Source organism: Aotus nancymaae, unplaced genomic scaffold (assembly GCF_030222135.1).
Source record: "Aotus nancymaae isolate 86718 unplaced genomic scaffold, 86718_ANA_hifiasm-v0.15.2.pri h1tg000089l, whole genome shotgun sequence".
Lineage (NCBI taxonomy): Eukaryota > Metazoa > Chordata > Mammalia > Primates > Aotidae > Aotus > Aotus nancymaae.
Genome location: NW_026988504.1, coordinates 14,209,694 through 14,353,872, shown reverse-complemented (window position 1 = coordinate 14,353,872; position 144,179 = coordinate 14,209,694). Strand labels below are relative to the sequence as shown.

Sequence of the window (144,179 nt, the reverse complement as noted above, 5' to 3'; positions counted from 1 at the left end):
GCCCATTCCTAGGCTCTCAGCTCTTCTCTCTCTACTTCCTCTCCATGGATTTGTTTTCACAAATGGGGGCTTAAGTCACCCTCTATCTGTAGGTGACCCTTGTCTGACCTTATACTCTGGAATGCTCTATATGCCTCTGACTTTCATCCCAGGAAACATCAACACCCACTTCCGCTGGCATTCCTGATGGGAGCCAATTCTTTCTCCTGAGCTGTTGAAAGAGTCCTGCTTCAGTGACTCCCAGGGAATGTTGAGAGAGTCACTTTTTTAGAAAGAGATTTATCCCACACCAAAACAGGAATCACTCATTTTGCATCATTTTATGCCTTGTCTATTTTCAAGGTAGGGTGTTTCATTTTGTTTTGTTTTGTTTTTCTCTTGTTCTTCCAATCCATGAACATAGTATAGATTCTTAAGTCCTTTTGAAGTGTAAAATTTCCCACAGCCACATAGCTCAATTTCTTCTACTCTCAGGATTTAAAAAATCACATTAGCCTGTGTGTTTCCTCCAAAACAGTTATTAAAACTGAAATTTTCTTGTTGATTTCTTGGTTTACCTGTTTACCATCTCCTCCATCTAAAAGGTAAGTTCCATGAGGATGGGGTCTCATGTGTCTTCTCCCAGCACCTAGAATAATGCCTGACCATGTACAGATGCTCATGAAATATTTGTTGGGTGACTGGCTTACAGAATCAGTTGCTTAAATATCATACAAAACTTTCCATCATGAATGTCCTTTTTTTTTTTTTTTGGCCTCTCTTGAGTAAGGATGTTGTCCTGATTTAACTGGCATTATTGACAAATGCCAATTAACTGTATTAATGGCTCTCAAGTTTTGGATGCTCTTTACAGTATTAAAAACAATTGAGGACCCCAAATAGCTTCGTTTATATGGATTATATCTATCATTACTTAGTGAAATAGAAATTAAAACTGAGAATTTAAAATATTTATTAATGCATTAAAGTAATAACAAACCCATTACATGTTAACATTAATATTATTTTTTATTCCCCCAAACAAACAAAAAACAGGGAGAACTGAGGCATTGTTTTTACATTTTTGCGTATCTCTTTAATGTCTGGTTTGATAGAAGACAGCTGAATTCTCATATCTGCTTCTGTATTCAATGTGTCATGATATCACAACATCACGTAGCCTTTGAAAAACCCCACCGTGCACTGGTGAGAGAATGTGAGTAAAAAAGGCCAATAACATCTTAGATTATTTTGCAAATAGTTTTGACTTCACAGATACACCAGGAGATTCTTAGGTAGCCCCAGGGATCACTGAAGCACATTGAGAACCGAAGATTGATATTAGCGGAAAGGAATATTTTTCTTGATCTTTGAACTACATTATCATTAAACACTGTACTTTTCTCTTTAATATCTTTTGCTTAGCTTGATATTAAAATACATTTGCATTCCTCAGGATTGCCAAAGGTGGACAAGATGCATAGTGAGGAAGGGGTGATAGAAAAACCAAAGATTAATAATTTGTTGCTTTTATACAAACACATGCATATATTTAAAAAACAACAATAAAAATATGTGCCTTTGTGGAACATGCACCATGTGTTCTATATTTTCCAAAGATTATCTCTATTTTTTTATTTTATTTTATTTTAAAGACAGGGTTTCACCATGTTGGTCAGGCTGGTCTTGAACTCCCAACCTCAGGTGATCCGCCTGACTTGGCCTTCAAAGTGCTTGGATTACAGGCGTGTGCCACCATGCCCGGCCGATTATCTCTATTATTATATCAACATTTCCAGGCAGGAATTGTCAGCTTCATTTCATAGGCAAAGAAATGGAGGCTCAGAAAACCAAAATAACGTATGAAAGATTGCCAAGCTGATAAGTAATAGAGAGGTGACTGCCATGCCCAAATCTCTTTTCCTCCAAAAGCAGGACCGTTTGACCATCAAATTCTACATTGCCACAATATGGGAGAGAAAAACTCAGAAACAATGAAGAGTTCACTGTACAAATTAGCCTTATTGTTTTGCATAAATGAATAAAAAATCATACTCCTTTTTTTCTATTAGTGATGATAAATTTAAAAAGTCAATTCATTTTTCTCCCTCTGATGTGAAAAGTAATACACCTGCAGCAGAAGACTGAAAAACAACTAAATGTCCACCAGTAGGGGACAGGGTGGTTGCATTAATTGTGACACACCTGTGGGTGGAATACTATGCAGTCATTAAAAAGAACAAAGCCACTCTATTGGCACTGAAATAGAACTATCTCTAAGATGGGAAAAAATAAGATGGTGCAAGTTCTACAGTATGCTGTCACTTGTATTTAAAATGTGTATATTAATATGTACTGGTAACTGGTTGCTTTTGTGAATTCAGTAAAGGGACAAGCAAGAGGCAGTTTATTTTTCTGTAACCATAATCTCTTCCTCCCCCAGACATAGACCTTGATGTGTGATATGAACAGAAACCCTAACTTTTCAGAGAGCAGAACTATCCAGCCATGTGTAACATCGAAACATCACTCTCACAGCCAATTCAAAACTGCTAAGCCCCTCTCTATTCTTTCCCCACCTCCTCCTTTCCGCTCCATCTCCCTCTCCGCCTGAGCTGGGGCCACAAGAGGGCAATGCAGGGAGAGGGGCTAAGTCTTCGTCAGGGATGTCCCTGTCGTACTTTCTTGCCTAATGCTTTTCTACGAGGGCAGCTCTCCAAATGTCTGCAAATGCCTGGCTGTCTCAGAGGCCCCATTTGTGGTCATTCAGCAGGCTCCCATGAGACCCTCTGAATGGCCTAGTTTCTTTTTCTTTTCTTTTTACCTTTCCTTTTTTTTTTCTTTTAGACAGAGTCTTGCTTTGTTTCCCAGGCTGGAGTGCAGTGGTGTGATCTCAGCTCACTGTAACCTCTGCCTCCCGGGTTCAAGCGATTCTCCTGCCTCAGCCTCCTGAGTAGCTGGGACTACAGGCGCACACCTCCTCACTCAGCTAATTATTGTATTTTTATTAGAGACAAGGTTTCATCATGTTGGCCAGGCTGGCCCTGCGCCTGGCTTGCTCTAGTACTTTCTTGTTTAATGCTTTCCCCTAGTAGGGGGAGCTCTCCACATGTCTGCAAATGCCTGGCTGCCTCAGAGGCTCCACATGTGGTCATTCAGAGGGCTCCCGGGAGACCCTCTGAATGGCTTAATTTCTTTTTCTTCTTCTTTTTCTCTTCACCCCCTCCCTCTGTCCCTCCTTCCCCTTCTCTTCCTCCTCCTCCTCCTCCTCCTCCTCCTCCTCCTCCTCCTCCTCCTCCTCCTCCTCCTCCTCCTTCTCCTCCTTCTTCTTCTTTTTGGACAGAGTCTCACTTTGTTGCCCAGGCTGGAGTGCAGTGGCACAATCTAGGCTCACTGCAACCTCTGCTTCCTGGGTTCAAGCAATTCTCCTGCCTCAGCCTCCTGAGTAGCTGGGATTACAGGCACCTGCCACCACGCCCAGCTAATTTTTGTATTTTTAGTAAAGACGGGGTTTCACCATGTTGCCCAGCTGGTCTTGAACTCCTGACCTCAGGTGATCCACCCGCCTCAGCGTCCCAGAGTGCTGGGATGACAGGCGTGAGCCACTGCGTAGGCCCTGCACTGCCTAGTTTCTGATAGGAGTGAGGAGTGCGGTTCAGCAGACTTCTTGTGCTCAGCTCTATCCCGCAGTGCCCCACCTGCAGAGCCCCTTTCTTCTGTGGCTCAGGCAGGTGGCAAGTAAGGCCATTCAGGACGGCTCCATCCTTGATAACTCCCCCAGCCTCAATGACTCCTGAAGCTCTCGGACCCTCACCTTGCCATGGCTGGAGAAGTCCCCCCTATGCTGCCATCTCCTCATCCCTGCTGGCCGGAAGCAGGCAAGACACTCAAAAGTTCACATTTCCCCTCCGTGTTCCAGGGGACCCAGGCGGAGCTCCCAAGAACTTTCCTGCCCCTGGGCGCATGAGTCTTCACCGCACCACCAAGCTTCCAATCAGGGCCTACTACCTAACTTGCAAATCCTAGTGCAACACGGAAATGTAGGGTTCCTAGTCCAAAAAACGGGAGAGACTGCTGTTAAAGACGCTGAAACAGCAGGGGCGGTGGCTCACGCCTGTAATCCCAGCACTTTGGGAGGCCGAGGTGGGCGGATCACGAGGTCAAGAAATCAAGACCATCCTGAGCAACATGGTGAACCCCCGTTTCTACTAAAAAAAATACAAAAAATTAGCTGGGCGTGGTGGTCCCAGCTACTCGGGAGGCTGAGGTGGAAGAGTCACTTGAACCGGCAGGCGGAGGTTGCAGTGAGCCGAGATTAAAAAAAAAAAAGACACTAAAACATTAAGCTTTTCTTTAAAAATATTTAGTTTATCAATAATATGTATTAGGGATGAGAGTGGTGCGTGAGCATCACACTTAACTTACAACTTGCAAAGAATTTAACATTTTGGTGTCATAATTTTACATAACAGCCAGGTGCAGTAGCTCATGCCTGTAATCCTAGCACTTTGGGAGGCCGAGGTGGGCAGATCATTTGAGGCCAGGAGTTCAAGACCAGCCTGGCCAACATAGTGAAATCCCATCTCTACTAAAAATATAAAAATTAGTTGGGTGTGGTGGCATGCCCCTGTAATTCCAGTTATCCGGGAGTCTGAGGCATGAGAATCACTTGAACCTGGGAGGTGGAGGTTGCAGGAAGCTAAGATCAAGCCACTGCATTCCAGCCTGGGTGACAGAGTCAGACTCTGTCTCCAAAATCAAAAGTAACTTAATAAATAATAATTTGTTAAGGTGGTATTTGAATGATCATTAGGTTTTTCTGGCTCATTTTTCTGCAAATTGATTCACTAGGTCAACATTTATACTTTTAGCAACTTCATTTTTAATTGATATAATTGGAAGCTATATCAGCCTCTCTCAGCAAATGCTGGATCACAAATAATTTTTAATTTTCAGAAAAATTATTCTGTAGATGCAACTTTTGCCTTTTGCTACAGCCTCCACAAGTTACAGGAGATGTCAGAGGAAATATTAGAGTGTCATTGTACACATTTACATTTAAACTTAAATTAAGGCTGGGCACAATGGTTCTTCACAGCTACAATCCTAGCACTATGGGAGGCTGAGTGAGGGATCACTTGAGCCCAGGAGTTGAAGACCAGCCTGGGCAACATAGTGAGACCTCATCTCTACAAAAATTACATAAATAAATACACTTAGACTCACACAGAACTTATTAGTGTGAAAACATAGAACTACTGATCTAGCTACAGATCTCTCTGAAAATACTTGATTTGGTAAATCAATTGACCTATTTTATATGGATTGTCGATTTCTGGAAAGATGGCGAGAAACTGGAAAAGGTGATTTCCAAGTCTCTTCTTATTCCCCCAAAACTTAAAAATTGGGAGAATGGAATGAGATAGATCTTATTCTTTATTTTTATAATTTCCCATTATTTGGCTTTTTAAACATGCACATGCTTTTGTTAACAGTGGAGCTTGTTGGCTCACACCTGTAATCCTAGCACTTTGGGAGGCTGAGGTGGGAGGATTAACTAAGGTCAGGAGTTTGAGACCAGCATGGCCAAAATGGTGAAACCCTGTCTCTCCTAAAAATACAAAAATTAGTTGGGCATGGTGGCACGTGCATATAGTCCCAGCTACTCAGGAGACTGAGGCAGGGGAATCACTTGAACTTGGGGTGGGGGGCGGGGCGGAGGTTGCATTGAGCCGAGATCACACCATTGCATTCCAGCCTGGATGAAAGAGCGAAACTAGGCTAAAAAAAAAAACCACAAAAAACAAAACAAAAAAAACCTTGTTAACAAGAAAAGGAACTCTTAAAGAAAAAAAAAATGCATGTTGGCATGTTGACTTAAAGTCTTCAAACTCAGTTGATCATTGATACTGTTTTGATTCTTGCTAATCTTTCTAAAAACCACCAAATATATTTCTACATTAATTTATATTATACATAGCTATAATGTTCATATACTATACATAGCTATAGTTTAGGTGTCTTCAATTTAGCTGAAAAGTGTTAAGCCTAAAAATTTCCAGATTTAGAGCATTAAGTCACATTAACTCTGCTTTTCCCTGGGTCTAAGTTTTTGGGAAGGTAGGGAGTCAGCTGTCATTGCAGCTGTTTTTAAAATGGTGAAGTGTGCTTCCTAATGAATGAAGAGGATGCCAACAGAAGGTTACTTCCTGCGCTGGACTCCCCGTGCATGTACAGGAGTCTGAGGCTTGTGTGACTGGTACAGCAGTGCCCCGGGGGCCTGCTTGATCTCCTGTTGTCTGATGTCACACATAGTGAGAAGTCTGGCAACCGGAAGGCAGCGCAGCCTCAGGTTGATCTCGTGATGAGTGGTCAGCAGTGCACCGTGTCAGGCGGCTCTCTATGAGGGTTTCTCAATCAGCTCATCAAAAATAAATAAATAGGCTGGGCACGATGGCTCATGCCTGTAATCCCACCGCTCTGGGAGGCCGAGGTGGGCGGATCATAAGGTCAGGAGATCAAGACCATCCTGGCTAACATGGTGAGACTCTGTTTCTACTAAAAATACAAAAACTTAGCCGGGTGTGGTGGCACGTGCCTGTAATCCCAGCTACTCTGGAGGCTGAGGCAGGAGAATTGCTTGAACTCAGAAGGTGGAGGTTGCAGTAAGCTGAGATCATGCTACTGCACTTCAGCCTGGGAGACAGAACAAGACTCTGTCTCAAAAATAAAATAAAATAAAATAAAAAATAAATAACAGTCAAAATGCCCAAGTTTTCCTACTTGCTAACTTAAATAAATTAAAAAAAAATTTTAATGTCATTTAAAATTCTAAAATCTAAGTTGGATTTATTTTTGTGGTGAAAGAATAGCTCAACGTCGGAAAATCAATGAGTACATTTAATGCAATTTTAACATATAAATGGATGAAGAGGAAAAATATAACCCTCTCAACAGATCTCTTAGTGGATTGATACATTTCAAATCCATCCCTGATTCAAATTCTTAGCCAGCTGTGAATAAAAGGGAATTCCTTAACCTAACAAAAAATACCTACCAAAAACTTCTAGCAAATACTATACTTGTTGTGGAAACATGGAAAGAATTTCCTTGGCATCAGGCAGGACACCTGTGCCTTTGTTTCTACATTGTAGTTAAATGGATGAATTAAATCTTCATATGTCAATACAGTCCCTGGTGTAAAACAAAATACTGAACAAAGCAAGCAAGCAACAGAAGGATATGTGTAACATGAAATAATTCCTCTCTACGTCCTGCTGTATAACTTCATCCTAGCCATTTTATGTTTCTTTATTATTATTTTTATTTTTAAGACAGAGTCTCATTCTGTTGCCCAGACTGGAGTGCAGTGGTGCAATTTTGTCTCACTGCAACCTCCTCCTCCTGGGTTCAAGTGATTCTTGTGCCTCAGCCTCCTGAGTAGCTGGGACTACAGGCACGTGCCACCATGCCCCACTAATTTTTGTATTTTTAGTAGAGATGGGGTTTCACCACGTTGGCCAGGATGGTCTCGATCTCTTGTCCTCGTGATTGCCCACTTCGACCTCCCAAAGTGCTGGGATTACAGGTGTGAGCCACTGTGCCCGGCCAAGATTTCTATTTTTATGTCTGTTTTGTTCTTCCAGATTCTGAATTCTGCAGTATATTTAAACAATATGGCTTTTGTTATTTATTCACTTACAAATTTTATACAAGGCCTTTAGTTGTCTTGGTACAATAGAGAGGTCCCAAACACTCTCTTCTTCTCAGTCACATAGTAATTTTATAAATCCACAACAATCATCTTTGCATATGACAGCAACGATCGTAAACCTTTATTCCTTTACTAATCATGCATCAAATCTGGTTGACTATTAGAGGATATTAGAACACTCATCCTTCCCTCCATCACTTATAATTCACTGAATTCTCTTCTTTCATCTGCTATATCTCTGCTTGTACATTTTCTGCCATTAATTCATAATGATCATGTAAATTTTGTTCACTTCAGAACCAAAACTCACTGTGAGCCTGCAGTTCCACCTGTAAGTATTCGATTTTACAATCTTTTTTGTTTGTTTGTTGTTGTTGTTGAGATGGAGTCTCACTCTGTTGCCCAGGCTGGAGTGCAGTGGTGTGATTGTGGCTCACTGCAATCTCTGCCTCCCAGGTTCAAGCGATTCTCCTGCCTCAGCCTCCTGAGAAGCTGGGATTACAGGCACCCACCACCATGCCTGGCTAATTTTTGTATTTTTAGTAGAGACAGGGTTTTACCATATTGGCCAGGCTGGTCTTGAACTCCTGATCTCAGATGATCCACCCATCTTGGCCTTCCAAAGTGTTGGGATGACAGGTGTGAGCCACTGCACCCAGCCCAATTTTACAATCTTAATGTCATACAGTGAAGAATGTTTCAAGTGTTGGGTTCAACACTTGAACACTCCAGTTTAACACTACTCCAGATTTTTTGTTCCAAACTCTTATCAGCCCAGCAAGTTGACAGATATCTTTTTTCTCCATGTGTACTTACTTCCTTATTATTTCACCAATCTGATCAAATCCAGATTCAGTGCTCTCTGGTTTTCTACGCAGATGACTTTCAGTTACTTCCCTTCATTTTTTTCTCCTATGCTTGATCTAATGTTTCAAACACAGTTTCATTTTATTGGTATATTTTCAATATTTATTTATTTATTTTGAGATGGAGTGTCATTTTTGTTGCCCAGACTGGAATGCAGTGGCACGATCTCGGTTCACTGCAAATTCCGCTTCCCAGATTCAAGCGATTCTCCCATCTCAGCCTCCCGAGTAGCTGGACTTACAGGAGCGCGCCACCACACCCAGCTAATTTTTGTATTTTTATTAAAGACAGGGTTTCACCATGTTGGCCAGATTGGTTGCAAACTCCTGACCTTAGGTAATTTGCCTTCCTTAGCTTCCCAATGTGCTGAGATTACAGGCAAGAGCCACTGTGCCCAGCCTGGGATTATATTTTCAAGTAAGCTTTAACAAACTGTTCTTGAGACACAATTTTATAAGTCCTTTAATGCCCCCAAATATCTATTATGTTTTCACATGTTCTTTGATATTTTGGCTTGGAATCTATTTTGTTTAAAAACATTTTTCTCTCAACACATCGAAGGTAATATGAGATTACATTCTGATATCCACTGTGTTGATGAAAGGTCATATTGTGATCTGATTATTGTTCTTTTGTCATGACCATTTAGAAATATGTGTGTGTGTGTGTGTGTGTGTGTGTGTGTGTGTGTGTACCTGTGTATCTGAATGTGTGTATATTTTATATTCAGTGTTTGTAACTTTTACAATACTAGGCCTAGGTGTGTTAAACCCTATGGTTTTAACATGTATATGTTAGACAGTCTTTTTTTTTTTTTTTTTTTTTTTTTTTTGGAGACAGAGTCTCATTCTGTCACCCAGGCTGGAGTGCAGTGGCACAATCTCAGCTCACTGCAACCTCTACCTCCCATTTCAAGCAATTCTTCTGCCTCAGCCTCCTGAGTAGCTGGGATTACAGGCAGTTGCCACCATGCCTGGCTAATTTTTGTATTTTTAGTAGAGATGAGGTTTCACCATGTTGGCCAGGGTGGTCTCAAACTCCTGACCTCAGGTGATCCACCCGCCTCAGCCTCCCAAAGTGCTGGAATTACAGGTGTGAGCCACCGCACCCGGCATAAGCAGTCTTAATCTGTTTCTCCATGTAGATTTACTTCAGGCAAACAACTTAGAATGCTTTAACTATAGTTATCCACATTCTATTTTTGTCCAGTATTTTAGTTTCTCCATTTTTTAATACTTTTCAAGTTGGTATTACAGCTATTATTTTTATCCAGTAAAAACTTGTTTACTGTATACACAGTCCCAATATTTTCTTTTGTTTTTATTTCTTGTGTTCTATTCCTTCCTCTTGGTACTGTGAAGGAGTCAGCCGTGGGTTGAATTGCTGTTCCATTTTAGGTAGAGATGACATAATCTGTCTTTTTCCTCTTTTTTTTTTTTTTTTTTTTTTTAAGATGGAGTTTCGCTCTTGTTACCCAGGCTGGAGTGCAATGGCACGATCTCGGCTCACCGCAACCTCCGCCTCCTGGGTTCAGGCAATTCTCCTGCCTCAGCCTCCCTAGTAGCTGGGACTACAGGCATGTGCCACCATGCCCAGCTAATTTTTTGTATTAGTAGAGACGGGGTTTCACCATGTTGACCAGGATGGTCTCGATCTCTTGACCTCAGGATCCACCCGCCTCGGCCTCCCAAAGTGCTGGGATTACAGGCTTGAGCCACCGTGCCTGGCCTGTCTTTTTCCTCTTGTTGCTTTCTACATTTTCTGTTTGTATTTGGTGATTTTGCAATTTTGCATTGCTATTTTTGGGGTTTGGATTTATCTATTCTGAATGGGACCTGGCATATTTTTCGATGCTCACAGCTATGGTTTTCATCAGTTTTGGATGTTATCAGCCATCATATTTCAGATACTTCTTCCCTATCTTCTCTGAGGTTTTCATTGGGAATATGCTGTTTTTAAAAATCTACTTCATCCTCTATGGCTCTTAACTTTCCTATTTTCCATTTTTTAATCCTTCTGTGCTGTGTTCCATGTAATTTTATCAGTCTTTTCTTCAAATTTATACATTTTATCTTTTTCTGCATTTAACATCCTGTTTAGTCTACTGAGATTTTAATTGAATTGAGTGTTATATTAGTCCATTCTCAGGTTGTTATGAAGAAATACCCAAGACTGGGTAATATATAAAGGAAATAATTTTAATTGACCCACCGCTCCGCATGGCTGGGAAAGCCTCAGGAAATTTCCAATCATGGCGGAAGGGGAAGCAAGCATGTCCTTCTTCACATGGTGGCAGGAGAAAGAAGTGCTGAGCAAAGGGGGAAATGCCCCTTATAAAAGCATCAGATCTTGTGAGAACTCACTCAGTATCATGGGAACAGCATGAGGGTAACCACCCCTAAGATTCAATTACCTCCCACCAGGTCCCTCCCACACATGGGGATTATGGGAACTACAACAACTCAAGATGAGATTTCAGTGGGGACAAAGCCAAACGAAATCAATCCTATGTTTCATTTCTAGAAGTTATTGATCCTTGAAAAAAATACAGCAGTTCCTTTAAATCCTAGGTTTTCCCCCTTAGTTTTGTTTCTTTCTTTATGTCTTTGATTATGTAAACATGCTTGATTGAAAGTATTTTTGGACTGTTTTATAATTTAAAGTTTTGAGCATTAATTTTCTATTGTGAGCTCATCTTCTGGGTAGCACCACTTGTGGGAATCCCTGTGGTCTGAGTTATTGGAAAGACCTTCCAGGGAGGTTTTTGTTTCTTCCATTAGGTGCCCCAGGAATATCATTATCCTAGGACCTTTTTAAACATTAATTTATCAGTTCAGGGGTTCCCAGACAACCTTGCTACTGTATATTTGAGATCCAAACCTACTGGAAATGCAGGCTAGGAGGTTTCCTTTCTCAGGAGAAAACTATTTTACCCAGGGCTCAGATGACACAATCTTTTGTTGTTGTTGTTATTGTTGAAACAGTGTCTCATTCTATTGCCCAGACTTGAGTGCAGTGGTGCAATCATGGCTACTGCAGCCTCAACCTCCTGGGCCCAACTGATCCTCCTCCTGCCTCACCCTCCTGAGTAGCTGGGATTACAGGCGTTGGCCTTGACACTGGGCTAATTTTTTTTTTTTTTTTTTAGAGATGAGGATTCATCATACTGCCCAGACTGGTTTCAAACTTCTGGACTCAAGCAATCTGTGTGTTTTCGTCTCCCAAAGTGCTAGGATTACAGGAATGAGCCACCATGCTCGGCCAGCACAAGGTTCTTTATCTTTCTGAGCTACCGGATAATTTCCTACCCTTTTACTTGGTGGTAGACCTTCAAAGTCCTCAGTTTTATTCAGGAATCTTAGATTAAATTCTCTACCTCATGCAGGTCCACAGCTTCATCTCTATGTATATATAGGTAATAGAATCTAAGCCTGTAGCTTACTGGTCTAACAGTCAGGTGTCTCCATACCCAGTTACAGCAACAGCTCACCCTCTTATGGGTAGTCGTATTTCCAGTACCATTTTTGTTTGTGCTTTTTATCTTCCCTGTTTGCCTGTGGCATGTGTTTGGCCCCCGAAGTTTCCCTTTCCTCTTTGAAAGCTTAGTTATGCATTGAAACAGCAGTCTCCAACCTTTTTGGCACTAGGGACTGGTTTCATGGAAGACAATTTTTCCATCAACCAGGGTAAAGTGGGATGGTTTTGGGATGGATGATTCAAGCACATTACATTTACTGTGCACCTTATTTCTATTATTATTATATGTAATATATAATGAAATAATTATACAACTTACCGTAATGTAGAATCAGTGAGAGCCCCAAGCCTGTTTTCCTGCAAATAGATGGTCCCATCTGGGGATGATGGGAGGTAGTGACAGGTTATCAGGCTTTAGATTCTTATAAGGAGTGCACAACCTAGATCCCTCACATGCACAGTTTACAATAGGGTTCCTGCTCTTATGGGAATCTAATGCCACCGCTGATCTGACAGAAAGCAGAGCTCACAGCACTGGTCGTAGCCCGGGATTGGGTACCCCTGCATTAAAACATTGTATTAATTGATCCAGAGTTTCCAGGTAGTTAGGCATTTTTCTCTTTATTGTAGTCTTCCATCTTTCTGGAACCCTGGAATAGTTACTCATCCATCCAGTTATTCATTCATTTTTTTCATGTGATATTATTTAAGCACCCATTATATGCTGGGCACTGGCTGTATATACAGATGAATAGAACACGTAAAAGCCAATGGAAGCTTGAGTTAACAAGGAACACTTCTCAGATGGATGGAACTTAAACTGAGATTTGTAGATTAAGGAAAAGGAGACAGATGTGTATCAAGTGCTTGGTACATGCTAGGCAATGCTCTAGGTGCTAGGTCACAAAGTGAAAGAAATGCCTTTAAAGAGTTTATAATCCAGTGGGTGGAGCCAGAGAAAGACTAGGAGACGGGTACTGATAGTGTGGCCAGTGCTGTGTGTTCCAGTGGGGGGATGCACAAGTGGTCAGGGGAGCAAGAAGACAGGGCAGGTCAGAGAAGATGTCTCCAAGGAGACATGCAAGTTGAATTTTGAATGATGAGCGGTGGGTAGTTGGATAAAATCACAGGGAAAGAGATGGACAGATTTGACTGCATATAATTTAAAACATATGTTCTATTTATTGGTAATTTACTATGTGCCAGGCATAGTGGTGCATGTTTGCACAGATCCTCATTTTAGTTTCACAAAAACCTTATGAAGATGTTATTACTCTTTGACAGATAAGGAAGCTGAGGCTCTGTTGCTTGACCAATGGCACACAACCATTGGGAGGTGAAACTGGAATTTAAATACAGTTTCATCTGATTTATATGCTGTAACATAGAAACAAGAATTATTGGGACTTTTTTATGGTGCTGTAATAAGGAAGCATTCACTAGCTTTTCAAGAGGAAAAAAATAAATGTTTTAAATGGCGAAGACATTTAGGTTTTTAAAATTCCTCTTTGTTTTCATGGTTTGTACTTCCTCCATTCTGGGGCAATAACCCTAGACACAGGGTGAAGGTTATATAGCTCATCAAGCTTGGCACTATCAAACCAAATATTGTCAATACAATAAAGGTGAAAAGAATGGGCAGAGGAGGAGGCTTTGTGTGTATATCCATCGGCTCCCTTATTTGTTTTCACTAAGGTCAATCGGTAGACAAAGGAAGGGCCAGATGTCCTCAGATTGCCTTCAGCATATAAACTGTTTGCTCTCAGCAAATATATCAACCATTCCCACACTGGGGTGACAGATGATCTGGAGCAAGCTATGAGTTTTCCAGGCAGAAAGTATTTCTTTATGATTCCAGCTTGATGTCTGATCATCTCTGGATGTGGCTGTTTGTCCTTAGTTTTGATGAAGTCTAATTTATCAGTTTTTTTTTTTTAACAAATCATGCTGTGGTGTCAAATATAGGAAATCTTTGCCTAACCTAAAGTCACAAAAAATTTCTTATGTTGTCTTCTACACATTAGTTAGTTTAGGCTCTACGCTGTCATCTGTGATCTAGTTTAAGTTTTTTTTTTTGTCTTTGATGTGCATGGACCCAAGTTCATATTGGTTCATATAAATCATCATAATGCTCCAGCACTGGGCTGGGAGCGGTGGCTCACGCCTGTAATCCCAGTACTTTGGGAGGCTGAGGTGGGCAGATCACCTGAGGTCAGGTGTTCAAGACCAGCCTGACCACTATGGTGAAACCCCATCTCTACTAAAAATACAAAAATAAGCAGGGCGTGGTGGCGGGCACCTGTAATCTCAGTTACTTGGGAGGCTGAGGCAGGAGAATCACTTGAACCTGGGAGGAGGAGGTTGCATGCTGTGAGCTGAGATTGTGCCCCCAGTCTGGGCAACTGAGCAAAACTTTGTCTTAAAAAAAAAGATTGCTTCAGCACCATTTGTTGAGAAGGTGGTCCTTTTCCACTGCACTGCCTTCATGCCTTCACGTCCTTGTTAAAAATCAATTGTCCATATATGTATGTGTTTGTTTCTGGACTCCATTCAGTTCATTGATCTATTTGTCAATATTTATACCAATGCCATGCTGTTTTATTACTGGGGCTTTATAATGACTTTTGAAATTAGATACCATCAGCCCTTCAACTTTGTTCTTGTTATTCTAGGTATTTTTGCATTTCCTTATGAATTTTAGAATCAGCTTGTCAATATCTCAAAAAACCCCACGAACAGCTGCCGGTATTTTTATTGGGATTGGACTGAAACTATAGAGTAATATGGGGAGAATGGACATCTTAGCAATACTGACTGTTTTGGCTCACAAATCAAATCTCCCTGTTTATTTAGGTCTTTAAAAATTTCTCTCTGTACTGTGTGTGGTTGTGGTGTCCAGTGTACTGGTCTTGCCTATCGATCAGATTGATCTTTAAATGTTTTATACTTTTGATGCCATTAGAAATGGGAGTTTTAAATTTTCAACTTTTTCATTGTTAGTCTGTAGAAATACAATTACTTTTTTTATTTTGACTTTGTATTCTACAACCTTGCTAGACTCACTTACTGTGGTATCTTCTTTTTTGTATTCCATCGGGTTTTCTACAATTTTACTTCTTCCTTTCTGATGCGAAGTCCTTTTATTTCTTGCTTTTGCCTTGTTGAACCGACTAGATCCCCCATTATAGTGTTAAATAAGAGTGATGAGAGTGGATGACCTTGACCTGATCCTGATCTTAGATTGAAAGCATTCAGTCTTTCCTCATTGAGTAAAATGCTACAGGTTTTTCATAGATGTCCTTCATCAAATTGAAAAAGCTCTGTTTGGGTCGGTTTTGGAATCTTATCAAACATAGCAAGAAAGGCTGACAAAGTAGTGTTTTCCATCCTGACAGAGAAAGCAAGTGAGTGTGAAGTGTCAGGTTCTGGAGACAATCCAAATTAAGAAAATGTCCCTAAATTTGTCATGAAAATAAAAGTGGGGATTCACAGGATGTTGTTCATTTTCATAGTTCAAGGCAAAGTTAAATTTGCTCTGTTCACTTTAAAGTGAATGTATTTTCTGCCACTGTGGCAAAGAACTAACAAATTAGCCGTTTAGTTTGTAAGAGATAAACAGAATGTATTAAGATATTGTAGATATTATCTGTTTTACCAAGGACTCAAAGAACAACTTGAACTTCTATAATTTGCTAGATTCAAGGGCAGACTGTGGGTTGCCTTTCTGCTAATTAAATTATTTTACCCATCAAACCATCTTGGAAAAATGCTCAAAAAAGCAGTAGTTTATGCACATAGAACTATTTGTCTAGAATTGAAGGTAAGCTCAAGACAGACGGAGAGTGGGAGACAAAGGCCAGCTTCACTTCCACGAATAACTGAGTGCCGAGTGACCCCTACAGTAATGAGCTACTATTGGGCAAGGAGATTGTCCTAGACCTGAGAGTCCCCCTTTATCCTTGGATTGTGTTGGATCATGCAGCAGTGGGTTTGCTTTGTAAGAGAGAAAGAGCAAAGCAAAAAAGCAGAAGACATCTGTTACCTCTAGTGAGTCAAGTCTTCTAAAAATATTTCCCTTTCAGTGACCACTTGTTATTTCGACCCTTTGATCTTTTGCTTTGGAAACAGGACCTTTGAAACTCTTCTACTTCCCTCCCTGTGTTTGTAAAATGATGATAATGCCTGTACCACAGAGGAAGAGACTTCATTTTACATCCAAAGCTTTTGGAGATAAGGGGTTGAAGTGATTAAGGAGAAAACATCCCAATTATTCTTGCGAGGCCTAAAGAATTACACTTTTTCATTTAAAAATTTATTTAGAATCATTTCACTGATCCTAAAAAAACATACTTTAAGTTTCTTTTTTTTGAAATGGAGTCTCACTCTGTCACCCAGGGTGGAATGCAGTGGTGCAATCCCAGCTCACTGCAGCCTCCACCCTGTGGGTTCAAGTGATTCTCCTGCCTCAGCCTCCCAACTAGCTGGGGTTAGAGGTGCACGCCACCATGCCTGGTTAATTTTTGTATTTTTAATAGAGATGGGGTTCCACCATGTTGGCCAGGCTGGTCTCAAGGTCCTGACCTCAAGTGATCTGCCCACCTTGGCCTCCTAAAGTGCTGAGATTACAGGCGTGTGCCTTCGCTCCTAAGTTTCCATGATTGACCCCCACAGTCCATAACATGTTTAGTGATTCAGTGAACTGTTGATTCATCAAAATGAAAGAAGACATTTTCCCAGCAATCAGCCACTTTGCAATCAATTTCACATCGGTCACGCTGGTGCCTGGACCAAGAGAAAAGCTCATGAGATTTTTTTTTTTAATGTCTATATAATTATGGAGTCTTGGACATATACGTGGTTTTGCAGGGGACTGTTCTATGAAGTCATTGGGCTGAAGTCTGTCATAGCATCAGAAGGCACAAGCTCCTTATCTTGAGGCTCCATCTTCTTCCTTCTCATCTTCCTCCTCCTCTTCTTCCCTTTCTTCTTTCTCTTTTCTTCCTCCCTTTCTTCTTTTCTCTCCCTCCTCCTTCTTTTTCTTTCTCTTCCCTCTTCCTATTATAAAAATAAATTATGCTCATTGTAGAAAGTGACAATATAGTGTGACTATGTGCTCTTGCTCTGGAATGAAACTTGAGCTGGTTCCAATGCTAACTAGCTGCATTAGAAGTCACTAATCTAATATGCCTGTGGCTCAGGTACCCAAGTGTTAATGGGTATACTAATGCTAGTTACCTCCCAAAGTCGATGTTGTGTGGATTTTTTTTTTTTTCCAAGACAGAGTCTCACTCTGTCACCCAGGCTGGAGTGCAGTGGTATGATATTGGCTCATTGCAACCTCTGCCTCCCAGGTTCAAGCGAGTCTCCTGCCTCAGCTTCCCGAGTAGCTGGGATTACAGGCACCTGCCACCACACCCATCTAATTTTTGTATTTTTAGTAGAGATGGAGTTTCATCGTGTTAGCCAGGATGGTCTTGAACTCCTGACCTCATGATCTGCCTGCCTTGTCGTCCCGAAGTGCTGGGATTACAGGTGTGAGCCACTGTGCCTGGCCTCTTGTGTGGATTTAATAAGACATTCATGTACACAGATTGCACAGTGCCATAAGGAGAGCTCAAAATATGGTTTTATTAATAAAAATCAGAAAAATATAGATAAGCAACATTATAATTCAACTTCTGGGGAACAAACTTTGCCTCCAGGTACAATTTTAAATTCTGGAGTTTTCAAATGAAGGCTACCAAATTAATTAATTAATATTTACATAGCCTAGCACTATAGTATATAGTGAGAGGCGTATAGTTATAATTTAAGCCAACATTTCCTCACTTTCTTCTGTGCTAATAATTTTTCTAGTATTTATTCATTCATCATTTACTTATAAGAAAAGTGGTTTTAGGCTGGGCATGGTGGTTCATGCCTGTAATCCCAGGACTTTGGGAGGCCGAGGCAGGTGGATTGCTTGAGGTCAGGAGTTCAAGACCAGCCTGACCTACATCATGAAACACCGTCTCTTACTGTGTACCTCTAGCCTTCCCTTCATCTCTGTTCTAATGGTAATCTGTTAGCCTGGAATCAACCTTCATCTCTGTCCTGTGGGTCTTTTGCGCCTGTGGCCTTGGACCAGCCTATATCCCTATCTCCAGCTCTCCCCATGTTATCCCCTACTCCCCCGTGCTCCGTATCGATCACGATCTGACATATTGTATGTATTTCACTAGTCTGTTTATTCCCTCTCTCTCTCTCTTTCATACACATGTAAGCTTCATGAGTGCAATTTTGTTTGTTTGGGGTTTTTTTTTGTTGTTGTTACTGTTCACTGTGGTGCCTCTGGTACCTAGAACACTATCTGGCACAAAGAGAGTACAAAATAACCCAAAGAACCACATTTCCTTTTTTTTTTTTTTGAGATGGAGTATTACTCTGTCTCACAGGCTGGAGTGCAGTGGCGCGATCTCAGCTCACTGCAACCTCTGCCTCCTGACTTCAAGCCATTCTCCTGCCTCAGCCTCCCAGGTAGCTGGGATTACAGATGCCCACTAGAAGGCCCTTGTCTCCAAGACCTTGTAATGACTCTCGCTCAGGGCATTTTAGCAACAAAATTATTATTTAATTTTTTTAATTTTTTAATTTTTTTGTTTTGAGATCGCCCAGGCTGAAGTGCAGTGACGTGATCTCAGCTCACTGCAACCTCCGCCTCCTGGGTTCAAGTGATTCTCCTGCCTCAGCCTCCCGGGTAGCTGGGATTACAGGCATGTGCCACCACCCCCACCTAATTTTTGTATTTTTAGTAGAGATGGGGTTTCACCACATTGGCCAGGCTGGTCTTGAACTCCTGAGCTCAGGTGATCTGCCTGCCTTGGCCTCCCAAAGTGCTGGGATTACAGGCATGAGCCACTGCACCCAGCCAAAATGATTGTTTCTTTTCTCAGATGGCCAGTTCTCATGTTCTTTAAGTAGACAAGAAGCCTCTTTTTCAGCTTACTGCTGAAAAGAGCCTGGAGTTTTCTCCCTGCAAGCTTTGAATATGACCTTGCAGATCACTATGCTTGTTGAGAAGGGCTTGGAAGTAATTAGAGAAGTGGCGACTTCAGGAGGAAGTGGGCGGAAGTGAGAGGCACACTCATGGAAAGGCTTCATATGCTTGCAAAAAGAGGAGCCCTTGGATTCAAGAGGGCCATGTTCAATATTCATTTGCCCTCTTGACATAAAGTAGCAACCTCTGGAGGACTTGGGGCTTGTGGTAAGAACTCACAAATGGCAAAGGCAGAATTTCCCCTCCTCCCAAAGTGGTGCTAACAACAACAACAACAAAAAAAGCCAGTAGGTAGGATCCTTAAAGGGCCAGAATCAGGTCTATGCAGGCAGACAAACTACTTCCAATGCCACCAGAAAACTTGGCCCTGGGGCATAACAGGAACAAAAAACATATGGCAAATTGTAAGGAGCTGGCAGAGCCAGAGTTCCAGTTGGCGTCTGTCCTGGCCATGTGCCAGCAGACAGGGGAAGGGTTGGAGGTCATCCAAGCTGTTAGGTTAAAAACAAGTATAAATCTCAGGGGATATCCACAAGGAAGCCTGGGTGTCTTTGCTGCCATGCAAAAGCCACAGGCACACGAGTAACAGGGAGAGTGTGTTTAAGAAGTCATGTGGCATTCGAAGTGAAAGCCAAGTGGTAGACTTGCCCCTGAAGCCGATGGTTCGTTCGGCAGGTGTTCAAGGCGTCTTTTCAGAACACGCAGAGAAGATGGGAGAAGAGGCAGTGTGGGTCCTCGGGAAAGAGCCAATCTTAGTTGAAAAAGCAAAGGATACGCCTGATGTTGCATGGTTTGAGGCTTTAGTTCTACCACTCTCATGAGCTTCTTGTCCAGGAAGGTCATTAGAGCCTTAGTTCTACTTGGTGCATACCCCAAGATTTTTCCCATCCCTGCGAGCCACCTGTCAGGGTAAGCTGAGAAATCAGCCATGGGAGCAGAGCCACTGTGGCTGAGAGGAATTGTTCTGGGCATTGGTTAGTGAGCAGGAGAGTGAAAGGGAGAAGACAACTGTGTACATGGGTTGAACGCCTCCAGCCAAAGAAGGTGTAGAGGTCTCTTACCACTAGGGAACATATGTGAGCTATGCAGCACCAAAGTATGTTAGCACTTGGGAAGTCACACAGCACCGAAGTATGCTACTGGTGGTGAATTTGTATCCATACAGGTCTGCAGCAACCTCATTTCTTGCCTCCTCAGAAGAAAGAATTTGACTGAGGGGCATAAGGCAGAAAGAGACAGCATGGCAAGTTTTAGAGCAGGAGTAAAAGTTTATTAAAAGACTGTAGACTCTGTCTATGTCCCTGCAAAGGACATGATCTTCTTCCTTTTTTATGGCTGCATAATATTCCATGATGTATATGTACTACATTTTCTTTATGCAGTCTATCATTGATGAGCATTTAGGCAGATTCCATGTCTTTGTAATTGTGAATAATACTGCAATGAACGTATGCATGCATGTATCTTTATAAAGGAATGATTTATATTCCTTTGGGTATATACCAAGTAATGGGATTGATGGTCAAATGGTATTTCTGCCTTTAGGTCTTTTAGGAATCACCACATAGACACATGGTGGGTGGGGAACAACACATATTGGGGCCTGTCAGAGGGTTGGGGGTCGGGGGAGGGAGAACATCAGGAAGAATAGCTAATGGACATTGGGCTTAATACCCAGGTGCAGCGAACCACATGGCACATGTTTAGCGATATAATAAACCTACACATCCTGCACATGTACCCCTTCAACTTAAAAGCTGAAGAAAAAAGAAAGCTTTAGAGCAGGAACAAAAGGAAGGAAAATACACTTGGAAGAGGACCAAGCAGTCGACTTGAAAGGCAAGTGCTATGTAATACATATATATATATATTTTTTTTTTTTTGAGACGGAGTTTCGCTCTTGTTACCCAGGCTGGAGTAAAATGGCGCGATCTCGGCTCACCGCAACCTCCGCCTCCTGGGTTCAGGCAATTCTCCTGCCTCGCCCTCCTGAGTAGCTGGGATTACAGGCACGCGCCACCATGCCCAGCTAATTTTTTGTATTTTTGGTAGAGACGGGGTTTCACCATGTTGACCAGGATGGTCTCGATCTCTTGACCTCGTGATCCACCCGCCTCGGCCTCCCAAAGTGCTGGGTGTAATATTTTTTAAAAGTTAAGTTGTCCATATCAGAAAACTAAATAGGGAGAAGCTCATGGAATAGCTGATTCCCCTCACACTTTCTTACTTTTCTGCAGCCGCGCCTCGAGTGGCCACTCCCTACGCTGTAATAATTGCTTCCCACTTTGTCTCCTTGCCAAACTATTCTTTGCACTGATGCCAAAGATATTTTTCAACATGCGATTTTTTTTTTTTTTTTTTGAGACAGAGTCTTGCTCTGTCACCCAGGCTGGAGTGCAATGGCGTGATCTTGACTCACTGAAACCTCTGCCTCCTGAATTCAAACAATTCTCCTGCTTCAGCCTCCTGAGTAGCTGGGATTATAGGCATGTGCCACCACGCATGGCTAATTTTTGTATTTTTAGTAGAGACAGGATTTCGCCATGTTGGCCAGGCTGGTCTCGAACTCCTGACCTTGTGACCCACCTGCCTTGGCCTCCCAACGTGCTGGGATTACAGGTGTGAGCCATCTGACCCGGCCCAACGTGGAAATTTAATAGTGTCTATTTCCTACTTAAAGCTCTTGAGTGGAAAAGCATGAAGATAAATGGAGAGTGTGGCAACATTGTACACCAAAAATTTTGAAAGAAAATTCTTCACAACGTTATGAATAGTTTCTAGGTGGGAGGATTATGGGTGATTTTAATTTTCTTTTTTGTATTTTTCTAGATTAAGTATATTTAAAATTATATAATCAAAAATGCCCTTTACTGGCTCCCTGTTTCTAGTTGTGACAGATTAAAGATGGCCAAAGAGCTTTAACACTCTTTCCACTGATGGACGGGGTTTAATTCCCTTCCCCTTGGATCTAGTCTGGCCTAAGTAATTTGTTAGAATAAGAAAATATGGGCCAGGTGCGGTGGCTCATGCCTGTAATCCCAGCACTGGGAGCCAGAGGTATGTGGATCACTTCAGGTCAGGAGTTCAAGACTAACCTGGCCAACATAGTGAAACCTCATTTCTACTTAAAAAAAAAAAATCCACAAAAATTAGCTGGGCATGGTGGTGGGCGCCTGTAATCCCAGTTACTTGGGAGGCTAAGGCAGGAGAATCACTTGAACCCAGGAGTTGGAGGTTGCAGTGAGCAAGATGGCACCACTGCACTCCGGCCTGGGCAATAGAGGGAGACTCTGTCTCAAAAAAATAAATAAAATAAAATAGAATAAAATAAAATATGGCGGGAGTGCTGTGCTGGGACTTCAAGGGTAGATTATAAAAAGCCATGCGTCTTTTGCTTGGCTCTCATGGAACATTCTCTCTGGGAGCCCTGACCACAGTGGAAAAGTCAGATACCCTGAGACTTCCATAATGTAAGTGCCCTGGCTAACAGTCTTTGCTGGGCCTGGTATATCAATCCTCCCCACTACAGCAGAAGTCACTTGGAATCCTTCAGACCAGCCCATCCTCCAGGTGAATACTACCCCTGACCTCAGTTGACACTGCATGGAACAGAAGAATCTCCGTAGCTGGGTTTGTCAAATATCTTGCTTTTTGAGATATAATGATTGTTTTAATCGTTAGGTTAACTTGTTTAGGTGGCCATAGGTAATTGGAATTCTATTAAACAAAGAAAGGCTTCTCAGCAGGGCTAAGATCCTCCTAGAGGATCCCTTCCTGTTGTACTCTCCTTAATATCCCAGGCTCCTTTTGTTTGAGAATGGGTCTTGCTCTGTTGCCCAGGCTTGAGTGTAGAGTGCAGTGTTGTGACTTTAGCCTCAAACTCCTGGGCTCAAGTGGTTCTCCTGCTTCAGCCTTTTAATTAGCTAAGACAACAGGTATTCACCACCATGCCCTGCCAAAATTTTTTTTAAGTTTTTTTTTTATTTTTTTGTAGAGACCGGGTCTCACTACATTGTCCAGGCTAGTTTCAAACTCCTGGCCTCAAGTGATCCTCCCACCTTGGCCTCCCAAAGTGCTGGGGTTACAGGTGAAAGCCATCACACCTGGCCCCATGCTTCTTCTAGGTTCCTGGACAAACTATGGTCTTTACCTTGGTACCATTGTCTATGCCAGCCACCTTTTCTTATTTATTCCATTTGCCTGGACTGACCTTCCCATCCTTACTCTCATTTCTCTGTCCTTGCCTGTCTATCACACCACCAGCTCCTCCATCTCCCTGGTAAATTCTTGTTCAGCTTTCAAAATTTACCTCTGATGGTGCTTCTGGAAAGACTTACTTCTCCCTTACCCCCCATACGGGGTTCCACATCTTCTCCTCTGTGCTAATGTTTATATTGCATGTGATTCTATTACTATACTCATTTACTCATCACATACATTGTAGCACAGTTGCTCTCATGTCTATTTCTTCTACTTATCTTTGTATTAGTTTTCTTTTGCTGCTATAACAAATTACAAAACACTTAGTGCCTTAAAACCATACAAACTTATTATCTGGAATTCTGAACCTTCGAAATCCTAAATGGGTCTCATTAGGCTGAAAGCAGGGCTGCATCCTTTTCTGAAGGCTCTGGAGGAGAATCTGTTTTCTTGCCTTTTATAGCTTCTAGAGGCAGCCTGCATTTCTTGGCTCCTGGTCTCTCTGTGTTTTCAAAGCCAACAATGGCCAGATGAATCTTCCTAATGCTGCATCACTCCAACACTAGCTTTCTATCTTCATCTTCCACATGGAAGGACAGTTGTGATAACACTGGGCACATCCAGATAATCCAGGACAGTCTCTCTATTTTAAGATCATCTAATTAGTAAGCTTAAATTCATCTACAATATTAATTCCCATTTGCCATGTAGTCTAACACTTTCACAGGTTTTGGGGAGTAGGACGTGGACATTCTTGGGGAGAGGTCATCATTTGGCTGACCACAGTCTGTGGGTTCCTATGGTAAAAATGCTGTGACCTATGTATCACTCCCCTTGAATGTAGAATAGAAGCCTGCTATGTAGTATATGAGGAAGACATAGTTGTTCAAATGGAGTTTATTTTCTAAAAAAAGGGGTCGACAAATTTTGATCTATCACCTGTTTTTGTACAGTTTGTAAGCTTAGTTTTTACTTTTTTTGAGACAGGGTTTTACTTTGTCACCCGGGCTACAAAGTGCAGTGGTAAAAACACAGCTTACTGCACTCGACCTCCCGGACGCAAGCAATCCTCCTGCCTCAGCCCCACAAATAGCTGGGACTATAGGCGCATACCACCATGCCTAGGTCATTTTTGTATTTATGGAGACAGGGTTGTACCGTGATGCCTACGCTAGTCTTGAACTCCTGAGCTCAAGCGATCTGCCTGCCTAGGCCTCCCAAATTTCTGGGATTATGAGCGTGAGCTACTGTGCCTGGCCACATATTTTTCAGTGGCTAAACAAGCTTGAATGGAGAATGATATTTTGTGACATAAAAATTAGATGAAGTTTAAAGTGCCCATAAGTAAAGTTTCATTGGAACACAGCCATGCCCATTCATTTATCTGTCGTCCGTGCTGCCTTCACACTATAGTGGTGAAGGTGGGTAGTTGCAACAAAGACCGTATGGCCACAAAGTCTAAAATAATTACTTATTTGACCCTTGATAGAAAAAAATTGCCAGTCCCTGCTCTAGAGGGAACTTTAGAACTTTCTGTGATGGTGGGAATACGCTGTATCTGGACTGTGCAATACGGTAGCCACTAACTACAGCAGGCACTTGAAATGAGGCTAGTACCTAAGGAAATGACTTTTAAGCCTTATTTGATTACAATTAATTGAGATTTGTCCCTGTGGCTAGTGGCTATAGTACTGGACAGCCCTAGGAGATGAGATGATGATTATAAAGATCTGATAAAAATGCGATAATTTGCCATGTGCCAGGTGCCATGCTAAGAGAACGAGGATGATGCTCTTATAATTCCCGTTTGATAGACAAAAAAACAAAAAACAAAAAACGGAAGCTTAGATGGATGAAGTATGTTGCCCAAGGTCACACAGCCGGAGAGGGACAAGCTGGAACCCAGGTAGGTTGACTCCTGAGTGCTGCTCTAACCACTAGTCTGTGCTGCCTCATGAAAGACAAGACACATAGACATTGAATTATAACATGTGACAGAATGTAATGAGTGTTATGAAAGAAGCAACAACAAGGCAGATAAACAATTAAGGGGAAAAACTTCTGACCAGGGAGGGAAAAGACACCTTCTTCATGGTTGCCAAACTACTTAAGATGAACTTTAAAATTTGGCAGGATGGCCGGGCACAGTGGCTCACGCCTGTAATTCCAGCACTTTGGGAGGCTGAGGCGGGCAGATCACCTGATATCAGGAGTTTGAGACCAGCCTGGCCAACATGGTGAAACCTCATCTCTACTAAAAATACAAAAATTAGCCCGGCATGGTGGCAGGTGCCTATAATCGCAGCTACTGGGGAGGCTGAGGCAGGAGAATCACTTGAATCCGGGAGGCAAAGGTTGCAGTGAGCCGAGATCGCACCACTGCACTCCAGCCTGGGGGACATAGTGAGACTCCATCTCAAGAAAGAAAAAAAAATTGGGGCAGGATTTTGACTGATACTTATATACCTGTAAGCTAAGTGGATGCAACCACCTAAACAGAGGTGTGATGGGGGAAGTAGAGGAGGGGTTAAGTGATTGGAAAGCAGTCCGCTTTGAAAATTCGTGCTGGACCTTCGCTAGCAAAGGGCCACAAGTTTTCTTGGCAGCTGGTGCACTCCCCTTTTCTGTCCATAACAACCATGCCAATGACCTTGCCTTCTTTTTCACTCCGACTGGAAGTTTAGCTTCAAATTTGAGCTTAACTTGAGCAAGAGCAGAGAACCTCACAGCTTGAATATGTGTCTTTCCTCTCCCTTCCTCCCCCAAAACTCAATTTCTGCTCTAATGTGTGTTTTCTCTGGTCTTAATATTTGTGTTTATCCCTATTTTAACATCATTTCATTACATGTTTATTTCTTGCAATGCTCCTGAGTCCTTTTGTGAAACGAAAAGTTTCCAGCTGCGGGAGGATGTGAACGCAGGGAGATAAGTTCAAAAAGATAAGTTGATGTCAGGCACTGGGTACATCAGGGTCAAGGAAGCTGGCAGATGCTCCTGCCTTTGAGAAACAGCCTCAGCCAGTTACGTGCCATCCCCATGCCCTTATCTCCTGCGGCCTTGGCTGCAATCCTGGCAGCTCCCCACTCAGTTCTTGGAAACCTGGCAATTGACCCTTGTTCCATCCCACACCACTGCCCACTTGCTTCCTGTGCTGGCTCTGATGTCTGTTGGCATCTTCTTCGAGTGTTAACTCCCAAACATCCTCAGTTTCAGTCTTGTTATTGGCACCAGAAGACACGCTGTCATCCTACAATCTCTCCAAAGTACAGGCCGATCAGATCCCTCCCCTCTTTAAAGGTCTTCTGTAGCTCTCAGGTGGAAGTCCAAGTTCACTACCTTTGCTTAGGGTCCTTGTTCACACACCACATGACTTGGGCAAGTTACTTAACTTCTGTATGCCTGAGTTTCCTCATCTGTAAAATAGGAATAATAATAGTACCTACCTCAAAAGGTGTTGTGAGGGCAGGCTGAGGAAGTATATGTGAAACATGACAATGGTTCCTGGCACAACACAAGATCTCTCCATGTGTTACTGTCAATGTCATGAGCTCTTCCGACTCACCTCTTGCCAATGTCCCTCACACAGTTTCTGGCTTCATATCCAACATTCTGGCTTCTGACTCCCTTGCAGTTTGCTAAATGTCTTCCAGCCTGAATTTGCTCATCTTTGGGTGTTTTGCACATTTCCTTTGCCAGAAAGTGTTCCTTCCCTCTCTTAACCCATTCTTCCTCATTCTTCTTCTATCAGAGAGCAGGGATGTAATGGAGGTAGAAGGAAGAGAGTGAGGAAAGGAGGAAGAGAGAGAGAGAGAGAGAGAGAGAGAGAGAGAGAGATAAGTAAGCAAGACAAACTCAGCAATGAGGGATGAGAAAATATTCAGTAATTGGGTGCTGAATTGCATTCCAGAATCCAGATCTAGGAGCAAGCAGGCAGGGTCGGGACAGCAAGCCAGGCTTCCGTCAGAGTTGCTTACTACAGCTCACTAATGACCATTAGTAAGACCATTGCATGTCAAATGTTTATTTCAAGGTGGAAAAATGCATGTTGGGTTTCTCAGTGTAGTTGCTGGAATTTCTTCTACATTTTTTTTCAGTATACAGAGGAGAATTGTTTGTGTTCGTCTTCTACAGGTGAGATAGCCACTGTACTGTAGAGTAATGAGTTGTAAATGATGCCTCTGATCACAGCTTCTTACTTTGGGCTGACACCCCAGGCAGTGGTGTGAGTGAATCAGGGTTGGTCAAAGTGTGGCCAGCCAGCCCAGGCTCGCCATGCAGTTATGACTTTTGACTAACTGACCACGGTCACTCTATCATGGCCTTCCTTCTTAGATGACATGAAGACTGTACATTAGCTAACAGGTCACTTCCTAATCATCCAAACAGGAACCTAGAGATTTTTATAATATTCTTCTTCAGGATGGGATATAGAACTTATATCAGCCAGAGTTTTTTTTTTTTTTTTTTGAGACAAAGTCTCACTCTGTTGCCCAGGCTCAAGTGCAGTGGCATGATCTCTACTGACTGCAACCTCCGCCTCCTAGGTTCAAGCAATTCTCCCACCTCAGCCTCTGGAGTACTTGGGATTACAGGTGTATGCCACCACTCCCAGCTAATTTTTGTATTTTTAGTAGAGACAGGGTTTCACTATGTTGGCCAGGATGGCCTCAATCTCTGGACTTTGTGATCTGCCTGCATTGGCCTCCTAAAGTGCTGGGATTACAGGCGTGAGCCACTGCACCTGGCCCAGAGTTCTTATTTGCAAACAAAGAAACATAACCTAGATGTTCTAAGTAGAATCAGAATTTATTGATTATATACCGAATGACTCACAGAACTTCTGAGGAGGTATGAGAACAAGGCTGTACCAATTGGAAACATTCTCAAAATCACATTGATATGGTTTGGCTGTGTCCCCACCCAAATCTCATCTTGAATTGTAGCTCCCACAATTTCCACGTGTGTGGGAGGGACCAGGTGGGAGATAATTGAATCATTGGGGCAGTTTCCCCCATACTGTTCTTGAGGTAGTGATTAAGTCTCACAAGATCTGATGGTTTTATAAGGGGAAACCCCTTTTGCTTTGTTCTCATTTTCTCTCTTGTCTGCTGCCATGTAAGACATGCCTTTTGCCTTCCACTATGATTCTGAGGCCTCCCAGACACATGAAACTGTGAGTCCATTAAACTTCTTTTCCTTTCACCAAGTCTTGTCTTTTTTTTTTTTTTGAGATGGAGTTTCACTCTTGTTGCCCAGGCTGGAGTGCAATGGCACAATCTTGGCTCACTGCAACCCCCACCTCACAGGTACAAGAGATTCTCCTGCCTCAGCCTCCCGAGTAGCTGGGATTAAATACACACACTGTGAAAGTGCTCAGGTAAGGACACTATTGAGGAATCGTTCCCTAAGATGTGAGTAGAAAAGCAGTTAATGAAAACAATGCAGTCTTCACATTCTGTATATTTTCCCTGTGCCTTCTGATACAAGTTCCAAATGAACATTTAGCAGCATGACGGCTTCCTGATTATTTATTTGCTCATCTCTTACTGGTTGGTCAATGCACATAAATCCATGTGGAGACACAGCTCTGAGCATACTCCTCCTTGACGGTGGATCAGGAGTGTCATCTTGGTTTCCAGTATCCCGCCTGAGCTGTGAATTGCCCTGACTCTTCGTTTCTCACTCTGACTCTGCAGCATCTGTTTGCTTCTCAGAACACTTGCTTCCCTTGGCTTTTGTGACCTCCTTCCTCTCTGGGTTTGCCACCTGCTTTCTAAATGTTCCTTCTGGGCTCCCTTCCTCCTTTTAACCTCTCACTGTTAGCCTTACTCATCTAAATTCAGCTGCCTTTCTTCTTCCCACTTCTTCTCTCTCAATAGCCGGTACGAGGAGGGGATGAATTCACTCCTATGGCTTTGTAATCACTAAGCTGATGATTTCGAAACCCTCAGCATTCTCTCTCTCTCTCTCTCTCTCTCTCTTTTTGAGACACATTCTTGCTATGTTGCCCAGGCTGGAGTACAGTGGTATAATCATGGCACACTGCAGCCTTGAATTTCTGGGCTCAAGCCATCTTCCCACCTCAGCCTCCCATGCAGCTAGGACTACAGGTATGCATAACCATGCCCGGCTAATTTTTAATTTTTTCTGTAGAGGGGGCATCTCACTATGTTGCCAAGGCTGGTTTCAAACTCCTGGCCTCAAGTGATCCTCCCTCCTCACCTTCTCAAAGTGCTGGGATCACACACATGAGCCACCATGCCCAGACCTCAGCACTCTTAAATTTCCAACCAGCAAGGAAGCAACTAGACTGCTCTTTGTGGATGTCCAACAATCCTTCAAACTGAACATATTCCAGATGGAATCCTTGCTTCTCCACCTGTGTTCTCTGAATCAGTGAATAGCAGCAGCATTAATTCATTATCTGAGTTAGAAATCTAGGTATCATCTTTGAGTCCTTCCTGTCTCCTCCTTATCCTTCACATCACTCCCTAGGTTCTCTCTTATTTTCTCAATATCTCTCGAATCTGCCCGGCTTCATTCACCTGCATCAAAATCATTCAGTGTTAGCTATCACCACCCCTTACTTGGATCATTGCAACAAACTTCTGAGAAGTGTTCAGGCTCCAGGTTTCAGAGAGCCCTCACAGTCCCTACTCCCGTCCTTGCTTCATTACAACCCAAATGATAAAGTGTGACTTGGCCACATCTCTTCCTTGCATGAGACCATTCAGTGAATCCCCATGACTATAAGAAAATGTAACCTTCTAAGGCAGGGGTTGGTAAGCTATGGCTCATGGGTTGAATCACCTGTTTTTATGCAGCATGAAAGCTAACAATAGTTTTTACATTTTTAAATTATTTAAAAACATCAAAGAATGCAACACATGAAAATTACATGGACTTTATCCAAAACATACAAAGAACTCTTAAACTTAACAAGAAAACAAACAACTCAATTTAAAAAATGGCCAAAATGGGGCCAGGCGCAGTGGCTCATGCCTGTAATCCCAGCACTTTGGGAGGCCGAGGCGAGTGGATCACCTGAGGTCAGGAGTTTGAGACCAGCCTGGCCAACATGGTGAAAACCCATCTCTACTAAAAATACAAAAAATTAGCCTGGTGTGGTGGCAAGCACCTGTAATCCCAGCTATTCAGGAGGCTGAGGCAGGAGAATTGCTTGAACCTGGGAGGCAGAGGTTGCAGTGAGCCAAGATTATGCCATTGCACTCCGGCCTAGGCAACAAGAGCAAAACTTTGTCTTAAAAAAAAAAAAAGATATTTTGAATCTAGTTCTGAGCTAAAGTTGAGTAAATTCTTAGCTAAGAAAAAAAATGGAAATCCATTATCTTTATTAGCAACAGATTCTCAGAGTAAATTGTTAACTTCTATGATTTACAATAATCAAGCTGGACTTGATCATACAAGTCAGTCTAATAATGTATTGGACCAAAATATAAACTTTATTGGTCAGATTCGGAAGCATTCATGCTCACAAGTTTTGGGAAAGTGAAAAATAATAAAATCATCTAGGATTTTAAAAAATAGCCAAAAGATCTAAACAGACACCACCTTAGAGAAGACTCACAGATGGCAAACAAGCACATAAAAAGATGCTTAACAGCACATGCCATTAGGGCATTATAAATTAAAACAAGGAGAAACCACTGCACATCTAACAGTATGCCCAAAATCCAAAGCACTGACAATGCAAAATGCTGGCAAGGATGTAGAGCAACAGGAGCACTCAGTTATTGCTGGTAGGAATGCAAAAACGTACAGCTACTTTAGAATCCAGTTTGGCAATTTTTTTTTTACAAAGCTAAAGGTACTTTTACCATGTGATCCAGAAACTGAACCTGGATAAATTGACAAGATTTGTTGACTTTGACAGATTGACAGAAACAAAGAAAGTTGCTGATCCTAGTTCAACAATCATACCACCCATGACACAAAGACCTGTGTGACAATAGCAAACACATGGAATCAACCCAAATCTCCATGAATGATAGACTGGATAAAGAAAATGTGGTACATATATACCATGGAATACTATGCAGCCATAAAAAGGAATGAGATCATGTCCTTTGCAGGGACTTGGATGGAACTGGAAGCCTCATCCTCAGCCAACTAACACAGGAACAGAAAAGTAAACACCTCATGTTCTCACTTATAAGTGGGAGCTGAACAATGAGAACACATGGACACAGGGAGGGAACACCACACACTGGGGCCTGTCGGGGCTGCAGGGAGGGAGAGCATCAGGATAAATAGCTAATGCATGCGGGGCTTAATACCTAAGTGATGGGCAGATAGGTGCAGCAAACCACAATGGCACACATTTACCTGTATAACAAACCTGCATGCTCTTCTGCACATGTATCCCAGAACTTAAATTTTAAAAACCCAAACATACATACATCTGAAAAAAAAAAAAACACTGTATTTTCACATCAAAAAAAAAAAAAGATCTATGTGGGTGACTGACTCATCCCTACTTTTTTTAAAGCCTCAAATTCATGACAAAAGGTCAGCCTTGTTTAAAAACAGTTTAGGCCTGGGAGATTAGTATTCAAAGGAAGAACATTTTAGAAGAGGTTCATCAAATATCTGGACTTCACTGAACACATGCTTGTGATAGTTAATTTTGTGTCAACTTGGGTAGGCCATGCTACCCAGTTATTGGTCAAATACAAGTCTACATGTTGCTGTGAAGGCATTTTTTTTTTTTTTTACATGTGATTATTAGTTAAATCAACAGACATTGAGTAAAGCAGATTGCCCTCTTTACTCTGTGTGGGCCTCACTCAGTTAAAAGAATGAGGTTCCCTGAGGAAGAAGGAGTTCTGCCTTGAACTTGAGACTGCAATGTCAACTGTTTCTTGGCTCTAGCCTGCCACACTGCCCTGCAGATTTTGGACTGTATATACCCAAAGAAAGACACATGCATGCTTATGTTCATTGTAGCCCTATTCATAATAGCAAAGACATGGAATCAACCTAAATGCCCATCAATGGTAGACTGCATAAAGAAAATGTGGTACATATACACCATCGAATACTATGTAGTGATAAAAAGAATAAAATCATGTCATTTGCAGCAACATGGATGCAGCTGGAGGCCATTATCCTATGTGAATTAGCACAGGAACAGAAAACTATCTCATGTTCTCACTTATAAGTGGGAGCTAAATATTGGTTCCTCAAGGACATAAAGATGGCAGCAATAGACACTTGGGACTGCTAGAACGGGGAGGGAGTCAGGGAAGCAAGGATTTAAAAAGTATTAGGTACTATCCTTATTACCTGGGTGATGGGATCACTTGTATCCAAAACCTCAGCATCACACAATATACCCAGATAACAAACCTGCACATGTACCCCCTGAATCTAAAACAAAAGTTGAATAAATAAATAAATATGCTATTTTTGATGAAGATATGTTTTAGATTAAGATATTTTTACTTGGAACACACTTGAGTTTTCGACCTAAGTTTGCCACCCTTCTGGTTTCTTGGTTAATATTTTCAATTAATGCTCAAGATAAACACCCTTCCTTAGTTTAAATGAACATTCACCAGAGAGAGAAGTAGGAAGACATTTTGGCATTTGGGTGTTTGCTGGAATTAGATTATGTCTGAAACCACAACTTCGGGTCCCCTAGTAAGCATAAATACTCAGTACTATTGTACACCATAAGTAGGTGGTAATGGATTTGAAATTGGAAATATGTGGATCTGTGGTTTGCTAATGGAAACTTTAGGTATAAGAACCACCAAGAAATGTACCACTAAAGTATTCTTTCCTTTTATGTTTTAGCTTTCTTAGTTCTATTTCTGCTTACCACTCATATTTATTTTGCTTTTATGGTTTTTGGTATTGTTTCACAAACATTGTAACAGCAATTATGAAATTTCTTTTTTCTTTTTTTTTTTTTTTTTTGGAGTGGCAAGGTCTTGCTCTGTGTCCCAGGCTGCAGTGCAGTGGTGAGATCATGGCTCCCTGCGGCCTTGACTTCCTGGTCTAAAGCAATCCTCTCAGTACATGCATGCGTCACCACATCTGGCTAATTTTTAAATTTTTTTGTATATACAGCAGTCTCTCTATGTTGCCCAGGCTAGTCTGGAACTTCTGGGCCCAAGCAATCCTCCAGCCTGGGCCTCCTAAAGTGCTGGGATTACAGATGTCAGCCACCACTTAAAGAGGAAAATTTACTTATAATCGCACTACTCCAGAAATGTATTTTTAAACTGAGTTTCTCAAGGGCACAGATCTTTGAATCAAGAGCAGAAGGGCTCTGGAGAAGGGAAATCATACAGAAACCACAGTGGAACAAATGTCATTTCCGAAACGTAATTTATGAATACCAACAAGTTGGTATTCTCACAGCAACACAGTGGCACTGAAAGAACATTTGCACCATTTGGAAAGCACTGAGGGAGGCTATTTAGCTTTTCAGAACAGCTGTCTCAGTGAACTCTCCCCGGGCTCAACTGTCTACTGCCCATTTCCCTTTATGTCTTCTAAAGCCCCAGCATATGAGGATTTGGCACCTAGAACAAGGTTGAGTGTGACTGACACAGGAAACGGCCCGTGGCTGGACTGGCGCCTGCATGCAGCTGAATGGGGACACACAGCCAGGCCTCAGCAAGGAAGCAGCTGTCACTCAAAGCACTCAGCTCAATGTCACCAGCTTGCTTGTACCCTTATTCTTAGTATCTTAACTGCACTTGGAAGGTAACACTAACGGTGGGACATAGTGTCACTCCGACTTAACCTCGTAGTTTGGGTAGCTCTGTAGGAAGAGGGAGAAGTGGGAAGTAAATTTACATTCATTTAATATATCCCACACTGTACTGAACACTTTATACATGTACATACACACGCACGTATATATAAGTGTGTGTGTGTGTGTATATATATATATACAGAGAGAGAGAGAGAGAGAGACAGAGAGACAGAGAGAGAGAGAGAGAGATTGATCTATCCTGCTGCAAAGGGAGAGCTCTAATCTATCCTGCAAAGGAGAGTGATTAAGATCACTGCTTGGGTTTAAGCCATGCTGGCTGTGTGGCCTTGGGCAAGTCACTTAACTTCTCCATGTCTCATGTTTTCTTCTGTACCAATAACAATATTACCTATGTCAAGAGTTATTATGAGGATTAAGTTAATTATGTATAATGCTCTTAGAACAGTACTTGGAACACAGTAAGTGCTATACGTGTGTTTGCTGTTATTACCCTTATTAGTTAACTTCAACACAGTCACGTTCATCCTTTTACGACCGAGGAAACTGACGCTCATGGAGATTAAGCCAATTACCGGACATGGCAGAGCCTGAAACCAAACTCAGATTTATCTGACTGCAATATTTTCTTCCCATAACATGACCGGGCCTGCTCAATGCTATCAAATTCCTTCTGCTGCTTGCCAGCGTAGGGTTCAGTTTATCAACCCTTCTTTGTACTGTCAAGAGTGAAATCCCATATGACTGAGGCTCTGTCTTTAATCCCCCATTCCGCTCATCCCTGGAGAAGGGCCAATGGTCAACATTTGGGGAGTCAGTGAAAGGAGAAATTTCCCTCTGTTATTTCCCCCTGTAGGCCTGATTGCCCTTTTGATATTGCCTATGTGTCCCTGACTATCAGAAGGCAGTGAGTGACATAACTAAATCAAAGAAATCATCTGATGGACAGTACCCTTAGAGCCTGATGGATTTGGTGGAGCACTTGGCCTCCGAAGCCAGCGCTGTCTAATAGGAATATTATGGGGGCCATCTGTGTAACTTTAAAATTTTTAATAGCTACATTAAGAATTAAAAAAAGGTGAAATTAACTTTAATAATATTTTACCTAATATATAAAAATATTATTTCAATCTGGGGTCAATATAAATTGAGATACTTTTCTACTTTTTTGTATTGTGTTTCGTTCATTAAAAACACAGCCCTTGAAGTATACACAGTGTTACTACCGCAGCTCCTAGACACTTGCATATGTGTGTACTTTGCTTTTTTGTATTGTGTTGAATCCATTATGAATTTTAAGCACATAGGCCTAGAAATATATACAATGCATACAATATATACAGCAGCCCCCAGCCAAACACTTGGATATGTGTCCTTGTTGGCCTTTATTCATTTAGAGACATTATGCTTCTAAAACTGTACCCTGCCTCCCTTTTCTTCCTCCTCAGACAGATGATCTGATGGTTAAAAAAAAAAAAAATGGCTGTAAGAGTAAAGTCTCTTTTCCTCCGAATTTCCCCCATTAGTGTAGTTTGTATGGACAGCTGCGATGTCTTGTAGGGTGACAGGGCGTTTGTGACAATCTGCATACTCTGCACTTCTCCCTCTCTGATGTCGGAGTGATGCGGAGGCACTTCAGGTTCTAGAAGGACTCGGGCCTCCTCTTGGACCCTGGCAAAGTCCTTTCCCGAGACCGCTTTCGACAGGGACGGTGTGGGCTGCACTGATGACAGCACCCCAGGCGGGGAGAGGGGCCACGTCCGCCCAGCAGAGACTCGGCAGGGCTCAGGTTTCCTGGACCGGATGACGGGTCCTAGCCCGGGGCCGGGGCGGCGCTGGCCGGGCTCAGGATGCGCGGCCCGGAGAGCGCATCCCGGGCATCCGCCCGCGCTCGGCCCCGCGGCGCAGCTGCTGCAGATCCGCGGGGGCCACCACCTCCTCCGGGGGCTGGCAGCGGCAAGAATCTCCCCGCCCCTGCCCGGCGTCCTCCCCTGCAGGGGCTGCGGGGCGGAGTCGCCCACCTGTCATCCGAGACGCCCCATGTGGATCGGTCGGGGAGGGGGTGGAAAGGAGAGAGAAAAGGCGGAGGCGTCGAGGGAGGCCGGAGAGAGAGTGGGGTGGACAGAGGAGGGACGAGAGGGAAGCGCACGATAGCTGCGCGGAGAGGGAGCGAAGAGCAGAAGGAAGAACAGAGGCGACTGGACACCCAGAGAGGGACAGGTAAGGAGGGGAAGGTGAGTAGGAAGAAGGAGAGAAATGGGCTAGGGAGAGTGCAGAAAGGAGAAGAGGCCGAGTGAGGAAAGTGCTGTGGATAAGGGACGAGTAAGATGGAAAGAATGGCGGAAGGCGAACAATTGCAGCGGGAGGGTCTTTCCACGAGCGAAGGGGGAAGGAACTGGGGGCGCTGCGCCCTTAAGGTTGCCAAGGCGACGGCTCTGGCCAGAGCGAGGCGCATTGACGTCAGCAGCCGAACGCTGATTGGCTGAGGCCAGGCCGTTTCCGGTGGAGCCGTCGCCTAGCCGCTATCGCAGAGTGGAGCTGGACTGGGAGCGTAGCGCTAAGGGAGCTCTGTAGGCCGCCGCCTCGCACTCGTAGCCTCGCGCCCGCCGCCGCCAGTCCCCAGGTGAGTGGGGTCGGCCGGGGTCTTAGGCGAGGTGAGCTTCGTCGCCTTGCCGCCCGTTTGGGGGCGCTGGACCAATCCAAGATGGCGTCACGGGGAGAGACCTGCAGGGGGACGGCCGCACCCCCCTGCCCCTCCCCGGCCCGGCGGGCGCCTCCTCGCAGGCCTCACGCCCCCGGCTCCGAGTCTGCATCCCCAAGGCCGTCTGGGCGTCCTCTGTGGTGTGGGGATCCCCAGCCGTCTCGCTCGCTCGCGCTGTCCGTACCTCACGGCGCCTGGGGCCCTGGGCCCTCCGCGGCCCTCCCCGGCCGCCTTCGCCCCCGCGCGCCGCGGCCTCCTCGCTCACCCTCCCCCATTTCTTGAAGGACAACGGCTCTGTTTTACCGGGGTCCGCCATCGTTTCCCCTGCTGGTCATGGTTCTTGTTGAAAGCCGGCAATTTTCTTCTCCACTCTGACTCCTCGTCATTGCTAGCAGTCGCTTTTCCCCTCCATAGCGGGGTGATATTCCCCCATCTACACGACGGTCTTAGTTGGGCCCCGGAATTTCCTTTTGTTCCCTGTCACCCACCCCCTCTTTCCCGATTTTCCGCCCTGAGGCCTCCTCGCCACCACTGTCGCCTTCGGACTGGCGCAGTTTGAGGTGTCGGCTTCCCTTCTTCATTTTGTGGTCATGACCGTGGCCTACGTGAAGTGAAGGGCATTTTCCTGCCCTTCCTCGAAAATACGCGGTACCTATTAACCCCTTCAGCTCAGAGTATGTGGTGACAATCGTCTTACTCCTTGCGAGATTCCCTGGAGATCCCGTCTTCTCAGTAGAGCAGGAAAAGCAAACACTTCCTCAAGATGACCCCAAGGAAGTCGTAACTTGGCAGATCTAAGGGGGTGCGGTCCGGATCAGGAATGGTTTCTCAGAGTGTTTTTATTTCCCAGAATATAATTCTTTCGAAACAATTTTCTCACAACTGAATTTTCAAAAGTGATAATCTGAGTATTTTCTTTTGCATAGAGACAATGCTGTGAAAGTTTTAAAGCAGTTAAATAATTGTGTGTGGGGAAGGAAGGCTAGGTTGTTGGGCTCTTAAAAATACGTACACGTAGAGAATTAATCCCAGGTAACTCGATTAAAAATATTAAGACTGTGAAATTTGGTTATTCAGGGATTTACATGGTGACTGCATTAATCTTGGGACATTTCTGTTCGTGTACTGTTTTTGGTTTTTGTAATACGTTGTTTCAAATAAACAACACAGTTTCACTCGTTAGGCCTAGTTCTCTCATCTCTACCAGCCAAAGACCTGATCTTAGAATGATTAATCACTTAAATATTTTTGAAATATGACTGAATGTTTTGAAGCATGAAAGATCTGATTAATGATTGTTCTTGGTGGCCTTCAGTATTTGAAATGCAGACAATTCTACTGAAGTGGATTTTCAGTTCATATGATTGCCTGACCTGGAAAAGTGGCTTGTATGAAACTGTCCTAAAGTAAATGCACCTTTTTTTGCCTGTTTATTTCTAAAGTAGCAGCATGATGCTTTTTCCATGGCTTCTAATTTATGTGCCTATCTTGGAACCACAAACTTTCTCATGGTCTGTTAATTAGTCTTTGACCTAATTAGTTATTGACCTTTATGATGAAAGTTGTCAAAACAAAATGTGTAACAGTGTAGCACTTTAGAATAGCTCTTTACTCTGGTATTTCTTTCTGTAAATTCTTTTAAATTTACAGTTTGATCTCAATAGTTTGCAATGCATTATAATTGGAAATGTCTGATTAGTATTGAATTCAGTTGCTGAGTGGAGGGGAACACACTCTTACCTTCTAATCTTAAACGCTTAGTAATTAGGAGTTGGAAGGAAAACAGTATGTGACCCTGTTGTTAAATTACTAAACTTTTTAATTTCAGGATGAGGTTAGCTGCTCATTATTATCTCTGTTTTTTTTACTTCACATCAAGGTGCCATAGTTTGAATCCTCTCAAATCCATTAAATGCAGTTTATCCATTAAATGTAATTCATTAAATGTAATTTATCTATTGAATCTTCATTCAAGTTTGAAACTTAGGTGTTTTAACATTCTCCTGTCCAGATGAAGAAAACATTTTGACAATTTTATGTCCAGATGTTTTACAGTTCACTTGATAAGGATTTTCCCCTCCCCAACTAAGGATTTTTCTTCTTTTACCATGAGTGTAGTAGTAGTTAGGGGTGGAATCTGGCAACAGATTGTGGAATAAAAGGTTGCTTTTAAAACTCATCTGAATTTTCTTGTGTGTTTTTTTAAATTTTGATTACGCTAGTAGTTGGCTAATCAGATCCTCACTCCAGTGGTTTGCTCTGTGACGTTAGGACACTCCCATGGGATAGAAGTTACATATAGAGAATGTCAGATGTTCTTCATTGTGCTTACTTGCTTTCACTTAGAGTTGACGTGTGTGCCCTTGTAATTCTCTGTCCTGTTAACCGTTTACATACTTCCCACATCATCATGATTTCTTTTGCAAGGGAGAACTGAATGAAATTCCCTTAAGGGCCTGACTTCAGTACCCGCCTCTGCAGAGGATAGTGGCTCATACTTCCTCCCAGGAGCTGAGGTTACTGACTCTCACTGCTGTGTACAGAGCACAGATCCTGCAGCAGTAACCAAATGAAACATTTACTTGGAATAATGCTAATTCTGTACATATTTTGTTCTTCCTTGTTTAAAAACAAAATCTACATAGAAAAAAATCCTTATGAATCAGTTGCCTAATGAATGTAGCAAGTCAAATGCCAGACTGGCATTTTGCTTTATAGTTTATACAAGCATATGTGTGTTTTTTCTCTCAGAGAACCATGGAGTGTGGCAGTACTGCCGCCAGCGAGGAGGCACGCAGCCTTCGAGAATGTGAGCTCTACGTCCAGAAGCACAATATTCAAGCATTGCTCAAAGATTCTATTGTGCAGTTGTGCACTGCTCGACCTGAGAGACCCATGGCATTCCTCAGGGAATACTTTGAGAGGTTGGAGAAGGTAAAAATAAATGTGGGGAGATGATGAGATGATTGTGACCATTGTTACGTTTAATAACTGTAAAATTATTAATTAGTAGAATTTATCAGAAAATGAACCTGTATGCTAACTGTACTTGGGTAACGAAGGGTTTCCAAACAGTTCTTCGTTAACTTTTAAAATTAGTGCATAAAACTAATCAGAAGTAGTCTAGCAGTTCTATGAATAGGAAATTCTATAGTAATTGAAAGTAGTTAATACTTCTCCCTTTTTGAACAAAGCAGGTAAGGGTAATGAATCTTACCCCACTTTTAAAACTAGTATAATGAAGCATTTGAATCTAGCTTGTGACTGATGTATCAGAAATTTTCAATTATATTAAGTCCATTTTAACATAGAGTATATCTCTGATGAATTACTGTAGAGATAGTGAGATTGATGGTCCTCAAAAATTTTACTCCATATTATTGGTCAGGATTTATTTCCCCTTGAAAAAAATTAATCCAGTTTTTATTCTTTGCTGCTCTTTCTCCTTGCATGTAGGTCAGTGTGACCTACATATGTGGCATATGCTTTTCTAATTTTCTAAGTAAAATGATAATTTTACATCAAGGACAGTGCTTCAATTCATTTCCCTCAAGAAATGATGAATTAAAATGTCTGGATCACCAAATGTTTTGAATAGTTTATGTGATTTGCTTCTGTAAGTCAGTGGGATAAACTTACAGATTTTCTTGTGGATGTGGGAGTTTTAAGGTGGTTCAAAATGATTTTGAATCAATTGAGGGACATTTCTTTGATATATGATTATCTAATTGTATAATAGAAATATTTGTGTTATTTTCCATTGGTTTTTACAGTTTCTTATCAGCATAGTTTATTAGTAAAAGAATCTATACTAAGATTTAAAAAGTGTTTGGGTAGCTCAATGATCAGGTTATTCTACTATTTTCTTTAAAAACTGATTGTTAAAATTTGTGTTTAGTACCATGATCAGAATAATTAAAAAAAAGAACAACTAGTCAGTGTGAATGTTGCTTTGCTGTCTTGGAATTATAATAGATATTCTGGCTTTCTCTTACATATGCAATTTGCAAATAATGGAAGTATTGTAGAGCCAAGCCATAGATGTACCTTGTTTTGAAGTCAAGTGCGTTCCTGGAGATATGGTTTTGAAATGGGTCACTGTAAGGTGATCCCTCTTCTTTGGACATCAATAGAAACCATCAAATGAGGGGATTAAGTTGGTGAGACATTAAGTGTGTATCTTTTTATAGGGAGTGTTGAATGTGTGCTGCTAGTTTCAAAGCTTGTAGTTGCCACAGTACTGTTAAAAATTACAAAGGTAGGAAAGCAATAAATAATTATTAAAATGGTTTCTTTGCAGATGGGATTTTTAGATTTAATGTGTGTTGATTTTTTTACCTTCTAATAATTAAAGTTACAGTTCAACATACTTTTTACTATAATTCAAGGGTCTTTGTTGACATGTGTATATTCCTTTAGCCAGGGTTGAATATAGATACCTGTACCTTTAGGTAACTAGATTTTCAACTTTTTAACAGGTTATTGTTTTATTTATTAAGTGTTAATTTGTATGTATATTAGTCCTATCTCATGTTGCTAATAAAGACATACTGAGGCTGGGTAATTTGTAAAGGAAAGAGGTGTAATTGACTCACAATTCAGCATGGCTGGGGAGCCTTGGGAAACTTACAATCTTGGCAGAAGGGGTAGCAAACCTGTCCTGTTCACAGGGCAACAGCAAGAAGATGTGCTGAGTGATATGGGGAAAAGTCCCTTATAGTACCATCAGATCTCATGAGGAGTCCCTATCACGAGAACAGCATGAGGGTAACCCCCTCACCGTGATTAAATTACGTCCATGGGGTCTCTTTCATGACACATAGGGATAATGGGAACTACTATTCAAGATGAGATTTATGTGTGGACAGGTCCAAACTATATCATTCCACCATGGCCCCTCCCAAATCTTATGTCTTCACATTTGAAAACACAATCATACCTTTTCATCAGTCCCTCAAAGTCTTAATTCATTCCAGCATTAACTCAAAAGTTCAAGTCCAAAGTTTCATCTGAGACAAGGCAAGTCCTTTCCACCTATGAGCCTATAAAATCAAAAGCAAGTTAGTTACTTCCTGGGGGTGTTAGATAGATACACTCATTTCAAATGGAGAAGTTGGCCAAAACAGAGGGGCTATAGACCCCATGCAAATCTGAAATCCATCGAGGCAGTAATTAAATCTTAAAGTTCCAAAATGATCTCCTTTGACTCTTTGTCTCACATCCAGGGCACACTGATGCAAGAGGTGGTCTCCCATGCCTTGAGCAGCTCCACCCCTGTGGCTTTGCAGGGTACAGCCACCCTCCTGGCTGCTTCCATGGGCTGCCATTGAGTGTCTGCAGCTTTTCCAGGTGTATGGTGCAAGCTGTTGGTGGATCTGCCATTCTGGAATTTGGAGGATGGTGGCCGTCTTCTCAAGCTTCATTAGGCAGTGCCCCAGTGGAGACTCTTGTGTAGGGGCACCGACCCCACATTTCCTTTCTGCACTGCCCTAGCAGAGGTTCTCCCATGAGGGCCACGCCCCTGCGGCAGACTTCTGCCTGGACATCCATCCATACATCCTCTGAAATCTAGGCGGAGGTTCCCAAACCTCAGTTCTTGACTTGTGTGCATCCACAGGGCTGGCACTATGTGTAAGCTGCCAAGGCTTGGGGCTTGCACCCTCTGAAGCAATGGCCAGAGCTATACCTTGGGCCATTTTAGCCAAGACTGGAGCTGAAGCATCTGGGATGCAGGGTACCATGTCCTGAGGCTGCATAGTACAGGAGTCCCTGAGCATGGCCCAGGAAACCATTTTTCCCTCCCAGGCCTCTGGGCCTGTGATGGGAGGGGCTGTCCTGAAGGTCTCTGACTTGCCCTGGAGACATTTTCCCCATTGTCTTGGCGATTAACATTTGGCTCCTCATTACTTACATAAATTTCTGCAGCAGGCTTGAATTTCTCCCCAGAAAATGAGGTTTTCTTTTCTGTTGTATTGTCAGGCTGCAAATTTTCCAAGCGTCTATGCTCTGCTTCCTCTCGAATGCTTTGCTGCTTAGAAATTTCTTCTGCCAGATACCCCAAATCATCTTTCTCAAGTTCAAAGTTTCACAGATCTCTAGGGCAGGGCCAAAATGCTGCCAGTCTCTTATACATAGCAAGAGTCACCTTTACTCCAGTCCTCAACAAGTTCTTCATCTCTATCTGAGACCACCTCAGCCTGGACTTCATTGTCCATATCAGTATCAGCATTTTGGTCAAAGCCATACAAGTCTCTAGAAGTTCCAACCTTTCCCACATCTTCCTGTCTTCTGAACCCTCCTAGTCTCTAGGAAGTTCCAGACTCTCCCACATCTTCCTGTCTTCTGAGCTCTCCAAGCTGTTCCAGTCTCTTCCTGTTACCCGGTTCCAAAGTTGTTTCCACATTTTTGGGTATCCTTATAGCAACACCCCACTCTCTATGGTACCAGTTTATTGTATTAGTCTGTTCTCATGCTCCTAATAAAGACATACCCAAGACTGGATAATTTATAAAGGAAAGCAGTTTGACTCACAGTTCTGCATGGTTGGGGAGGCCTTAGGAAATACAATCATGGTGGAAGGGGAAGCAAACACATGAATCTTCACATGGCAGCAGCAAGGGGAAGGGTCAAGCAAAAGGGGGGAAAAGCCCCTCAAAACCATCAGAGAACTCAAGAAAACTCACTATTATGAGAACAGCATGGAGGTAACAACTCCTGTGATTAAATTACCTCCCACCAGGCCCCTCCCATGTCACATGGGGATTATGGGAACTACAATTCAAGATGAGATTTGGGTGGGACACAGCCAAACCATATCAGTCTGAAAATACAGTCACATTCTCATCACCTTCTTCCTCATTACTGGGAGGCTGTGTTTCTGTTACCTCAACTACTCTATAAGTAATGTACTAAAAACTCTGACAGTTGGTCTTTTGAAAGCTTCTGCATTTTAATTCAGTCATCTGGAATTTGAGTCTTCTTTTACTCTTATATTTATTAAACATTAAATAATAACTGTGACCTTGTGTCTGCTGTGTCAGGTACTATGTGAAGCACTTTATGTACATACATACTTGTTATTTCAAATGTATGAGGTAGATGATGATCAGCATTTTACAGACATAGCAGGTAAAACTGAGAGAAAGTAAGTAACATGGCTGTGGTCATACACTGTAGCTGTCAGCTTTTGCTGGAGCAACACATAACCCCTAAATTTCAATGGTTACTATACAGACCAGTCATGTGCAGCTTAGCCTGTCTTGTGTTCTTGACACCACATATCTTGTTCTGGGTCTGAGCAGAAGGAGCAGCCCTATATAGGGCATGCTGTTCTCAAAGCAGAGAGAGGGCAGAAGCTCAAGGTGGACAGAGCCAAACCACACAGGCAAGCATGGTATGGCATGTCCACTTACATTCCATGGCCAGAGCAAGTCCTGTAGCCAAGCCTAAGTCACTGGGGTGGGAAGTGCACTTTACCCACAGGGAAGAGTGATAGAAGCAGGGAGGGAACAAATAATCGTGAAAACATAGTAGTGGGCACAGAACTTTGAACTTCAGAGTCAAGAGCATCATTAACTAGTAAGTAAACTGGGAGGTTTTTTCTAATTTTTAATTTTTATTGATACATAACATTTGTATGTTTTTATGGAGTACATGTGATATTTTATTACATGCATAGAATGTGTCATGATCAAGTCAAGGTATTTAGGTTATTTATCACTTCACTTAAAAAAGAGCTGAGGAGGAAGGAGACAGCAGGATGACAACAGCAAGAGACAGGTTATAAAAATGTAGTATACACTAGAAAACTGATAGATGATCTGAGTAATGGCTCTGAGTCGTCAGGTTATATTCAGATTGCTGTTTTTAAAAGACTCGCTAGAATCCATGAGACAATGCTAAAATCAAAATGCTTTTGTTACTTCAAAATCTTAAAAATTCAGTGAAGTAGAATACAGTCCCAAATGAGATGTTATTTGTGAAATTTTTCCTGAAAGTTTTGTGAAATGTCAGTGACAAATCTGGGGGGGAAAATTTGTGTTTTCCTTTATATTCTTAAACTTTGTGTGTGTGTATGTGTGTGTGTGTCTGTGTGTGCATGTGTGTGTGTGTTTTACTTTTTATTTTTTTCGAGACAGGATCTCACTCTATTGTCCAGACCTGAGTGCAGTGGTGCGATCATGGCTCACTGCAGTCTTTACTTTCTGGGCTCAGGTGGTCCTCCTGCCTTAGCCTCCCAAGTAGCTGGGATTACAGGTGCTTGCCACCATGCCCAACTAATTTTTATGTTTTTTTTTTTTTTTAAAGACAAGGTTTTATAATGTTGCCCAGGTGGGTCTCAAACTCCTGGGCTCAAGTGATCTGCCCCCTTCTTCCTTCCAAAGTGTTGGGATTTTAGGTGTGAGCCACTGTACCCAGTCATATACTCTTAAACTTTAAACTTGTGGGAGACTTGAGTTTTATAGTTCTGTGTTAATATGAAATGGGAAACCTTACTGGACAACCAGAATTAACGTGAAATGAATTTTCTAAAAACCGTATTTTAAAAAGTAGGTTACATATTCACATATTTCAAAGTTGTGCAGGTACAAAAGGGCATAATAATGAAAAGGTTCCCTCCCACACCATTGCTTTTCTTGAATGCTGCCAGTGTTCTGGAGATTAATATATGGGCACTTACAGACAAATTTATATATAAAAGGGAACTAATGGGTCAAATGAATGAGAAAGTAGAAGGTAACACATTTTTATTTTTTCCCTTTTCCTTCAGGCATAACAACTAATTCTTTAGTATAGATCTGAGAGGAATTTGTTTTTAAGACTTTGGATATGAAAAAAAAGAATGTTTAATATGAATTGGTTCAATGAGTAGTTTTTAAAAGCAAGTAAACTCTTTTTTTTCTTTTAAGTTCAACTTTAAACCTTGATCACGAAGAATGATCCTAGCTCTGCTGGGAGAAGTATTATAGACAGAATCTTATTTAAATTCATGGTTACCATCACATCATTTCATTATTTGTTTTTATTTGGAATCAGACCACAATGTGAAATCAACGGGCTCAGGACCCTCTCCTATTTGTTTTTATATTCCTGTTGCCTAGCGTAGGACTTGGCATGGCAGAACCAGAAAATGCTTATTGAGTTAATGAAATAACTCAGTAATCTAGACATTCTTGGATCTCTATGTTGTGCTTGAATTGTTTTTCTTGGGTAACATTTCTTTTGGCTGGGAGGGTCTCTTGCTATCTCCAGTAGCATCAAAAAACTCCCATTTTCAGGATTTTGTCTTGCATTGTGTTACTGTTGTGTGCATCACAAATCATTGTTGTCAAGACATTATAATGAATATCTAATTTGTTACTCACATGTTATGTGTCCTTGTACTAATGGCTTTTGCTCATTCATAAAGTATAGCATCTGTTATCATCTGAGGTAAATTCTCTTGAGAGTGTTTCTTTTCAAATGTTACTCTCTATTTTTTTTTCCCCATTGCGAATTGGTCTTTTCCTCTTAACTTACTTTGGTATTGGAAGAAAAGATTGGAAGTGACTGAGATGGACTATCATTGGAATACGAGAATACCAGCTTTACATTCTGAAGGATCTCATTTTGCAAACTCAATTTCTTTCAGGAGGAGGCAAAGCAGATTCAGAATCTGCAGAAAGCGGGCACTCGTACAGACTCAAGGGAGGATGAAATCTCTCCTCCTCCACCCAACCCAGTGGTTAAAGGTCGGAGGCGACGAGGTGCTATCAGCGCCGAGGTCTATACAGAGGAAGATGCCGCATCATATGTTAGAAAGGTAGTTTTGATATTTGAACATTGGGGAGATGCTCTTGGGACCCACTTGGTGGTCATCTAGTGTCCTTTGATGAATGAATTGTAAAATACAAAACAAGATGGAACTTCATCCATCCTGTATAGTTGTTGGGTACTGGAAAACAGGTTTCTGTAATAGCATGCTGTCAGAGGAAATAACTAATAATGATTATAAACTAGTGAATAATTGCATTTTGGGGTTTGTTATTTCCTTGCTGTTGTTTTGCAGTAGAAGAGACGGGCAGTATTGCTTTTTCTCTTGAATCATGGTGTCCATTTTTTGCTATCCTGTAAGTCATGTTGTGGCTTTTAACATTTTATTGTGTGAGCCTCATTTGTCCTATATTCTCCTCTTCCTTAGTGCTAGGCTGCTATTTTGAGTTATGCTATTAGCCTTAAGGGGGAACAGCATTGTCCTGGCACTTGAGACTTGTGAAACTAATAGATCACAGATTTTAAAATGACTAATTATTATAAAATACTTAGTTTTGCCACAGAATAATGACCTTGGTCAAGGTGTTTGGTTTGTTTCTTTAGTTGTTAACTGGGAACCAAGTACCAGACTTTATATTTAGGCCTGGCTGTAGGCAAGGGGATTAATTAGTCAATATTTGTTGAGTATTTTATGGATCAAAGATAGTACAAGTGTGTTGTAGTGAAAATATTTAACTCAAAGCAGTCTTGTTTAAATACCATAATGTGGCTTAACATTTAATTGAAAGGCAGATCGCAAACATGAAATGTTTTTGGTTTATGGAATTGTCATTTGACCTTCAATTCTTTTCTAGGTTATACCAAAAGATTACAAGACAATGGCTGCTTTAGCCAAAGCCATTGAAAAGAATGTGCTGTTTTCACATCTTGATGATAATGAGAGAAGGTAGGACAGGCTCTTTCTTACACTAATTTTCCAGTAAGGGTGTGATCCCAAATTATTTTCAACACTTGGTGCAAGTTTTAGGGCTCTTAATTATTGTTCACCAGATGACATTCAGGGGTCTTTAATTCTAAGCTTAATGTTTGAAATTCATGGAGGAGGCATGTGAAATTAACTTGAGGCCTTCTCTCTCTTCCAGTGATATTTTTGATGCCATGTTTCCAGTCTCCTTTATTGCAGGAGAGACTGTTATTCAGCAAGGTAAGGGCTTCTGTAGCATTCAGTATTGTTATGGGAGAGGAAGCAAGACTGGAGGATTTTTTTGGTTTTGTTTTATTGAAATTTGTTTTCCTCTTTGATCCAACCACTTTTTTTTTCTGTTAACACGATTGGATTTTTCTACTTCTTTCTTTTAAATTAAAATTTTCTGAGCTGAAAAGAACACTTTATTGGGAACTAATATTTTTGATACAGTTTTGTTTATAATAATTTAAAGGAAATGTCTACATTTTTTATTTTTAATGTTGTATAGAATTTCAGAATCATATATATCTCTCTTGTCCTTTATATTATTAATCACTTTTAAAGTAAGAAATAAACACCTACATTCTTCATTCTATAGTCCTATTAAAAAGGTTCTAGGGTTCCTATAGATTCTTACTTTTGCCTGCATAGACTAACATGGATCTTTGTGACTATCTTCCTCTTTCTATTTTCTTATTCTTGATGTTTTAGGAGTTGTTATATATTCCTATTTTGTGGCAACCTGATAATTTGCTCTTAATTATTTGTGTTTTTTCTAATGTCCTTGTTATAGATGCCATAGCAGTTAATAACATTGTACACATATGCTCTTAAACATTTTTTCAGAGGTATTCTTCACCATGAGATGACTAAAAAAATTTTGATTAGTTCTATGACTTTTAAAATATATTGCTTTTCTTTCCCCTGAGAGATTGTGTTAGTTTGTAACACACTCTTCTCTCATAGTACCATTATAAAACAAGTTTATTATTTCATATTAATTTTGATGATTTGTTTCTTTAATTTGTAATATGCTCCTAACTTTTTTACCCTCTTTTAGGTGATGAAGGAGATAACTTCTATGTGATTGATCAAGGAGAGATGGATGTAAGATTTAGTAATACCAAAAATATGTTGATCTTAAAAGCCAGTGTATTGATTTTTATTGCTTCTGAGCAATAAGAATAGTGTTTTTGAAGGATAATTATAACCCTTGTATGTCAGATTTTATTCACACCATTTGCCAAGTATTTTTATGACACAGAGAAACTTTTTAAAGTCAATTTTCTGTTCAGAACTTTTGCTGGAGTAGTGGTTAAGAAGTGTGTGTAGCTGGGCGCAATGGCCCATGCCTATAATACTAGCACTTTGGGAGATCAAGGCAAGAGGATTGCTTGAGCCCAGGAGTTCAAGACCAGCCTAGGCAACAAAGTGAGACCTCTTGTCTTTTTAAAAAAAAAAAAAAGAGAGTAGACCCAGCCATTAGCTAGCAGACCTAATACAGCATTTTTTTTTTTTTTTTTTGAGACGGAGTCTTGCTCTGTCGCCTGGGCTAGAGCGCAGTGGCATTATCTTGGCTCACTGCAACCTCTGCCTTCCAGGTTCAAGCAATTCTCCTCCCTCAGCCTCCCAAGTAGCTGGGATTACAGGTGCCCGCCACGGCACCTGGCTAAGTTTTGTATTTTCAGTAGAGACTGGGTTTCACCATGTTGGCCAGGCTTGTCTCGAACTCCTGACCTTGTGATATCCCCCTCCTTAGCCTCCCAAAGTGCTGGGATTACAGACATGAACCACTGCTCCTGGCCTAATAGAGGTTTCTTATTCACAAATGAAATGGGGACACTAATAGCATTGATTTTTTAGGATTATTAGGAAATTCAGTGACCTAATGCAAATAAAATGCTTAGCATAGTGCTCAGCACAGTTCTCTAAATATATATGACTGGTATTAGTGCTGAGCCAACCTTTTTCCCTTACATCCTTACAGAATGCTTTTTTCTTACCAGATAATTAAATCAGGTAAATTATAGAGACATTTAACCCATCAGAAATCAATTATTATTCTCTGATGTGTACTGAAAACATAATATATTCTGTTTTTTAAAACAAAGTTCAGGATTGTGATCTTTTAAAAAGCTTTGAGGGTTTTTAACATTTATGTGTTTGTGTATCTGGAAAAAAACTTTTTTGCTGTCACTTGCACTTTAGGTCTATGTCAACAATGAATGGGCAACCAGTGTTGGGGAAGGAGGGAGCTTTGGAGAACTTGCTTTGATTTATGGAACACCTAGAGCAGCCACTGTCAAAGCAAAGACAAATGTGAAATTGTGGGGTATCGACCGAGACAGCTATAGAAGGATCCTCATGGTAAGAGACCATAGTGTTTGAGTGTGATTTAGAATTCTCATCTGTGTAACTCATGTTTGAATATTACCAAATTAAAATGAGAATATTTCTTTTAATGAGCAAATACTTTGCATTAAGCCCAGCTTAGCATTATTCATTATGACATTTTAGACAGTGATATTTTAGAACAAAAGCTTGGGAAACAAGATCTGGTGTATATGTGCCGGTCAGCTCATGTTTGGAAATCTATCCATTTGCTGGTAGGCACTTCTTAATTTGCTTAATTTTACCCATCACAGATAGCCTGATAGGTGCTACTCTTAAGTGCCTAAAGTTATTTGGGGCCATTCAGACATAATCAGCTTCCCTAACCTGTGAAAGTGGGTTATCAGTAATGCATACGTATATCACGTCCCCGCTTGTTAAAGGAATAAACAAACTAATTGGAACATTCTGGTGATACAGTCAGACTTGTGGAGAACTTTGTGATAAATTTATAGAATAGCTTTGAATGTTTAAGTCCCAGCCAATGCATTGGTCATTTTGAATGGTTTTCTTAAATTTGTGCACTGTCCATCTGACCATTTGAAAATGTACAGTCTGATGTACTTTGAAATTTTTCTGCATTTGGAATATATATATAGATTAGATAGATAGTCTTGTCCTTTGCAGCAACACAGAACGAGAGACTATTTTTCTAAGCAAAATAACACAGGAACAGAAAACCAAACCGCATGTTCTCACTTACAAGTGGGAGCTAAACAATGTGAACACATGGATACTAGATGAGGAACAACAGACACTGGGGCCTACTTGAGGGTGGAGTGTGGGAAGAGGGAGAAGATCAGGAAAAATACCTCTTGTGTACTTTGCTTATTACTTGGGTGACAAAATTATCTGAACGCCAAATCCCTGTGACACCTAGTTTACCTATATAACCTACACATGTACCCCTGAGCTTAGAAAAAAAAACAAAACAAAACACTTATGGCAAAGATAAGTCTAAATTTTAGAAAGATTAGTTTTGAAGTGATTTGACAGCATACTGAAGAAGAAATTGACCGTACAGTTCTGATTTCCTCTGCAGGAATACTGTTAGTAAAAGGAAATGTAGAGTGTTTACAGCTTTATCTCATTGCCAAAGAAGAGTAGGACCTGGAACTATTGATTTGAAATAAAATACTTTACTTTCTCAGAGTGGGCCTGAAAGGCAGTTAGGGCCTCACAGTGCATTGGCTTTGTGGACCGGGATTAGGGACTGTAGATATGGGGTGAAATATCTGTATATCTGGGTAGGGGAGGGTATGGTCCTTTTTTATAGAATAAAGAAATGTCAGTTTTATAGGTGAGAAGCCAAAACTATTGGAAGAATCTGCATCTAAATATCAGTGTTGAACAGGAAGAACACTAGGATTAAAGGGATATAAATGAAGACCTAGATAAATTTTGTGAGAAAATATTTTCAGAGATAAATTGAGTTGGCAGTGGCGCAAAATCAGTTTGAGAGTAAACATGGAAATTGTGCATTGGTATAAAGTGTGTGGAAAAATATCTTGGGTGATATACTCAGGTATAAACCTGTATTTCTATTGTATTTGGAAGTTGGGAAATGCTTTGTGAAATATGTCAACATACTGGTTACAAATGCTGGGAATTGGGCATAATATTGGCAGAAAATATAAATCACAAGAATGTCATTTTATATCATTCATTACCTGTAAAATAAAAATGAATTAGTTAAAATTAAGTTTTCTTCATTAACAAAAAGCAGCAACAAGCTTTGACTTTCTGGTTTTAAAATTTATATGAAACTTAATATTTATTCCATAGTATTATGTGGTGATAATTGCATGTCTTGGGAATATCACTTTTGTTTTTATTTTTAGGGAAGCACACTGAGAAAGCGGAAGATGTATGAGGAATTCCTTAGTAAAGTCTCTATTTTAGGTGAGTTGTAAAGTGTGTTGACTGCTAGTATATGGAATACCCCTGAATTAGAATTGGTTGGACTTGGGAAAAGCCTTCTGAAAGTATCATTGCTACTCCTTCCGCCTTAAGAAGGGCTGAAAGTCCTTCAGACTGTAGACATTCAGTTATTTTCTCTCTGACTTCTCTCTCTCTTGTTCTATCATTGAGTTGATTGGTTCAGAAAAGTGAGTACTTCCAAGAATACGTTTCCTCTGTGGAAAGATTAGGTGTCATTTGCTGGCATCCTCTGAAAACATGCCAGAAGTTTGTTGAAATTTAGAGTAAAGCAGATTAATTGAAGATCTTCTTTTGTGCATTTTGTTATGTGGACTCGGAGATGTTATTTAGCACCTGTTCTTCATGAAGGGGGAATGGGGATTTTTAAAAGATAACAGGCTTCCGTCATTGTTTCTTACAGTTAATTGACTGCCCCCCCTCATTTGTCTTTTCTTTGAATTGGTTACATTTACTTTGTGTTTGGATCTTAGTTTGGCCTTTGGGAATAAAAGTTATTTTCTAGTTCTTGTTTCATGAAGTAAACCGAGGATTTAAGTAGATTAAATTATTTCGACGAAACTTTGGAATGATATGGATGGGAAACTATGACTTTTGAGTGTTGTAGTTGTAAGTTTAATTTGCATTGATGGCAGTCTTCAGGAATACTTAATGATTACATTTTCTTACTCCTTTGCCATTGGGTACAGTCGGTATAAATTAACCTGGCGTCTGGGCTACTACTGAAATAAGGATCTAAGGGCTATCTGCAGGTGATATGAAAATCCTGCTCAGACTAGAGGTAATTGAAGACAGGTACCATGTTTAACCTGAGACACTACTAGAATGTTGAATGGGCATGGCTGTTTGGTTGAATCTCTTTATACTTGCTTTTTACCTTTATAATAGCACCAAATAATACAGAGCAATTCTTTTGATTCTTGTCTTTTAGAGTCTCTGGACAAATGGGAACGTCTTACGGTAGCTGATGCATTGGAACCAGTGCAGTTTGAAGATGGGCAGAAGATTGTGGTGCAGGGAGAACCGGGGGATGAGTTCTTCATTATTTTAGAGGTAAAGAACTCAGAATTTGATACTTTAAATTAAAGTTGTACACTCTAAGAGGGAAAGAGTGGGCTAATTCTGAATTACATCTTTAGTTTTTAAGAATACCTGACAATTTTATTTTAAAATTATCTTTTACTTTGAAATGCTGTTGTTTGGTTTTCTGTTAGGTCACTACATTTATAAATGAGTTTGAGTCAGAATTCTTGAAGGGCCCTAGACATGAATAGCCAAATTCTGAAAGCCATTTAACATAACATACTGTGATGATTCTGTACTATCCTTGTTAAAATGCAAGTATTTGGGCTATTTGGTAAATAAGGATTAAAGGTAATTATTTAAATTTGAAAAATTCCTGTATTTTTATATATCCACATTCCATGGAAATGTATAGCAGATACTCTTGCTTGCCAAGCAGATCCACGTGACAGATTTCTATGAATGTGGCTCCATAGTTGCTGATTGATTTTATTTAAACCAGGGGTCAGGAAACTAAAGGGCCAGGTGGTAAGTTAAGCTTTGTGGACCCGTTGCTGTAGTGCAAAAGCAGCCACAAATAATATGTAAATGAATGGATGTGGTATTCCAATAAAGTTTTATCTGCAAAAGAGCAAGCTTGAATTTAGCCCTTCCTCTACAGTTTGCTAACCCAAGTCTGTAACCTTTAAGCACCTTAGCTTAATAAGAACCTTGCTAGCAGGAGATGCTGGTAATATAGAAATTGAAGCTCATGTGGTGACTAACTTTAAAGTCATTTTTTATCTCATGTGCATGTAAGTTGAAATAACCACTGAATTGTTCCCCCCCGCCCCATTTTTGCAAGGTAGCTAAAATTGCATAGGATGTTTAAGATGCCACCTTGGGTTTGAGAGTGTTTGTTTAGCTTTTTGGTGATTTTATTGTAGGGGTCAGCTGCTGTGCTACAACGTCGGTCAGAAAATGAAGAATTTGTTGAAGTGGGAAGATTGGGGCCTTCTGATTATTTTGGTATGTATGAATTCCCTCACAATAAATACATGGTTTCTTTAAATCACCTCTCAGTGAGATATTGTAGTCTTCCATAATCTTGTCTTCTCCTGAATTTTGCAGCCTCTTTTGGCTCTGAGAGATACAGTGTGAGATTTTTGATCTTTACTCAGTTAATGAAATTATTGTCTTATATCCACTAGTTTGTTTTTTAAGTGTAGTTGTGGTGTGCCCTGTACTAAGTTTTTAGAGAAATAAATATTTGTGTTCTTTCTCAGAAGTGCACTGCTTTAAGGAAATGTTTTTCATAGAAGTTAGCCTGTCCTTACCCTTCCTCTTTTTCTTTCTCCAGGTGAAATCGCACTACTGATGAATCGTCCTCGTGCTGCCACAGTCGTTGCTCGTGGCCCCTTGAAGTGCGTTAAGCTGGACCGACCTAGATTTGAACGTGTCCTTGGCCCATGCTCAGACATCCTCAAACGAAACATCCAGCAGTACAACAGTTTTGTGTCACTGTCTGTCTGAAATCTGCCTCCTGTGCCTCCCTTTTCTCCTCTCCCCAGTCCATGCTTCACTCATGCAGACTGCTTTATTTTCCCTACTTGCAGCGCCAGGTGGCCACTGGCATCGCAGCTTCCTGTCTGTTTATATATTGAAAGTTGCTTTTATTGCACCATTTTCAGTTTGGAGCATTAACTAAATGCTCATACACAGTTAAATAAATAGAAAGAGTTCTATGGAGACTTTGCTGTTACTGCTTCTCTTTGTGCAGTGTTAGTATTCAACCTGGGCAGTGAGTGCCATGCTTTTTGGTGAGGGCAGATCCCAGCACCTATTGAATTACCATAGAGTAATGATGTAACAGTGCAAGATTTTTTTTTTAAGTGACGTAATTTTCCACTTTTAAGCATAGACTGTGGCCATATATGCTGTATTTCTTTGTAGAATAAATGGTTTCTCATTAAGCTCTAAAGATTAGGGAAAATGGATATAGAAAATCATAGTATAGTAGAAAGACATCTGCCTGTAATTAAACTAATTTAAGGGTGCAAAAATGGCCATTTTTGCTAATTATCAATGGGTTATGATTGGTTCAATTTTTTTTTTCATTTTTAACCAGAATTTTTGTTTGCCAAGCTAATCTGCCTGGTTTTATTTATATCTTGTTATTAATGTTTCTTCTCCAATTCTGAAATACTTTTAGGTGTGGCTATCTATACCTGCCTTTTAAGTTTGAAACTAAATCATAGACTATAAATACTGGGTTAGTTTTCAGCTACATCTGCCTTGGCTTACAAATTTGGATTAGACCTTTATCCAGCTAGTGCCAAATATTGATCAGATGCTGAATTGAGAATAAGAATTTGAGGTCTACAATCTTGGTTATTAATTTAGAGCTTTGGTTAAAGTATGTCCTTCAGTTGACTTCAGTATAATCTCCTATGCTCATTAAACTGATTCCAGGAGATTGGATTTGCTGTGACTAGATACAGATGGAGCAAATGTCCTAACAGAGAAACAGGTGATGCTGCTACAGGGAGAAATGCCAGGAGGACAAAGTTCAGTGTCGGGAATTTTCCCCGTGAAACTCACTGGGGCATGAGATTTTGGAAGAAGTTTTTTACTTTGGTTTAGTCTTTTTTTTTCCTTCCTTTTTATTTCAGCTAGAATTTCTGGTGGGTTGATGGTAGGGTATAATGTGTCTGTGTTGTTTCACATTGGTTTTAAAAAGGCTATCCTGCTGAAAGTCCTGCTTTCCTATCTAGCATTTATTTCTCTGGCAAACTTTTCTTTCTTTTCTTCTTCTTTTTTTTTTTTTAATTAAACTTGTGTATTGAGTCTTAACTGTATTTCAGTATTTTCCAGCCTTATGTGTTACATTATTCCAATGATACCCAACAGTTTATTTTTACTATTTTTTTAAACAAAATTTCACAGTTCTGTGATGTAGGCACTTTTATTTTCATTGTGATTTATATATAAAGTAATGTAGGGTTATATTTGGGAGTGACTGCAAGCATTTTTCCATCTGTGTGCAACTGACTCTGATTATTGATCTCCTCTCCTGCCTTTTCCCAGGTAATTTAAATTGGTTGGGTAGATTTTTTTCATAGATTTGAAAAACTTTTAGGTTGTTGCCAAGTATGAAGTATAAATCTGGGGAAGAGGTTTTATTTACATTTTAGGGTGGGTAAGAAAGCCACCGTGTTACAAATTTTTTAATTTCCAAAATCATCTATATTAAATGAGGGTTTTCTGATCTGTACTTTGTGTTTAGCTACCTTTTTATATTTAAAAAATTAAAAATAAAAATTATGTTCTTACAAGCGTAAAGCTTGATTTGATCTTTGTTTAAATGCAAAATGTACTTAAATGATTTAGAATGTCATAAAATTGCAGTTTCATGTGTGCATATAATCATGCTCATGTATATTTAGATACATAAAATGCTTTCTAAATGAGTTTTACTCTTAAATCATTTGGCTTGCTGTAGTTTCTAATTTAAAAAGTTAAAGATAAGTCTACATTAAACAATGATCACATCTAAAGCTTTATCTTTGTGTAATCTAAGTATATGTGAGAAATCACAATTGGCATAATTTGTCTTAGTTGATATTCAGGGCTTTAAAAGTCATTATTTCTGGGCTTGGTAAGTGAATTTATGAGATTTACTGCTTTAGAAAGTATAGATGGCCAAAGGACCGTTTTGTATTGTTTCCTGGTTACCAGTCTGATTATACCATGTGTGCTAATATACTCTTTTTGTTTTAGATTGTCTTAATGGTAGGTCAAGTAATAAAAAGATGAAATAATTTAAATTCTTAAATGAATCAGTTTTTCTTCCCTTTCTCCTTTCCGTCTTTCCTCTCTCTGTCCTTCCCCAAAAGTCTACTCCGATGGGCAAAAATAAAAAGCGAAGGTGAATTATGGGATCAGTGTTTTGAGAGAGTAATGTTTATTTTCAGTGCTTTTCAGTTTGTCAGGGATCTCAAAATCTTGCTTAAAGGGTAATTGAGATGTAGCAGATTTATTTACTGAATCATGGAAGGAAAAAAATTCGGTCAAAAGCTAAAGATTTCCTTTTTATTGAAGACAGATTGGTTCTGTGACCTTGAAATTTTCCCAGACTTAATGGAGAAACATCATTTCTGGATTAGCATACTCTTTGGTTTAAATTTACTATATACATTTAATGCTACTTAAGGATACTTTTACATTTTTTGTATATAAAGTCTTAATTTCTGATGCTTTTTCCTTAGGTTTCTGAGGAGTGAGATGATTAAGTTGTATTCATTAGTATATTGGTATTTCTTCACATTCAGTGAAGTTGGAGATATGTTGTATGTTAGAAGAGCATTCTTTAATTTGTGCTGCTTTGAACATGTGTACCTTTTCTAGATTGAGTAATCCCTTCCCCCAATCTTCTGGATTTTGAAACCTTTAGAGTCACAATAGAATATAACTAAAGAAAATTGTTCTGGGTTGATAGTCCTGGTTATAGTTGAATTCTCTCTCTAAACAGTGGCCTATGTAGTCTCTTTTTTGTTTTATTTTTTAATGATTTAAATACTGACATTTAAAAATTGAAGTAGCATGTCAGTTTTTAAAATACTACTTTATCCCCAACCACAAGTAATAGCTGAACGTTTTTACTTATGTTAGACCCTGGCAGTGTATATTTAGTTGGGCTAAGACAACATCAAGGAGCAATGGCTAGATAACCATTTAATTTGTCCCCAAAGTTACTTTTTAATTAATTTTTGGAGACAGTCTCACTCTGTCTCCCAGGCTGAAGTGAAGTGGCATGATCTCAGCTCACGGTGGCCTCTGTGCCTCCCAGGTTCAAGTGATTCTTGTCCCTCAGCCTCTGGAATAGCTAGGACTACAGATGTGCAGCATCACGCCCAACTAATTTTTTGTATTTTTAGTAGAGGTGTGGTTTTGCCTTGTTGCCTAGGCTGGTCTTGAACTCCTAAGCTCAGTCTGCCCACCTCGGCCTCCCAAAGTGCTAGGATTACAGGTGTGAGCCACCGTGCCCCTCCCCTAAAGGTATTTATTATAATAGCCATCAGTAAAGGCTGTAGCTGTGTGAATTTCTTAAATCTCTTCCTTCTTATGCTTTGGGACTTTTACATAGAAAGCAGTGTTGTTATATACATGTACTGCTAAAATTTGTTTCTTGACATAAGTTCAGAGCTGTGACTTCATCCTGACTGCACCTAAAACCAAAACCATTGAGGAAGATTTTTTTTTGTTTTGTGAAAGTTCTGCCAATTTTGCTTAAATAGCTGTGTGATTTTGAACGTTGCCACTAGATGGAGAGCTTTTTTAAAAAATCTTTGTTAATCTCAAATGAGTTAACTGTTGATCCTCATCATTCATGGGTTCTATATTTGTAATTTGCCTGCTTGCTAAATGTTATTTGTAACCCCCAAAATCAATAGTCACAGGGCTTTTGCAGACATGAGCAGAGCAGTGAAAAGTTTGAGCTTCCTAACATGAATGTTCCCCACTGAGGTGGAACCAAGGGGTGCTCAGCCTTGTTTCATCTCTCGTACTGTGAATAAGTATCCTTCTCTTGGTTTTGTTAGTGCCTTTTTTTTTCGTTATCGTATTTTTTGTTGTTGGCGGTTTTGCTATTTAAAACGCCCCTAAGTGTAGTGATGAAGTGCTGACTAGTGTTCCTAAGTGCAAGAAGGCTGTGATGTACTGTATGTAGTAGAAAATACGTATATTCGATGTTTCTTTTAGGCCTGGGTTACAGTGCTGTTAGCCATGAGTACATGTTAATGAATTAGTATATATTAAAGTGTCTTTAACATGCCTTAATGTAAACCGCACACACAACAAGATTATGTATTGATTGGTTGATGAAAATGTAACCAGAGACTCTCAGCAACCTAGTCCTGTATTTCCCCTAGGAGCAGTGTTCAATATTTGCCAATGCAGTGTTTGTGGTGACTTTATAGAACATAAACTAACTCGTAAGATAATTGCTTATTTTTTTTTGTAATTTTCAAACTAAGATTGTCTTCCTGACTTGTGAGAAGGCTAAAATGAATTCTTCCAAATGCCTCTTTCCGTCAATTTGTATACTATACAGTTTCTTTCATTTTTTAGTTTGCTGTCAGTAGTAACTTGAAAAGTTCTCACATAGAGTCGAGAGAATTTTTATTTCATGGATGTTAACAGTTCAAAATGAACACATTAGAAGAACATGATTAAGAATGAAATGATTGGTTTTCTGGTATTTTTGAGAAATGAGCGAGTGTTAATTTTGTTAGTCAAAAAGCAACATAAGGTGAAAGATAAGAGAATAATAAGGTAGGTATACAGGTATACCACATATAGTGAAGATAAGTGAATAATAAGGTAGGTATACAGGTATACCACATATGGCGAAGATAAGTGAATAATAAGGTAGGTATACAGGTATACCACATATGGCGAAGATAAGTGAATAATAAGGTAGGTATACAGGTATACCACATATGGTGAAGATAAGTGAATAATAAGGTAGGTATACAGGTATACCACATATGGTGAAGATAAGTGAATAATAAGGTAGGTATACAGGTATACCACATATGGTGAAGATAAGTGAATAATAAGGTAGGTATACAGGTATACCACATATGGTGAAGATAAGTGAATAATAAGGTAGGTATACAGGTATACCACATATCATGGTGAAGATAAGTGAATAATAAGGTAGGTGTACAGGTATACCACATATCATGGTGAAGATAAGTGAATAAGGTAGGTATACAGGTATACCATATATGGTGAAGATAAGTGAATAATAAGGTGGGTGTACAGGTATACCACATATCGTGAAATTCAAGCTTATTACTTTGTTTGTAGAGTGCAGCAAAATTTGTATATAGGCCATTGGAAAAACCAGTCCTTCGCTATACGTGGTGAAGGGGTTTGAGGTGGAGCCTACTTTCCTGGGAGTTTGTTATTTGGAAGTCCCAAACCATATTTTACTGTTCTTTGAATGTTTTTACCCAGATATTTTCCCATTCCTGTGTGTAATCTCCTGGTTCTTCATCCAAAGGGAAGAAACAACTTGAAGTAGGAGAGACAGTGGGTGAGGTGGGAAGCCCTGTGCTGCAATAGGGCCACAACAGTTAAGGAAATCTTGGGGTTAAGGTTTCTCTGTTAAAGAGTTGATTAAAAAAAATTTTTTTTTTTGTATTTTTTGTAGAGACAGGGTTTCACTATGTTCCCCAGGCTAATGTTGCTAAGTGCAAGAAGTGCCTTGGCCCAAAGTGCTGAGATTACAGGCGTGAACTACCATGCCCAGCCAAGTTTTTTTTTAAGCAAACAAATACAACCTCATAAATTGGGTGGGATACTGTTGGGTTTTGTGTTACAGTGAAAAGAACACTTTGGGATAGGTCTGAACCACTAAATGTGTGATTTTGCTTTCTCTGAGCCTTAAAGTTCTTCCATGCGCAGTGGAGGGTAGGGGTTTATATCTATATTTGAGAGGATTGGACACCTGTGTGTTGCTTTGGTAACGTAGGTGAAGCGCCTCATGCGGTCAGATCTCAGTGAATGGTAGTGATGCTATGGAGACACAAAGTTCAGGGGCAGCATACCAGTAATGTGGGGGTACCAAGGGGTCACAAGTGTTATTTGTCCTGTTGAAGCTGTCTTTGCTCACACTGCAGAAGTCTTGGAGACATTTCTAGTTCTTGACCTTGTACTCTGTTTAGCGACAGCTCCTTTCTATTCCTCTTATGCTTACAGTATTTGAACCTCTGGCCTTTACTGGAAAAGTTGATGTGGTGAAATAAGGCATTTTTACTTGTTGACTGACTAGTCACTCCATGGAATGAAGACCTTTCCTGTCCTTTGTGGTTTTGGTCATTAATTATGGAATGAGAAGCAAAGCCTCCTATTAAAAGGAGTTTCAGATGTCAATAAGTCAGTAGGGAGAAGATAGAGGAGACAAAAAATCCCTACTACACTTACTTTTTATTTATTTATTTTTTTTGAGATGGAGTCTCACTCTGTTGCCCAGGCTGGAGTGCAGTGGCACAATCTCAGCTTACTGCAACTTCTGACTCCCAGGTTCAAGTGATTCTCCTGCCTCAGCCTCCTGATTAGCTGGGATTACAGGCGCACACCACCACAACGGGCTAATTTGTGTATTTTTAATAGAGATGGGTTTTCACCATGTTGGTCAGACTGGTCTCAAACTCCTGACCTCATGATCCACCCACCTTGGCCTACCAAAGTGCTGGGATTACAGGCATGAGCCATCATGCCCGGCTACACTTACTTTTAAGGGAGGCCTCATAAACCTGACTTACAGTCTTTTTTGAGCCAACCGCCACAGGGAGGGGAATCTACAGGGCCTCACCTTTCCACATAGCTCCTTTCTCCTTTTGGGGATGGGCCGGGGACAATCCTGGGGTCTTACAGAAGATTGTGGTTGGTGGGCTGTGGTCAGCCATGGCTCTTTCCTGCCTTACTCCAGGCTTGTGTCCCTGCTAGGCCTGTTCCCATGCCATCCTGACCTTAGAAGACTTTCCTTTTTTTTTCCCTTCATCATAATTCCTTATTTTGTTACTGACTGCTAAGTTTGACATATTTGATGTTATTTCAATTGTCATTTAATACCCTTCAGATTGGAACACTGCTTTTCTGATATTCTGAGCAAATCCCTATTTTATTTTTGCCACTTGTAATGTAAAGAAGTTACTCTTGGACCGGGCAGCAGGGATTACTGATTCTGACTGGGTCAGTGACTAGAATATGAGGAGTACAAAGTGTGAGGTCTAATTTAAACCTGTTTGAGAGTTACTATTTGCAGATTTTAGTCAGCTTGTGATAGGCCAGGTATTTTGTCTGGACCCGGAGTTATCTTTGACTTGTAGACAGAATAAGGATCTGGAGAACAGTTAGGTATCCACTTGGTGTCCTTTTATTGGACTTGTTACAGTTAGTTAGTACTCTCCTGGGATCCAGGCTGTCAAACCTGCCAAGTCTGACCCATATCCAGATTTCCCTGTGCACTCAGGAGGTCATCTGTGGCCTTGATGAAGCCAGTGCTTTTTGGGAAAAATGGAGCAAGGCAATGCACTACAGAAGCACTGCACCCAGGAGTTAAGATCAAGTTCCGTGGACTCCACTTGCTGTTTCAGAAAATGCCCTGCTTCCTTCCTAGCTGACTTGACCTCCAGCATTAACAGGTGGAGGTGAGGAAGCAGGGTCTGCACTCTTGATTCTGCTGCTCTGGCTCCAGGCGTATTTTCTGAAACTGGACTCTCCTAGCCCTTAGCTTGTCAAGTTAGCCTGGCCAGAGTCTGGAGCCGATTGTTCCACTGGGCCATCGGCTATGACACTCTGCTCTCCATGGGCCGCTATGCACCCCTCTACTGTCCTTAGGATGGTTTGGAGCCTTCGATCCAGGGCAAGGAGGTGGGGTTCAGTGAGTACAGGGCTGAGCGGGTCTTCTAGCAGTGACTCTCGCATCACATCGCTGAGTCTGTAGTCGGCTTGGGCCAGCAGCTGCAGGTGCAAAAGCGTTTTCTTTTTTATCCTGAAAAGACAAAGTCATAGGAATCAAATAAGCAAATGTAAAGAAAATAACTTGCCTGAACTTGCTTCTTTCTCCACAAACAGCTGTTGTAGCTGATAGTCTTGGCCCTTCTCCCCCAGAGTCTTCTCAAGCACATTTAAATGAAAAACAGGTAAAAAGGGAATAAATGAAGGCAAAAATCCAGTATCTTGCAGTCCTTTGCCCAACTGCCATTTGATCAAGAAGCCTGCATAGCCATTTGTACTCTAATAACAATGATGCTGGGCCATATGCATTTTCTCTGACAAGGCTAAGGGAATCAAAACCAAAATGACACAATTTTTCAAGGAGTTTTTTTTTTTTTTGAGACAGAGTCTCACTCTGTCGCCAGGCTGGAGTGCAGTGTGGTGTGATCTTGGCTCACTGATTCAAGCAATTCTGCCTCAGCCTCCTGAGTAGCTGGGACTACAGGCATGCACCATCGCACCCAGCTGATTTCTGTATTTTTAGTGGAGACGGGGTTTCACTATTTTGGCCAGGCTGGTCTCGATCTCTTGACCTCGTGATCTACTTGCCTTGGCCTCCCAAAGTGCTTGGATTAACAGGAATGAGCCACCATGCCCAGCCTTCAAGGAGATTTAAAGTAGGTGAAATGAGGCCGGGCGTGGTGGCTTAAGCCTGTAATCCCAGCACTTTGGGAGGCTGAGGTGGGTGGATCACGAGGTCAAGAGATCGAGATCATCCTGGCCAACATGGTGAAACCCCGTCTCTACTAAAAATACAAAAATTAGCTGGGCGCGGTGGTGTGTGCCTGTAGTCCCAGCTACTTGGGAGGCTGAGGCAGGAGAATTGCTTGAACCTGGGAGGTGGAGGTTGCAGTGAGCCGAGATTGTGCCACTGCACTCCAGCCTGGCGCCTGGCAACAGAGTGAGACTCTGTCTCAAAAAAAAAAAAAAAAAAAAAAAAAAAAAGGTGAAATGGGAGAAGTTTCTAGTAGGTGAAATGATGAGCCATTTGCCATCTCAAAAGCCCTCAGTACTGCCAGCCTTTGTTTCTTGCTAACTTTATTGGTGTGTGACAGATTTTAAAATCACAGATGAAAATGTGGTAGGACCCATCTTTAGGATTTCAGTTTCTTTTTATGTGGGAATCTGACTTGAACTCTGATGCATAAGCAGCTTAATTGACTTTTGTCATAAGCAGGTACTGCTCACCCAGTCCTGCTCAGGAGGCAGTGAAAGGAGGCCAGAGAGAAGCTTGTTTAAATTAGCCTAAGACGTAGATGAAGAATACTCATTCTCTGCTCTGAGTTTTCCAGCTGGAAACGAGACGTTTTTGCTAGGTGTGACTATCATATTGATAATTAGCTGTGGATACTGCAGCTGAGCAGGTGGTCAATTTTACAAGCCTGGCTGAAACACCAGAGAAGTATGGAAGTAGGTTAGATATTCTCTAGAGAAATGGTGGCCAAGCAAGGGCTTTCGTGCCTTCTTCCAGTCGGCACAGGTTTACAGGACTTTAATCAGGATTTTGCTTAGATGGTGATCAAATCGTAATGTTTATGAGCTAATATGAGTGCTGGGCAAAGCAGAGGTCTGGTTAGTAGTATCAAAACCCGGCAGACTGCAAAAATAGGTGATTATCTAGGTCAACGATTAAAGTTGGCAACTGAAAGGTTTAAAGGATTAAATCCTAATTCATCCTACGTGGAAGGATGAAAAGACATGTTGTGGGGAAAATTTTGGTAGTTGTAGTACAGTCATGAATTGCTTACCGATGGGGATATGTTCTGAAAAATGTATCCTTAAGTAGTTTTGTCACGGTGTGAACAGAGTACTCACACAAACCTAGATGGTGTAGCCTTCTGCACGCTTAGGCTATATGATGTTGCTTGTTGGCGACAAACCTTTACAACACAGTGGTGAGCATCTGTGTATATGAACATATCCAAACATAGAAAATACTGTAAAAACTGTAAATGCAGTAAAAATACTATATTATTAACATAGTCTTATGGGACCACCATCATATATGCAGTCTGTCAGTGGCTGAAATGTCGTTATGCAGTGCATGAATGTTTAAGAAATGAGGTAATCCGTGACATTCTACCCACCTATGTCCTAGACCAGTGAAAACTGATGAAGCCCTTCAGACCTTGGCTGCAAGCAGCATGAAGGGTCACAACTGTTACTTGTTACTTGCCCTTGTGATCTGCTGCAGGAAAACTTACATGCAGCACTGAGAGAGAGGCGAGAGGATGGAGATTTCATCATGGGAGTGTCGTCCGAACCTAGGAGGAGAAACAGGCTTTTATGGGTGGCTGGTAGCATCCTTCTCATTCCCTTGAGGTTTCCTCTGTCCTCTCAGCATTTTGTGAATCACAGATTGGGGTAAAATGCCAGGCATCATGGCAGCTGCCTCTCCAGCCCCTCACCCCAGTCACACCACAATAACCTCTGTACAAAGATGTTAAAGCTAAGCAATCCTGTTTTCCTTCATTCATTCAGTAGCTGCAGAGGGCCAGCCACTGAGGATGCACCTGCTCTTGAAAACCTCACCCTGTTTCACTAGAGGGCACACGAGTGCTCTCAGGCTGGAGGAGGGTCAAGTGGTACATAAAAAGGTAAAGAGAAGGAAATGGAAGAAGCAGGGCTAGAAGGAGACAAGGCACATGATGGTGGAGCCCGTTTGCAGGGCATCAGTGTCTGTTTCCCCTGAGCAGTGGGCTGCGCAGAGCAGCACATCTGGGAGAGGGGAGTGTTGGACACACGTAGGGACACTCACCCTCTGGCATTGTCAAGGTGAATAAGGAACCCATCGTCCCCGAACTTGGTGAACATCTCGTAATGGTGCCGGTCCATATTTCCTGTGAAGGAGGGGAGAACTCAGAGCTGGGACCAGCAGGCCAGGGGGCACAGGTGCTCCTGACCTGAGTTCTTTCCAGGGAATGGAAGCCTGTCATCACTTCAGAGGCAGGGGCCTGAATGAAGCTGGGCCTTACAATGTCATCTCTCCAGGTCATCAGTGAAGCAGCCACAGGAGGGAAAAGGAAGCAGGAAGTGAAACAAGCAAACCATAAATGAACTTGTTTCAAGTCTAAGGCTTTCACTTCTGCCCCTGTGCCAGCTGTTGGCCAGGGATTTGAATGTGCAGAAAGTTACCTTTGCACCTCGTGTACATGTTGATATTGGCTTTCCTCAGCCCCGAGATCCTCAGCTGAGCCTGGTTGTAGTAAACAGACACAGCTAAACTTCCTGAAAGGCGTGATGATGAGCCAGATGTCTGATCTGCTTCAGACCTAAGCTCCTGTGTGATGGCCACCTTCCTAAGTGTCTCCTTTTCTCTCTGGAAGTCCCTGTGGGCCTGGAAGGTGGAATTACTATCTTGTTTGCGGTGGCCTTGCCTGAGGCCCTCCCTGCTACGTATTTGTTGTGTACTTTCTTTCCTTCCTGCCTAGTTTCCCCTCACTTGGTGATGTGAACAGACAACTTTCAATCTGATGCCCACTCAGGCCTGTGGCAGGGTGGGATGCCTGCCTTATGAGTGACGACCCCTTCAACTTCTTCCAGTTCTTTGAAGAGAGGGAAGCCCATTACCTTCTGTCCTCTGGGACCTCTGCCACTTCTGGGGCTGTGGGAGGTGCAGTGTTTCTCAGTCCTCATGAACCAGTTTGCAAGTTTGTGCTCAAGGTCACAGGGAACCCTCACCGCACAGCAGAGCCCACTTCTGCCGGGGGCCCGGGCGTGGAGACCTACCTATCAAGAAATCGAAGATGGCCATGTCGATGACGTTGAGGAGCCGCTGGCTGCTGTTGTATGGGTAGATCTGTTTCACTGTGTCACAGTAAAGGGGATTGACCTCCCACCTGAGAGGGAGAAGAAGTCCTGGGGCTGGAAAAGCCAAGATGGCAGGGTGTTGGGGGCTCACCCCACACCTCTCCCCCACCCCCCAATCCCTGCCTCCCTGATCCTGCCCTGGGCTGGTGGCAGCTTCTCACATTCAGAAAGACCCTGGGCAAGGACACATAAGGCTGCATATTCCATGTGGTGAGAATGTTCTGGGTCCTGACACTAAACCCATGGTTGAGATACTGCATGCCAGAGAGGAGATGTTGGGGCAGGCAGGAAAGGAGGGGCAATGACCCTCACCTGCTTCTTCGTCCCTTCCTCCATATTCCCTCTCACCAAGCCTCTGGGCCCCTGACCCTCCAGGGCTCCTGCACCACTCATAGACCCTCCATGGGCTGTTCCTGCCCTTTCTCTCTCACACATGGTTTTCTGCCTACAATGCTCCAATGCCCATTTTCACCTGAGAGCTCTTCTTAGCCTTCATAGAGTCCCTTAGGATCTGTCATGTCCTCCAGACATTCTGCCTGGTTACTTCTCTTCCCACTACGATTGTGATGGCTTGACTGATGGATTGATTCAGTCAGCTAGTGTTGAGTACCTGCTACGTGCCAGGGAGGGTGCTATGTCCTAGGGATACAGCAGTGAGGTCCTTGGCCTCCCAGGTCTTGCTCAGGGGAACCAGGTGTCCCTCCCGTGGGGTCCTTGTATGCTTCCTGGTTATTTATAGCAAGTGCTGTGGTGTATTTTCATGATCTGGCTACATGTCTGTCCTCCCCACTAGACCAAGGAGCTTCTCAAAGGGAGAGTCAGAGTCTTCCATTTCTGTATCCTGTAGCACCTAGTGTTGGATACATGGAAGGCTCTTTATAACTGAATAAATGAACTAAAGGGAGAAAACAGACCCAGGCCTGCTGATCTCAGGATCAATATGAAATGGGGAAAAGGTGTATTGAGGCAGCTTTTCAGATGCAAAAACCAAGCTAACTACAAGTGCTTGGTACAGGGTCTGTGGCTACTGTCAAGGACTAGACTGTGTGGCCTGGGGACCAACTCACTCCTCTTTTCCTGCCAGTGAGTAGGAGCGGATCCAGGGGTTGGGCACAGACAGCCTGGGGGCCAGGTTGAGGGATGGCAGGAAGGCAGAGAGGGAGCCCTCCAGCAGGTGTGGGTTTCCACAGACAGCATACTCCGTCTTGCACATGTATGGACACTTGGCAAAGAAGCACACGTTGCTGGCTGGAGGATGGGGAGGAGAGAGGAGAAGGAGTAAGAGGAGGGCTCTGGAGGCATGCCATCTTCTTGCCCTAGGAAGTCCACTGGGAGGGAAGGGAAGAAGAAGAAGGAAACATTGACTTTTCCAGAAGTGAGGGCGTGAATGCTACTAAGCTGAACCTCCTGGGTACCTGTTTTCAAATGTTCCAGTCTCACGCCATTCTATCCTTATGAATAGAACACTCTTTCTTACTCTGGGTGGATGACGTGGTGCGGGTGAGGCCAGCATTGTAGGGTCAATGCCCACACGGACGAGGTGGCATCTCACACACAACCTTCTCCCATCCACAGTTCTTCGTGTGTTACGGTCAAGCAGACCACGGTGGGAGTGTCTTACAACCTCATACGCCCCTCCCAGGAATGGATAGTGCTAGCAGCAGGGTGTCAGGCCCCTGCTGAATGCAAGGGTGGGCACTCTGGCTTACTATGTACTTAGACCTGGAATATCACTCAAGCCAGTACTTTACCTGGAGAGACAAAGAAAACACTCTGCAGGATTTCATTCTTGGTGACCTCTAGGATTTCCTTGGTGACATTCACTAGCCTCCCCACTGTTGGCGGCACCCGTCGGAAGTCCAGAATCCTGCAAGAGAGGAAGCTCTGTTCCATCTGAGCAATGATCAGGGAGTGGGGAGGAGGGGTTTTGTCCCCCAGCCAGTGCACATTAGGAATTGGCTGGTGTGCCCAGGAGGGTGGCCGGTGAGATGGGTCTCTGCTATGTTGAGCTGGTAATGCCTAGGTTAACACTGGGCCTTTAAACCTAGGTCTAAAGGAGTAGAGATGGCATAGAAAATGAATCCTTATTCTGTCAAGCCTCCTGGGCAAACCTTCCCACCATCCCAACTTCGTTCTTGCTCAGTGCTTCTCATATTTTAACGTCCCTGTGAGTCATCTGGCAATCTTATTCAAATACAGGCTCTGATTCAGTGGTTCTAGGGTGGGGCTGAGATTCCTTATTTCAAAAAGCTTATTGGAAGTGCCAATGATGCTACAGACTGCACTTTGGGTAGCAATGACTGAGCAAATAGAGGAATGTGCTTTCACCTAATATCATAACAGTGAGACTCCTTGGATAAATAGGAGTGGGTGCATTCTCCTCATTTTCAGATCAGGAAACTAGAGCAGCTGCCCCAGGCAGCATGGCAGGGAGCATGCTCTTTGTAGGTTGTTCTTTTCATTATATACATTAAAAGGCCTTGTGTTTTTTCATCTGCGGGGTTGCATGGGACATTTTGGGTTCAATGATACCACACTGAGGCACGAAGAAGATAAAAAGCCAGAAGGAAGAAATGCCAGGGAGTTCCCACCTGAGGGTCTGTCCGGCCACTCCTCCCAGAGGGTTGCAACTTACAGGCAGTGTCACCTCCATGGGGTCAGACGCTACCTGTCCAGATGGAAAGCTGCGATCTCAGCATTGTGTCTCTGAAAGTCAATGAAGTAGAAGAAGTCCACGGGCGTCTCTTCATCTCGCTGCTGTCTGGAAGAAAGGAAGGAATCACGCCCTGGACTCAGACTTCAGCTGGGAGCCTGAGAAGAGAGCTGATGAGCATGACCAGTGAGAAAGGAAAACAGGCTTTTATGCCTTTCATGTACACACGGGTGATGGCATGGCAAGTCAGGAATGGCCTGTGGCTCCCTTGGCCAGGAGAAGACATGCAAAATGGGAGGAGGCAGGCTTCTTGCAAGACATGGTCCTGCAGGCACCACCAATACCAGGTTTCCTACTTAAGAAGCTTTGGTGACAGTGACTGATTATTTTCAAAACCCAGCAGTTGAGAGAAAAGAAATAGATATTCTTCTGAGGATATAAGCACAAGAGACAGGAATGGTTAGCAGAACCAGAGGTAGAGTACAGACCCAGACACCCAAGGATGAAGAAAGGTGGGGTATGAGCCAGGAATTGGTAATGGAAAACTGGCCCAGAAAGGCAATTTAGTATGCTGGGGTTGAAGAACAAAAAAGTTGTGGGTCTTAGGGGGATGTGGGGGAAATATGTGGACCATCATCCCCTCAGAGAAACATAGCTGGATCAGGAGGGCTGAAGGTGGTTCGTGCAGAGGACATTGATTTATATACATTAAAAAAAATCTCTAATGGATTTCTGAAAAGCACTAGGCTACCTGAGTGTGGTGGGGCCTGCTGGGTGTGTACATTCAGGAAAGTGCTAATCATTAAGCGTATTGTGGTGTCACTTCTGGCCTTTAGGCTGACTTCGCCTCATGGCTAATAAACATGGAAGAATGATGATCTTCGAATAATTTTATCATCCACTGTGTGGGACTGTTAAAATGACTGCAAAGTAATTTTAAATGTAAATAAATGTAATATTGCAGAAAGCTATAAATAAGAAGCACTGGCAATTCAAACGGTGATGTACATTTTGCCAAAAACCACAAGTGAGTCCTGGAAACCACAGTGAGGTGCGCCAGAAGTGGAGATTCTGTTATAAACGGTGCAGCCACATGTACAGCACAGCCCTCCCAGCTCAGGCCTGACCAGCTTCTCATCATCGACGCTGGGTATCTGGGCTAGAAAGGACAGTCCCTCTTGCCAGTCTCATTTTAATTCCTGGATCCCATCTATAGGAACATAGCATCTCTCAGACACCCTTTAGGATCCTCTAAAACATTTTCTCATTTTTGTATGACATAAGATAGAAGTGATTTTAAATTCAAAGGTTGTTTTTACTTTCTATCAATGCTTCTCATACTTTGAGAAGCACGACTGCATGTCTCATTATACATTATATTGTATATATTACATTTTAAGAATATAATCTTTATGTTCCTAATATATATTTTCCAAAGATAAATTTCTACGTTCTGTCTTTAATCGGGAAAACAATGGTGTTTGCCTGAAATTACAGAAAAAAATGTAATTTTTCAAGAAGTACATTTTAAAATGATACTATTTTAGATTTTGGACTACATTTTATAAAAATGTAGATTACACTGTGTTGTGGTATAAAAATAGGTAAAATTGGCCCTATCACTGAATGTTGGAGGCTTTTGCATTATAGTTGGGAAAAAGCTGGTGAATGTGAACAATTTTTGTATAGGCGTCCCTTGGAGATATGGCAGGTTTGGTTCCAGACCACTACAATGAGGCAAATAGCAATAAAGCCATTCATGCAGATTTTTTGGTTTCCCACTCAATCAATATAAAAGTTACGTTTTTATTATGTTGGAGTCGAGTCTATTAAATGTGCAATAGCATTATGTTTAAAAAATGTATACATTTTAATGGAAAAACACTTTATTGCTAAAAAATGCTAACACTCATCTGAGCCTTCAGCAAGTCATAAACTTTTTGCTGACTGACTGGGGTCGTGGTTGCTGAAGGTTCGTGTGACTGTGGCAACTTTAAAAATAAGACAACACCTGTAATCCCAGCACTTTGGGAGGCTGAGGTGGGCAGATCATGAGATCAGGAGATTGAGACCATCTTGGTCAGCATGGTGAAACCCCATCCCTACTGAAAATACAAAAATTAGCTGGGTGTGGTGGTGCACACCTGTAATCCCAGCTACTCGAGAGGCTGAGGCAGGAGAATCCCTTGAACCCAGGAGGCGGAGGTTGCAGTGAGCCAAGATCGTGCCTCTGCACTTCAGCCTGGCTGCAAAGCGAGACTCCATCTCAAAAAAAAAAAAGTTTGCTGCATCGATTCACAAAAGATTTATCTGTAGCATGCAATGCTGTTTAAGAGCATTTTATGCACAGTAGAACTTCTGTCAAAACTGAAGTCAATCCTCTCAAACCCTGCTGCTGCTTTATCAACTAAGTTTGCATAATATTCTAAATCCTTTGTGGCCATTTCAACAATGTTCACAGCATCTTCACCAGGAGTAGATTCTATCTTAATAAACCACTTTCTTTGCTTATCCATAAGAAGCAACTCCTTGTCTCTTCAAGCTTGATCATGCAATTGCAACAATTCAGTCACATTTTCAGGCTCCACTTCTCATTCTAGTTCTCTTGTGATTTCTACGTCTGCAGTTATCTTCTCCACTGAAGTCTTGAACACTTCAAAGTCATTTATGAGGATTGAAATCAATCTTCTTTTAAACTCCTGTTAATGTTGACATTTCTAACCTCCTTCCATGAATCATGCATTTTCTTAATGGCATCTAGAAGGGTGAATCCTTTCCAGAAGGTTTTCAAATAACCTTGTCCAGGTTGATCAGAGGAATCACTAACTGAATCACTAACTATGGCAGCTATAGGCTTACGAAATGTTTTTCTTAAATTGTAAGACTTGAAAGAATGACTCGTTGGTCCATGGGCTGCAGAATGGATATTGTGTTAGCAGGCATGAAAACAATATTCATCTCCTCGGACATCTCCAGCAGAGCTCTTGAGTGACTAGGTGCATCGCCAACTAGTGGTAATATTTTGAAAGGAATCTTTTTTTTTTTTTTTTTTTTTTTGCTGAGCAGTGAGGTCTCAACAGTAGACTTAAAATATTCAGTAAACCATGCTATTAACAGATGTGTGGTCATCCATACTTTACAGGCAGAGTAAATTTAGCATCATTCTTGAGGGCCTGAGGATTTTTTGAATGGCAATCGAGCATTGGCTTCAACTTAAGCTACCAGCAACATTATCACCTAATGAGAGTCAGCCTGTCCTTTGAATCTTTGAAACCAGGCATTGACTTTTCTTCTGTAGTTATGGGGAAAGTCCTAGATGGTATCTTCTTCCAATAGAAGGCTGTTTCATCTACACTAAAAATCTATTGTTAGTGTAGCTACGTTCATCAATGATCTTAGCTAGATCGTCTGGATAACTTGGTGCAGCTTCTCCATCAGCATTTGCTGCTTCACCCTGCACTTTTATGTTATGGAGATGGCTTCTTTCCTTAAACCTCACAAACTGACCTCTGTTATCTTCTAACTTTTCTTTTGCAGCTTTCTCACCTGTCTCAGCCTTCATTGAGGAGCATTAGAACCCTGCTATGGATTAAGCTTTGGCTTAAGGAAATGCTGTGGCTGGTTCAATCTTCTATCCAGATAACTAAACTTGCTCCATATCAGCAATGAGGCTGTTTTGCTTTCTTATCATTCGTGTGTTCACAGGAGCAGCGCTTTCAAATTCTTTCAAGAACTTTTCGTTTGCATTCACAACTTGGCTAACTGGCACAAAAAACTTAGCTTTCTGCTTGTTGGCTTTCAACATGCCTCCTCACTAGCCTCATGAATCATTTCCAGCTTTCCATTTAAAGTGAGAGATGTAACACTCTTCCTTTCATGTGAACACTTCAGAGGCCCTTGTGTTACTAACTGGCCTGATTTCAATATTATTGTGTCTCAGGGAATAAGGAGGCTTGAGGAGAGGGAGAGAGACTCGGGGAACAGCCAGCTGTTGGAGCAGTCACAACACACATTTAGGCCAGGTGCAGTGGTTCATGCCTGTAATCCTAGCACTTTGGGAGACCAAGGTGGATGATCACTTGAGGGCAGGAGTTCGAGACCAGCCTGGCCAACACAACGAAACCCCTTCTCTACTAAAAATAGAAAAAATTAGCTGGGCGTGGTGGTGGGCACCTGTAATCCCAGCTACTTGGGAGGCTGAGGCATGAGAATTGCCTGAACCCAGGAGGTGGAGGTTGCAGTGAGCTGAGATCGTGCCACTGCACTCCAGCCTGGGCAACAGACTGAGACTGTCTTGAAAACAAAATTATGTTTATTAAGTTCACTATCTTATATGGGCATGATTTGTGGTGCCTCAAAACAATTTCAACACTAACATCAACAATCACAGATCACAGACTGCCATAACACATGTAATAATAAAAGAGTTTGAAGGCCAGGAGCAGTAGCTGATGCCTATAATACCAGCACTTTGGGAAGTTGAGGTGGGCGGATCACCTGAGGTCAGGAGTTCGAGACCACCCTGGCCAACATGGTGAAACCCTGTTTCTACTAAAAATGCAAAAATTAGCCAGGTGTGGTGGCTGGCGCTTGTAGTCTCAGCTACTTGGAAGGCTGAGGCAATAGAATCACTTGAACCCAGGAGGCAGAGATTGTAGTGAGCTGAGATCGCACCATTGGACTCCAGCCTGGGTGACAGAGTGAGACTGTCTCAAAAAAAAAAAAAATTTGAAATATTATGAGAATTGCCAAATGTGACCCAGAGACATGAAGTGAGCACATGTTGTTGGAAAAATGGCACTGACAGATTTGCTTGATACAGAGTTGCACAAGCCTTCAATTTGTAAAAAACATAATATCTGCAAAGTGCAATAAAGTGAAATGCAGATACAGAGAACTATGCCTGTATTTGTTTTAACTGACCAGGCAGAGAAGACGTTTTAGGCTGTGAGTTACGTTACTTTATTTTTCTGCAAAGGAAACACTACAGGTTCTAGTAGTTTTTCTTCCCTGATACAAAAGAACTGAGGGTGGAGCTCATCCACTGCATATTAGCTTCCAGTTTAAACAAATTAGAGACATCTGGCTGGGTGCGGTGGCTCACGCCTGTAATCCCAGCACTTTGAGAGCCCAAGATGGGGGAATCACCTGAGGTCAGGAGTTCAAGACCAGCCTGGCCAACATGGCAAAACCTTGTCTCTACTAAAAATACAAAAATTAGCTGGGCATGGTGGCATGCACCTGTAATCCCAGATGCTCAGGAGGCTGAGGCAGGAGAATTGCTTGAACCTGGGAGGCCGAGGTTGCAGTGAGCCGAGACGGTGACACCTGTATTCCAGCCTGAGCCACAAGAGCAAAACTCCATCTCAAAGAAAAAAAAATTAGAGACATCCTATTGTGCCACATACACATTTTGCTCAGAGAACAGACTCTATGGTCCTGGTGATTTGTGGTGCATTTGCAGATTTATCATTACTTGTATGCTTCTTGTTAATGTCTCATGTTTCTCTATCAGTGTTCCTTATGTTACCTCTCTCTAACTGGTGCTCTCTGTTGAATATATATTATGCGCACTTGACTAACTGTAACAATAATTCAAAACTCCGTAACAACCAGAAGCTCACTGGTGGCTCTTGTGTTCAGCTGAGTGTTGTGCCAAAGAGTCACATGTCTACTTGTGGAACCTCTGCTAATTGCCCTGTGTATTGGCTGTTCAGCTCATTTCAAAGGAACACAATGTATTTATTTATGTATTTTATTTATTTATGTACTCTTTATGCCAGAATATAAGATAAGGTCTCTCCTGAAATTGTCCCTTGGAGAGGAGTCTCTGTATTCAAGCCCTGGCATAGTCAATGACTCTATTTTGTTTGGGACAGATACATTAACCTGGAATGACTTGACTTTGTGGTGGTTTTACTGCCTAGTATAACTGGTCACATCAGGTGATGGGGGAGGGGAGCGGGGAAATAATTTAATATTGATTTAACGTTCACCCCCAACTTGACTCTAAGTGATGATGACAACCAATGCCCCAAATTTTTGACAAGTAAAATCTATAGTGGGAGAAAAAAAAGCAATATTTCTAAATCAATATACTGTTTTTTATGATGGGGTTTAAAAATCAATATAAATATAAGCATAGATTCAATTGTTTCATGTACATTTCTGGAAAGTTTTAAGTTGATCTAACAACTAGGATTTTGGATCTTTCACATAGGAAAAATGAGACACTTTTTTTTTTGAGATAAAGACTCCCTCTGTTGCCCAGGCTGGAGTGCAGTGGTGCAATCTTAGCTCACCACAACCTCCTCCTCCTGGGTTCAAGCGATTCTTCTGCCTCAGCCTCCCATGTAGCTAGGACTACAGGTATGCACCACCACATCTGACTAATTTTTGTATTTTTTGTAGAGATAGGATTTCGCCACATTGGCCAGGCTGGTCTCAAACTCCTGACTTCAGATGATCCACCCACCTTGGCCTCCCAAAGTGCTGGGATTACAGGTGGGAGCCACGGTGCCTGGCAGAGGAACTCTTTATACAGCAGTGGTGGAGTGTGAACTTAGCAATCCAGCTGCCTAGGTTTGAATCTGGGTCTGCTGTTTGCAGCTGGATGATTGGGATGAGATGGTCTCTTTCAGCCTCAGTATCTTTATCCATAAAGTGGACATTATAAGAGTACCTGACTCATAATCTTACCCACGATCCAAGGACACAATTTAGGCCATTGTGTGGCATAGATGCTAGAAGGGGCCTGATAATGACAAGCTCTTGGTATTTTCAATGATTATTATTATCACCCAAAACACTTCTATGCTTAGGACAGATTAGAGAATCTCTGAATAACTGGCAGAAAGATTTTGGGTCACTTTTATGAATTTTTGGTCCAAATTTTCCCAGGGCCACCCCAACGAGGTGTGGAAAGGAGGAAGGCAGTCACTTACCTCATGGGTTTGAACATGGCCTTCCCGAAATCTGAGAACCTCAGCACCAGCTTGAGGTGGACCCCACTGGGTTTCACAACTGTGAAAGGCAGAAGGGTGGGTTAAGCCCAGGCATGTGACTGTTCCTTCAATAAGCCCAGCCAACTTCTCTTTTCTCTTATGTAATGGGACCCTGAAGACTAGGATGTGGTCATCATAGCCTGCAGGGTAAACGCCATGGTGTCAGGCCATAGTGACTGTGTCCAGGGGTTCAAGACAGTACTTTTTACTTTTGGAGGTGAAGGCTGGAGGGTCGCCTGAACCCAGGAGTTTGAGACCTGTCTGGGCAATACAGCGAGGACCCCATCTTGAAAAACAAAAAAAGTACATTTTCTGCTGGGATGGGAAAAGAGCAAAAAATACAATTAAGACATTTAGTGAAAACCCTAAAGAATGTTTTCCTAAGAAGAACGAACCCTTTCCTCTGTGTTTCAACTACATCTTTGTAGATTCTATTTATGCCATCTGTTGTATGAGACTAGTCTGTTAATCTATGCCTCTTTCTACTTAAGACTGTATACCTGGGCTGGGACCAAGGCTTGGCAAATGAGTGCTCCTTAGGTGCAGGGAATGCTACTTCCTTAAATTTTGCATCCTGGGCACCTCACTTGCCTTACTCTCTCCCTGGTCCTGGAGGGTCGGGACAATATCTCACTCACCTTGTGTTCTAGAAAATGGTCAATGGCAGGTGCTTAACTGGAGAAAAGGGAAGCCTGGGGTGGTGTGAACTTTGTTTTTCAAACCTTAGTGATAGGGTTAGGCTTTCTGTCCCCACCCAAATCTCATCTCAAATTGTTGAGGGAGGGATGTTGTAGGAGGTGATTGGATCCTCGGGGCAGTTTTCCCTATGCTGTTCTTGTCATAGTGAGGTCTCACGAGATCTCACGGTTTTATAAAGGGCTCTTTCCCCTTCGCATCCTCTCTCTCCTGCCGCCATGTGAGATGTGCCTTGCTTCCCCTTCACCTTCCACCATGATTGTAAGTTTCCTGAGACCTCCTAGCTATGCTTCCTGTGAAGCCTGCAGAACTGTGAGTCAAATAAACCTCTTTTCTTTATAAATTACCTAGTCTCAGGCATGTCTTTACAGTAGTGTTAAAATGGACTAATACATTTTGACATGCCCCGTCAGATGTAGTCACATGTACACATTTCTGATGTATGTTCCACACATTGAAGTAAAGGGATGGGGCCACTCATGGCTGGTGATGACAGGCTTGACGGCTTTAGGGTCTAGACCCACCTATAACCAGGTCACAGCACTCCTGGAGGGGAGCTCCGCCACTCTCAGTCCTAGCCTTTTGATTCCATTAATCACTTATCCTAGTAAGTCTCAGCCCTGGCTACATTAGAATCACCTAGGCCTCACTGTCTGCACTTGAATCAAAATTCCTGGGGCTGGAGGCTGGACAGGAACACTTTTTAAAGCTCCCCCAGTGATTTATATATGTATCTGTGTGTATGTATATATATATATAGAGAGAGAGAGAGAGAGAGATACAGAGTCTCACCCCGTTACCTAGGCTGGAGTGCAGTGGCACGATCTCGGCTCACTGCAACCTCCGCCTCCCAGGTTCAAGTGATTCTCCTGCCTCAGCCTCCTGAGTAGCTGGGATTACTGGCACATGCCACCATACCCAGCTAACTTTTTATATTTTTGGTAGAGATGGGATTTTACTGTGTTGGCTAGGCTGGTCTCGAACTCCTGACTTCAAGTGATCCACCCGACTCAGACTCCCAAGGTGCTGGGATTACAGGTGTGAGCCACTGCACCTGGCCAATTCTAATATTTTATCAATAGTGGGAACCATTTGTTTCTTGAATTTGAAAGCATGCTCCAATCGCTTGAGGATTTTGTTAAAATTCAGATTCTGATTCAGAAAGAGAGTGAGACTCTGCATTTCTGATGAGCTCCTCAGTGATGTTGATGATGCTTTTCCTGGGCCATGCATTGCCCAGCGGGGCCTACACAGCCCTTCCTCTTAAGTGCCTTTTCTTGTTGTGGGTGGATGGAGGGAAATGTTGAGTTCTCAGAGGTTAGGCAGAGAACCATGCTCCTTCCACTCTTGCCCAAGGTCCCCACTGGAGTGGATTCTGGGGTTTGCACAGCTGTGAGGATGAGGAGGCTGGGTGGGGGCAGGGCCAGATCACTTACTCTGGGTGCAGTCACACGCCCCAAGCAAGGCTTTCTCATCTTGACTGTAATCTGCAAAGGAGGAGAAGGGCAATGAAACTTCCAGTCTTGTTCCTGGGAGAGGCTACAACATGAGGATCCCTTGACTCTGGTACAGATCACCAGAGGGGAGACTGTAATGTAGCCAGGGGCCCTTGACCATTTCACGAGAGAGCTCTTGAGCCCAGGAGACTGCAGCCTCTTTCTCTGCTCTGTCCCAGAGCCCTGCTCTCTAGTCCTTCAGTTGGTACTCCAGCAATACCTGGCTGGGAGACTGAGTCTGGTTTTGTCTCTGCTAATAATTTGCTGTTTCATTTAGATTGTTTTAGTGCTTGACAGCACAGACTTGGTATTAGCAGGCCTGTGTTTGAATCCCAGCTCCACCCTTTAGGTCCTTGGCCAAGTTACTTAACCTTTCTGGGTCTCAGTTTCCCTGTCTGTAAAATGGCAATGGTAATATCCATGCCATAAGGTCTTCGGATGAAAGAGAATGCATCATCTGCTTCAAACGAAGCACCCAATAAATGGTAGAGATCACTTTCCTTTAGATGTAACAAACAAAAGAATATTTACTATGCCTCCCTTACGGGGTCAGGATGAGATTATTGTCATAGGATCTCTTTCAGAAGGAAAAAGATCAATGCCTATGTTCTTCTGTCTCTCAGGTGTCAGCGTCAAGCCTTTAGTATTCCACTCTGGAGCCTGGCCTGGGATGCTTTACCCAGACTCTCTGAGAGAAAGTCAATCCCTCTTGCCTGATTCCATGAATCTTACCAGCACTGATGGTGGGAAAGTGCCTCATATCTTGCAGAAGTTTGCTGACAATAGGATTGGACCGGGAGTAGAGCCCATGGCGGTTAATACCCAGGTGGAATTGGACCCAGCTGGCCTCAAGTCGGAGCTGCACTGGGGGGTCCAGGGAGGTGAGGTTCATCTGCTCTCTGTACATCTTGTGTCGCCTGAAAGAGCCAGATAGTTGTTCATTAGAGGAACAAGAATGCAAAGAGCCACCAAGATACCTTGTCTGCACTTTTTATTCATCTTTTCATTTATTCCACAAGTGTATTAAGCATCTAATGAGGGGTAGGCTTTAAGCTGTGCTTAGGATATCATGGGGAGCAAAGCACCTGTGGGGTCCTTTCTTACCCTCAGAGAGCTTACACTCTAGTGAGTGAAACACACAAATAGTTATACAATATCATACACAAATACTTAATTACAAACTATGGCAAATCCTGGGAAGGAAAAAAGGCAGATTTCTAAGAGTAAAACTAGGGCTTCAATAATCTGGGATTTCAGGGCAAGACTGTGGTCTTCTTTGCACACTTTCCCATTAAAAGTCTCTGTCTTATATCTCCTTGTATTTTATATTCCAAGGAATCAGAAGATAGAGGAGAGAAGGCAATTGGTAAGAATAAAAAGAAGAGAGAGTGCAGATCTTTAAGTGGGGCTGGAAGCTGAGTTAGATTAATCAATACATCATAAAAGAAAAGAAGAATTAATGAGCCATTTACTTTTTGTTCAGGAAAAAATAAAAATAAAAAATGATGGTGCTACCATTTAGAGACGTAGAGTGTAATTTGGGAAACACATTGTATGTCTATGAAATAACCAGAGCAAAATGCAAGGCTGTTATAAATCACCTGTTAAACATGTGGCTCAGATGGAAACGCCTTAACATTTTGGGAAAAGGGAAAGATGAATCTAGGATGAAGTAGTCTGAGGACAAGCACAGTGAAGAAGGCAGACTTCAGCTGGATACTAAAGAATGGGGGGAATTTGGCTTGAAGGGGACAGGGAGGGTACTTCTGCATTGGAGACCACATGAGCACTATGACAGGTAGGCAAGAAACTGGTGTAGCTGGGGATGAGAGAGGCAGGTTGAATAAATGGACTGTGGAATGAGAAGATGGAGGCCTCCACACTGGAAGGGAAGGCAAATTCATATGACGTCATCTGGCTGGGAAAAGTTGAATGTGAGAGATAGGTGGGATTATAGGGGCAGGGTTTTGCAGTTCCTATATATCCCTATTTCTCAAATGTGACAGTATACCTCTGGCGTCTGGGGCAGGGTGGAAAGCAAAACAAACATGGCAGAACTGGGAGTGTCAAATTTTCTCATTGGTCAAGAGTTTCAAAAATTACCACTTTGGGAGGCTGAAGCAGATCACTTGAGGTCAGGAGTTTGAGAGAGACCAGCCTGGAAAACATGGCAAAGCCCTGTCTCTACTAAAATACAAAAATTAGCCTGGCATGGTGGCGCACTCCTGTAATCCCAGCTACTCGAGAGGCCGAGGCAGGAGAATCACTTGAACTTGGGAGGTGGAGGTTGCAGTGAGCTGAGATCGCGCCTCTGCACTCCAGCCTGGGCGACAGAGTGAGACTCTGACTCAATAAAACAAAAATTACTTTCCATCAAAATAAAAATAGACGTATTATGGGGAAGGAAACAAAACACACCACAGGGATTTGAATCCACTTGTGATCTTAGTGATTGCAGTGGAATGAATGTTTATGTTCCCTTCAAATTCGTATGTTGAAATTTTAACCTCCAAGGTGATGGCATTAGAGGTGGGGCCCCTGGGGAGTGAATTAGGTTATGAGGGGGTAGCCCTCATGAATGGGATTAGTGCCCTCATAAAAGAGACCTCAGAGAAATCCCTCATCCCTTCTGCCATGTCAGATTACAGCAAGAAGATGGCATCTGTGAACTAGCAAGAGGGGCCTCACCAGATATGGAATCTGCCAGCACCCTGATATTGGACTTCTCAGCCTCCAGAACTGTGAGAAATACATTTCTGTTGTTCACAAGTCATCCAGCTTATAGTATTGATTATGGTACCCCAAACAGACTAAAGTGGTTTTGCTTCACCATTTCTTTCCCACTTTTTACACCCAGAACGAAGTGTACTAACCCAAGACATCATTGCCCAGTGCAGAGGAGAATAGGGTAATCACTACCCCCCTTCATGGTGTTTCCTTGTAAGAATGTAACCCAATCGTATTTTCTCAGAGACATGTGACATGTCTCTGAGAAAATACGATTTTATGGTAAGCAGGGTTCTAAAATTGGCCTCTAAGACTCCATGCCCTAATTTCCAGAACCTGTGACTATAAAAAGCTCACACTCCATGACTATGCTGTGTTCATGGCATAGCTGAATTTAGGGAGGTTGTCAAGGTGTGCCTCATTGAATCACATGAGCCCTGGAAAGTAAAGGATTTTTTCTGGCTGTTATCAGAAGTCCAAAAGATCCAGAGCATCAGAAGGATTTGATACACCGTTGTTGGCTTTGAAGATGGAGAGGGTCAAGTGGAAGGACCAGAGAGTTGCCATGAGTATCTGAGAATGCTTCCTGGCTGGAGCCAGCAAGGAAATGGGGGCAAGGAACTGAATTCTACCAACAACGAGAATGAGCTTATAGGAGGACCCCTGAGCTGCTGATGAGAATGCAGCCAACCAACACCTTGATTTTAGCCTTGTGAGATCCTAGCAGAAAATGAGTCATACCATCTGATATGGTTTGGATGTTTGTCCGCTCCAAATCTCATGTTGTAGTCCTCATTGTTGAAGGCAGGGCCTGGTGGGAGGTAATTGTAACGGAGGTGTGGGTCCCCATGAATGGCTTAGCACCACCTCCTAGCTGATGAGTGAGGTCTTGCTCGGACTTCCTGTGAGATCTGGGTGTTTAAAAGTATATGGCCCCTCCCTGCTCACTCTCTTATGCTCCTGCTCTGCCATGTGACGTGCCCGTTCTGTATCACCTTCTGCCATCAGTAAGTTTTTTGAGGCTCTCACCAGAAGCAGCATGCTTCCTGTACAGCCTGCAGAATCATAATCCAATTAAATTTTTTTAAAAACAAATTACCCAGCTTCAGGTATTTCTTTTTTTTTCTTTCTTTCTTTTGAGACGGAGTTTTGTTCTTGTTGCCCAGGCTGGAGTGCAATGGCGCAATCTCGGCTCACTGCAACTTCTACCTCCCAGGTTCAAGAGGTTCTCCTGCCTCAGCATCCTGAGTAGCTGGGATTATAGGTGCATACCACGCCCAGCTAATTTTATATTTTTAGTAGAGATGGGGTTTTACCATGTTGGTCAGGCTGGTCTTGAACTCCTGACCTCAGGTGATCTACCCACCTTGGCCTCCCAAAGTGCTGGGAATATAGGCGTGAGCCACGGCGCCTGGCCACTTATTTCTTCATAACAACACAAAAATGGCCTGAAACATCATCCCAGACTTCTGACCTATAGGACAAATGGGGTGTTGCTCTAAGTGTCTAAGTTTGTGGTAATTTGTGCTCAGAAGCACAAAATGAATACATATTTTGTTTAGAGAGGCTCAAAAGCTAAATGCTCTTATTTTAAGCATATGCTTTTATTTCTTTTAAAAATAACCCTAAGTAATATTTGTTATTATATCTAGAAAACTATTCATACAAGTGCTTTTGTTTGTTTGTTTCTTTTAGAGATGGGGATCTTGCTCTGTCATTCAGACTGGAGTGCAGTGGCACAATCACAGCTCACTGCAGCCTTGAACTCCTGGTTTCGGGCAATTCTCCTGCCTCAGCCTCCCAAGTAGTTAGGACTACAGGCATGCACCACAAAGCCCAGCTAATTAAAAAAAATTTTTTTGGAAGAGTCAGAGTCTTGCTTTGTTGCCCAGGCTGGTCTTGAACCCCTGGCCTCAAGCAATTCTCTCACCTCAGCCTCCCAAATTCTCGAGATTATATGTGTGAGCCACTGCCCCTGGCCCTCAAGTAAAGTTTTAGATTTTCATTTTGTCATTAAAGTGGTTAATCAGTTTTCAGATGGGACATGTATTTCTGAGTTCTCCACGGTCACTTAGCAAAACTGATAACAGGCTGCAGAACTATCATGGCAAGAGGGTCCACAGACTTAAATACCTAGAGAAATAGGCAGACAGAATAAATGAGTGAAGAATGTAGGCAGAAGGCAATAAGGAGGGGTGGGGAGTGTGGCAAACTAGAGAGCACACTCTCCATGGAAAGGGGAACAGTTACTACTAAGTTTCAGCTGATCGTAGACTTGTTCTGACATTGTTCATTCATCCATTCACTCATTCATCAACTATTTGTTGAGATACTAGATAATGACTTATATTTTGGAGCTAGGGCTGTGTACAAATCTATAATGTTTCTGTTCTCATGAAACTTATAATTTCCAGGGAAATAATTTATTCTGAGTTTGCAAGAGAAGCAGAATCCAGACTTTGATCAGGATTTGGATTCTTCTAAGTGTTGACTCAAGAATGAAGAGTTGAGCTACCATTTAACCCAGCAGTCCCACTACTGGGCATACACCCAAAGGAAAATAAACCATACTACCAAAAAGACACATGCACCTGTGTTTTCGTCACAGCACTATTCACAATAGCAAAGGCATGGCGTCAACCTAGGTGCTCATCCACAATGGATTGGATAAAGAAAATGTGGGACATATACACCATTTTACACAGCCATAAAAAAAAGAATGAAATCACGTCCTTTGCAGGGACACGGGTGCAGCTGGAAACCATTATCCTAAGTGAACTAATGCAGAAACAGAAAACCAAACGTTGCATGTTCTCACAAGTGGGAGCTAACCACTGGGTAAACACAGGCACAAGCGGGAACATCAGACACTGAAAATTATTAGAGGAGGAAGGGAAGGAGGGGTGGATTGAAAAAAACTGCCTATTGAGTGATATGCTCACTATCTGGGTGACAGAGTCATTCATACACCTTGGCATCGCATGGCATACCTTTGCACCAGCCTGCATGTGTAACCCTGATTCTAAAATAGAAGTTCAGGAAAAAGTTTTGATACAAATTAAAAAATATCCTGTGTGGGCCAAACAACAACAACAACAACAGCAACAACAGCAACAATAACAGCAATTTGCAACCCGTTTGTGTTCTCTGCCCTGTGCTGTTAACACAAATGTAGAAGCGAGTTGGTCAATGTGAGGCAATATTAAGTACCCCCCGCGCACATATAACTCTGGGGACGTATATGAATGGAGGAGACAAGGCAAGGCGAGGGAACACATTATTATTATTATTATTATTATTATTATTATTAAAGACAAGGTCTTGCTCTGTTGCCCAGGCTGGGGTTCATTGGTACCATCACAGATCACTGTAGCGTTAACCTCCTGGGCTCAAGCAATCCTCCTACCTCAGTCTCCCGAGTAGCTGGGATTAAAGGCATGTGTCATTATGCCTGGTTAATTAATTAATTTTTTTTTGTAGACAGGGGTCTCCATATGTTGCCCAGGCTGATCTTGAACTCCTAGGCTCAAGTGATGTTCCTGTTTTGGCCTTACAAAGTGTTGGGATTATAGGCATGAGCCGCTGCACCCAGCTAGAACACCCTATTATTTTAAGACTTTGGTCTCCAAGAGCAGTAGAAAGGTGACTGGGACTTCTCTCCCAAGACAGCAAGCCCTCGGCCAGCCTTCCAGCTTAGGGTGGAGGAAGGGGACTGGAGCTTATTCCTCCCCTAAAGGTCATCAGCAGACTCAGGAGTCCAGCGACCACCACCCCCAACCCACTCCCTCAAAACAAAGGAGCAATTTGTACTGTTGGTATAATTATCCAAAGCGACAAATGTTAAAGCCGCTTCAGACCTAGCATTTGATGAAAACCAAGGGAAAGGGCAAATTGTTGACCAAGTCTGTATGTCTCCAGCCAGCTTTCCCTTACTTTAGTAACATTTATTTTTATTTTAAAAACTTAATCCAACCAGGCTCTGGTTCCCAAGGCTACTTAAAGCTAAAGCTATGTAACTGCTAAACTCTCCTGGGAGTCTTCTGCAAAGGGCAATAAGTCCTCTGCTATGTTAGTCACCCTGAACTAAAGCAGCACAGAAGATGAGTTAGGAGAAAGAAATAATTATTCAGCACAAAGTCTTAATGGCTGTTGCTTTTGTCAGTAAAAATAAAACCTTAGTTACAAATCATATGATCTTCAGGGGAGTAGTAGAAATCACTTTGCTCCTGACTCTGCAATACTGGAATTTTCCTTGGAAATAGTTTCCTAAAAAGAACAGTATTTCTCTTAGAAAGAAAGAGCATTTTAGAATGTTTAATTTTACTTATTGTTAAGTAGCAAATGCATTTACATGGCTCAGCATTTTAAATATCAAAACTTTTCCTTCTATCCTGTCCACAAGTTAACCCGCCTCCCCTCTCCAGAAGCTACTAATGTTGCTGGTGTTTTTCCCATTGTTTTTTTCCCACAATTATTTTTATAGGTACGATAATATAAAATCTGTGCTGTCCTGAAACTTGATCTTCCTGTTAATAGATTCTTGTGATTTTTCCAATTCAGTACACAGAAAGCTCATCACTCTCTATTAAGGTTACATAGTATTCTACCGTATGGAAATCACATAATTTACCTGCTGTGGTCTGAATGTTTGCGTTACACGGTGGAACCTAATCCCCATTATGATAGTATTAGCAAGTGCGGCCTTTGGGAGGTGACTGGGTCATGAAGGCAGAGCCTTCATGGGTGGGATTAGTGCCCTCATAAAAGATCCTGGAATGCCATTTCATCTCTTCCACCGTGTGAAGAGAGAAGGCTTCATCTATGAGCCAGAAAGCAGGTCCTCACACTAGACACTGAATCTGCTGGTGCTTTAATCCTGGACTTCCCAGCCTCTAGAACTGCAAGAAATAAATTTCTGTTGTTTATAAGCTACCCAGTTTATGTTATTTTGTGACAGCAGTCTGACTAGATGAAGACATAAGCTACTAGCAAACGTCTGGGTTGTCTGTAATGTTTTGTTATGCTGAGCAGTGCTGGGACATTTAACCTGTAAATATGATGTTCCCCATGTGTGAGAGTGTATATGTATGATAAATTCCTAGAAGTGTTATTGATGGGTCAGAGGGTAGGCACATTTATAATTGTTACTGATATTGCCAAAGTACCCTCTGCCAAGGTAAGATACTGCCAACCCCGCGCCCTCAGCATTGTATGAGGCTGTATTCATGAAGCTTTGCCAACAGCGTTGTTACACTTCTTGATCCTCGTCAATCTAATGGGTGAAAAACGGTATCCCAGTGTATTCTGAATTTGCATCTCTATCTTGTTATGAGGGAAGCAGAACACTTTTTCATCTGTTCAAGAGTCATTTGCATTGGATTTGCCTATGTTTGTACTGAGTTGTCTTTTTCCTATTGATTTTACACACTCAGAAAATTACATTTTTTTCTGATATAATTTACATTTTTCTCCCAGTTTGTTGTCAATCTTTTGACTTCACTTATGGTGATTTTTTCAAATGCAAAAATGTTGCTATTTTATAAGGTTGAAATGACCGACCGACTTATTCATGGCTCGAACTTCTGTGCAGTTCTTAGGCCAGTCTCACTTTGAAATTACAAGAATAAGAAACCAAATCAAGCATGGTTTCCTCTAGTATTTTGTGGTTTCATTTTATTCCATTTAAATATCTGAGAGGTCTAGAATTTATTTAGATAAAAAGTGTTAGGCATGGGTTCATCTTTTTCTGCTCTACAAGATGATTAGCTAGTTCTCTAACCATCATTTATTAAACAACTTCATTTTTTAATTTCACTGATTTGAAATGTCATCTTTATCATAAAAAACATTTCCATTTATATTTGTGTCTATTTCTGGAAGCTCCATTCTGTTTCATGTCCTGTCTGGCCATATTCCAAGGCAATGCTGTTGAACTTTCTAAACTTTATAAAACACTTAACAGCTGGTGGGACTAGTCCTTTTGATTGCTTTTTTTTTTTTTTTTTTTAGATGAAGACTTGCTCTGTCACCAGGCTGGAATGCAGTGGCACAATCTCGGCTCACTGCAACCTGCAACCTCCACCTCCCAGGTTCAAAAGATTCCCCTGCCTCAGCCTCCCGAGTAGCTGGGTCTATAGGTGCATGCCACCACGCCCGGCTAATTTTTTGTATTTTAGTAGAGATGGAGTTTTACCACGTTGACCAGGCTGGTCTTGAACTCCTGATCTTGTGACCCACCTGCCTCGGCCTCCCAAAGTGTTGGGATTACAGGTGTGAGCCACCTGCTCTCTCTCTCTCTTTTTTTAAAAAGAGTTTTCAATTATAAAAACCTTTCAACATGGAAACCTTAAAAAGTTAATTTAAACAGGCTTATCAAGTAGTGTTATTATAATGCCTTCTCGAATTATTGATGAGAATGTAGTTGGTGCATTGCTCTAGAGGGTAATTTCCCAGTGCATTCCTTTTTTTTTCCCTCTCCCCTCCCCTCCCCTTTCCTCTCCTCTCTTCTCCTTTTCTTTCCTTTTTTTTTCCTTCTCTTTTTTTGTGGACAGAGTCTCACTCTGTTGTCCAGGCTGAAGTGCAGTGGTGCCATCTTGACTCACTGCAACCTCCATCTCCTGGGTTCAAGTGATTCTCCTACCTCAGCCTCTCTAGTAGCTGGGATTACACGTACGTGCCACCACACCTGGGTTATTTTTGTATTTTTAGTAGAGATGGGGTTTTGCCATGTTGGCCAGGCTGGTCTCGAACTCCTGACCTCAGGTGATCCACCCACCTCGGCCTCCCAAAGTGCTGGGATTACAGGCGTGAGCCACCGTGCCTGGCCCCCAGTACATTTCAAAACATGTAATGAGTTTATCCTTTGACTTAGCAATTTCACTTCGGCAACTTATGCTGTAGAATGATTTGCACAACTGCAAGAAAATATATTCAAAGATATTTACTAAAGTATTGTTTGTAACTGTAAAAATTGGAGAAAATAGAAATATCTAGGACAGGGGCATTTAAGAGATATCTCTATATGTAGTGACATAGAAGGCTGTCTAATTTCAGAACAGTTGTAGAGTGGGTCTTTTTCTTTTTGCTAAAAATATCATCTACAGGTGCTTATATAGACACAGACACATTTAGTGTGCATGAAAAGAACACATACTAAACTTAATGATGGTGCGCCTTGGGGGTATTGATGAGTGGCTTCGTTTTTGCTTTATATATTTTTGTAATTGTGCAATTAAACAAATTACACTAAAAGTTGTTTTTACATACCTCTTTCAAAGGTATCACTCCTCTCTGTGTCTGCCCATCTAGCATCCTTTTCCATCCCCCATCCCCCTTTTTTTAAAGCATTGCATCTTCTCATTTGAACTGCGTTTCCCAGATCTGGCCAAAAAAAAAAAAAAAATTTTTCCCTTTTACTTGCGTGATCTGTGACCCACAATTTTGGATCACTATACCCCATCTCTTTGAGTCCCTGTGGTTAATTCAGGCATGTGCAAATGACCCAATCTGTATCAATCTGAGGATTCTTAAAGATTTTTCAAGGGCTAGCAGAGAACCGTCCTCTGTTTCTGGGATTCCCAGCTATGAGAAGACTGTACATGAAGAGCTGCCAGTGACCAGAAAGCCTGCCAGGTATTGCCACCACTGAGGAAAACAGTCAAGTAGGTCACAGAGGGCAAGAGGTGGCTCAATGGCATCGTTTGAGTACCTGGATGCAGTCATCCTTCTTGGACTTAGTTATCTGAACAGAATGGATCCCTTTCTGCCAGCTAACTAGGATCAGGTTTTTAAGTCACCCTTTGAAAGATACAAACGGCCGGGTGCAGTGGCTCCCACCTGTAATCCCAGCACTTTGGGAGGCTAAGGCAGCCAGATCACTTGAGGTCAGGAGTTTGAGACCAGCCTGGTCAACATGGTGAAACCCCGTCTCTACTAAACATACAAAAATTAGCCAGGCCTGGTGGTGGGTGCCTGTAATCCCAGCTACTCAGGAGGCTGAGGCAGGAGAATCACTTTAACCTGGAAGGTGGAGGTTGCAGTGAGTCAAGATTGTGCCAACATACTCTAGCTTGGGCAACAAGAGCGACACTCAGTCTCAAACAAATAAAGATGCAAACCCCCTCCTGATGTGTCACACACTTGCACTGGCTCTGGGAGATGGTGTCAGCTCCCACTTTTCACAACCCACACCCTGGAAGGACAGACCTCATCTGCTCCATGATGTCCATGTGAGACTCTGAAATTTGTTCCCCATGTCCACAGTTATTAGGGACTTTTTTTTCTTAAACAAACAAAATCACTTCCCTAAGATGATCTTATAGGTGAGTCAACATGATAGGTATCTTTCTCGATAACCTTCATTATCACCCAGTGCCCTTGTTTCATCTGCAGACTAATTTAGAGCTACTGTTGTTTCTTAAACTTCTCTAAATCTTCCTAAATCTTTTCCTTGGGATGCTTCCAAGATTTCAGTCCATTTCAATATCAGTCTTCATCTATAGAAGTCCTTCAAGGACCATCTCAAATGTCCCTATCTATTAGGATTAACCTTTCTTTGACTCTCCCAAATAAAAGATAAATAGCACAAAGGCCGAACACAAGGCTCTGTTTTGGTGTCACTGGCTTTTGGTGATAATGATGACAATGACATAGTTTGATCCCTCCTGTAATGAGGTGAGAGTGTCATAGAATGTACAACAAGTTGAACAAAACTGTTCAGTAGTGTGATAACAGAAATGGATGCAGAGTTTCTGTCACAAGGATCTGGTTCTGCCTCTTACCAGTCAATACTAGTGTTGTTGCTATGAACACAATGTCTTATGTGATCCAGCAGCCCTTCCACGAGATACACATTCTTATCCACAATTTGCAAATGAGAAGACTGAAGGTAAGGTATAGGCTTAAAAAGTAGCTGAAGCCCTCTGAGCTTCAGTTTACCTGTTGCAGAAGGTGGCGAATGCTGATACTGCCTCCTTGCGTGCCACCAGAATTAAGTGCAGTAATATTCAACCATCGAGTAGGCATCCAAGGATGGTGGCTATTTATAAGTATGATTTACCAATTATAAAGATGAGAGACCAGGTAGATGATGATTTTTTTCAAAAACACTGTTCTACTGGGTAACCAGAAACAACCATTTTGCAAGCCACCGCAAAATCCCCTGGAACATCCCATAAGCTAGGGAATGGCATCTATGTCATACTTGCATTAGACACCACCATCATTTGCATGCCTTGGCATGTGTGTGAGACTACAGATCATCCAAGGGACCTTGGAATCCTGCTGTAGCTTTTCTGTGGTCTGTTGGTGTGCAGACTAAGCAATAGGCAGGTTGTCAAGGCATTAGAGGGAGAGCCAAGGCAGGTCTGGGCTTGGGCCTTAGGAGGTAGGTGTCTGCAGGCATGGGGAAGGCTTCGCCTGGAAATGGAGCTTAGGTGGCCTAAGTGGGAGCCTGGAGTCCATTTGCTTCCTGGGATATGGGAGACAAGGGCATGAGGAGGGTGCCAATCTGTACCCTCTTTCCTTCTGGGACCTTGAGGGCAGAGTCACTGGGGTGCTATGAGTGCTCCAGGCAGGGAGGGGAGATGGCTGTGACTCAGAGGGTTCAGGGAGGATTTGGAAGGTTCTCAGAAGCCTGGGCAGCTCCCTATGCTCCTAGTCATTAACCACATGGCTTCAGGTCTGAAAATCTTCCTCAGTGCCTAAATTTCCTTGTACTGAAGAAATAGAAGCAATAGGATTGGATCCCCACCTCCAACTTAGTTTTAGGGCATAGGTTTATGGCTGTTATATTTAACAGTTCTTTGTGGATTGAGGTCAGGCCCCTTTGGAATAATTCTGATACGAGACCATGCAAATATAGATACAGCAATTCTCTCTAATGGGTGTTACAGTGGAGAAGTGGGACAGTATCAGAAGGGGAAGTTGAGACTCCCATTTGTTCCCCCCCACCACCATAGAGCTAGCTGTTCATTCCTAAGGTCTCCTAGCTACAAAGCACAGACATCTTTGGTTCCCTTCTCTTCCCAGTCATTTCTAAATCCTGGAGTTTAACCTCCATTACCTTTTGTTTGTTTGTTTATTGAGATGGAGTCTTGCTCTGTCACCTAGGCTGGAGTGCAGTGGCCCAGTCTTGGCTCACTGCAACCTCTGCTTCCCAGGTTCAAGCAATTCTCCCGCGTCAGTCTCCCAAATAGCTGGGATTACAGGTGTGTGCCACCATGCACGGCTAATTTTTGTGTTTTTAGTTGAGATTGGGTTTCACCATGTTGCCCAGGCTGGTTTTCAACTCCTACCTCAAGTGATCTGCCTGCCTCAGCCTCCCAAAGTGCCAACCATTACCTCTTAATTTTTCCTTTTTTTTTTCTGTTGCCTGTGCCTTAACTCAACCCTCTTATCTGGATCCTGGAATAGCCTCTTTACTGATATGCACGACCTCAGTCTTCCTCCCTTCTCCACTCCAGGCCTCCATCACTGCCAAATTCACTGTCCGGGGCACAGCTTCAAGCACTTATCTCCCTCCTACAAAATCCTTCAACGGGTCCTCGTTGTCCATGAACTCTCATCCAAGTTCCTACTTCAGCATTTCTCCAAATTTTTTACTTTTTAAAATCTTCCTCCCCACCCATTGCCCTCCTACCTAAGTTCTATGTTTAGTGCTCCTGTATTTTCCTCCCACTTCATGCTGTTCCATCACCTTGGAATGCCTTCTTCTACATTTTGATCTCCAGAAATTCCTCCCAGCCAAACTCCCATGGAACTTCCTTTTCCAGTCCTACAACCAGATGTGAGCGTTCTCTCTCACTCCCTCAAACTTTCATCTGACTCCAATTTCCCTCCCTCCCTCCGTCCCCCCCTTCTCTCTTTCTTTCTTTCTCCTTTGAGATAGAGTTTTGCTCTTGTTGCCCAGGCTGGAGTGCAATGGCTTGCTCTCGGCTCACCGCAACCTTCACCTCCTGGGTTCAAGGGATTCTCCTGCTTCAGCCTCCCAAGTAGCTGGGATTACAGGCATGCACCACCACATCTGGCTAATTTTGTATTTTTAGTAGAGATATGGTTTCTCCACGTTGGTCAGGCTAGTCTCAAATTCCCAACCTCAAGTGATCCACCCACCTCGGCCTCCTACATTGCTGGGATTACAGGCATGAGCCACCACACCCAGCCAACTCCAATTTCTTTTATTGCTCTTGCCATATTTTGAGTAATAATGATTTGGGCACATTTCTCATTTCTTCTAACTGAGGGTGGGCAGAGACAATGTCTTACTCAACTTTGTGACCCTTCCAAAACTTAGCACAGCACCTTGTGCACGGAAAGTACTTAATGTAAAAAAAGTAGGAAGCTCTTCACTAGTACTGACATATGCAGCTGCTATGACCTGAGTATATTTTTGGTATTAATGGGCTACAAAATATTTTAGGGATTTGATGGTTTATAATCCAAGACAAATCTGGTCTTTCTCAGAGCATTTCACTCCAAGTTGTGTACAAAGAAAGCTTTCTAAATAAAGGAACTCCCCAGGAATTAGGCAATGGTACAACAGGGTCAAAGAGGGAAAATAGCAAAAGGGTTAGTCAGGATTAGACACTTCTCTATGAGTTTGAACATCACTGGATCGTTCAGAACTAAGGGTTGGCATAGGTATACAATACATCTCTCTATGTTTTTAGTTGCATTGGGACAAACTAACTCCCAAATAATTTAATGAAAATAATTTTGAGTGCCCTGGAGAAAACACAGTTCCTTTGATGGGTAGTTTTAAGTGCTGACTCTCCGGAGAAAATAAAAGCTTTCAGTGTCTTCAGACATAAAAATAAATGGTCAACATAAAAGACGTTTTTCTGATCTTTCAAATTTTAAGGAACTTTCCTGGATTTACATCTACATCTTTGGCCACTTCGTCTGTGTCGCTTTTTCAGTCTTCCTTGATCCATCATGAAATACTAGAATTCTGAAAGTTTCTATTCTGGCTTTTTCTTTCTCCCTCTAGCCTTGCTTTGGACATGATTGCATCCACCTCCCTAGCTTCAATGATCACTTGTGTGCAAAGGACTCATAATTTTTTTTTTTGCAGGTCTTTCAGCTATAGACTCATAAATTCAGCTGCTCATATCTGTAATGGACAAGATAGCAAATATTTTAGCCTTGGTGGGCCATATGGTCTCTGTCTCAACTGCTCAACTCTGCTATTATTGCAATGAAGGGAGCCTTAGGCAATCTATAAATGAACAAGCAAAGCTCTGTTCTAATGCTGCTTTTTTGCTTGTTTTTACGAAAGCAGGTGGTCATGGGCCAGATTTGGTCTGTGGGTCAGTTTGCGAACCCCTGCCTTAAAAGCATCTAAATTCAACATGCTTAAAACTAAACTCTTGATTGTCTCTCTAAGCCTAGGCCTCAGTTGTGGCTTCTGTTCTGCCCCGTGAAGGCCACCTGTCATAGGTCACATTCTCCCTGAAGCTGGCCCTGGGCTTTGGGTTTAGGAGCAGGTGATTTATTATGAAGATGCTCCCTCGAGAAACTGGTAAGAAAGTGAGGACATGGGGAGGAAGAAGCCAGACAAAGAAGTCCTAGTCTCGGTCTGATTCTTTGGGGAGCTCCTGGGCTTGTTATACCTCAAAGTTTGTCCTGCATTGAAGCAAAGGAGCTGAGCCTTTCTACTCTGAGATGGTTTGGCTGTATGTCTCCACCCAACTCTCATCTCGGATTGGAGGGACAGGTGGAGGTGATGATTCAACAGAGGGACAGGTGGAGATGATTGGATCATGGGGGAGGTTCCCCCCATGCTGTTCTCATGATAGTGATAGTGAGTGACTTCTCAAGAGAGCTGATGGTTTTAAAGTGTGGCACTTCCTTGTACTTGCACTCACTTCCTCCTGCTACCTTGTGAAGAAGGTGCCTGCTTCTCCTTTACCCCCTGCCATGATTGTAAGTTTCCTGAGGCTCCCCAGCCATGTGAAACTGTGTGAGTCAGTTAAACCTCTTTTCTATGCATTGCCCAGTCTCGGGTATTTCTTTATAGCAGTGTGAAAACAGTCTAATACATACTGTTACTCTGGTCAGTCATTGGCAATAATTGTTCTTGGGGAAAGAGAAAATAGGGGGAGTGTTTGAGTTTGCTGAGGCTGCCATAACACATGGCCACAAACTTGATCATTTAAAATAAAAGAAACTTACTCTGTCACACTTATGGAGGCCAGAAGTCCAAAATAAAGGTATTTTTCAGGATTTTATGCTTCTGAAGACTCTAGGGGAGTTTCACTCTCTAGAGGAAAATCCATTCCTTATTTCTCTTAGCTTATGGTGCTTCCAGGCATCCCTTGGCTTGTGGCTGCATCACTCTAATCTCTGCCTCTGTGGTTACCTTGTTTATTCCTCTTCTCTTTATTCTCTCCTCTCCTATAAGGATGCTTGTTCAAGTATTAAACCAGATAATCCAGGATTATCTCTTCATCTTAAAATCCTTAACTTAATCATATGTGCAAAGGCCCTTTTTCCATATAAGGTAGCATTCAAGGGTTCCAGTGATTTGGCATGGATTTCTTTTGGGTGGGGGTGGGAGCAGAGGCAGAGAGTTTCTAACAGAATAAAACTCTCAGGCACTTCTAGATCTTCCTAAGGGTGAGGTCAGTGTCTTAGCCACTAGCCACAAAGCATACAGAAGCTACCTGCATCTGAGCCAGAATTCCAAGAGTTATCCTTGAAATTTCTCTCTCTCTCCCCGAAATGTCCACTGCATCACCAAATTGTGTAGATGTTATCTCCTGTAATAGCTCTTGAATCTGTCCACCCCTCATCTCTACCACCATCACAGTCTAAGTCACCTGGACTTTTCCAATAACCTCCTCACTGGAAGTTCCATTGAGACTCCCTTTGATCAGCACTGCTAACTATAACCAGAATGATTGCTTTTTCAAAATGCAAATCTAATCCTTTAGCCTCCTGCTTAGAAGCACTCAACGTCTCTTTATTGATGTTAAATAAAAACAAGCTTTCTTAGGTCTGCACTAGCCAATGCAATATCTACTAGCCACATGTGACTAATTACATTTAAACTAATAAAAATTAAAGTCACACCAGCCAAACCTGCCACATTTTAATTGCTATGTAGCCACATGTAACTAGTGGCTACCCTTTTGCACAGCACAGATGATAGAACATTTTCACCATTGTGCAAAGTTCTATTGGACTCACTGGTCTAGGTCCATGTTCTTCTTCCCCAGCTACAAAGGCAATGATCTATCTACCAAGGATGCTTGGAACAGGCTGTTTCCTTGGCCTGGGGCACTCTTTCCCTCTCTTTGCCTCCTTACATCCTTCTCACTCATCCACCAGTTCAGGTCTTCATTCCTTGGAAGTCTGCATTGGCCTCTAGACAGGTCCCATGTCTCTGTTTCTGTGTTTCATTGCACAGTGTCTCCCTCCTTTATCCATGCTGCACTTACAGTTTCACATCTGCTTGTGTTCATCCACCCCAGACACCACAAAGGTAGAGTCTACTTGTGTTTTTGCTTAACCCTTGAATCTTTAGCATTTGAATCCTTAGCATCCTGAGCACATAACAGATTATATATATATATAGTCTCTCTATATATAGAGAGACTGAGTCTAACTTTGTCACTCAGGCTGGAGTGCAGTGGTGTGATCTCAGCTCACTGCAACCTCTACCTCCCAGGTTCAAGTGATTCTCCTGCCTCAACCTCCTGAGTAGCTGGGATTACAGATGCTTGCTACCATACCTGGCTAATTTTTGTATTTTTAGTAGAGACAAGGTTTCACCATGTTTGTCAGGCTGGTCTTAAACTCTTGACCTCAAGTGATCTACTTGCCTCTACCTCCCAAAGTGCTGGGAATACAGGCATGAGCCACCGTACCTGGCCAACAGATACTCAATAAATATCTGTTGGATTAATTAATGGGCTCCTTATCTCACACCTAGTGGATGACAGCTTTAGGAGAACTATCTTCTGTATTTTTCTGGAAAGACAGCTAATGGGAACCACAAGCTTACTGAAGCCCAATAAGAGAAATTGATTTGCATGCTCTCTGGATATAATATGTTTGCTGTAATGTTAAAATTTCCAGAAATCCTATTTCCCATTTTTCCTTCTTTCCAACTGTATCATCTCTTAAATTTTCTGGCTTTCCTGAGTCAGGATGAACTGAAATGATAACGGGAAATAACTTCTGTCCTTTCTGCTGAAATAACTAGTCTTCCTTTGGAATCTGGCCACACATTCTCCTCCAAAAGCAGTGATGCCAAGTCCTCTCAAGTATAGCTATTTAAATTGCATGCCACAGAATTTATATTTTGCTAAATTCACTGGTTACCAAGCTGTTATGAGAAATGGCACTCTGTTTTGAGAGTTCATACTGAGGTCTCCTGGGGAGGAATTTGGTGATAATCCATTAAGTATTTTGTAATTATTTGAACCCTTGCACATTTCCTGGAGCTGTTCATTCCTGAGCAATTCTAGGAGGCACTGTGTCAGATGGAGAGACATGATGGGGTCCCCCTAGTCCCATCACCTGGATTAGGATGGTTGACCTGCAGAGGTTCATGAAGCCCTGGTCATCGGTGCCTGGGATTCCAAACAGTGAGAGGAAAATGAGAATGGGCTGTCAGGCACTCAGGAAAAATCTCTTTGTTGGAAACTGAATTTAGTGTTCATTGTGCTACACCATCAGAAGAGAAACTGAACAGTGAAAGATCCAGAGCCACATGTTTTCTTCCCAATTAAGCTCTAAGTTTCCTGAGGGCAAGGATCTGCCCTGGATTTCTTTTGCATCTTCCTCAGTATTTGAAGGAGCACTCAGAAGTGCTATGCACACAGTAAATGTTCTATGAATAGCTGATTCTTAGATGCTTCAACCCGTTTCCTGCTGCCAAAGCTCCATCATACTCCAAAACACTAGTATGAAAACCTGGGGAAGAAAATCCCTTAAACACAGGAATTGCACTTGAATTCTATCCATGGAGTTCAAAAGGTTGGTCTTACTCATTTAATATACTTCCAAGAGCACCCTGTCACACAGACAATTATAAAAGCATTATAGTGAACTTCTATAGCACTTGGCTTTTAAATTAAATCTTGCATCTGTTTGATCCATATGTCTCTTTCAGTGTTCTTATCCTTGACGTGGGTCCTAGAAAGAACATTTTCTCAAGGTTGTTTTTCTTTTTTTTACCCCATGGCGGTGATTAGTTTGGAAGAACCCTCCCTCACACTGTCCTATTTCTTCTGTGACATGAAAGGGTTTGGGTTTTGTGAGACCTGAAGCAATATGATTTAAAGGATCATCTTTAAGAGCACAAAATTATGAATACAAAACTAGGTATGAGAGTAAATATTTATTTAGAATAAAAAAGAATCAAAAAAATTACTGGTGCCTTGAAGGCTTAGGTCCCTTTCTTCTGAGATGTCTAACTTAATATGCTATATAATATCCTGAAACTGATAAGCAACTTCAGCAAAGTCTCAGGATACAAAATCAATGTGCAAAAATCACAAGCATTCCTATACACCAATAACAGACTTAAAGAGAGCCAAATCAAGAACGAACTGCCGTTCACAATTACTACAAAGAGAATAAAATACCTAGGAATACAACTAACAAAGAATGTAAAGGACCTCTTCAAGGAGAACTACAAACCACTGCTCAATGAAATAAGAGAGGACACAAACAGATGGAGAAACATTCCATGCTCATGGTTGGGAAGAATCAATATCATGAAAATGGCCATACTGCCCAAAGTAATTTACAGATTCAATGCTATCCCCATCAAACTACCAATGACCTTCTTCAAAGAACTGGAAAAAACCACCTTAAACTTCATATGGAACCAAAAGAGAGCCCGCATAGCCAAGTTAATTCTAAGCAAAAAGAACAAAGCTGGAGGCATCACACTACTGGACTTCAAACTATACTACAAGGCTACAGTAATCACATGGTACTGGTACCAAAACAGAGATATAGACCAATGGAACAGAACAGAGTCCTCGGAGGCACCACCACACATCTACAACCATCTGATCTTTGACAAATATGACAAAAACAAGCAATGGGGAAAGAATTCCCTGTTTAATAAATGGTGTTGAAAAAACTGGCTAGCCATGTGCAAAAAGCAGAAACTGGACCCCTTCCTGACACCTTACACTAAAATTAACTCCAGATGGATTAAAGACTTAAACATAAGACCTAACACCATAAAAACCCTAGAAGAAAATCTAGGCAAAACCATTCAGGACATAGGCATAGTCATGACCAAAACACCAAAAGCATTGGGAGCAAAAGCCAAAGTAGACAAATGGGACCTAATCAAACTCCAGAGCTTCTGCACAGCAAAAGAAACAATCATTAGAGTGAACTGGCAACCAACAGAATGGGAAAAAATTTTTGCAATCTACCCATCTGACAAAGGGCTAATATCCAGAATCTACAAAGAACTAAAACAGATTTACAAGAAAAAAAAAAAGCCCATTCAAAAGTGGGTGAAGGATATGAACAGACACTTTACAAAAGACGACATATATGAGGCCAACAAACATATGAAAAAATGCTCATCATCACTGGTCATTAAAGAAATGCAAATCAAAACTACATTGAGATACCATCTCATGCCAGTTAGAATGGCGATCATTAAAAAATCTGGAGACAACCGATGCTGGAGAGGATGTGGAGAAATAGCAACACTTTTACACTGTTGGTGGGAGTGTAAATTAGTTCAACCATTGTGGAAGACAGTGTGGCGATTCCTCAAGGACCTAGAAATAGAAATTCCATTTGACCCAGCAATCCCATTACTGGGTATATATCCAAAGGATTATAAATCATTCTACTATAAGGACACATGCACACGAATGTTCATTGCAGCACTGTTTACAATAGCAAAGACTTGGAACCAACCCAAATGCCCATCGATGATAGACTGGACAGGGAAAATGTGGCACATATACACCATGGAATACTAGGTAGCCATAAAAAACAATGAGTTTGTGTCCTTTGTAGGGATATGGATGAACCTGGAAACCATCATTCTCAGCAAACTGACACAAGAACAGAAAATCAAACACCGCATGTTCTCACTCACAGGAGGGTGTTGAACAATGAGAACGCATGGACACAGGGAGGGGAGCATCACACACTGGCCTCTGTTGGGGGGAAATAGGGGAGGGACAGTGGGGGGTGGGGAGTTGGGGAGAGATAGCATGGGGAGAAATGCCAGATATAAGTGATGGGGAGGAAGGCAGCAAATCACACTGCCATGTGTGTACCTATGCAACAATCTTGCATGTTCTTCACATGTAACCCAAAACCTAAAATGCAATAAAAACTATATAATATATATACTACTTAATATATAATATATATACTACTTAATATATGTTTCTATATAAGAAATATATAACGTATGTTCTATATATAAGTATAATCTATAATACATAATATATATTTCTACATACGCATATATATATGGGTAGCTGGGACTATAGGTGCATTCCACCACACCTGGCTATTTTATATATATATATATATATATATATATATATATATATATATATTTTTTTTTTTTTTTTTTTTTTTTTTTTTTGTTGTTGTTGTTGTAGAGACAGGGTTTTTCCACGTTGCCCAGGCTGGTTTTGAACTCCTGGGTTCAAGCCATCTGCCTGCCTTGGCCTCCCAAAGTGCTGGGATTATATGGGTTAGCCACAGTGCCCGCTGTGTGATATGTAGAAATATTGTTTGATTGTAACCTGGCTCCCTTCTCAACTCTATAGCGTCAGCACCCACAGGGGAAGTGAGGGACCCTGGGCTGAGGCTTCATCAGCTTCATGGTAAATCTGCCTCTGACAGGCAATTGTGCAATTCACAATCCAGACGTATTTGTTGAGCACTTTCAGAGACATTAAGTCTGGGTACTTATATCTAATGGACTTGCTTGATTCTTCTAGCCAGTTTCTGAGTATGAAAATATCAGAGCAGTAATACTGAGCAGGAGTGATTGGGCCAAGAAGGGCATGGGCATTTGGAAATGGCTTTTTGGTGTTCACTGTTGGAACAGGCTTCATTTCTGAAACCTCAGCACTGCTTTTGTCCTGGCTGCCTGTGTTCATGACAGAATTATGCAGAACGATCAACTCTCCTCAAAATGCATCTTCAGTAGAACTAGCTGACTCATCATCAGAATTCTATGGTTTATCATAAGCAGGCTGAAGAATTGTTGACTGACATCTTCCTGCTGCTCCATCTCATGGGCTCAAAGAACACATTTCTCATTTCTTCCCTTTCTGTTCATCTGCCTCGTCGCCCATTTATCTCTGTGTCCTTGAGGCCAAGGGCCTCAAAGCTCTGAGGCAGTGTGAATAAGCCGGAGCTGAGTGATCTGCTAGACCCAAAAGTGAGCTCCCAATAGCTTCTCATTTCACCTCCCTAAACAGAAATGCACCCACCCTTTGGAGGCTGTCCTTCCAGCCCTGAAAGAATATCTGCTTCAGCCAACTCATGAATCAAAGCTTGATTTTAAGGAGCAGGTGATAGGTGGCAATGCTGGTGTACCTGTAAATCAGAGTCACTATCAGTAGTGGGTTTATGAATCTAGAAAGGGGAAAGGATGGGACAGGCAGATCCCTCATCCTGAGTCCTGGCTCTGCCATTTACAGCTGCATGACCTAGGGCAAGTTATCTAAACTCTCTGTGCCTAACCTCATGTGAAAAGTCAGGATAATAAATGTACCTACCTTATAGAATTTTAGTGAGGATTAATGAATTAAAGTTTATGCTTACTCTGTTTTTTGTTGCTTATAACAAAATACTTGAAACTGGGTAATTTATAATAAATAACCTTCCTCCCTCCCTCTCTCCCTTCCTCTCTCCCTCCCTTCCTTCCTGGTGGAGTTTTATTCTTTTCACCCAGGCTTGAGTGCAGTGGTGCAATCTTGGCTCACTGTAACATCTGCCTCCCAGGTTCAAGCGATTCTCCTGCCTCAGCCTCTTAAATAGCTGGGATTACAGGTGCACACCACCACGTCCAGCTAATTTTTTTGTGTTTTTAGTAGAGACAGGTTTTTGCTATGTTGGCCAGGCTGGTCTCGAACTCCTGACTTCAGGTGATCCATCTGCCTCAGCCTCCCAAAGTGCTAGAATTATAGGTGTGAGCCACTGCACTGGCCACATTTATTTCCTACAGTTTTAGAGGCTGGGAAGTCCAAGGTTAAGCAGCACATCTGATGAGAGTTTTCTTGGTGGGAACTCTCTTAGAGTTCTTTTTCTTGAGAAAGGGTCTCACTCTGTCACCCAGGCTGGAGTGCAGTGGTGCTATCATGGCTCATTGCAGCCTCAGCCTCCCAGGCCCAAGTGATCCTCCCACCTCGGCCTTCCAAGTAGCTGGGACCACAGGTGTGTGCCACCATGGCTGGTCTCAAACTCTTAGGCTTAAGTGACCCTCTGCAGAGTTCTGAGGTGGCACAGGGCATCACACGGCGAGGGGGCTGAGTGTGCTAGCTCAGATTTCCTTTCCTCTTCTTATAATACCACAAGACCCTCCCATGATAACCCATTAACCTATTAGTGCATGGATCCATAAATAGGTTAATCCATTCATGATAGTAGAGCTCTTATAACCCAATCACATCTTAAGGACCCCACTGCTCAATATTGTCACACTGGAGATGAAGTTTTAACATGAATTTTGGAGAAGACAACCATTCAAACCATAGCATCCTGTGAGCTATTGTTACTATGACTTCTGGGACTCTATATTAGTAACTTTATACTTCACAAAGGGGAAGGAGCACTGTGAAGAATTATTTGCAACTCCTGTTTTATTTCCCAGTTACCTGAGTTCTGCTTAGCAAGGTGAAGTCAAGAGCTCTATTTGGCATTCCCTATGATGATTCCTGGGGTAGGCTGAATAATGGTGCCCCCAAAGAGATACTTGTGTCTTAATCTCTGGGACTTGTACATACCTTATATGTCCAAATGGGCTGGCAGATATGATTAAAGTAAGAATCTTGAGATGGGGAGATGATCCTGGGTTATCTGCACGGGCCCTACGTGTAATTACGAGAACCCTTATAAAACAAAGACAGAGAAGAGGGGGAGGCCATGTGAGCACAGAGGCAGAGGCTGGCACGAGGTGGCCACAAGTCAATAGGTACAATTATTATGTATCAATTTCTCCAAAAAGAAATTCCTGGAGTCACTAGAAGCTGAACGAGATAAGAAATGGATTCTCCCCTAGAGCCTCAAGAGGGAACACAGCTTTGCATATATCTTGAGCTTGGACTTCTGACCTCCAGAAATGTAAGAGAATACGTTTATGTTGTTTTAGGCCACTCAGTTTCTGGTAATGTGTTTTGGTGGCTTTTACATATATACAAGCAGGCCAGGTATGGTGGCTCATGCCTGTAATCAAGCACTTTGAGGGGCCAAGGGAGAAGGATTACTTGAGGCCAAGAGTTCAAGACCAACCTGGCCAACACAGAGAGACCCTGTCTTTACTTTATATATATAATAAATACATACACCAGCCATTGGCAGTTACAGCTGATGGAACCAATGAAAACCACCAGGCAGGGCATGGTGTTTAGGCACTGCTGTTTCTGGGAACCAAGTCTAAAAGGTGCCCCCTAGGAATGGCCTTTCCCTTGCCCAGGAGCTAACCCTGGGAAGTGGATGGTGTTAGGCTGGAGAGAGGTTCTTGCTTCTTCATCTCATCCCGAATTCTGAAACTTGGCTGCACGCTGAGCTCTTTAAATGGGTCTGGCCAGCCAATGGAACAAAAGCCCCATGCTCAGCCTGCTCCAAATTTGTGCTGCTGTGCCCTTCCTCTCTGACTTTCCAGACCTTGCCCCCATACCTGCCTCAAGCACTCTTTGCTTTCACCGCCCAACCCCTGACACCCTCAGGTGTAATAATTATCAACATTTCTAGAGCCCTGGCTCTATGCTAGCACCTTTTATGAAGATTCACATGCTCTAGTTCATGACTCTTTACGACAATCTCATAAGACAGGTCCATTGATAGCCCATTTTACAGATGAGGAAACTGACATAAGTCAGGAAACTGACTTGAGCTAGCTCAAGGTCACCTGCCTGGTGAGTGGCAGGCACAGTGCAGTGATTTGGACCTGGCCAACTGGCTTCCTAGGCCAAGCTCTTCATCATGACCCTATATGTTGACCATATCATAATCCATTTGGCATGCTCCTCATGTTGCAGCTCTGAGCCTAAGTCTCCCTTCCAACTGTCCAGGTCTCTTCCCCAGGGAGAGAGACCTGAGGTCCATAAATGCTGTGAGGGTGCTCAGTCTGGGCAGGGAGATCCTCAGTGTAGACATTTTTCAGACACTTGGTGGAGGGTATCACAGAAAATGTCAGTTACATGTAGTTGGGGACCTAGGGACAAAGCAACTTGCTTAACCTGATGAAGAAATCAAGACTTGTGACTTGATGAGGAAATCTGAGATAAAATTAGGAATCAAAATATGATTGTTTTACATGGTCTTATCAAAGTGGCTAGACTTGCCCTGTTGATTTTGCTCAGCCCTGTGGATTTTGGATAGCCTAACAGATCTGAGTCAAAATGACCCCAGACTGAGTTAGCTGCCTAGGGCAGGCCAGGAGGGACATTCCAGGAGCTAGGACTCTGGCTTCAGTGAAAAATCTGCTTCTCTACCCTCACCACAACTTTCAGACACCCTGGAGAAGAATGAAAGAATGATCCCTTGTCTAAGATGTCCCCAGAGACAAGTCAGGGAATTAGCAAATACCTTCTAGCCAGGCCACGCTTCCCAGATTCTTGTTTTGGCTATAGAGCTAATATCTAAAACATCTAGCTCCACACAAATAAACCTGGAAAGAGCTGCAAACTATAACCACTCTGAGGGAGTGACCATGTACAGAAAGACAGTCAAAGCTTGCAGAAGTCCTGCCATGAAGCCTCCTGCTCAGAGGGCATCTCTGAAACCATTTCCTTACATAGCACACACAAATTCCCCTCTATTCTGTATGGAACATGACACATTTTGGGAAACATGAAATATTAATGCTGGACTGCGGAGCTCCTCAACCTAATTGTGATGTGATGATTCACAGCACAGGGGCCTCACAGCTGCAGAATCTTCCTTTATGCGGAACTGTTGCCTCCCTGCTATAGACCAGTGGTTCACCACTGGGGGTCATTTTACCCCTCAGGGAACATCTGGCAATGTTGGAGACATATTTAGTTGTCATAGTTGGTGGGGAGAGTGCTGAGGGCTGTTGTAAACATTTTCCAATGCAAAGGACAGTCTTGCACAAGAGGAAATTATCTGGCCCCAAATGTCAGTAATGCTGAGGTTAGAAATCCTGGACTAGAGCCATAGAATAATGAGCAAATAAAGCACTTAATCCTCTGATGATGACCTGAAAATTGCTATGATGGATTTTGGATTCTATGTAACTTAATATTTTCCATAGACAGCATAAAAGCGTTCCTCAGAGCCTCCTCCACTCTTTCTATAGCTTCTGCACAGCAAAAAATTTAAAAATGTTACTTAATTGTTTAAAAAAAGAAAACCCATTTGAGTCGGCAAGCATTTAGTCATCAGACTTCTACCAACCTAACGAGTGTATTGATAAAACACTAACACACGTGTTAGTTACAAAAGATGCAATATTGATTCATTTAAATGTGGTTCTTTTCAATCTTCCAACTGTGTAATCCTAAAATAAAGAAATACGCGTTTCACACCACACACACACACACACACACACACACTCTCTCTCTCTCAGCAAGTGACATTAGACAGATATGTGTCCTCTCTTTCCTCTACTATTTTCCTGAATGCAAAAAGCAGAAATGTGATGTAAAGGCAATCCTCTGAGTGGATCAAGAAAAAGCAGGAGCTAGTAATCCCAGCACTTTGGAAGGCTGAGGTGGGCAGATCACGAGGTCCAGAGTTCGAAATCAGCCTGGCCAGTATGGTGAAACCCCTTCTCTACTAAAAATACAAAAATTAGCAGGGCGTGGTAGTGCACACCTGTAATCCCAGCTACTCAGGAGGCTGAGGCAGGAGAATCACTTGAACCCGGTGGGGTGGAGTTTGCAGTGAGCCGAGATCGTACCACCGCACTCCAGCCTGGGCAACAGAGCAACATTCTGTCTCAAAAAAAAAAAAAGAAAGAAAAGAAAAAGAAAAAACAGGAGCTGTAAAAATCCACCCACTGGGTCCTCTAATAATCAAAGATTTACCAGAATATATTTATTTTCAAAAGTGTCTGAATTCTGCCTTACTGCCTATCATACAGGCATGGGTATTTGAAAGAGAAAAATTTGAATGTTGGGAAATCTGCACATAGGTGGGTACAATAGGGGGTTGGGTTGGGGCACATACTTTCATGGTTCATAAGCAAATTTCCTTGTGGCTCACTCAGATTAAATTCTTTCAAGTCCTTGGCCTGTGAGCTGGTGCTAATTTGCGTGGTATTATTTTTCCACTTGATTTGCAAACTGAGAGAATGGCTGCAAATGTTGGCCTCTTTTCTTCCTCAGCCTGATCAGTCACCCATGTGGTAGGATAATTTATTGAGATATTAATGTGTTTTTTGTTCTTCTGGAATTTTACCCACCCCTGTTCTCAGAAGATAGCTGGGCTTCTGTGTTCCTTGCCTCAGAGGGCATTTAGGATCCAGGACCACGCGGAAGTTTAGACAGGTAGCCAGGCCTCTCCCACTCCTTCCCTGGGTTTTTTAAAAACATCTAGGCTCAGTGAAGGCATCTGCTAGGCAGGGGGATTTAACAGGGAATGTGGAAGTGCATAAAGAAGCACAGAATTCTGGGGAGACATGAAGAGACTCCGAGATTAGCAAAAGAAAGTTGGCTGGGGTCCTGTGTCTGGCCTGTTTCTTGGAGGTGACCCAATGTGCTGGGCAATGGCTAGGTGTGTGCACAGAAAGACTCATTTTAGGCACCAGAAACCCAGCCTCAGCCAATAATCCTGTGCTTGAACTTGATGCAGAACTAACAGTGCCGCCCACCTGCAGGAGACCAGGTGATGGAACCTGGACTATGGGTCTTCCTCACATGTTGGGCTACCAAAGGTCCTAAGGATATTGACCCAACACGAGGGGCTTGGGGCAAGGAGCTCCAGTGATGACTCAGACTAAATTTCTAGCCAACCAAACAGAAAAGAGGGCCTAGAGTCCAAGGTGACTGGACTTTTGAAAAATAAACCAATTTTAATTTCACTTTTGAGTTTCTAGAGCAAAATCCGTCTGTACTCATTTACCTATTGTGTTACAGTAGGGTAGGTTCTGCTAGAGTAACAACTTAAACCTGAAATCTTAGTGGCTTAACATAACAGAAGCTTATTTCTCACTCATGCCATTTGTCTCATGAAGGTCAGTTGGGATTCTGCTCCACAGAATGACTCAGGGGCCCAGCTTGATGAACACACCAAGATCCTGACAAACGGCTTTCACAGTCATCCGGGCAAGAAAAGAGAGGAACTGGAAGATTAAGTGCTGGCTCTTCAGTGCTTTGGCAGGAAGCAACACAGGTCATGTCAACTGACATCCCATTGGCTAGGACAAGTGGCTTGACCCCACCTAACTGCCAGCGGCTGAGGACACACGGGAGAACACGTGGATTTTGGTGAGTAGTAAATGTCTCTGCCACAGCCTCTTGGTACTTATCTAACATAGGATGTGTCTTTGATTTAATACTATTAATAATCTGCATTTGCATAAAGCTTGTTATAAATGCATGTTTGGTTCTTTCCATGTATTATCTTATTCTCCTCCCCTCAAGCTCTTAAAGAAATTAAGGTTCACAAAGTGGGAGTAACAACATAGTACGTGGAAAGGAGGACGAAAAGCCAGGGTTGTGACCTGAGCTTTTTCTGCTCCTCCACAGTGGCTACAGAGAACGAATGCTTTGTCAAGAATTTAATTTGAATTTCTTGGAGCCTTCTTAAAGATCGTGGTGGTGGTGGGTGGGGGGAGACACAGAACCTGATTAACTGTTTGCTGTTGAGAAAGCAATGACTGTACCAACACTTTACTGAGATTTTTGCAAAATGGGCTGGTTTCCTGACACAAACTCATTCCCTTCTCGTTAAAATACAATTGCTTCCTCTTCTGGGAGCTGGTTTTATGCTATGTTGCAATGAACCCCTTGTTTCTACTCCAGTTAACTGGGTCCGTAACCCCATCCTGACCTCATAGAACCACAGCCCTGGCTCAGCACTTGAGTCAAACCTGCCCAGAAAGGGCCATGGGGCTTCTGAGCTGGAGTGGCCCCGAATTGGATGGGACTTGAATGAGAAGGGGCATATCATGAATTGTCCAAGGGTGGAAACCACATGGACTTCCGCCCTGGTGAGCAAAAGTCAGACTCAAGAAGAACCAGTGTCCCAAAATGGGCCTACAGAGTGAATGAGGAAAACAGCTACCTACCCCTTACGTGGCACTCACACGGGGCCAGGCAGTTTTAAGCACTTTGCCATTTTAACTCATTTAACTCCCATAGAAACTCCTTATAAGGTCGGTATTATTATTATTACCTCCACTGTAAAGATATGGGAACCAGATATAGGCAGCACAAATGACACCTCCAAGCTGGCACTGCTAGGACGAAGCAGCATTGTGATGAGACTCAAGTATGAAATCCGAAGATGGGGAAGATACTCCACCAATAATATTTTTCCCCTGATTGGGAAAGCCAGAAAATTTTGGTATACACATAAGAAATATGGTGCATAAGGATGGTCGAGTCGGATAATTTTTAAAACATCTGATACTTGTCGCCAACTTGCCCTCCAGAAACACAAAGCAACCTACACTTCTGTAGCAGGAAATTGGGAGTAATTCTGCCTCGATCATCTCTGGGCCCTGATGCGAAGGGGTGTACTGTGACAGCACTGCCCATGAAGCCTCCTGGACACAAATCTCATCTCAAATTTGTTTCCAGGACCCGGGCTCAGACATGAAATAAAGTTACAGTGTTGAGTTTCAGCTCTGGAGTTGAAAAGCTGTCTCTGAAATCCAGTTTCTTGAGTAACCTAGCCTATCTAAGCCACTTTCTTCATCTGAAAATGAGGATAAGGACATTACCTACTTATGGGGTTGTTGCAGGGGTTAAATGTGCGGTGTGTAATGTGGTCAGCACTGTGGTTAACACAGAGTAAGTGCTGCACAAGTGAAACTTGCCATCAAAGTGTCACCAATTCACCAGAGGCATAGTTTGAAGGGAAAGTCTTCAGAGAGCAGAGATTAGCCTGTTTAACTAGTTTAATAAATGCTTTAGTAAAAGAAAAGGAGTTGTTCCTAGAATCAGCAGAATTCCTGTCATTTCAAGGAAAGTCATTGAGAAACATGAGCTCAGCAGTTTGCACCAAGAAGGGTGTATGTGTGTATGAGGGGAAGGGGGGCTAGTTTCCAAAATAAGTAGATTGATTGCATTCTGTGTTTTCTCCCCATTTGCAAGCATTAGGTAATTGATGGCAAAGTGACAGAGGAGAGATCAGTATATGTGTTTTCTCTCTCTAGAGGCAGGAGATGTAGCTAAGTCAACTGAGGGTGATGGCTGGGCTGGAAGCACTGGTGCCTTTCCCTGGCAACAGGAGGCCACAAAAGCCATTTCTCCATCATCATCGACCCAAACATCAAACATAAATGGATAAGGCTGCATATTGATGAGTATCAAATAACCTGTAAAGAGTATTAAAGCATAATCAACTAGTAGTTGTTTTATGATCAGTGCTGTAGGGAACCAGGCACCCTGCTCAGTGCATTCTGTACCTGATCTGACTCCATCCTCCCAGCCACCTCTTGAGGTACATACTACATCCCACTTGATAAACCAGGAAACTGAGGCTGGGATGAAATGAGCCTTGGCCCTACATAGCGCTTATGTGGAAGAGCCGGGATTTAAACCCAGAGCTGCCTGACTGCCAACGCTCTCTTATCCATTCATTTACCAAACATTTATTGAGTGCCTACTATATACAAATAGCATTTTAGATACTGGGGTTACAATGATGAAGACACAAAGAAGCCTCCATCCTTCTATTAGTTTTCTGTTGCCGCCTTAACAAATGACCGCACACCAAACTTAGTGACTTAAATAACAAAAGAAAGTATTCTCTCAGTTCTGGAGTCCGAGAGTTTGAAATCAAGGTATCAACAGGACAGTGCTCCTTCTGGGGACTCTAGCAGAAAGCTCTGTTTGCTGCTTCTGTCTTCTGGTGGCTACTGGTGTTCCTCAGCCTGTGACCACCTCACTCTACTCTCTGTCTTTGTGGTCACATTGCCTCCTCCTCTTCTGTCTGTGTGTAATCTCCTTCTGCCTTCCTCATATAAGGACACTTGTCATGGAACTTATGGGTCACTGGATAAGTCAGGTTGATCTCCTCATCTCAAGAGTCTTAATTAAATCTGTAAAGACCTGTTTTTTTAACCATATAAGATGATAGTCACAGGTTCTGGGGATTAGGACATGAATATCATTTGGGGAGACATCACTAGCCTAACCCAAGGGCCATCCTAGGGAATGCAAATAGAGCTACCACTCAACCCAATTCAACCCTTGAAGAGTTTAAGATCTGGCTGGGTGTGGTGACTCACGCCTGTAATCTCAGCACTGTAAGAGGCCGAGGTGGGTGGATCACTTGAGGCCAGGAGTCTGAGACCAGCGTGACCAACATGGTGAAACCCCATCTCTACTAAAAATACCAAAATTAGCTGGGCATGGTGGTGCACACCCGTAATCTCAGTTACTTGGAAAGCTGAGGCAGGAGAATCACTTGAACCCAGGAGGTGGAGGTTGCAGTAAGCCAAGATCATGCCACTGCATTCCAGCCTGGAATGAGCCTCCATCTCAACAAAACAAAACAAAACAAAACACAAAACAACCCCTGCCCCCCTGCGACAAAAAAAAGTTTAAGATCTAATGAGGCTATACACTAAGCAAACCAATACACAAAAAGGCATTAGGGGGTGTTAAAAGCCCAGCCGAAAATAAAACAGGGCTCGGTTAAGACAACATCTGGGACCCCTGTGGGTCAGCAGGACAGGAAAGCTCTCTCTTAGTGGATCATTTTGAAAGTGGACCCAAAGGACAAGAAGAAGCCAGCTGATATCTTCACATCTTCAGTAGGGCCTGACCATTCTGGTTCATCAACTTATTAATTCTTGTTTACCTGAATGAGTAAACAATACTTCTGGATGAGTTGGGCATAGCATCTCCTGCCAGAAGAATGAGGAAGAAGCATTTTCCTATATGCAAATAAAATGCCTTTAATATCACAAATTGCAAGCAGCCTTAACAGACCACTGTCTCTCTGCAACTGCTAAAAAGAACTGCTGCAGCCCAATTGCTATAAATTCTAGCTCATCATATTTGGCTGACTTCCCCCGCCTTTTAATGAGTTTATAGCTAATAACAGAACAGAATGTCATCTCATTGAGTTACCTGGGGTGTACATTTTGCAATGAGTTAAACCCAGAGAGGCCACTGGTAAGTTACACTGATTAATTTAGGCATTCAGTGGTTGCTTTATTGATGTTTTTTAATACCTGAGTGGGTGTTTGGTTACAGTCTCTTGGAATATTTTTCCAGCCAAAAATTTTGCAGCCACATTCCATGGCATGTGGGTTTGAGGTACTGATTACCCACTGGCTCACTTGTCACAGCAGAGTCAAAGGTATTGTCTGAGGGGAATCTAGGCTGGCCCTTGGACCTGTGGCTTCCCTGTAGACAGAGGTCAGTGACTTTGAGTTCACTTGCCTATCCTGTTTGACTCCACGACCTCATAAAAAGCCATTTGTTCCTACCTCCAAGTTCAGTTCATTGGCAAGTCTATTTCTCTGTACTGAAAGACAATCCTGAAAAACTGCACCCAAGGTGCTTCTGAAAGTTTTATCCTAAATGCACTGCCACTCAAAGTCAATGAAAAGCCCTGCTTAAAAAAAAAAAAAAAGACATCCAGGTTCATGGAGGACTGCCCAAAGAATGTGTCTGCTGCCCTTTCCTCTGGAGCTTCAGCAACTTAAATTCTCTCCTGAGATAAATTAAGCCAGCAGGCTTGATCATCACCATGACTGCAAATGGGTGGGGTAGTGCCTGGGACATGATTTTGGAATTTGCTGTGGGGCACAGTGCTAGTGGAGAGACTCACTAAGAGCCATCGCTGGGTAAGTCCCCTATGGATGTGATGAAAGACACTAGCCCTGACACCACACGGTGTCCTCTCTTGAAGGAAGTGAGTTGAGAAGGACAAGGAAGGTATTTCCCTGCCTAGTCACTACCAGGAATTACTGTGCTCTTCCTGGGTCACTGGCTGTCTTTAACCTGATAGGCATGATTGGTGGCTCCCCACCAAGCAGAGCTGACTCTGGTGGGAATGTTTTCATGGCAAGTGTTCTGAGAAATTCCTCACTCTTGGCCCCACTGGTCTTGTGTATCCTTCTTTTTCCTTTGACCCACTTTTCTCAACTATTTTATATTGTGATATATCAAAATTATTTTGTGATGTATCTAAAAGATTAACTCTTGGATATAGATATAGGTATAATCTACTAGATAATCTTTTATCTAAAAGATTACAAATTATTTACAAGAACTCAACATATGAATTTGAAGGGACACAATTCAGTCTATACCAGCCTCATTAGGTTTTTGAAGAGTTGTATTCAATTTCTTTCACTTCAACATATGGGAAGGGGTCTTACCACTGTCAGCTGTCTGCCCACTGCTGGACAACTCACCAGCAGAAGGGATTTCCCTTGAGCTTTTGCTCAGTAGAAAAGAACTAAATTGTGTAGACCACCTTCTCTTCAATGGCCAGGATTCCTGAATCTCTCCAGATGGCCTTGATCTATGTTGGCCAACCGAGTATGGCAGAAATGACATTTAACAGGTTCTGGCCTGCACTTCAAAAGCCTGTGGAGGCTCCTATGCTCTTGTGGAACCCTGTTGTCACCATATGAACAAGTCTGGATTAGCCTCCTGGAGAATGAGAGGCCAGGGCCATGTGGAACCAAGATCACCATTCCAGCCCAGAACCCAGACGTGGAAGGCAGTACAGCCAAGATCAGCAGAACCAATGTAGTAGCTGACTACAGATGCCTGAGTAAGTCCAACAGAAGAACCATTCTGCTGAACCTAGCCCAAAGTGCTGACCTGCAGAATCAGGGGTTAAAAAAGTGGTTCTTGTTTTAAGTCACTAAGTTTTGGAATGGTTTGTCATACAGCAAAAGCTAACAGTACACAGAGCCTAAAATATATTCTCTTAGGCATAAGGGGTTGAAGCATTGGCGAAGCCATGGAAAGGAGTTATCAGAGACCAATACTATGCTCTTACTAGTGATAATAGCTTGGGGTTGGGGGGAAGGGGGGCAGGAGGCTTGGGTTTGGGCACATCAATTTTGGAAACAGGAAGGAAGTTTACTCTATTTTCAAATATTCCAAATCAGTGGCTTAAAAAAAATTTCTAAAAGTGGAAGATTCTTTTCAAAAGAAATCTTATAAAGAACCCCCAATGTATAAAATAGATACAATTTGTAAGTTATTGCTATAAATCTAACTTATATGGTCAAATATATAAAATCATTTAAAAAATTAATCAATGAGAACAAGAGGGATAATAGGATTATTAACTCAAGCATTCAAAATTGGATGTAAGGGAGACAGGCATAATCTTATTTTAGCACCAATCAATTTCTATATATAATTTTGGTAGCAGAGTATTGAAAATTGTTAGTAGTGGCAGCAGGAAACAGCTTTTAACAGCTCACTTTGCAATCTCAGGATACTCCTCAATTAAACAAAGATGACAGGAGAAGCCATCTGTCAGCAGTTACTGGAGTCAGGATTATAATAATGCATAACACAATTGGGTGTAGATTTTCTTAAATTATATAAAAATTATCTTAAAGTATATTTTTTCAAAGTGAAAATTTGATCAATCATTTGCAGAAACTGTGAAGCACCTCCCAGAAGTTCATGAAACACACTTGGAAAATTGTCTGATATTTCATTAGGGTAGACTTCGAAGAAGAGATCCTGGTTGAAGATGTGCAAAGCTTGGAAAACAGAGTTGCAAGGAGGCCTCAGGGGCCACAGACTCCCCCCTTCCTTTCAAAAGCAGGAACTGAGGCTTGGGAAAGAAAGCACTTTTCTTAGGACTCACACACAGGTATCTTCACTCTCAGTTGAGATATCTTTTTTCAGGAGAAAGAGACATGAACCTGTGAAGGAGCTGGGTCCCTGCCAATTTCTTTTTTATGCTCCCACCAAAAGACTAAAGTTGCTTTAAGAGAATGCCCAAATAAAGACTCCTATTTCCTTGGGAGGATTTTAATAGCTGGTATAAAAAGTCTGCACATGTGAATTTATGATTGAATTTGCTTTTAAAAAGTTTTATTAAAACCTTAGAGCAGCAGCCATAAGTCATACAGTCATACAGCCATACAGTCAGTGACTGTAGCTGGCATAAGTTGAGAAACTTTCTGGTATCATCTTAGTCACTAAAGTCCCTCCACCACCCTAGCAGTCTGCATTTCCAGCTTGGTTTTGGGGAACTGCTCTTCCTGACCCTGAGACACGTGTTTCCAATGATGCTGCCTCCCTGGCATCAGTGATTGGTTGGAGGGTGGGCCTTGGCCTCCATCTGGGCCAATCGTAGCCCTCTGAAGCCAGGCTGTATTCCCAGACCTGGCCAATGAGCATCTTTGCCCACAATCTTTCTTTTTGGAAATCGGAGAAACCTTTTCTCCCTAGTCCCCAGGCTTTGGGGACATGGGCCACAGGAAGGGATGAAGACAAGCTGATGAACTATGGAAAGAGAGGGTAGCGACAAAGACACAGAGTCCAAGGACTCTTTAATGAGGTGAAGGCAGTCAGTTCCTCCTGCCCTTACTGAGGTTTGGTTACCGAGTCTCTACATTTCCTAGTTTGAATTGGGTTTCTGTCACATGAAACTGCAGAATCCTGATGAATGTGGGGAATTCTTAAAAAATGACTTACTTGCTAATCATAGAGACAGGAGACAGTCAAGGGTCGCCGGCGAAATCCCACCTTCAAGCCTAAAACAGCCTGAAAGCTGAAAAACAGGACTGCTGGTCCCAGACGAAGCTCTCCTTTTCCCAACTGATTCTTTCCGAATCATGCCCACCTGCGCACTGGGAGAATGGGGTGGAGCCTGGGAAGGTCATCTGATTTGCAGTGGGGAGGAGCCTGGCCTCTCCCGTTCCTGTGTGGTGACCTAGGATTCAATCTGTGAGGCTGGAAACTTGCTAGTAGGACTCTCTCTTACTCTGCTGGGAGTTAGCTTTCCTTTTTCCTTTTTGCCCAATAAATTCCGCTTCCTCACCCTTCTATGTGTGCGCGAGCCTCATCTTTCTTGGTTGTGTGACAAGAGCCCGGTTTTAGCTGAACTAAGGAGAAAGTTCTGCAACACTAGGAAAATGAACATATGCACAGGATGCAGATTTTGCATGAAACTTAAGGGAAAAACGGGCCTCACCACCTGAATTCAGTGGGATCCAATGACCCCCAATTACAAAACTCCTGCAATGAAACTTTGGTAATAAGGGGCTGGATTTGATCTTGGAATTGAGGTTGGTCAATCTAACTTTTCTCCTATCTCTGAGTGCTTAGGGCTGTGTGGAATGTGAAAATAAGCAGCTACTGGTTGTGCGTAATTCTGAGCTATGAATTAACTATGAATGGGGTAAAAAAAAAAGCGCATGAGTCAGTTGTGAAGGCAGATAGATATACCTTCCCTATTGGATTTATGACTATTCAGCCACAGAGGAAAATCAATGAGAATTATACAAATTCCATTTTAACTGGTGAAACTGAGACCCTGTAAGGAAACTTGAATTGGCCAGGAGAGACCATCTGCCCCTCCATATATCTGCCATTTTGGTTGGTATCATCAAAAATACTTACCTACAACCTATAGAGCTTGACCCAGGCGTTGACAATTGAAGGCATATTTGCAATCTGAGAGCTGTGCTTAACTTGCCAGGGCTGAGCAGCTCTGTTTTTCTTCAGTGGATGTCTTTCCTAGCCCATCAACCTCTCCCAAGCTTTTAAAAATCTCATCTCTTTCCAGGCCACCTTGTTTTTTATGATCCAGCTTCTCAGTCCATGTACCCTGTGCCAACACTTCTTAAATTTCTCTTTTACTTTCCATATTTTGCTGAATTTTATTACAGGCTCTTGGCTTCTTAGGAACCGTACTCCTTTACTATTCTGTATTCCCTGGGGCTTCTTAAATTTATTATCTGGCTTATTGCTAGTGAATTCAATAAAACAGGCTTTTCCCTGGGAACTGACTTTGCCTCTTGCTCAAGCCCGAGCCTACTGGCTGCCCCCAGCGCTTGGTCTCCAAAGCTAGGCAGCAGGGATTGAATGTCATGGATGCTGCCATCTCCACAGCACTCAAACTCAGATCTGTCCTGATTTCACATTTCAACTACAGGACGTTCTGCCAAGTGACAGGGCACAAAAAGAGCTAAGCCTTTTTTTCTGTACTGTGGTTTTCATTAAGCGCATATGTGTGTGCCTGCCTATAATAACAGGTAAGAACTGATGTCTAGTAACTTCTGTTCTACAGCTGCAGCTGTTTAGAATGTTATCCTGACTTGGCTTTTAGCCATATGCAAGCCTACTTCAGCAGAATCCACAGGCTCTCATCAGCCTCTAGCTTAATGAATAATTACAGAAAATACAGGTCAGCACCTGCCGAGGGGCAGAGCAGGGATTGCTTTGGCTAAGTCAGGGTCTCTGTGTTTCCCATTTTTCTTTAATGCAAGACTTCTTGGCTGCTCTTCTTCAGAAAGCACGGGAAGCTGAAGAAATTCCCTCTTCTTGGCAAATGATGCTTTCTCAACTTTCCTTCATGGCTTTTTTTGACTTTGATTTTATTTAGGCTACTGCAATAAGAAGAGGACTCCACATCCAAATTTCAGAATGTCTCAGCAGAGTGGTTTTGCTCTAGACTTCTACAGGGAGCAGTAGACAAGTGGGATGATTTTACAGTTGGAATTGTTTTTGTTCAAGGCTGTTTTCAAAGACGATAATGGGCCATGGACTAACAGCCCCCAAATCCTGGTGTCATCTGTTTCCAATTATTTGTTCCACAGATATTTACTCTGGCTCTGAAATAGCTATATTAGAGTGACCAGAACAAGCTGGGGGCTTCCCATGTCAAGGGCAAGTGACCATTCCTTCTCACATGAAGCACCAGACAGCTTCCATGAAGTTACAGCTGGACATAGTGGACAATCGAAAATTAATATGGTATACATGGAGAGGATGTATATAGTCAGTGGGGAATGGTAGTCAGAAAAGCCTTCCCAAAGGAGGAAAAGCTGGGACGTCTGGGCATCAGAGGACATAGGGTGGTGAAGCTGGTGGTTAAGAGCATGGATTCTGAAGCCAGACCCTTTGGGTATAAACGCCGCCCGTGGTTTTCCAGCTGCCTGATTTTGGGCAGGTTATATAACCTTCTCATTTCCAGTTTCCTCTATAAAATGAAATAAACAGCAGCACTGTATTTGTTTTCTATTGCTGTATAACAGAGTACCACAAACCCAGTATCTTAAAACAACAAGCATTAATTAGCTCACAGTTTTTTAGGTCAGATGTCCAGCTTGGTGTGGCTGTACCCTTTGCACAGGGACTTAGAAAGCTGAATTTAAGGTGGTGGCTAGGTTGATTTCTCATCTGGAGGTTCTGGTGAAAAAATCTGCTTCCACGCTCATTCTTGGTGGCAGAATTCATTTCCTTCTGGCTGTCAGACTGTAGTCCCTGCTTTCTTGCTGGCTGTCAGCTGGGGTCAGTCTTAGCCTAAAGGTTGCTCCTATCCCTTGCTACATGGCCCCTCCATCTTCAATCAGCAATGGCTCATCAAATCCTTATTCCTCTTTGAATCTCTCACTTCCTCTCCTTTGATCAGCCCAAGAATACTCTCTGCTTTAAATGGTTCATGGATTAAATCACGCTAACAGGATAATCTCCATATCCCAAGGGTAACTGGTATGGAGCTTTAATTACATGTGTAAAATCTCTTTACAGCTGTACCTATATAAGCAGTGGGCTGAACAACTAGGAGAGGTGTGTATGCCAGGGCTGGAAATCTTGGAAGGCTGTCTTGGAATTCCATCTACCACATGCACCTATTTCTACAGAGGTTATGAGACCTAAAATAAGTGTATGTAATGTGCCTGGCAATTAGCAAGCATTTTTCAGGTAGAAGGATTTGCATGTAAAAAATTAGCAACTTGGGTTCTCAGAATTGATGAGAACTTGGTTGGGATGAAAGAAGAATGTTGTTGGGAACAATGGAACAGCCTCTGGTTCTCAGCTGAAGGGCTTCATTTTGATCTATTATGAAGCAGGAAATGCCCGTCTTTCTTGGATGAATGATGCCGATGTTCTCCCTGATTTAGATTTTTGCTGTGGCAACAGCAGTGAGGACGGGTTTTGGAATGAGGGAGAAAAAAACCTGACAATGGCCTTCTGGACTGGCCATCTCAGAAACCATCTGCTTGGAGCTTTTGACTCTGAGAGGAGTGGAGAGATTTCCTCTAGCTACAGATTCAGGGATTCAGAAACCACTAAAATAATATCTTTTCCAAAACTAGTCCAGCAAGGCTCTAATTGGGAGAAAAGGGAAATGGAAGTTAGGCTTCCCACTCCCTCTGCTAGCCACACACGGGCCATGGTGGACGTCTACTTCCAAATCACAGGAGGCCACTTCCTGTCTTAGCCTAGGATTGTGGCGGGAGAATCCGACAAGGAGCCAAGGCCCTGTTGACTCTGGTAGAGAAGCAAATGGCCACCATCCATGAGTAAGAACCTGGACTTTCATCCAGCCTACAGGTTGAACTGCCTGCTCACAAGTAATCTAGGTTCAGAGCGTTCTAGGGCAGGGCAGAGATAAAAAGATGGGGGTGAAAATGGAGATGTTGTATTTTTCCTTCCACAGATGCCGTGGGGGGCTGGGGCAGGGAGGAGCTTACCTTCCCCAAGCTCCTAGATTAGGCAATTCTTACTTCTAGCTGAATTCCTTTTCATTTCTCCTGACTTCTTCTCCCCCTTCTCCTCTATCTGCCTTGGCTTCTGGATCTTCTCAAAGCATCCCCCAGAAAAACTTCAGCCAATTTACTCCCTTTGACCAACTGTCATTTTTGAAAAGCTGCCCAGTCTCTTTGCTGTGATTTTCAAAGAGAGACCCAGGACTAAGTTTTCTTTCAGTGATAGCAATAGGTAGGAGGCTGGTGGTGGTGGTGGGGGTGGGGGGCGGGGAAGAAGACAGGAACTTTCGACGTGGGAAACCCCCTCGCCCTCCCCCCAACACTTTTCTAAGAAATGCTGAACCTGTAATTGCAAGACAATATAGTCTTCCTGACATCTGAGGAAGATGTCAAGAAAGAAAAGAAAGCAAAAACTCATGGTTGTGTTGTAGCTGCTGGAGTTTCTACACTAGGGAGATCTGACCCTGTTTGACCTTGCCTGTCAAGATCAGAGGGTTACAGAGAAACTGACCAAAGATATGTGGCCAAAAGGCCAATGATATGTGAGCAAAACTGGCCAAGCTGATCAATTCTGACATGTCAAAAGACAGCTGTTGTCTGATTTGGGCAGCTTGTGGGCCAGGGAAGAAATCGGAAGCTCGGGGTGTAAGAATGCAAAGGAGAGAAAAAAATGTGAACCATCACCTGTGCTCCAGGTAGGCCTGCCTGCCCTGCGTCATCACTTATTAAAGCAAAGGACTATGAGCAGCACAATTCTGGCTTGTTCGTTTATGGCCTGAAATAGTGAAGACTTCCTTTTTCTTCTTCCCTGTGCTCTTTCTTCGTCACTATTCAAGACAGATGCCAAATGTGTCATCATGCTTGATGGAGCCTGGCGTTGGCTCGCTGGCTGTGATCAGCAGCTGACCACCTGACAGAAACACTTTCCCTGATTACATTTTTAACTTGGATTGTGCCACACTTAGTTACATTCTTTTGGGGAAAAGAAAGGAAGGGAGGGAAGAACAGTGAGTGAAGGAGGTTTGCAGAAAACTTCAGGGCCAGATAGCACACAGACAGTCCACCTTAAAAATCATGTCTTCCCATTTGTGACTTAACTAAATGTCTAAATGTTGATATCCAGTGAACAAATATTAATTGAAAACTGAAGACGTTCAAAACTGTACAAATGTCATCTTCCATTGTGTGAAATCAAAAAGGAAACTGTGGGTGAATGGAGAGGTGGGGAGACACACCATTACCTACCTCTTATTGGTAATGAGCTTGAATTGTAGAAAGATACTTTCTGACTTCATACCATTTCTTATTAGTATGATGGTCAAAATTACAAAAATAAAAGTCACTCAGACTAATGGTCTTTTCTGGGCAAGTGGTGAAGAACACGAATTTGGCTTATTTTATTCTCTGCACCTCTCCTGGTGTGGTGTACAGTTTGCTGATACAATTATTTTGGATAGCACTTCATGTTCGCTATCAGCATGGTGGCATCCACGTTTTTTTTTTTTTTTTTGAGATGGAGTCTTGCTCTGTTGCCCAGGCTGGAGTACAGTGGCACGACCTCTGCTCATGCAACTTCCACCTCCTGGGTTCAAGCGATTCTTCTGCCTCAGGCTACTGAATAGCTGGAATTACAGGTGCCCACCACCATGCCCAACTAATTTTTATATTTTTAATAGAGATCGGATTTCACCATTTTGACCAAGTTGATCTTGAATCTCTGACCTCAGGTGATCTGCCTGCCTCAGCCTCTCAAAGTGCTGGGATTACAGTTGTGAGCCACTGCACCTGGCCCACATATGTTTATAAATCACTAGATTTTAAATATTGGCAAGGCTACAAACAAGAAGAGCTTGTCTGTGCAAGAGGAAACAATTAGCAAGGTCCTTCATTGTTTCTTCCTCTGCGTCCATTCTAATAATTTGTCTGGTGCTGGGATCTGGGGGTGTCCTCGGCCCTGCACATTGTAGCAAGACCCGGGTCTACATCAGCACTGCTACATCCTCATATTCGGCAGGGAGCACTCTCATTTAAGGTAAGGAATGACTCCCTCTCACAATAGAACTCTGAGCTAGTGAATCTTCTGTGTTTTTTTCCCCCCGAGACAAGGTCTCACTCTGTCACCTAAGCTGGAGTGCGGTGGTGCAATCATGGCTCACTGCAGCCTCAACCTCCTAGGCTCAAGCAATCCTTCTGTCTCAGTCCTTCAAGTAACTAGGACTACAGTTGTGTGTCACCATCTGCTATTTATTTATTTTATTTATTTTTTTTAATTTTAATTTTGTTTTTTGAGACAGAGTCTTGATCTGTTGTCCAGCCTGGAGTGCAGTCATGCAATCTTGGCTCACCACAACCTCCGCCTCCTGGGTTCAAGTGATTCTCCTGCCTCAGCCCCCTGAGTAGCTGGGACTACAGGTGTGCGCCACCATGTCTGGCTAACTGTTGTAATTTTAGTAGCGACAGGGCTTCACCATGTTGGCCAAGTTGGTCTCGAACTCCTGACCTCGTGATCTACCCGCCTCAGCCTCCCAAAGTGCTGGGGTTACAGGCGTGAGCCACAGCGCCCAGACTATTTTTTTTTTTTTAACACGGCATCTTGTTATGTTGCCCAAGCTTGTCTTGAACCCCTGGGATCAAGTGATCCTCCCTCTGCCTCTCAAAGTGATGGGATTACAGCTATGAGCCACCCTGCCCAGGCTTGTGTTTCATTTTTAACCCTGATATAAGTAACAACACATCTCCTTATTAACATCTTCATGTTAAGGTTTACAATACAGTTTGGGTGGAGGGAGAGGGATCTCAGCCTCTGAGGTCCAGTTTTAACATTGATAAGTACAGCGGATCCTCCTGTTATGGCCCATAGACCCTGCTTGGGAAAGTGACACATTTGACCAACCACACAAAACCACTCTGTGACCTCTGAATATAGCAAGGCCACCAGTCCCCCCTTGATCTTCTGTTAAATGACCAAGATCATTTCTGGTCAGTAAGTATGTGTGTTTTTGTGAGGTTTTTTTTTTTTTGGTCTTTGTTGACACATAATGGTGTGGAAATCAAACTTAAAACTGATTGTAGAACAGCTTGGTGAGAAAGATTTTTGCTTTTCTGCCATAATACTCCCCTGGACTTTGCTTCGGGTCCAAAGCAACATGAGGAAGTTTAAGGTCACAGAAATGTGCCTAAATGAATGCTGATTACATTTACAAAAGCAAGTGACTTTGCCTACAGTCTCGCATTCTCAAATCCACAGTAGACATGTAGATGCTTTCTCTAACGGCAAAATTTCCTGGTTCACTAATCGAGACTTCCGTGTTATTGATGAAATAAAGATAATATTGAAAATGAGAGTGTCGAGAAGCAATCTCAAACTGCCTTTTATTACTGCACACAATTAACAGTGGAATTGAGAATCACTTTCTTTCTAACATAAAATCATGAGCCATAGACTTGCTACTGAAATTGACCACAGTGATTCAGCCAATCACTCAACTTCTTTGCAAAATTTTTCTGAAGGTTTTTTTTTTTTTCTCCCTCCAATCTCAGCATTACAGAATAATGAGCAAACAGTTAAACTGGCCCAGCTCTGAGTTTCAAGAGAGATTTATGGTCTGTTCATCCTCCGGAGGGACTATAAAACCACCGATGACATCTTACTTTGAAATCTCTTGTATTAAGTAAAGAGACGGGTGTGGTGCGCTAGTGAACTCTGCATGTGAGTGGTATTTAGACAAGTTCTGTACTTCAAAGCAGAGTCCTTAACTCATAGGGAGGCTTTCTGCCATTAGCACGGGATCTCACTAATGACCAATGCTGCCTTCCGCAACACCCCCATCATTTTCCAAAAAGATTCTTCTTAATTTTATCCTAAATATATTTCATATTTTTTTCCTCTGTATTTTGCTTTGGGTTTTAAAAATTCCCTGGCAGATTTTTATCTCCTCTGTGGAAGCATCAAGCCGCAGATCCAAGTCAGTCCAAATCACCAGAATAATACAAGATGATAAAACTGCCTTCAAGTTCTAATACTTGCTGCAGGGGCCCAAGCCGCGTTTTAAACGTGAACAATGGGGTTGCTGCGGCAGAGAACTGACCATTTGCTTCCTGCCTCAGGTGACCCCCTTGTGATCTCTGACACTGGGCAGAGGGAAAGGGAAATAACTGGGTTTTGGGGAGAAGTATGCTTTCTGGGAAGCGGCCAGGTTTACCCAAAGAGTCCAGTTAAGTGCTGAATTACAACTAGCTCTGGAGTCGCCCTTTTTGGGGCCTCATTCTGGAAACCCCCAAGTCCAGCGGCGGCTTCCTCCACATCAGGACAGAGAGAGGGGATTGGGAGTGGGCGAGGGAGCAGGAGTGGGGCTCCAGGACGACCCAGGCGCTCAAGGGGAGGGGCTGAGAGGGTTTCTTCGCGGCGCGGCCGCACAGAAACTTTTTCCTCTCACTATCTGACTCCGGGACTGGACTGTGAGGTCTGCAACAGCTGGTGGGGTTCGGGTGGGGAACACACCCTCCGCCCAGCGCCAGGGCTGGAGCCTTGGGTGGAGCCGCCGTAGCCCTGGGCCGGGGGCGGCAGGGGACTCGAGACCCGGGGGCGGGGAGGCCCGGGCTAGAGCACTGGCTCTCCCGCGTCCCGGGCGGGGTCCTCACCTGTTCCAGCGGGCCACCTTCCTCCGGTAATACCGCAGCGCTTCCTGGCTGGCCAGGAGTGAGTCCTCGGGTCCCACGAGAGGCGGCTCCTCCGGGACGTTGTACAGCGGGTGGGTCAAGAGGGCCTGGAGCTTGGAGCCTGAGTCGCTGCGGCTGCCGCCAGCCGGCTCAGTCCGGGTCCCGGCTCGGGAAAAGTTGTGCACGATCGTGCCGGGGTCCGAGGCAGCTGCGGCCGAGTCCGGTGCGGGCAGGGAGGCGCGGCCGGTGCACGGGCACCCCCGCGGGCGCTCCCGGGGCCGCAGCTGGCGCTGCACTTGGGGCCAGAGGTGGAAGTAGAGGTCGGCGGAGAGCAGCGCGCCCAGCAGCAGCAGGGTCAGCAGGCGGCCCCGGCGCAGCCCGGGCATGGCCCAGCCGGGGCGCGGGGCGGCGGGGCGTGCCGGCCGAGGTGGACGCCTCCGGGGGCGGGCGGGCCGTCTCCCGGGTCCCGGGGCGCGGGCAGAAGAGGCGCCTGGAGTCCCGTGGGCAGGCTGGGGTCGAGGGAACCGGAATGCTCCTGCGCGGGCTAGTGCCCCGTGGAGGGGTGTCGCTCCTGAACTTGGGGACCAGGTGCACGGAGCGCTGGGGCTCTCGGTGTCAGTCGCTTCTCTGCGCCGAGTGAACCGAGGGAATGGGGTTCCCCAGGTGCCCGCTTCTTGCGCCTTTTCTCCCCTGCGCCCGCCCACCCGGGCGCCCGCGGCAGGTGAAGGGCCCCGGGGCTCGGGCACCGGCTGTCACGGCGGGCGGACGGGTGACGGGGCAGGGGGCAACCTTGAAGAGCCGCGCGGAGGGCGGGCGGAGGCAGCCGGCTGCGGAGCCCGGGAAGTCTCTCCCGAGGATGCTGTCGCTCGGCGGCGGCGGCGGCGGCGGCGGCGGCGACTGCTCCCGCGACTCCTTCTGCGGGCGGCGGGGACGCCAGTGCTCGCCGGCTGGCACGGGCGGCGGGAGTGGGGAGTTGGCGAAGCAGGAGCGGCTCCGGGGAGCTCGACTGCGCGCCTGGACTCCTAGAGGCAGAGGTAGCGCGGGGCCTCCCCGAGCCTGGCTTGGCGCCGGCACCCCCGCCCACTCTCCGCTGGCACCTGCCTCTGGCGCAGCTGACGGCCAACTCCTGACCCGAGGCCGGCGCTGCCCCTGCACCTTGTCACCCACCCACTGCCTGCGCCCTCCCCCTTGCTCAGGCATCCCACTTTCCCTGCCTAGTTCTCAGTCCGGACACTTTAGGGGACTCAAGCGAGGGGTCCGAAGCCTCTTGTTACCATTTTTTTTTTTTTTTTTTTAAAGACACCACAAACCCCCTAAAACCCCCTTTTTCCTGTAAGCTTTGCCAAATGAGTGTTGGGGGGGAGAGGCGGGGGTGGCAATGTTGGTATCTTTTCTCTCTGTGTCTCCTTCACCCCCAATCGCCTGTAGAGCGCAGGACACATCAAGATTCATAACACTACCTACCACGTGCCTGGCACATAGTAGGCGCTCAGGAAACATCCTCTTAGGGAAGGAAAGATCTTGACCTTTAAAAGTAAGGCATCCGTTTTACCTAGAATCCTGCTGATTTCCTGTTTGGAAGGAGTTTGATTCCAACTCTGCTTGTACTTTAAAAAGAGGAAATGTTTTTTGCACTCAGGGAGGGAGGGGCCCTGATGACCCCACTCCGAAATTTTGAGTTTAGCTTGGTGTGAAAGTCGTCCACCCAAATGAATCACTGGAGGACACACTTAGGCTTTCTCCGATATCCTGTGAGGTAATGTACCCGCCCCACACCCAATTTTCCTTTTGAGGAGGAGGGAGGGAGCCCTGAACTCCTGGCTCCTCTATATAATGACCCCCTAGTGTCATAAAGTGCAAGTCTGATGGGAGAGGCAGCTCCACCCTGCTGAATGTTCAGGAAATCCACCAGGAGCTGCCTGCCCAGGCAGCAAAGCTTTCCTTGTAAGTTAATCCTGCTCTTTAACCCCTCCCTTCCCTTGCTGCAAGTAAGAGCCCTCAGACATACTTTGCCTTGTGGGTTTAGACCAGAGTTCTTTTCCCCGTGGTTCAGTGAAAGGTTTCTTATGGACTTTGCAGCCTTCTCATCTGTAAATAAAGATAACGATGGAACCTACCTCCTAAAGTTATTAGGAGACTTAAATGAATTGGAGTACAGTTATATGTCTCGTCTGAGAAATGCATCCTTAGGCAATTTTGCCTTGCATGTGAACATCAGGGTGTACTTACACAAACCTAGATGGTTCTGCCTACTACACATTGAGGCTATGTGGCGTAGCCTATTGATCCTAGGTACAAACCTGTACAGCATGTGACTACTGAATGCTGTGGGCATTTGTAACACAGTGGTGAGTAGTTGTGTATCTAAACAGGAAACATACAGTAAAAATACAGTATTGTAATCTTATGGGACCACCGTCACATTGGCTATAATGTTCTGTGGCTCTTGACAATGTATGGCTTGCTTGTGTGAAATATGTGTTTGTGATCGTTATGTTTACTTATTAGTTACCATAGTACACTAGGTTAGGTTAGAGACTGCTCATCGCTAGGACAAAAATAGAAAAGAATGGAAAAGGAAGATAGCAGGAAGGAACCTACTTTCAGGGGTACAACATTGTGGCCTGAGTGCCCAGTCCAAGCGAAGAAACTCAAGATGATTCTCTTCCCAGCTACTCCACTCCTCTGTGTTGATGGTGGGCATTTCGAGGGGTTCTACCTCCTCCTTTTTATCTGGAATTAAATTTTAACCGGTTTCCAATTTCTGAGAGACTTTGCAACTTCTAATGTGTTTAATTAGATATCATGGCCAGCAGATGAAGAAGTCAGGCGTTGGACAATGGTGCTGTATCTGCAATAACTGTGTGGCAAACTGGTGAGCATTTTTCTGGACTGGCAAAGGACGTGAATGTGATGACATCACCGGTCTTGTGACTTCAATTCTCCTCAACCCATGGGGGTCATACTCCCTTAGTAGACTCTTTTTTTTGGGCCCCAATTTAGGGAACAATAGTGTAACTTGCTTGGAAATGATGTAAACATATTTTCCATGCCCTTTAAAGATCAAGGTCAAGTACAGAACTGCATGTGGGAGTTAGATATTAAGTGTGAGTAAAGCTGGGATAGGAGAGTGGAAATCCTACCAGTAGGATTGGCCAATAGGATGTTGGTATCCTCTGGTTTGGCTCAAATCTATCTTTCCCCCTCCTACAAATGAGCCTTCTCCTTCTCTGATCTTCCATGTCTCAGGCCCTACGTCACTCACTAGCCTCACATCCATCCTCTCCATTCACGCTGAAGTTATCCTAAATTGCTGTTTGCTGGGACCCATCGTTCTGTTTAAAATTTTTCATTGGAAGCCCCTCCCCTTTTTCCATTTCTACTGCTCTTGATGTATCTAGAGCCTCATAATCTCTTGCTCAGACTTGCAAATAGGCTTCTAACTGGTCTCTCTGCTTCCATGGTACCCTTGTCAGTGCCCACCCACACTCTTACCAGAGTGAGATTTCTAGTATGCGGATGCAAACCAGAATAGTCTCCTCCTGAAACCCTCCATAGGGTCTCATTGTTTTTGGATTAGCTCTTCTACCTCCCTTTTTCTTTATATGCCCCATCTTTGGTCTTTACCCCATAAGACTTTCTGCAATTCCTAAGTGCTCCAACCTCTCACAAATGTGTCTTTAATCAAAATCTCTTTCTCCTTTCCCCACCTGGAAAACACCCATTAGTCCAACCAAGCTTTGGCCACTTGTCCAATTTTTCTCTGATGCTTGTCCTCATACCCATTAAACTCAGTGCCTTGTGCTCTCACGTGCCCCTCAGCTCTTCATATATTCCCCTATTACAGCATTGGCCATGTTGAGTTTCCTTTTTAGTATGTGTTATGGGTTAACTCTATCCCCCTCTTAAATTCACATGTTGAAATCCTAACTTCCAATACTTCAGAATGTTACCTTATTTGGAAATAGGGTTGTTGTAGAAATAACTAGTTAAGATGATATTATAGTAGAGTAGAGTGGACCCTTAATGCAATATGACTGGTGTCCTTATAAAAAGGAGAAATAAGGACACAGAGACATGCATACAGGGAGAATGCCACATGAAGATAAAGACAGATTGGGCAATTCTTCTACAAGCCAAGGAATACCAAAGACTGCCAGCAAACACAAGAAGCTAGGTAAGAGGCATGGAACAAATTCGTCCCTCACAGCCCTCAGAAGAGAACAACTCTACTGACACCTTGACTTTGGATTTATAATTCTGTAACTGTGAGACAATAAATTTCTGTTGTTTAAGCCACCCAGTTTGTGGTACTTTGTTACAGCAGCCATTGCAAATTAACACAGTACAGATATCTGCCCTCTTCACTGGGGCATTACTCCTGAGTGTAGATGGAGAATCCCACTTATATATGTACACAGAGCTCTTAGGATGGGGCCTGTCATTTGGGGAATGCCCAAGAAATGTTTGCTGAGTGAAGGCAGGGATATCGGCCATCTCTACAACTGTAGAATCTCACGTAGGGCCTAGTATACAGCAGGGGCTAAATTATTGTTTACAACAAGATGACATAGCTTTGGACCCTGTAGGAGATGCAAAGAAATAGATGACACAGTTCCTTCCTGCCTTCAAGAGTCTTTTGTGACTAACAGAGTGAAGCTATGTCTGTACTCACAAGCCAATGGGAAAAAAGTTTGAGGCGGTACACAGAGCAGATTAGCAATCTGTGCCACTGCATGCATTAGGAGGAGCAAATGCAAAGGGCAGTTGTGTTTCTTTGCAGTCTAGCTAAATATCAAGCTCTCTACTTGGAGGAGTTAAACCATGAAAACAATAGAATCAACATTTAAACACCAGAGTTCCTCAATCTGTGAAGGTTAGACTCTATTTTTATCTTGCCCATGTTCCCATGTTGCTTAGAACATGACTAGTTGTTTTTTTGTGTGGTCAGTTTTCCATACTAGACTGTAACTCCCTGAGTTCAAAGGTAACATGTTTTCTTTTTTATTTTATTTTCCTGCCTTCCTAGGATCTTAGACACAGCAAGGCATGCAAATGATAATTAACAAATTCCAGTAGAATAAATGGTGTTTGTGGGTTTATGTGTGTTCATATATGGAGGTGGGAAGTGGTTTGGAAAGAGTATTTAAAATAAAAACATAAATGTATAGAATCTAGCTCAAGATAGGTGTTAATTAAAACATCTACATACATGTTAAGTTAAGCACCCATTATTATTATTATTATTATTGAGACAGGGTCTTGCTTTGTCACCCAGGCTGGTGTGCAGGGTGTGATCTGGCTCATGGCAGCCTCAAACTCCTGGCCTCAACTGATCCGCCACCTCTCAGCCTCCTGAGTAGCTGGAAGTACAGGCTCATGCCACCAGGCCTGGCTAATATTTTAAATTATTTATTTATATATTTTTTAGAGATGGGATTTCACCATGTTGCTCAGGCTAGTTTTGAACTCCTGAGATTAAGCTATCTGCCTGTTTCAGCCTCCTAAAGTATTGGGATTACAGGCATGAGCCACTGCACCTGGCCCCAGTAGATGTTTACTAAAACATTAATGGAAATCTCAATGGTCCTATTGAAAAACCAATAGGTAAGAGACACATAAATAAATAACTAAATGTAGACATCTATGTCCCTCACAGTTTTTATTACAGTATAGATGCGTGTGAGGAATGTTACCTTTACCTGCTAGCTGTCTCAGCAATCAGCAAGAGATGCAATTGAAGTTACTGTAAATGGAAGACCTAGAATGGAGTGACCTTAAGAAACGGATACTGATTTAGTATTGCACTCAACAACTTATTCTGAGAAAGTCCAGAATTTTCTATTCATGACCAACACATAGTGCCTCAACATAAGCCAGAGATTTCTCAAAGTGCAGCCTGTGGATCAGAATTACCTGGTGTGTTTATAAAAAACAGCAAATTCCAGGTCCACACCATAGATCTAGTATATTTTTGGAGGTAGGGCCAGGAATGTACATTTTCAATAAGCTGGTTCTTATTAGCTTATGTAATTCTGACACACATTGAAGTTTGGGAATCACTGGTTGAAAGAACTGCTAATGAGAACAGAGTCACAGATTTGATTCCAAATAGGCCTGATAGGATCCATTGTCTAACACTGGCCATCCAACTTGTGTCATAAGGTTCTAAGCGGGGAGAGAGAGAGAAAGAGACAGAGAGAGGGAGAGTGCGTGTTTCCCCATCATTGCTACTGGGGAACACAAGCAAATAACTCAAGTGCCTGTTCTTTACAAATGATGGGTATGTAGTGTAATCTTGCTATAAAAAGTCATGGCTCTACTTATTAGTAAATTTCCGCTGGGAAACTGAATTACCTTCTCTGGGTCTCAGTTGCCTCATCTGAAGCATGAAACACTGAAGTTAATGATCTTTAATGCCCTTTCCAGTTCTAATAAATGAGAATTTTATATTTTTTTCTCCTAAACATATACCAATCTAGATCTTTTCACATAACTTTATTTCCAGTATAAACCAAATAATTGAGAAAGCAAACCAGGGCATTTTGTAGGAATAGTAAGAGCACTGGATTGGGAGTTTGGGAACTTACACTATAATCTGGGCTCAGTCATTAACTAGCTTGGTGGCATGTGACAAATTATTTAATGTCTCTGGGCTTCCTTTTCCTCACATGTAAATGAGTATTTTGTGGTAGACAATTTCAGAGTTCTCTTCCAGCCTTTAATTGCTTCAGGAGTGAAGATGAGGTAAAGACATTCTTAGATGAAGAAAACTAAGAGAAATAATCACCAGCAGACCTGTTCTAACAGAAATACTAAAGAAAGTTTTCAGATGGAAGGCAAATGCTACCAGAGGGAAACATGGAACATAAGGAATGAAGGAAGGGCAACAGAAATGGTGAAAATATAGGTAGATATAACAGATTATTTTTTCTCATCTTAAGTTTTACAAAATACATATAATAAAGACAAAAATTATAGCTTTGTCTGATAGAGATTCAATATACGGAGACATAATACATATGACCAATATAACATGAAGGTAAGAGGGTGAAGGGACTTATATGTTGATAAGAAGTCTGCATTCCATTTGAAATGGTAAAGTATTAATTCCAAACAGCTGAGAAACATTGAAAGTATATATTATAATCCCTAGATTACAATACTATACTATACTAAGAGACATAATTAAACTAAAAACTATACTGAGTGATATAATAAAAACAATAAATATATTAAAATGAAACACTAAAAATACCCAAATCATACAAAGAAAGCAGAAAAGGGGAAACAACAAAAATATAGGAAATAAACACATGAATTATAAAATTGCAGCCCTAAATGCAGACATACCAATAATTATATTAAATGTAAATCACCTAGACACTCCAATTAAAAGACAGATTTTCAGAATGGATTAAAAAACAACTCAATGTTATGACTACAAGAAACCAGGTGTATGTATGACCACTGATAACTTAAAAGTAAAAGGATAGAAAATGACATACCAGGCAAACAATAATTAAAATATATCTGGCATAATTATATTAGTATTACTTAAAGTAGCAATCAAAAAGGCAATTTACCTGGAAGTAATAATAATCCTAAATGTGTATGCCTCTAACAATAGAACTTCAAAGTACCTGAAGGAAAACTAATAAAACTGAAATGGAAAAATTCAACAATTATAGCTAGAGACTTCAGCATTTCTTTCTCTGCCACTCATAGAGCAAGTAGTCAGAATATCAGCAAGGATATAGAAGAACTGAAAAACACTTGGCCAACTAAATCTAATTTAACATTCATAGGACACTTCACTCAAAAGCAGCCTAATACACATTGTTTTTAAGTATATATGACATTTACCAAGATGGACTATATCCTGAGTTATAACAAGCATTTAATTTTTTTGTTTTGTTTTTGTTTTTGAGACAGAGTCTTGCTCCATGGCCAGGCACCAGGCTGGAGTGCAGTGGTGTGATCTCGGCTCACTGCAACCTCTGTCTCCTGGGTTCAAGCAATTCTCCTGCCTTAGCCTCCCGAGTAGCTGAAACTACAGGTGTGTGCCACCACACTCAGCTAATTTTTGTATTTTTAGTAGAGACGGGGTTTCACCATGTTGACCAGGATGGTCTTGATCACTCAACCTCGTCATCCGCCCACCTCAGCCTCCCAAAGTGCTGGGATTACAGGTGTGAACCACCGTGCCTAGCCACAAGCATTTAAATTTAAAAGAATCAAATCATACAAATTATGTTCTCTGTTCATAATAGAAATAGACTAGAAATAAATGACAGAGAGATATCTGGTAAATCTCCAAACATCTGAAAACATAAACTTGTACTTGCCATATGACCCAGTGATCCACTGCTAGGTATTTACCCAGACGAATTGAAAACTTATGTGTGCATAAAACCTATTTATGAAAGTTTTATAGCAGCTTTATTAATAATTGCCGACATTATATGATGCATATCTCCTTCAATGGGCAAATAGATGAACTGTTGTGCTGAGTGACAGAATCCAGTCTCAAAAGGTTAATGTTGTATGATTACATTTATATGATAGCCTAGAAATGGAAAAGCTATAGTGACAGGGAATAGATCATTGGCTGCCAGGCATTAGGGACCATGACGAAGGTATGACTACAAAGGTACAGCATTAGGAAGCTGTTTTGGGTGATGGAACTGTTCTATATCTTTATCGTGATGGTGGTCATATGAATCCATCCATGTGTTAAAGCTGACAGACTGTACAGTAAAAAAATAAGGGCAACTTTATTGGTCCTATTATTCAGTTATGTTAAAACAAAATAAAATAAAAAAACAAAGAATTTTGCCTGCAGTCTGGCTTATAATAGCAAATAATTGCACAAAAAAGTAAATGTCCATCTATAGGTAAATGTTAATAAATTGTGGTATGATCATATAATGAGCAGTTAAAATAAAAGAAGTACAATGATATTTTCTCAGCAAAGATATATCTGCAAGTTGTAAGAGAATAAGAATATGGGGTGTGTGTGTGTGTGTGTGTGTGTGTGTGTGTGTGTGTGTGTGTCTGTGTAGTAGTAGCAGTATGATACTATTTAGGTAAGTTTCGAAACTGGCAAACTAAGCCAGGCACAGTGGCTCACACCTATTAGCCCAGCACTATGGGAGGCCAAGGATAGAGGATCACTTGAGGCCAGGAGTTTGAGACCAGCCTGGGCAACATAACAGGACCCGTCTCTACAAAATTTTTTTTTGTAGACTAATTTTAAAATTAAAAAATTAGTCAAGTGCAGTGGTGTTCACCTGTATTCCTAGGTACATGGAAGGTTGAGGCGGGAGTATCTCTTGAGCCCAGGAGTTTGAAGTTACAGTGAGCTATGATCATGCAACTGCACTCTATTGTCTGGAGACTCTGTCTCTGAAAAACAAACAAACAAAAAATTGGCAAAATTATAAGAACATGTATGAGAATAATGAATACTGTCTTAGTTAGTCTGCAGCTATAATAAATATACCATAGATTGGGCAGCTTAAATAAAAGAAATTCATTTTTCAAGTTCTGGAGACTGAAAATTCCAACATCAGGGTGCTGGCAGAACCAGTGTCTGATGGAGACACTCTCCCTGGTTTGCAGATAGCCCTCTTTTCATTGTATTCTCACATGTTGAAGAAAGAGTGAGCATTGGTCTTTTCAACCACTAGTAAGGGCACTAATCCCATCCATGAGGGCCCCATCCTCATACTCTAATTGCCCCTTGCTGTGGTTTGGATGTTTGATTCCTCCAAATCTCATGTTGAAATTTTATCCCCATTGTTGAAGGTGGAGCCTAATGGGAGGTGTTTGTGTAATGGGAGCGTATCCTTCATGAATATATTAATGTCTTGGAGGGTAAGGAGGACTGTTCTCATTCTGTTAGTTTACGTGTGAACTGGTTGTTAAAAAAGAGCCTGGCACCCCGCTCCCCTCTCTCTTTTGCTTCTTCTCTCTAGCCATGTAATCTCTGTACACACCACCTCCTCTTCACCTTCTGCCATGAGTGGAAGCAACCTGAAGCCCTCACCAGAAGCACATGTTGGTCATACTTCTTGTATAGTCTGCAGAGCTGTGAGCCAAATAAACTTCTTTTCTTTACAAACTACCCAGCCTCAAGCATTTCTTTATAGCAACACTAGAATACTGAGAGACGTCCCAAAGACTCTACCCCTTAATAACACCACCTTGGAGGTTTAACATGTATTTCAGGAGAACACAGATATTCAGTTGTTAGCAAATATCAAATTCAGCATAGTAATTACATATGGGATTAAAGTGAGAAAAAAAGTGCTTGTTGAAGATTACACGTGGGGTTTTCATATCTGAAGTGATTTATTTCTTAGGAAAAAGATCTGAAGCAAATATTACAAAATGTTAAAATTTGACACAGTTGGGTAGTGCTTTATGGATGTTGGTCACATTATTCTCTATTATATCATGACTCATTCTCTTTACTTTTCTGTATATTTGCAATATTTATTAAAAATCTGACTTGGTTCATTTTGTGGCTTCATATCCTGGGCTATTCTAGTTTTTTAAAGAGACAATTGAAAGCAAGCATTGGGCTTTGATATTAAGGTGAAGCAGGTTAATAAGGAGCAGCAGTCAAATAAATTTGCTCTATTTTATTTTAAAGGAGATACGTGGTAGAGGGCAAAGAATATGTGTAAGAACAATTTCAACTTAAATTAACTGAGTTCATATTTTAGAACGAGATTAAATCCACAGATTTTATGTGTAGCTGCTTTCAGACTATGGGATTCATCTGAACAGAACCCTTGCATATATTATGTGAGTTTTACATGCCAGACTGAACAACAACAGATGTGTTTTCCCTGTTTCAGTTTTTACTACCTTGACAGCACAGCTATTCTTAGAAGGTGGGAAGTTGGGACTTCTTGGGCCTTTAGAATGTCATTTCTTAAATTATTGCAACTGTTATCTAGCAACTCCTATTCCATTGTATGAATTCACAGCTAGTGGGTGAGAGAAACATCAAACAAATGTAACACAAATAAATATCTTGGTCTGGCTCAAAGTTCAGTGTCAGAACGTCAATACAGCTAAAATAAATAGAAATGACTCCAAAAAGCTTTGAAAATTAACATAGGTCTTCACTCAGTAAATTTTGAGGGGATGGAAAAGTGAGAATTACATTACGGAAGTACACAAAGATTAGTATTCCTTTCTAAACATCCTTAATACATGTCTCTCTTTTCACAAAGTTCAGTTTTTATAATCTCCTTTTCCTTTTTACCCTCTTACCCCCATCACCATAAACTTCTCCCTGCCACACCTGTTCTCTTCTCTATTTCATCCCACTTTAGTCCTTTCACACATAGGGCAATGGGCTCCATTCTTAATGGCTTCTGTCTCCCTCTCCATTCCCAAGGCAGTTCAGCCTGACAGAGGTCTATTAGCTGGCTGAGTAATTAAAGGACTCTTCTGTTTTGGAAGGAGAATTTCAAATATTTATGTTAATATGATATTGAGTTCTGACAAATGAAGACTCATAAGATTATCAATTACAGTGGGGACAGATAGAATGACATCATCTTAACTTTCTTCATGCTGCTTTTGTTTTTTAAATTTGGAAGCAAGGATGAAAGGTGTAAAAGATGATTAATCATTTTAGAAATAGATGCACGACTACAGCCTGAGCCTGTGCTGAACTAGTCATGCTCTCTTCCTGTCTCTGGGTTAGACTAAGCCCCACATTTCACAATCTTCCACTGTGTTCACTTGATAACCAGGAAAAGGCAAATGGGCCCCATGGCTTCTATACTCTCCTTCAGTTCTTTCCCAGATGTAAGCTGGCCATATTTTATGAATCGAAAATCTAGACTTAGGGTCAAACTCACGAAACAGGGTATTAAAAATCATGACTCATCTATCCCAGAAAAGTCAGCAACTTCAGCAACTATAGCTGCCATAACCAGGCACACACCTCACTTCCCTTTAGTGTTCTAGATCCAGCCTCAGAGGCGGAAGTCAGTGGTCACGACTGGAGCCCATGGTATCAGGTCTGGATAAACCAGTTTCAAAGCCGAGTGCTCATTTTTGCTAAGGAAGGAAATAACTCTGAGTAGCAGCGGTAGCATCTAGGCAGATAGAGGGCTCAGTAGCACCACATCTTCATGATGTATTTATTTTTAATTCTACAAATAATACATGAATATTCACTCTTTGTAAAATATTTGGACAATAGACAACATTTTAGAGTAATAAGTGAACTTCTCCCTTCCTTCTTCCTTTTCCCTGTCCGATTTTTTTCGCCACAGGTAACCATTGTTGGTGTGATATGACTCCTTCCAATGCTACATATACTCAAGTAGCTTTGCCTCTACCTTTCTAGTAGTCCGAGAAATGCAAATTAAAACAATTGACAAGAGATCATTTGTTTTTTTTATCATATTTTCATTGCATAAATAAATAAATAAAATATCCTGAACTGGCTAGGACGTGGGGAAGGAATTGTAAATTGAAGAAACTGTCCTGGAAATTACTTTGGTGATGTACATGCATATACACTTTTTATCAGTCAGGATCCAGTTAGGAGATGAAAGCATACCAATTATTTGAAATGGAAAAATTTAATAAAAAGAATTGTTGACTAGTAAAAGTGATAAGACACCTACCTGTAAGGGATCTACAAGTAGCAGCTGTAAAAAAAAAAAAAAAGAAGCTGCTACATCTAAGCGGAGGAAAAGTGGACAATAGACGATCTAAGAACTAGGAGGGTTCCCCTACTTTTAAGCCAAGTCTGTAGAGAGTGTGTTTACCCCTGTTGGTGAAGAAACTTTCTGGATAGCAGCCATGTTGATCTGTAGAAGAGCCCATGGGAGGGGCTACAGATGCCTGAGGCCATGGTCAGAACTGTGAATACAACCACAGTGGCGGTGGGGAGTGCAGCTTGACAGTGTGGTTGGAGCTAGACTGCAGGGCTTCCATGCTGAAATAAAATGGAGGACTGGGACCCAGCGAAGTGTCTTCTTGCCACTACTGGCTTGCAGAGTTCCTCCAGTGCCCTCTATTGACAAGGCCTATTATTGTGACAACTGGTAAAGGAGAAATGTTTACAGGGTCCGGCTCCAGTTTTACAAAGCGGAACAGAGAAAGGTAGATTTGGAACTGAGAGGCAATAAATTCATAACTGGTACAGACTGTGACTTCTGAATTCTATTTATCAAAATTTGAAGAAATAAAAATTGCATATAAATATTTAAATTGTTATTACAGTATAGAAAATAATGAAAATAAGTGTAATGTTTGAAAACTAAACTGAGCAAAACAATGGTTCATCTATAAGATGAAGGTATATTTATTTATTTTCATAAAAAGATGTTTCTATCACTAGATGGAAAAGATGTGTTAGTAACTACGATTATATTATTACCCATTAAAAACCTATTTATATATTTACATATATATTTTTATGCATGCATAGATTAAAACGTTGAAAAGTTTGGTGCCTTATATACTAGCTCCTTGGCATAATATCTGAGTTACAATCGTTCAGTGTATTAGCTTCCTCACGCTACTATAACAAATTGCTACAAAGTTGCCACAAACAACAGACATGTGTTCTTCCATAATTCTGGATGCCAGGAGTCTGAAATCCAGGGACATGCCTCCTCTGACGGCTCTAGGGGAGAAATCCTTTGTTGTTTCTTCCAGCTTCAGGAGGCTGTGGCTGGTGACAGCTTCACTCTAATCTCTGCTTCTATCTTCATAGTCTTCTCCTCTGCGGGTACTCCTTTTCTCAATAGAACACTTGTCATTAGATATAGGGCCTACCAGATAATCCAGAATTGTCTCATTTTGAGATCCATAACATAATTACATTTGTCTTTGCAAAGACCCGTTTCCCAAATAAGGTCACATTTACAAGTTGTGGGTGAACATATTTTTTGGAAGGTGAAGTGAGGGATGAGCACCATTCAACCCACTGCATGTATAAATAAATATATGGCAACATTTTGCATTGGTTTCTTTGGGTGGTAGGATTTATGAATAATCTGATTTTTTTTTTACTTATTAGTATTTTTATGGCTTTTATGCAGAGATCACTACTTTAGAAATAAAAGGAAAGTAAAAGTGTACTTGGCATATGAAAACTGAGAGACTACATTCATAAATGTTGATTTGATCATCTTGAAGTATGATTGAACCCATGGTTCACAAACCCCAAGTAGTTGTGTGCACTACAGAGAAGGAAACACTAAGAGAAAATAAAGAAGCTCAGGATGAGGGCAAAGTCATCACACAGAGACCTAAGTTCATTTATGTTCTATGGGTAAACTACAGACCTCCCAGCTGAAAGCTAATAACCAGAAATCCATGCTTAGCCTTCTGGGCATCTCTGAATTGAGCAAACTTGTGATCTGTATAACACTTGCCATTTAGGACAGCAGATCAAGTTTGGAAGCTCCCTGCACTGCAGACCTCCTCTTCCTCTTCCTTTTTGTGTTATGATTCATTTATGAATTCTTAGAAGGTGCTGCTCCATTAAAATAGGAAGGTCTGTGACGTCAAAACATCTGAGGATGAAAGGCATTTTAAAAGGCTGTTATCTTCTTTCTTTTATTTAGAGAGGCAATCTTTTCAAAAGGAAAGACAGAAAAACATTAAAATTAGGGCATACTTATCTTTTTATTTCTCCTAAAGCAGTATTTTCCTTCCAGTCTCTTTTGGGGACTATCCTTTTTGTTTGTCTGTTTTTGTTCCAAAACCCGAGGTTTAAACCTCTATCCTAAAACATGGCCAACTATCAAGTGTTGGACTCAAGATTCTAATGTCATCTGAGAAAAAACATAAATGTCATCTGGGTAGATGATAATTTTAAAAAATTAGATTAATTAAAAATAATAAGAAGCTATGAAAGAAAAAGAGCACATATTATGATCTTTAAAAAGAGTTATCTGATTTCAGATTGACGTCTATTAACCATGATGTTAACATGTTAACATGTCAGTGAAATGAGTGAATAAGTACCTGAGATATAAAAGCATATGATAATTTTTAAACTACAACAGGGATTGGCAAATCTTTTCTGTTATGGGGCAGATAGTAAATATTCTAGGCTTTGTAGGCCAGATGGTTTCAGCTGCAGTGACTCAACTCTGCTCTTATGCTACAAAAGCAGCCATAGACAGTATTTAAACAAATGGGCAGGAATGTGTGCCAATAAAACTTTATTTAAAAGAAACAGATGAGAGGTCAGATTTAGTTTATGGGTGGTAGTTTGCTGACCCCTAAAGAGAACATCAGAGGTTTTCAATAGCACACCAATAATAGTGACTCTCTGAAATTGAGAAAAGCAGATTTTTATCTGCTTGGTTGCTTTTCTTATAAGAAGGAAATGCCAACATATTTGCAGGTATCTGTGCTTTGCTTGGGAGATTAATTTGTGCTAAATGATGATTGGCATAAAAGGCAGGAAGAGAAAATGAACCTTTGTCTTTGTGAAATAAGTGGTTGGATTCTCAGAAACAGGGACCCTTTCAATGAATTCTATTGACAAAACTCTTGGCCATTATATCCTGGGAATGTATTTAATACCTGCCTTATACATTAATCTTATTACATAGAGCTTTTACCATATGGAGTTACGTGTTGAATGATTGTGATTTATACCACAATGTCGCTGAATCCGGATAGTATTCTGTAATGACGCACACAAAGGGCATCAAATGCATTCCTTTCCTTGTGATGTTATTAATTCATTCTTACTCATTTTTCCTACATAGTATTTGATTGCAAGATAGAACTTAAGTGAAAAGGAAGACAATATAAATGGATATTTTGGAGGGACTGTTGATGGAATATGGTTTTATTCCGGGTTAAGAGAGATTTAAAAAAACCAGAGAGAGGACTGAGCACATGAATTGGAAAGTGAACTGCTGTAAGAACATCTGTATTTGGTAGTTTTGGTAAGTTGAAGAAATCATTAGTCTACCTCCTCACTTTGAAGTTAAATGATTTTATACATATTTAATCAAATCAAATAATACATGTTAACTTGTACAGCCTCTTAATATCCAGCTGGGTTTTCTGGCAAGCAGATGCTGAAACAGAGTTTGTTGAAAGATTAGTTGGGCAGAAGGACCTATCTGACTGTGATGCAGCCTGATGGTCTCTTTCAGGCTGATGGGGAGCTCTGGAACAAAGAGGGCCTGTTAGAGAAGTCCTGTTTTGGGTGGAAGTTTTGTACCATGCATTGCTTAATCATTGTCAGAGCTGTAAGTGATCTTGGTTTACTGTGTTACTCAGTTATTGGACAGGAGCTAGCCCAAAAAGAGCGTGACCTTAAAACGGAGGTAGACCATGATGGAGCTGTCAAACAATGACAGCTGGAGGCTGTCAGCCAATCCCACTCCTTTCAGCTGGGTAGCGAGTCCTTTCTTGAATCACAGTCTTTGTAGCTAGGAATATGAGTGGCCCATCTCTGGGTCTGACACTTCCTTTTAACTTTCTGTCTCTTCCTTCCAAGTCTCATTGGCAGACTTGTCTCCCTCTGCTTTTTGCATTGAGGTTCTCCAGAAATCAGTGCTTATTTTCCTCTCCATTCTATAGATTCTTTCTGGAAGATCTCTTCCACTTCCATGGCTCTAACGTGGCCTCTTATTATCCTCTGTGGGGATTACCTATAAACTGATAGTGACTTAATGTATCATTTAAGATCGTGCTTTGGGGGATGAAACATAAAACTCAAATGAAAATTTACATGTAAAACAAGTCTGGAGGTGCTCAGTCCAGGGCTGGTATGGGGGCTCACAGTAATTAGGAACCAAGGGTCCTCTTATCTTTCTGTTCTATTTTCCTATTGTATGTTTTCCATCTTCAAGGTCACATCACAGCCAAAATGGCTGTTGGAGCTCCAGCTATCACATTCTTGACCTCAGCAGAATAAAAAAGGAAGAGTGAAAGGGCAAAGAGTCTACCTCTCTTTTGAGTTACACTAGTTAAAGTAGTTTTCTTAAAAGTCTCACACAGCATTCCTACTTAACATTAATGGACAGAACATAGTCACGTGGCTACGACTAGTTATTAAGAAAATGGAGCAATATAGACTTTTTTAAAAAAACCTTCTAGCCTCTTCAGGAGAGGAAAGCATACAAGAAGAGGAGTAGGATGGCTATTGAGTGTGTACATCCACAGTATCTTTCACACTGCCAAGTGTGTGTTTCCAAGTCTTTCTTCTGAGTTTTGGAAACATGCATTTCCCTGGTTACTAGACATCTCCACCTATATGTTACATAGGCATCTCAATTTGAACATGTGCTAAACTGAACTCCAGTATATTGACCCACAATAATTACGACCTTTCCTTTTATGCAATTATACCATTAACTTCTTGGTCAACCCAAGTTCTAATTTTATACTTTTCTGTTTCCCTCAATTTTTATACTCAATCTGTTTCATAGTCTTATGAATTCTCTTCTAATTATTTTTCAAATGTATCCTTTCCCCTCCATTGCCACTTTCAGAGTCTTCGTTTAGGACCTCATGATTTTCTGACTAGAGGATTTTTATTTTGTTTTAGTAATCTCGGTTTTGAACATTCTGCTCCATCCTTCATACTGTTGCTGAAGCTATTTTTGCAAAATGCAAATCCCATCTTGTTCCACAGCGAAGAGCTGTATGCCATCTACACTATCAAGGCCAAGCTCTTTCAGAAGTCATCTTTCATGGTCTGATGACTGCTTCAGCGTTATCACTGGCCATGTCTTACCGCTTACTCTGTGTCTCATCTATACCATCGTGAAATGACCAGAACACCAGGTAGAGCTAAGCCACGTTAAGACAATTCTGAAATTCTGTCTCTCTCACCTATCTGTACTATACCCCCCACTTCGGAGCTCTTGGAACTCATTTCCTTTTAACAAAGCTCAATGGAGTTCTTCATCTTAATGAAAACGACAAAAGGCTTGTTGATGTTAGGTGAGAACTGATGAGTTGGATTTGAACATGTTGTGAATCCATGAATCCAGGTGAAAACATCTAGTGTCCTGAGAGTTTAGGGGTGGGGAAGTGTGGAAATAAAGATTTTCATAAGGTCAGCATAGACCTCACAATATATTCATGAAAATGGATGAGATAGAAAGTTTTCAAAGAATGTTTCAATGTATTTGGCTGCAAATAATACAAACTTAGCCAATAGTTCCCTATTTACGTCTATACCTGTTATCATTCCAGCATGTGTGTAGTTGCAACATTGGCTTGGCAGTTTCAGATGTCAGAGCACAGCATTGGCTTCTGTATTCTTCTTGACCTTTTCTCGTGGTGGCAGGATGACACAGCTGAATGCTTTATGTTTTTATGTGGCAATATCCTAAGAAGAAAGGGAGAGGCAGGAAGAAATGTTTTTTTCTTATGTGTCTCTTTCATAGGGAGTCAAATATTTCCCAAGACCCTCTTGGAGGTTTTCCTTTTACCATTGATCAGAAATGGGCCACATGCCTGTCCTTACATGAATCACTGTCAAAGGGGAAGAGTTTGCCATGATTGGGGCTGATCAGTTTTTGGTAGATGGTGAGAATGACAACTGAAAGTGCCTGCCACGGAGTTCATCAAGACTTAGGACTGAACCACAGTTTTAAGAGAAAGAACATGAGGCTAAGCTCAGAATATGATCAATAACGTCAAATGTAGCAAAGATGTCAAGACAAATGAGGACTGAAGAAAGACTGAGGAGTGACAATGAAGAAATTGTTCCTGAACTCCAACAGCAATTATTTCAGTTGAGTGATTAGGTCAACTGAGAAGGTTGAGTGATTAGGTCAACTGCAGAAGGTCAGGGAGCTGTGGAGCAATCCAACAGGGTAGAAATACAGGTAGGACATGTGGGATGATGTTTTAGTTTTCTGATAGTGAAGGGAAGGTGTGTGAAAGAGTAGGATAGCTAGAAGTGGGAGGGGACTGCAAATAAAGTGAGAAATGAGAGTGATTTTAAAGTAGTTTTAGTTTTCTGATAGTGAAGGGAAGGTGTGTGAAAGAGTAAGAAAGCTAGAGGTGGGAGGGGACTGCAAATAAAATGAGAAATGAGAGTGTTTTAAAGCAGGTATAGCTGGTGATATGATTTGGCTGTGTCTACAGCAAAATTTCAACTTGAATTGTAGTTCCCATAATCCCCACATGTTTGTGGGAGGGACCAGGTGGAGATAATTGAATCGTGGGGGTGGTTACCTCCATGCCGTTCCTGTGATAGCGAGTTCTCAGGAGATCGGTTGTTTTTATAAGGGGCTTTCCCCCGCTTTTTCTTGGCACTTCTCCTTGCTGCTGCCATGTGAAGAAGGATGTGTTTGCTTCCCCTTTCGCCATGATTGTAAGTTTCCTGAGGACTCCCCAGACTTACTGAATTGTGAGCCAATTAAACCTTTTTCTTTTATAAATAAAGGACATACCCAATCTCAGGTATGTCCTTATAGCAGTGTGATAATGGACTAATACATTTGGCTATGTTTAAAGGTATGTGGGAAGGAGTCAGTGGAGAAAAAGAGATAGAAAGGATGCAGGAGGAATGGAGAAAAGTGGATGTACTAGGTACTATGGGGGATAGAAGAGAGAAAGACAGGCATATAATTTAAGGCTGGAGGGAAGGACGGAAAAAGGTAGGTTTGTATATATTTTGAGAGGATAATGAAATACAAAAGCTCAAAATGGCATTTAGAGAATCAGGAGGCCTAGTCATCTACAGAATTTATTAAGAAGTAAAAGTGGAGAGGCGAGGTAGAGGGAAAGAATAGGTTAGAAATGACAGATTAAACTGAGAGGAGAAGATCTGTAAAATCAAGAATGGGGAAAATTCTCCAAGTTTAGAACAGAAACTAAAAAAAGCAACAAACCCCAAACAAAAACACAAGTCCTGGGAAATTAAATTTAATGACCAAAGAGAAAGGAAGCCAGAAACCTATAAATTTCCTTGAGAGGGGAAAGGTTTACAGATGAAGAGAAATTTGACATGGAAAATCCATTTTTGGCTTTTCCCAACCTCATGCTGTTTGTGAAATAAGTGATGTTTCTCAAGCCTTGAATGTTTCAATTTCCTGAGTTGAAAGATGCCATGTTACTGTTATACTATTTATAAAGTAAGGCTTTGTTTGCTCAATCTTACTTAGGATGAGAAAATGGAAAATACGCCTCTGGGATAGAATTCAAGTCAGTTAAATTGAGACACCTATAGCGTGTGCGTAATATATGTGAGATGTTAGGTTTGAGATGACCTAAAAAACAACATCCTTCCAACCTGCTTCAATTGGAATGTGTTGAAAAATAGACATAAGAATCAAACAGATGGAGATAAAAATATCCCTTTTGTTACTCATAAAGCTCTATATCATAGGGCATAGCTTAGATCCAGCCAAGAGGCTTGCATGCACTCTCCTGAGTCCAATTTATATCCCTCCCCCAAACTGGCGGCCTTCCATGCAGGAATAATCCTGCCCCAGTAAGGGACATCTCAGTATTTCCTCATTTGCTTTTTCTGTATGGCCAAGAACAAATGAGGATATACTGAGAAAACAGGTTTCCTATGGGTGGCTCGATTTTCAAAGAGAGACTGGGGGGTACTAAGCTGAGCAAACTTAGATCCTTTTGCCAAACTCATGAATCAGATAAGTCCCCTCTTCTTCTCTGGGCACAGTCTTGAGGAAGGCAGGGAGAGTCCTGAAGTCCAACTCTAACTGACATCCTTGCCATGGAGTGCAGGCAGATGAAGTTCCCTCCCCAAAATAAGGCATTGTATTAGGGACAAGTGCACAGGATATGTAAAGATAAAGAACATGGCCAGGCACAGTGGCTCATGTCTGTTATCCCAGCACTTTGGGCGGCCAATGCAGGTGGACCACTAGAGGTCAGGAGTTAAAGATCAGCCTGCCAACATGGCAAAACCCTGTCTGTACTAAAAACACAAAAATCTGGGCATGGTGGTGAGTGCCTGCAGTCCCAGCTACTTGGGAGCTGAGACAGAAGAATTGCTTGAACCTGGGAGACAGAGATTGCAGTGAGTGAGATCACACCACTGCACTCTGGCCACAAAGTGAGACTCCATCTTAAAAAATAAAAAAAAGAACATGCCTGAGGATCCAAGGAACTTATAAGCTAGCATGAAGGAGAAGAAATGGCATGAATAGGAATACAGACATGCAAAAATTAGGGCAGGTGGTAGTCAGTGTAGGGCGAGAGAAATTGAAGAAACTGAAGTGGTAAGGGACTGGAACGTGAAGACCTTCACAAGATTTACCAGGGAATTTGGTCTTTATTAGACAGGTAATAGGAAATTATGGGAGGTTTCTGAGCAGAGGAGTGAACAACAATTTCAGAAAGCAGTGTGTAGGATGGGTTAGAATGGAGGAAAGCCCTGAGTAAGAGGAAATGAAGACCTGAATAAGGCAGTATTCAAGAAAAATGTTGGACATGGAAACCATGGAAGATTGGATATGGGGTATCAAAGGACATGGGGCAGTTAAAGGACATTCCAAGACAAAGGAGAAGACAATGAGTTTGTTTTTGGATATATAGAGTTTGGTAGGTTGGAAATATCTGTGCTTCTTTGTTAACAGACTGTTAGAAGCAAACAAAGAAACACACATAGACAAAAACAAATACATGAGCATTTACCATGGGGTGAGCCCTGTCCTAAGGTACAGAGACAGCAGCAAAGATGTCCAACCTGGTCCTTGTCCTCATACAGCTTCCAAGTGATCCAAATTCTTCACATGTGTGAGTGGCAGGGCCTCA

At 42.2% G+C, this 144,179-nt stretch overlaps 2 protein-coding genes across 3 annotated transcripts; one reads left to right on the top strand and one right to left on the bottom strand.

Moving 5' to 3' along the window:
- The first annotated feature begins 36,104 nt into the window (after positions 1–36,104).
- On the top strand, positions 36,105–56,607 carry PRKAR1A (protein kinase cAMP-dependent type I regulatory subunit alpha). Of its 2 annotated transcripts, none has more exons than XM_012453832.2 (11): positions 36,105–36,240; positions 39,473–39,655; positions 46,353–46,523; positions 47,329–47,420; positions 47,617–47,678; positions 48,502–48,548; positions 49,650–49,808; positions 51,674–51,734; positions 52,702–52,823; positions 53,720–53,801; positions 54,133–56,607. In XM_012453832.2, the coding sequence occupies exons 2-11, from the start codon at positions 39,479–39,481 to the stop codon at positions 54,303–54,305; spliced, it is 1,146 nt and encodes a 381-aa protein (XP_012309255.1). In that variant the 5' UTR covers positions 36,105–36,240; positions 39,473–39,478; the 3' UTR covers positions 54,306–56,607. The 2 variants fall into 2 exon arrangements, with proteins under 2 accessions (XP_012309255.1, XP_012309254.1); XM_012453831.2 differs by lacking the exon at positions 36,105–36,240 and adding an exon at positions 36,524–36,643.
- Positions 56,608–61,696: 5,089 nt separating this feature from the next.
- FAM20A (FAM20A golgi associated secretory pathway pseudokinase) lies at positions 61,697–122,800 on the bottom strand. The gene is made up of 11 exons (XM_021670880.2): positions 122,397–122,800; positions 78,734–78,918; positions 77,942–77,992; positions 75,750–75,828; positions 68,821–68,913; positions 67,904–68,019; positions 67,220–67,400; positions 66,072–66,181; positions 65,101–65,182; positions 64,547–64,606; positions 61,697–62,337 (listed from the first exon to the last, which is right to left on the bottom strand). The coding sequence occupies exons 1-11, from the start codon at positions 122,798–122,800 to the stop codon at positions 62,073–62,075; spliced, it is 1,626 nt and encodes a 541-aa protein (XP_021526555.2). The 3' UTR covers positions 61,697–62,072.
- Positions 122,801–144,179: the final 21,379 nt, after the last annotated feature.

Bases quoted from the DNA above. Each gene is read 5' to 3' on its own strand.
- PRKAR1A (XM_012453832.2), top strand. From the start codon at position 39,479: ATGGAGTGTGGCAGTACTGCCGCCAGCGAGGAGGCACGCAGCCTTCGA. The intron at 47,421-47,616 runs GTAGGACAGGCT...TCTCTCTTCCAG, and splicing joins CTTGATGATAATGAGAGAAG to TGATATTTTTGATGCCATGT. The intron at 48,549-49,649 runs GTAAGATTTAGT...CTTGCACTTTAG, and splicing joins TTGATCAAGGAGAGATGGAT to GTCTATGTCAACAATGAATG.
- FAM20A (XM_021670880.2), bottom strand. From the start codon at position 122,800: ATGCCCGGGCTGCGCCGGGGCCGCCTGCTGACCCTGCTGCTGCTGGGC. The intron at 77,993-78,733 runs GTAAGATTCATG...CCTCCTTTGCAG, and splicing joins CTTTCCCACCATCAGTGCTG to ATTACAGTCAAGATGAGAAA. The intron at 68,020-68,820 runs GTAGCGTCTGAC...CCTCTCTTGCAG, and splicing joins GCAGCTTTCCATCTGGACAG to GATTCTGGACTTCCGACGGG.